Source organism: Saccostrea cucullata, unplaced genomic scaffold (assembly GCF_032062105.1).
Source record: "Saccostrea cucullata isolate Sc308-1 unplaced genomic scaffold, CSIRO_AGI_Scuc_v1 ctg195, whole genome shotgun sequence".
NCBI lineage: Eukaryota > Metazoa > Mollusca > Bivalvia > Ostreida > Ostreidae > Saccostrea > Saccostrea cuccullata.
This window is the reverse complement of record NW_026927071.1, coordinates 1-144,179: the sequence shown is the minus strand read 5'-3', so window position 1 is coordinate 144,179 and position 144,179 is coordinate 1. Positions and strand designations below refer to the sequence as shown.

The 144,179-nt window shown below is 34.3% G+C and overlaps 5 protein-coding genes and 2 non-coding genes across 12 annotated transcripts; 4 read left to right on the top strand and 3 right to left on the bottom strand.

Annotated features, from left to right (window-relative positions):
• The first annotated feature begins 5,069 nt into the window (after positions 1-5,069).
• On the top strand, positions 5,070-13,051 carry LOC134273384 (uncharacterized). Its single transcript, XM_062755583.1, has 3 exons — positions 5,070-5,161; positions 6,506-6,565; positions 6,959-13,051. Exons 2-3 carry the CDS (start codon positions 6,520-6,522, stop codon positions 12,226-12,228), a joined length of 5,316 nt encoding a protein of 1,771 aa, XP_062611567.1. The 5' UTR covers positions 5,070-5,161; positions 6,506-6,519; the 3' UTR covers positions 12,229-13,051.
• Positions 13,052-13,876: 825 nt separating this feature from the next.
• LOC134273392 (uncharacterized) lies at positions 13,877-42,534 on the bottom strand. The gene is made up of 19 exons (XM_062755593.1): positions 42,415-42,534; positions 38,535-39,954; positions 38,031-38,192; positions 35,908-36,975; positions 33,465-33,958; positions 26,403-26,424; positions 25,773-25,857; positions 24,173-24,252; positions 23,885-23,976; positions 22,477-22,585; positions 21,944-22,014; positions 20,919-21,026; positions 20,271-20,386; positions 18,623-18,756; positions 18,273-18,341; positions 17,682-17,840; positions 17,144-17,230; positions 16,556-16,726; positions 13,877-15,946 (listed from the first exon to the last, which is right to left on the bottom strand). The coding sequence occupies exons 2-19, from the start codon at positions 39,939-39,941 to the stop codon at positions 15,842-15,844; spliced, it is 4,539 nt and encodes a 1,512-aa protein (XP_062611577.1). The 5' UTR covers positions 39,942-39,954; positions 42,415-42,534; the 3' UTR covers positions 13,877-15,841.
• A 3,889-nt stretch (positions 42,535-46,423) lies between these two features.
• On the top strand, positions 46,424-124,776 carry LOC134273382 (E3 ubiquitin-protein ligase HUWE1-like). Of its 5 annotated transcripts, none has more exons than XM_062755579.1 (80): positions 46,424-46,484; positions 48,074-48,159; positions 49,360-49,467; positions 49,793-49,909; positions 50,142-50,302; positions 50,774-50,852; positions 50,939-51,001; positions 51,302-51,376; positions 51,545-51,661; positions 51,869-51,968; positions 52,297-52,397; positions 52,547-52,608; positions 52,815-52,903; positions 53,000-53,080; positions 53,259-53,344; positions 53,572-53,676; positions 53,860-54,079; positions 54,503-54,604; positions 54,852-54,932; positions 55,339-55,445; positions 56,258-56,435; positions 56,555-56,646; positions 57,051-57,256; positions 57,765-57,831; positions 57,994-58,170; positions 60,684-60,929; positions 62,650-63,281; positions 63,527-63,646; positions 63,844-63,914; positions 64,041-64,198; positions 64,511-64,798; positions 69,307-69,450; positions 69,780-69,875; positions 70,310-70,463; positions 71,346-71,470; positions 72,922-73,056; positions 73,266-73,384; positions 73,655-73,742; positions 74,007-74,122; positions 74,420-74,471; positions 74,641-74,761; positions 74,964-75,069; positions 75,235-75,475; positions 75,764-75,953; positions 76,140-76,286; positions 76,489-76,616; positions 76,780-76,977; positions 77,326-77,881; positions 78,120-78,262; positions 78,401-78,500; positions 78,585-78,665; positions 79,692-79,843; positions 81,822-81,936; positions 82,248-82,358; positions 82,714-82,918; positions 83,279-83,432; positions 83,729-83,852; positions 95,945-96,102; positions 96,196-96,310; positions 96,661-96,895; positions 97,287-97,492; positions 97,625-97,721; positions 101,178-101,464; positions 101,881-102,077; positions 110,483-110,780; positions 111,017-112,198; positions 112,444-112,514; positions 112,753-112,910; positions 113,315-113,425; positions 117,386-117,579; positions 118,306-118,421; positions 118,535-118,667; positions 118,802-118,993; positions 119,433-119,636; positions 119,826-120,101; positions 121,594-121,864; positions 122,144-122,249; positions 122,472-122,771; positions 123,180-123,370; positions 123,796-124,776. In XM_062755579.1, the coding sequence occupies exons 2-80, from the start codon at positions 48,115-48,117 to the stop codon at positions 123,896-123,898; spliced, it is 13,236 nt and encodes a 4,411-aa protein (XP_062611563.1). In that variant the 5' UTR covers positions 46,424-46,484; positions 48,074-48,114; the 3' UTR covers positions 123,899-124,776. The 5 variants fall into 5 exon arrangements, with proteins under 5 accessions (XP_062611563.1, XP_062611561.1, XP_062611560.1 ...); XM_062755577.1 differs by having other exon boundaries at positions 97,281-97,492; XM_062755576.1 differs by having other exon boundaries at positions 56,258-56,444.
• On the bottom strand, positions 86,497-93,241 carry LOC134273383 (uncharacterized). 2 transcript variants are annotated; one of them, XM_062755581.1, is made up of 2 exons: positions 93,089-93,241; positions 86,497-86,917 (listed from the first exon to the last, which is right to left on the bottom strand). In XM_062755581.1, exons 1-2 carry the CDS (start codon positions 93,207-93,209, stop codon positions 86,574-86,576), a joined length of 465 nt encoding a protein of 154 aa, XP_062611565.1. In that variant the 5' UTR covers positions 93,210-93,241; the 3' UTR covers positions 86,497-86,573. The 2 variants fall into 2 exon arrangements, with proteins under 2 accessions (XP_062611565.1, XP_062611566.1); XM_062755582.1 differs by having other exon boundaries at positions 93,092-93,241.
• LOC134273393 (small nucleolar RNA SNORD61) lies at positions 119,280-119,347 on the top strand. The gene has a single exon (XR_009993391.1). It is a non-coding gene; the product is annotated as a small nucleolar RNA SNORD61 (small nucleolar RNA).
• A 2,353-nt stretch (positions 124,777-127,129) lies between the features above and the next one.
• Positions 127,130-127,251, bottom strand: Trnal-caa (transfer RNA leucine (anticodon CAA)). The gene is made up of 2 exons: positions 127,214-127,251; positions 127,130-127,175 (listed from the first exon to the last, which is right to left on the bottom strand). It is a non-coding gene; the product is annotated as a tRNA-Leu (tRNA).
• Positions 127,252-127,491: 240 nt separating this feature from the next.
• Positions 127,492-141,648, top strand: LOC134273380 (pseudouridylate synthase 7 homolog). Its single transcript, XM_062755574.1, has 16 exons — positions 127,492-127,512; positions 129,866-130,210; positions 130,689-130,779; positions 131,887-131,988; positions 132,487-132,628; positions 134,192-134,321; positions 134,677-134,754; positions 135,292-135,420; positions 135,666-135,791; positions 139,071-139,132; positions 139,415-139,572; positions 139,875-140,052; positions 140,230-140,352; positions 140,436-140,505; positions 140,619-140,770; positions 141,106-141,648. Exons 2-16 carry the CDS (start codon positions 129,888-129,890, stop codon positions 141,270-141,272), a joined length of 2,031 nt encoding a protein of 676 aa, XP_062611558.1. The 5' UTR covers positions 127,492-127,512; positions 129,866-129,887; the 3' UTR covers positions 141,273-141,648.
• Positions 141,649-144,179: the final 2,531 nt, after the last annotated feature.

The following is a 144,179-nucleotide window of genomic DNA, read 5'->3' as shown; positions in this document are numbered from 1 at the left end:
AGTCCTCAGTCAATCACAATTTTTTTTCAATAAATATCCATGGTGCAACTCTAAACAAATGAATAAACGTCGATTTATCTACAATTTATAAACATTGTTGTTCGTAATCTCATACATGCAGTATTCTTAAGTCTTCTAATCTAATTTTGGCGTCCAAGTTGCAAAGATATGAAGACTAGATTTAGGTCATTTCCTTATCTGGATGTACTTTAAAACTTTTGCAATATTCACTACGAGAAGAACAAAAAATTTACAAAATTAGACCACCGAGACTGCACACGATGTTATCAAATATGAAAATTACGTACAGTTATCACAATAGTTCAGTGAAACAATATATACTGGAGCCAAGTATGAAGATAATGAAAACTAAACATTCTCTAAAGTCCGTTGATAAAATACAACTTGGAAGCAGAAAAAATATCAAAGACTGGATCAGGTGCCACGGAGGTTAAAGCACCCACCACTGTGTATTCCTTGTCATGGAATGAAAAAATTCAGGGGCTCGTTTTACAAAAGGACTTACGACTTAAGACCAAGATTTATTCTTCATATAAGTTTTTAATTAACATTTTATCAAAAATTATTTTAAACTTTTTAAAAGGAATGTGGTAAGATATTTTTACACAAACAATTTCAAAGAGAATTATTAATTTTTCAAAATTTTACAATCATCTGAAGTTTTTGGTCTAATACCCCATTCATACGACATGATTTGCATACCTCAGTATATTTTACTCATATGTAAATTTACTCACGTGTGCAATTTTTGTCGTATGAACTGATTTGCTCACATGTAAATTCTGCACAGTTGAGTAAATTTACACCTAGTCAGGACTAGGTGCAAATTAACTTTTGCATAATGTTGTCGCAAATTTTTACTTTATATGTGTAAATTTTGTCGGAACACGCAGCAAATTTAAATATGTACGTATTTTGTTTTGTTTATTGCATAAATCTCCATTTTAAGTGTTGTTTCGGTTGTTTATGCATTGTTGTGTGTATAATTTCAGTCTGTTAGAAAGCAAAACTTAAAAAAAAACTGGATTTTATGGTCATCTTTGCTGTACTAATGGCTTTTACTACTCTGAAAACAATGATCCACACAATATCTCCAGTGTCCTCTGATATAAATTTGAATTTGCAAAAACGTGTGCATCTTGCACCCTTTCTGGCACACCTATGTTTATGCCTCTAAATTATAAAAATATAGTTGTGGTCGCGCAAACATGTGCCCTGCAGGATCAGTAAGTAGTCTCCTTACAATTCAAGTAGTCTTCATGAGAATGCTCCGGAACTGTGATAGGAATAGGCATTACAGCAATCGCCGGGGCCCCATTACAGATTGACTTCATTCTACCTTTCTTTGTTTTAAAGCCAAGGCAAGCTACTGAAATATAAATTGATGCTACAGGAATTTCAACAATCCTGTTGAAAATCTGGATTTTTAAGCATTTTCGATCCTTGGCACTTGATCCCACCATGAATTTCTAAGGGATTCGTGTTTATTTTATTTCCTATTCATATATTTGTTTTGTTTGAATTTTTTTAAAAATCGATTGCCCATTTCATTCTCCAGGAAAATACATATAACATTCAAGCAGAAACTTCATAATGACCTCAAAACTTGATGTACTGTAGATTTCCAAACCCCAAAAAGATTTCCAGTCGTACTTTATTCTGCTGAAGACGCCATTCAGTAGATGGCAACAGCCATCTTTAGAAATTTTCTTACCACCCAACAGCTCTCCTATAGTTTAAGGACCGAGGCCAAAGCATTTTCCAATTTTTTAAAAACAATAATTTTAATTTTTCATTTTTTCCGTGTGTAAATTTTTCCTAAAAGTTATTAAGTTCGCTTTTTCCGTTCCAAAAAATAAATGGATCGGATTTTCCCCTTCTTTTTTAGAGGAACATTCAAAAGTTAGTCTTATACCCAAATAGTAAGAAAATAACCTTTTTTATGCGCCTGGATCGAAAGATCCGAGGCGTATATTGTTTTTGTCCTGTCTGTCTGTTTGTCTGTTTATCTGTTTGTCTGCAAACTTTAGCCTTCACCATAACTTTTGAACCATGAATGATAGAAACTTCATCTTTAGTATGCAAACTCTACTAATCAAGTTCTTTCAAATGACACTAAGGTCAATGCCCTTGTGACCTTGACTGTGACCTATATGCTAAAAATAGCTCTTTTCTGCAAACTTTAACCTTCGCCATAACTTTTAAACCTTAAAAGATAGAGACTTCATATTTGGTATGCATACACCACTGATTGAGCTCTATTTAATGACTCCATGGTCAATGACATTGTGACCTTGACTGTGACTTATATGCTAAATATAGATTTTTTGTCGACAGATTTTAACGCCATTACTTTAGAACGAAGAAAGATAGAGACTTAATATTTAGCATATATACTCCACTAATAAAGCCCTTTCACATGACACCAAGGTCAATGACCTTGACTGTGTCCTATATGCTAAAAATACCTTTTATTAACTTTGTTGCCGCCGGGCGCATAGTGTTTCACAAACACATCTTGTTTTTATATAAAAATCATCAATTCTGAATCTATGGATCTCCTTATTTAACATGAAAATATAAGGATTTACTTACAGTATATAAATCTCGTCTGAACGCATAGCAAATTAACTTTTACTTACGTATGTATATTTACTCATATGTAAATTTGCACACATAAGCAAATTTTCGTCGTATGGATGGGGTATTAGTCGTAAGTTCTTTTGTAAAACGGGCCCCAATCTAATTCGACCTTATTTTGCAAACAAGATCATAGTATTGACCATTGTCAAATGTTGACAAAAACAAGATTCTATATACCCTAGATGATCAACTAGTTTATTACTAATTTGCCTTGTTTAAGAATTATCCATATATGAAGAACATAGTCTCGGGACATGACCGTGCAAATAGAGAACTGCTACATAAATAAGAGAAGAACTTAAATTGTTAGTTTACCATTATTGTCTAAAGTCTATTGTAAATTTAAAACTATCTAAATATAAGCAGTTGTGTCAGATTACGATTTGAAAAATTTAAAAATGATCATCATTCTATTGTTCATGTGCTTTACAAGAACACTTTACTTTGGGAAACAATATTTATCAATAAATTTTGGCTTTGGATTCCGTGTCGATTTCCTATTTCGCTACACCTTATTTTTTCGATATCTGTTTCATGTTTGGATATTTTACTTGATGACTTTACCTTTTCAATTGTCATCTTTCCTTACTTATGCAGCGATATACCTTCATTATTTGAATTCGAAGTTTATATCTCTCAGCAAGAGCATGCTCTACATATGTACAATTTCTAAAACAATGTAAATTATTGACAAAAAAATTGATGAAACAAGAATATCAGAAGTCTCATTTAAAGTCATCATTTCTTAAGTCCTTTGGTTGATGCAATGACCTTGTCAGCAAATACAATTTATCATTGAGTCAAATGGTGACTTACGTTTTTCATACTACAGCTGTAATTAATAGTCCATTTACCATTATTTTCACACTGAATTGACAACTGATTTTCCGTTATTTTCTTATCATTACTTAGGGCACATGCCAGGTGTGACCGGTCGGCAGGGGATGCTCACTCCACCATGACACCTGACCAACTTCTGATGTTTTGGAGGTCCATGTTAGCTCTGCTCCTATTTTGTATACTAGTATTGTTTTATGAACTTTTGAACTCAAAAGTCCATAAAACAATTCATAATAGAAGGAGAGCAAACACGGACCTCCAAATCTTCAAGGTTGGATCAGGTTTCATGGAGGAGTGAGCATCCCATGCCGACCGGTCATACCCGCCGTGTGGTCTTTGTCATGATTGGGGAAAACGGAAAAATCCGTCGTCAATTCAGTGTATAAATAATGGTCTATCAATTAGTATGAAAAACTTCAGTCGGCATTTGACTCTATGAATAAATTGTATTTGTTGACAAGGTCATTGTATCGACCATAGAACTGAAACGAACGAAATTATGATTTTTATCTGTTACTAAACTTTAACTGAACGAACTTAATGCGTGACAGTATAATTAATAAAATTGAATAATTGTCAATCACTCTCAATATTTAAAAGTGATTATCATTGTATAGGTGTTACGCAATGTTCGTAACGGTCAAACCTTTTGTGAATAAGCCCGTTTAATTAATGATGATTATTACAAACTAAGACTATCAAATTAGAATCCCTTTCTTAACTGTGTTTTCACTTTATATCACATAGAAGGAATATAGCTAATATATTGTGCGGTGAAATATATTCAATATACAAAAAATTATCATCATGACGTGCATTTAGTTGGAACCGTTTGAAACTTCTGAGTCATCGATGTTTTAGAGGAGGCTTGCATCGCACACCAAGGTATTATTATATTCATATGAAGAATTTCTCTGCCATCATATTCACAGAAATTTAAAATTTATAACCATCACTATACAATTTGGGCATCAAACCCTCCTAGTTATTTTTTCTTTCGTTTTGAAAGAACATACTTAAGTATCTCAGCTATTTTTCAACTATACATGAACAATACATTTTACTTTTCAATTTTAAGTATGATAGAATTGAACTTATTCGATAAACTAAGTAAAAACAATCTCTTTTAAATGTAGAAATCGAAAAAGACAGTGTTTTTATAGATGTCATATTATCTTTTATAAATTAGCTGTTTCCTTAATTCGTGCACTTAAAAACTCATGAAAATGCAGATTGAATAGCTCCAATTAAATCAACACATTTCTTATATAATCTTAATTTATGTTATAATGTAACCACAAGTGACATTTTTCTTGTTTTCGAAGATAAGATGAATAAATAATTCAGTTACAAGTGAGCATTTTTTTAATTAGGCATTTGTTTTACAAAATTAAACTTTCTTTTAATTATTCTTCTATATTGACTGTCATGCATTCATCTCACAATAATACATTTTTTTCAGTAAAAAATATTTCTTTGGCAGTATACTTTAAATAGAGTATGCATTTTAATAAGCAATATATTACAATGATGTATCTTAAGTTAGTGATCTATGAAGGGCTTATTTAATGCTGATTGTGAAATGCCCGTGAAAGCATTGTATCTCTCCTACACCCACTTATAGGATTACAGTCTCGGTTTGAAGGCACCATTCACGGTATTTTATACAATTATTTTTAAATTGAATATTTCCTATGAAATATTAATTAATTCAATATACATTGACTGATGGCGCATTTCTGTGCTGTTATATTAATATCATATGTTGTTGATTTTTTTTTTTACATTAATACTTTGAATAGGCTAAATATACGAAAATGATTTTGATAAGTATTTATTTTTAAAACATTGATTTTTCTTTTATTTTAAAAATTTATATAGTTCATCGTGAAATCTAAAAAGAAAACAAAATTATTTAAGGGACTTCGACCCTCAGCCAGGAAGGACAACTCTTTAATTTATAATTTAATTCAAAAATTCTTTAAATGAAGCTTGAAAATTAAATATTTTAATGCAACAATTTTCATTATATGCCTCTCAATGTGCTTCAAGGTTCTTTAAACTTCTCAGAAAGGTCTAATTAAAAGTAGAAATTTTTATCCCGAAAAAGCATTTTTAGATACCAATGTTTATTAACATGATATGAAATTAGAAGTGACTTATGGAACGTTGCAAAGAACCTTGAAGCACATTGAGAGGCATATAATGAAAATTGTTGCATGAAAATATTTAATTTTCAAGATAAATTTAAAGACTTTTTGAATTAAATTATAAATTAAAGAGTTGTCCTTCCTGGCTGAGGGTCGGAGTCCCTTAAGACCGTATTTTTTAAATAAACAATCATAAATATATAATGCGTATATTTGTATAGAAAAATTATTAGTAATTGTGTTGCAGTTTATTATCAAATGTAGATTATTCTTCTTTTCTTGAAAAAATATTTTTTAAAAATGTTTCGATAATTTAAGAATCATTTTACTAATAGATAGATTAGGAAAAAATGACCATCACTGCTGCGAAACGGTGATGGATGATGGGCTTACCTGTACACAACCACTGTTCAAAATAAATAAGAAATCTCGATATTTTGAACATTAGCGTGTTCGTTAGTGTCTAATAGGGGACTTTTTATTATTAAAAAAAGTGAATTTTTCTGCAGTTCTCATAGAGATGAAAAGATATGAGTTAGCTACTTATATTGACGATTTGGGTAAAGGTTTTTAATTTTAAAATATTTTAAATATTTTATGAAATTTGATAAATGTAATTGTTTATTCGAGTTTCCAAAGTCCAATGCATAATTCTGTTTAAGACTGGAACTGGAAATTGGTCTATAATACGTTTTAGTGATAGTGGCAAAAACCAAGAGACTTTCTTTGACTGAGATTTTTTTTCTAGATCACTCATAAAGGTAAATGCTAGTTTCCAATATCTACTGTGCAGTACAAAATTTTTTACTAGTTTTTCATTCAATTATACAAATCGTTTGTTTTAATTTTAGATTTATTTTTCCTGATGGAGCCTTTTAAGGCCGCTGTTATTCTCTGTCTCGTTACTGCCTGTAAGTATATTCAAAATATTCATATAAACTAAAAGATAACGAACAGAATTCAAGGACAAGCTCAAAAGTCTAGAAACAAAGCAAAAATGAACCTTGTAAACATCAGAGGTGGGATCAGGTGCCTTACTGGAGTGAGCAACCCCTACCGACAGGTCACACCCCCTGTGCTCCTTATACTGTCATGACCGGGAAATATCGGAAATCGGTAGATAATTAGGTGTGTAAATAATTGCCTAATAAGTAGTAGTACATAATGTATCAATGTCTCCCCCCTAGAAGAAAAAAGTAACTGTTCAGTAAATCGATTTGCTGTTTCTCATAGCAAATGCGAACATTACAGTTGTGAATAATCTTGATGAGATGAGTAATTAAAACAAATCTATACTTTTGCAGTCAATGGTGGTCGATCGGAATTTCATGGGGAATTGGAATCACAAAAGTTTGAAAACAGTCGTAGTCTGCATATTCATAGTATTAGAAAACGTGATATAGGAGACGGTGATGAGACAAGCCAAGAAACAGACAACTATCAGGATACCGTTGGTCAGGATGAAATTTACGATCAAACTACGGACGCCTTTTACCAAAACTTAGATTATACAGGGGACATCATACAGAGCGACACAGAAACTTCAGACGACACATTTGAAAATGCTGGAGGCGAGCAATATACAGACCCCAGTCAAATGTTATCAGATGATTACCCAACCACGGCTTATGATCAAGGCGATGGAAATGAAAATGGTGATGATATTTATTATAACAATTATGATCAAACTATGGATGCTCAGCAGTCAGATTATGGAGGAGACTACACAGAGGGCGACGTAGGCACTTCTGAAGGAACGCTTGGGATTACTGGCGATGAGACCTACGATTATTCATCATTGACTTCTACACAAGGGGGTGTAAGCGATTCCGGTTTGGACGAGGGAGTGGGAACGGGTAGTGACTCAGGAGATGGACAACAGTGTAATAAGTGTGGTGGCAAAGACGATTCGGCAGATGAAGCGAGCAGTGATTCAAATGACAGAGGCAATGATAATTCAGATTCAGATGGGGGAAGAAATGATTCGGGTGAAAGAAAAAGCTGCAATAAATGTGGTGGTAAAGACGATTCGGCAAATGAAGCGAGCAGTGATTCAAATAATAAAGGCAATGATAATTCAGATTCAGATGGGGGAAGAAATGATTCTGGTGAAAGAAAAAGCTGCAATAAATGTGGTGGTGAAGGAGGAGGTTCTGAGGGAGAGGCAGATTCCAATTCAGATGATAGGGGTGGAAAAGATTCGGGAGGAGACAATACAAACAGTGACTCAGGGGATGAACAAGACTGCAGCAAATGTGAACGTGAAGGTGATAAAACTGGAGAGAGAAGTAATTCAGATTCAACTGGGGAAAGAAATGACTCGGGTGATAGAAAAGGCTGCAAAAGATGTGGAGGTGAACTGAAAACAACTGATGATGTAACAGAATCTGATTCCTCTGATGAAGGCGATAGTCATTCCGGACACAGAATAAGTTCAAGCTCAGGAGATAAAAGAGATTGCAATAAATGTGGTGGTGAAGGTGGAAGTTCCGAGAGAGAGGCAGATTCCATCTCAGATAATAGGGATGGAAGTGATTCTGGGGGAGATAATGCCGACAGTAATTCAGAAGATGGACAAGACTGCAGCAAATGTCGGGGCACTGGTGGTAAAACTCGTTCAGATTCAGATGATGGAGGCAATGCTGATTCAAATTCAGATGAGGAGAGAAAAGACTGCAATAAATGTGGAGGTAAGCGGGAAACAACTGATGATTTAACAAAATCCGATTCCTCGATCAGAGATGCTAGTTATTCCGCAGACAGAACGAGCTCAAACTCGGGAGAGAAAAGAAATTGCAATAAATGTGTACGTAAAGGTGGAAGTTCCAATTCAGATGATAGGGGTGGAAGTGATTCTCGGGGAGATGATACGGACAGTGACTCAGGAGATGAACAAGACTGCAGCAAATGTTGGGATAAAGGTGGTAAATCTGGGGACGGAACATATTCTGATTCCGATGATGAAGACCGTAGTAATTCCTACAACTCAGGCAAAGATTCAAAGGACGTAGAACAGGTAGAATCGGGCATGAAAATGGCCGAAACGATAATGAATGATCATAGGAAGGATAGCATTGACAATTCATATAATAATGTTCCAGGGAGCATAAGCAGTTCAACATCTCAATTAATCTCGCTTGATACAAGAGACAGGTTTAAGAAAGAAAGTACTGGCATTCCGATTCGACCCGATTCCTCTTGGCAGAATCCTTCCTCATCTATAATTACCAATCCTAAAAATTCTGAAAATAGCCAAAACATCGTAAAGCAACTAGAAAATTATTATGATGCGGGGATTATTACGGGTTCCTCTGATGGTGGTATTGGAGGATTAATGAGTAGCGGAAGAGGCACTGGTTTTGAAAATGGTAAAGATACTTCCAGCCATTCAAGTAATACCATCGACACTGGTATGACATCGGTATTTTCATCATCAGTTGCAGTATCTCCAGTATCTGATAGCACTGGAGGCAATGTCAACATCCTCATATCTGAAAAAACTTCCAAAAACCAAGAGCCAATCGTTGACTCAGCATCTAGTTATGTGGATAACTCTAAATCTTCTGGTGGATTTGTGGATCTATCGATCAAAGGAAAAGCAGTCGAACGTAGCAACCAAGGTACAGATCCTTTTATGAAAACTAGTGATAATATCCCCAAGACAGTTCAAAACATTCCTGCTACGTCTTGGAAAGATTCTACGTTGGATACCAGCTCCACGTTTTCTGAGAAGACTCAAGGTATTCCTGTACAACCCGATAACAGTTATGACACAGGTGTAACCTCTGATTCTTCAGCAGGAAGTGTAGGACTTTCCGTTGATTCATATTATGGTCCTGTTGAAACAATTCATAGTGAACAAGTTAATTACATTCCAGCCTCTCCGTATTCTACATTCATTAAATCTGAACAAACCCCTGGATTGGAAAGTACCTCTGTTTTAACGTCTCTCCCTTCTGAACCTTTAACCTCTAACTTTGTGGAACCTTCTGTACCAGGAGGAAGTATAGTAGAAAGTAACACTCAAAATGCAGATCAGTATGTACCAAAACAAGAACCACAAGGTTTAAATTTGAACAACTACCAAGATAGTGGAACAGTTCAGGGGGTCCCTTCAACAGCTGAATCAACAATTTCAGAAAGCCTCGGAGGTAATGTTAACCCAATTGTCATTGATACACTTTCCCAAAACCTTGAACAAACAGTCGGCTCAACAGCTGATAATAATATCCCTGCTTCTTCCGGTGGCTATACCGATCTGTCTCTTAATGGCAAGGTAGTAGAAACAAGTAAACAAGTTGAAAACTTTTTTATGGAAAATAACGGTGGTAATCAAGGTCCAACAGATGTGACCTGGCAGAATCCTTCCACAAATCAGGAACTATATACATCCCAGGCAAATCAAGGTGTTCCTGTTGACTCATCAACCACATATGTAGATAGTGTTTCGCCTGGTGGATATACAGATATGTCCTTTAATAACAATGTAATGGAAGTCCAACAACCAAGAGGAAACACCGTTGAAGAAAGTAGCGTTGGAGTCCCTGTTCAAACAGATGTATCTTGGCAGAGTCCTTCAACAAATCCGGATCTCTACACATCCCAGACAAATCAAGGTGTCCCTGTTGATTCATCAGCTACATATATAGATAACAGTGTTTCGCCTGGTGGATATACAGATATGTCCTTTAATAACAATGTAATGGAAGTCCAACAACCAAGAGGAAACACCGTTAAAGAAAGTAGCGTTGGAGTCCCTGTTCAAACAGATGTATCTTGGCAGAGTCCTTCAACAAATCAGGAATTCAAAACATCCCTGAGGAGTCAGGGTATTCCTGTTGATTCATCAGCTACATATGTTGATAATTCGGCTGGGGGTTATGTAGATATGTCCCTTAAAAGCAAAGTGGTAGAAGCTAGTCAACCAAGTGGAAGTACAATTGTAAAAAGTAGCAGTGGAGTACCCGTTCAAACCGATTTTTCTTGGCAGAAACCTACCGTAAATGCCGATTACAAAACTTCCGGAGTATTTCGAGGTAATTCTATTCAGACGGTATCTTCTCGGCAAGGTTCCTCTACAATAACTGGCTCGGGAGGGTTTGTGGATTTATCCCTTAAAGGAAAGGGCAAGCTTGCAAAAGAAAATCAACAAGTTCAGGGCATTGCAGTGGGTAATTATGTCAAGGAACCTTACGAAGTGAAATCTTGGTCATATTCTACAAAATCAAAAGGAACTGATATAGGTATTCCTGATGGAGCCATAGATATTGCTGGGAGAATAGAACAGCAAATGGGTTCTACTGCATCGAGGTACCAATTAAACAGAGAACCACAGGCTTTTATAAATGAGCCTCAAGTAGTAACAGTAAATAGTGCTACAATGAAAAAGAAACCATCTAAAATATTTTTAGCAATTACCAGTAAAATAAGAGAAGCAGACGGGTCTTCAGCCTACCAGTATCTTAAGGATGAAGTTAAACAAGTTGAAAATCCAGGCGGTGGTTACATTAAAATATACAGAAACCAACCCGGTGGCTCCAAAGAAATGGAGAGGGTATATGTAAACTTTCGTCAGCCATCAGCAGTTGTTAAAAAAACTTTCACTAGGACCGTTGACATTCCAGGAAATAAGACGAGAATGTTTAACACAGGGCAGAGTGGTTCTGTCACCATTAACGTCGGAGGTCAAACAAACAATGGTATCAACGTTCGTCATTCGTCACCGGTCGTTCGAGAAAGCACATTTACGAGAACTGTGAACATGCCTAGCATGCGGAGGAGAGTGTTTAATACAGGAGGAGATGGCTCTGTCAGCATTGGATTTGGAAGCCAGACCAACAATACTGCTGAGAGTAATGGGGCATCGTCCCGTCTTACTGGATCTATGTCTCTAAATAATATCGGAGTACAAGATGGGCATGATCATTCAAATTTCGGACATGTGACACATACTACGTACGTAGAAGGTCAGCCTCTTTTTGGAACTGTTAGCGGGAAAGTGATTAATATTGGTGGTGCAAAGGTTCAGTCTGACCATGGTCATGCTCACGGTGAGCATACAGTTAACGGTGCTGAAGTGTCATTGCCTACAGGGCACTTCCATGTACACAGTAATGGAGGTCGGCATATAGTCCACACCCAAAGACACGAAAATGTCAATGAAGACACCTACAAGAAAGTGATGGACATAATCAACCGTAGGAAAGCTATGAAATCAGGCTCTGTGTCTATACCTATTGACTCATCTATTTCCACCATCAGGAGAGTCGAAACTCAAGTTGGGGCGAACAGTGGACTTGGAGAATCATCAGACCGCAAGTTTAACAGCAGATCGTTTCAGTTTAAGGAAGTGTCCCTGCCCACGAGTTCATTCCATGTTCACACCGCCGGAAACAGACATATAGTACACAATCAAAAGAACGAAATTGTAGATCCGACAAGGTATAAAAGTGTTATGGATATGATGAAGCGTAGGCCATCCCGCTTTACATCTCGTCCGTTTGCCTCCTCTTTCTCCACGTCTGGGAGTGCAACTGAGAATGTTGGGGTGACAGGTATTCCTATCCGCATTTAAATTCAAGAGAAAGATCATCCTTTCAAGAGTTAAAATTAACATGTACAGAACTTTACCTTAATATATACAAAACGCTCATGATTTTTAATAGTAAACATTAATCGTGGTTTTATCCTTGAAGGTCAGTTTAGACACTATGCATGTATACTAGTATATTTAAATCAATTTGTCCGCTCTTGAGAGTATATTTCTTGAACTTTTTTGCATGGTATATCAATTTGTATTTATTTAAATACCGGTAAATGTTCAAGAAACATAGCAATTATTTGAATATATATTTTACGTTTTTTAAAGTTGGAAATTTCACATATTACAATTTCTGGAATTTTTACGGAAACAATTTTCTATGTATATTTTTAAAGGCAAATTTAAAATTTCGAGAGTTGAATCAGAATAATATCTCCGACTCAGGTTGATTACATCAATTGTTATGAAGATTTCACATTACACGTTATTGGCATTTCACTGCGTAAATTTCAAATTTCAGACCAAGAATTTATAGTAGATTTTCGTTGAAATTACGTATGAATGTACTTGCGCATGTTATACGTGTGTCTTAATATTAAATCTTCATAATCGGTTCTGTATTCTTTTTTCTACAACACATTTATGACGTTTAGATTACTAGTACTTAGAGAATTTGTTGTGTTCCTAGCTGAATTTATTAGAAGTAGAATGTTATAGTTATTGATATAGAACTACATAGTCTAAAACTGCCATTCTCCGAAACTCAGCCGTTAATACTGTTCAACAGTTCGATTTCTACATGTATTTTTGTTGGAACTTTTGTAAATAAAATACAATGAATAAATTACAAATTGTATATGCAGGGTATTTTTTTTTCTTTCTATCTTACAAGTCTTGAAAAGTCCAAAGAAATTTACTGCTACATAATGAATGGCAAAATAAATAACTCAAACTGTGCGTCAAAAACTTTTTTGGTTATTTTTTTGTTGAGATATTTCTATTCTACTCTTATGTCGTTAGTATTTTAATTATTTTTTTTAAATACTTCCCACTGATATTTTGGATTCATTTGTCAGATTATATTTAGCTAGAAATTAGAATTCAAAGAAAAAAAAGAAAATTTACAATAATTCACAAATCCCTTTCTCATCCTTCTCCCAACCTTTACTCATTACACCAGTAGCCACTTTTCTAATCCATCTTCTAATATCTAAAGCTAAATGTCAGGAGCTCCATATCAATCAAACAATGATGACTCTTCAGGGAAACTGTTACATTTTTGTCAGCAATTCTTCTTGCACTCAATTACATACTTATGAAGCATTGAGAGAGTTGAAATAGAGGTACTAAATCACTGGCCATGTAGAAAAAATGTATACAGAAAAAACATTGTCTATCAGCAACTAAAACAGATTTGGACATTATACCTAATAAACATTTTGTGGAGAAAATAAATCATTAAAATCAGCTCCATTTGTTGAGGTGATTGTTTGATAAAGGAAATGAAAAATCAAACTGTGTGATTGCAGTAGATATTCCGTTTCACTTTTGTTCCCATCAAATCAAGAATAAAGTGAGAAGAATAAGGTGTTATTTGATTCAAGGTTTGTGTGAATTTCTGGAATTAATGGGATCAGTCATAATAAAGGGATTCATTACAAACTAAGATTTAACAACAAACAACACTTTTCTGTTTATTTACAAAATAATAAATATCAGCATTACTACATAAGAACCTTCTTTCTAGTTTTTGTCCAATATCACAATATGTGCACTAGTAAGACAACAATTCATTCTTTCATTCAAACACAGATAAACTTCTCTGTCAGATATACACTATCAATTACTTCTCAATACACTATCCTCTACTTCTGAAATGAAGAACTCTGCAATTCTCTCAATTCATATATTTGTGTAACCTGTTAAATGTTCCTTATTCAGTAAGTGAAAATTTTAAAAATGTGTTCACATGTTTTTAGACATAGGCACAGTTCCACATTTTAAAATGAAGCAAGTTGTTAAAACAGCAGTTTGCATAAAGGATTGTAAAATGTATCTGTTATGTACAGGTAGTACTGAAGTTTTCTGAAGTATGAAAAGTTTGAAAAGAATATCCTGGACATGAATTCTCTTCAATAAAAAAAAAAATTGAAACAATAAAAACATTAAATTCAATTTTACAACAAGTTAATTATCAAAAGAATATTAAAACAAAATAATATATGTATGTTTAAAAGTGATGTGTAGATGTATTTATTCAAAACAAATCTTTGTCATTTTTTTTTTATACTTTCAGAAAATATAAAGGAAAAAAAATCATTTAAATTATAAAGAATTCATAGGAAAATAAGAGACCTTTATTAATTCACTGACGAAATTTTTTAATGCCGTCTATAATTTAGGAATGAGTAAAATAGCAACCCGTTATACTGTATAACCTGGGTTGGGGCAGTTTACGCTTTATAAACCGTGAAGCGTCAAGTGTTCCAATCCAGGTTATACCAGTATAAACTGGGTTGCTATTTAATTCATTCCTTATAATTTAATTTTCTATCATTAAGTATAGAAAACAAAACAATTTCTCCCATTAAAACGTCTTCAAATTGTTCATATTTTAAACGTAACATCAAGCGGATTGATACGTTTTTGACATAAGTCATCGTGACCTAGGCAACCCAGATTATACAATTTAGATTAATTTTCAATCCAATCAAATGACGCGGTATATCCAAAATTAAATTATGTTCCAGATAAGTGAACAAAAGGGACGAACCACTTGTTTTATATCTATAATATCATATTTTTTACTTCATTTTTGAGATTTTAACACAGTGCATAACTGGAGAAATAACTGAATGAAGTACAAGCTCACTGGAGTAAACTGATCATCAGAAATAAGACTAACCCAAATACAAAGTATCCAAAGTAACTGAATTGGTAACATTGAAAATTATAACATGAATTCATAAGAGAATCACATCAATATTGAATATTAGATAATAATATCAATATTGAATAGTAATATATATGAAAAAGAAATGAGATATATTGTAATAAAAACAAAGCTAAAATGTAAGACTATTTGTCTTAAAAAACTATTCTTGATAAATGACAGAGATTCACACATGGACGGATTCCTTCTAAAATGAATACAATGCAAGATACATTCTGAGTCTTCCTTTACAACCAACTTTTGAATTAACTCAAGAGATTTTCATTGTCACCTCTTTGAACAGAATATTTCTTCTCTTTCCTAGCTGAAGATTTTTTTTATTACTGATCGGAAATAATTTCTTTAAAATAATTAACTTTAAAACATTCTTGCAATAGGCAAAGAAGTCATACTGCAGCAAATGGCTCATAAAATCCTTATTCTACACAAATTAATTCAAACAATAAAATGTTTTAAATTTTTAAGCAAGATTATTCAGCAGACCACGACTGTCTTTATCATTGCAGTTTGTTCTTTTTTGTTTAGCTGCACGGCATGTTTCCTCATGAAGCTGCACTAGGAAAATCAAATGAATTATGGACTGTCACTGAGCACTGGTTTATAAACCTACTCTGTCAGAATTGTTCATCTCGTTAATGCCTCTCAGAAATATTCCTTACATACAGTTAAATATCTAACGGAGTGAGGACCAGATCAGTCCAGCGGGCGAACCTGTAGTGTCAGTCTTTGCTGATTGTCTATACATTCCCGTAACTTGTTCTCTGTCATTGTTAGTCTCTGTTCCAACAACGAAACAGTCTGTAAAATATAACAGGCATAGATCACTGACCTTAACATACAAATTAAAATTTGGAATTTATCACAAAAAAGATTATGATTCATTTATTTTGAAAGAGAAAACAAAATACATTCATGTACATTTTGAAGTGTTAAATGTGATGAGAGAATTAATACATGGTGTATTTTTAAGTATTAACACAATCCATTCATATCTAACCTCCCATCCCCCAAATAAAACATAAAAGAAAACAGAGCACTTTTCAGTTCTAATAAGTTGTTGATTCCATGAGTCAGCCTTTGATAACTACATGTAATTCTGAGAATAAGAAATGATTCAAATGTTTGTAATACAAACAAGTACATGCATCAGAATATGTTTCTACATCCAGCTATTACAGCTAAATAAGAATTAAGTATATATATATATATTTATCTACTTGTCTCATCCAACTCATGTGTGAGTTTGAAAGATATAAAACTATATAAAAAAAAAAAATTAAAAAATGCTGACTAAAACTACCCTAAAGGAAAAAAAGAAAAGTGCATGGGAGGTATAAAGGAGTGTAGGGACTTCACTGAGGTCCACAATTGTAGGGGTGGTGTCTGTATTAACTCTGTATTTTTTACCTGAGTGAGTACATCTAGCTGGCCTACAATCTGCTCTAGGGTTTTTGCGAGCTGCGGGGGGAGAGCCTGTGGTTCTAACTGCTGGGTGGTGGCTGGCCGGTCCTTTGTGGTGCGTATTGTTGGCTCGGGCTCAGAATTCCTTACATCAATGTCAAAACTTACACCGTTTTGCTGAAAAATATAATGCACATTATATATAAAACTTGTTTTCTGGTGTGCAAAAATACAGACTTGCACAAAGAATTACTATCAAACTTCAGTTTTCCATGATGATGCTTTATGAATAGCAACAGTCATATTATTTCAAGTTTAATATTAAAAATATATAAAAGGACCAAGTAATTTATAAATGAAGTATTACGAGTGTATTATCAAATCATATGCTTAACAAGATGAAAAATTTTTCATGCATAAAAAATAAAATATTTGCATGTTAGTACTTTTCAGAAATCTTTAACTATTTTAATACCGTAGAATGGACATATTTAACATGCTTAAACTTTGGTAAAGAATGAAAATTGATTCATTATAATACTGTAATTCCAGCATCGATTTGAAATGCTATATTATTATTTCTACTCCCACTACCTGCTCCGGAGCAAACATAGCTGGTCCTACATCGGTTACAGGTACTGATTCATCGTCCATATTTTTAAGCTCTGTTCTCGCATCATACTGGAAAATAATTTTGGTTTTTCTGACACTTTTCCTCTCTCCTATTTACGTCTTGTTTAATAGATTATGTTTTTCATGATATAATGAAAGATATCTATAAATTTGATCTGATGTGAGCATAACTTTAATTCGTTATTTTTCATACATTTCTATGATACATGTAATAGAATACTTTGAAGGCCAATAAACTGAATATTTTATTTTCAGCTTGTTCTACTCTTTTATTTTTCTTCAGAAATATATTTGGCACATGTGAGTTTATTCATAAATTATATTTATTTTTCTAGGATGTCAATTCCAGTGTATTATTTTTGAAAAATTGTTAAAAGTTGAAGTGCATAAACTCAAATGCGAAAACAGAAATTCAAACTGAAAATTCTGTGAAAAAGAACCTCAAATTAAAAGGAAAAACAATAAAACATGCATCTTAACAAAACAGAAAAGTACTGACCCCTCTTGGTGACTTAGGTTTGGCGGGTTTTTTGACAACTCGTGGAGGTATATCAGATACACTGGGATCACATGGAGTTGTCTCCTCTTGTTTATTTTTGTGAGACTGAAGGACTTCCGAAAAATCCAGCTGGTCAAAATTTGTCTTCCAGACAAGCACCTACAAGAAAAAAAAAGCACAAATGTATTATATAACACAAAATTTCAACCACCTATGTAAAAGTTAAAATCAGAGGTACATTAAAACAAAATCACAATGTGGAGTTTTTCTTGCACCGACAACTATACTCAGTATAAACCAAAAGAACCTTTTAATTACATACAAAAAAAATATTCAATGCCACGTTAGACATCTCTGAGTAAGGTTAAAACTAACCACTGTGTATCATATTCCACAGATCCAAATTCCAAGAGCATGTCACAGCTCTACATTAAGTGTACTAAGGAGTTATACTGTCTATTGACATACAAAAATGTAGTCAGGTGTATCATAGTTCGATAAGATTTCTACTGATATGAAATAGATCTATACAATCTCTTTTAATATTAACACCAATGTACATGTAGGTATGCAAAAAAAAAAAAAACTTACTTGCTCATCTGATCCTCCTGATGCAAAATATTCACCAGATTTGGAAAAGACCACTGCTGTGCAAGGACCCTAGAAAACAAAATTAAAATATTAAAATCAAAAAAGTTACAACTGTCTTTTGTATATTTAAAACCGTGTGGCTTCTAAAATAATTTTCATTTCCAAAACATCAAATGAAAGACATGATAAAAATCAATTTATATGACCAACAAAACCATTACTGATATGATAACATGCAGATACAATACTGAATAAATACATATATGTAAACTTTTCTAATCTATTGTCTAAAGTTAACTCCAATGTTCTTTGAAGAACCTAGCTAGACGTAAAGATTTGATGAGTTTTACCTGGTGTCCGTGCAGTGTGTAGAACAATCGACCCTCCAGTAGATCAAACACCTTCAGCGTCGAGTCATCCGACCCCGATATCAGGTAGTTACCACTGGCGTGGAACGATAGGCTGTTCACTGCCGCACTGTGTGCTAAAAATAGTCAGAACACGAGTAAAGTCAACTGTACGATACAAACCAGTCATAAGTTTAATACACAATATCTATGTCAACAGTAGCCAAATCAATGTCAAAGTTCTAGAATCATTGCTTTATAAATCATGACCAATTTTGAAAAGGAATTGATGCAATTTTAAGATTCTACAAAATTACAACAGACATTAGGGCTAATGCAAAATCAAACAAGCTTTTTTATGTTGCTCATTTGACCAAAAACTTGTCCTCAGATAAACATAGAGACAGAATTACAGCAAAATTCGCTTAGTATGAACACGGATATTGCAAATTCACGGATATAGCAAAATTATCTTGGATCCCAAGCTATATAAATTTAGCGAATTCCTTATATGGATATAACGAATTACGAATATAGCGAAGTAATTTCGTAGGTCCCTTTGACTTCGTTATAACTGAGTTTTACTGTATAATTTTTAAAAAAATCAATTTCTTCTATAATTTTTTTCCACTATGTCCCAGTCAGACTGATAATAAGGAAACTTTTAGAAGATATTATGTAATATCTGTGTACATACTTGCCAACCTCCAGCATGTCAAAATCTGGTCATGACCAGATTTGGAAAGTAAAAAATCTGGTCATAATGCGTAACGACATTTACAACATATTTACCTTGATCAAATTATGTATATAAGTATTTGTGTGTTGAGAATTCTTTTATTAAAAAAGGCTTTAACTTACAATGTGACAAAAAATTCATATATTTGATTAAATTTACATATAAAAAAAAAAAGGATTGATGGTTTCCTATTTCAGTATTGACTATTGACCTGAATTAAGTGTGCATTTTTTTTTTTTTTAAAAAGCCTTTTCAGTTTCTGCTAAATTTGAAAGTATTCCAATTTTGGTTTTGAAGTAATTTTTCCTCTCTCTTGATTAACTTAATTAACTAGTGCAATATGTATTAAATATGAAGTTAGGCCTACACTGTCTTCGATCACTTTACTAATGAAAGTTTTTTTTCAAAGATTCCTTGATATGTATAAACAACGTTTCTCTTTTTCTTGGTTCAATCAGAGACATATGTTTCTGGTTCAATTTGTTGAGAAGAAGATTTTTAAAGATTTTGTTCTATATATTTCTATGTAAAACTTGGATTCCTTATTGTGGCCCCGCCCTGGCCCTGATATTGATCTAGTTCTATTGGAAGCCAATTTAAATTGACTTAAAACATTGATTTGTCAAAACAACACCCAGGTAATTGTTTACACCTGCACTGATAATTAATCCATCGACATTGTTTACGTAGATCTAAGCTTGGGTTATAACTGGAAGTTAAAAGTGCAACCTAATTTACGAACCAATCCAGAAATCTGGAGATTTTCGGGTTGTTCAGCAAAGATCGGGTGAAAAGCATGACCCGCCTGGTTATAAAAAATAATCGGGTTACAGGTTGAAAAATCGGGTGTAACCCTACAAAATCAGGTGAGTTGGCTACTATGTCTGTGTAATGTTGTAAGAACTAGTTTACCTGTGTAATGTTGTAAGAGTTTGTTCATTCTGATATCCCACACTTTGACGGTGCTGTCTGTTCCAGCTGATGCAATACATGTCCCACTCGGGTGAAATTCTACTTGGTTTACAAACCTTAAAACAAATGCAACAAATGCAAAATTAATATCAAAATTAATTTTTAACAACAGCCATCTGAACTTCTCACTTATTTCATATTGCACATTTGAATGTCTTTAAATTTGAACCATTTATCATTCTATACAACTGAGCTACAATTTTGTGTTCAAAGACTTGCACATATATATTTATGTCCAACAAATTTGTTAATAAATTCTTTAATAAAAAAAATTGAATAATAAAACATTTATTTTTACATGTAATTTCACAACTAGTTTTTAAAATTTTCTTAAAATCTTCTTTAAAGTGATATACACTTTTGAAAGTGTTCATCTCTAGAATGAACCCTATCTTCCAAGAATACATGTTCATAGAACATGTAGATTGTGTAGAATGAGACTTACTCTCCGTGTTCATAGAATGTGTAGAATGACTCTTACCCTCTGTGTTCATAGAATGTGTTCATCTCTAGAATGAGACCTTTTTTTCAAGAATGAGACTTATCCTCCTTTTCATAGATTGTGTTCATCTCTAATATGAGACTTACCCTCCATGTTCATAGAATGTGTGTATGCACTCTTTGCTGTTTTTGTCCCAAATTTTGACTGTCTTATCATCACTGCCAGACACAATTAAACGACCATCTGGGGAAAACCTGAAATATCAACACAAAATTCTTTGAAACTTTTTAAAATACACTGTTTGTATGTTGTCATTAAAAATATTTTTTGTACCAATTAAAAATGTTTATACATGTATCAAAAATAACCAAAAATATCAAAAAGCTCATCTAATGGCATTATAGATCTCCTCCCATGTATCAAAATCTTGACTTGTAAATTTCAATTAATAAATTATCTTATCCATGTAAATTCATTATATAATATTGGGCTGTGGTCTACATGTCAGAGTTTAACCCTCTTCAAAATGTTAGTAGACCACATACTAAAAGTTGCACTTTAATTCCTAAATCAGTAATTTGATTCTCATTGAGATGCTAGGAAAAAGTCTTGCAATGTTCTAAAATTTTCCTAAGGCTTATCCATATGCCAAAGTGAGGACCCCTGGCCTAGAGAGCTACACTAAAGTCAAATTTTAGGATGATTAGGATCGTTTCTTGCTACATTTCTATATTAATTACAGCTTATAGCAGGGTAGATTTTAAAAGGTTCCTGTCAAGAAAACTGGCTCAACCCTACAGAATATACTTTAGAGGTACTTTTTTCCATGTGATATTAGTTTTAGTAATATGTAATTTTTTGTAGAAATTTGTCTTAGCATACATTTAGTACATTTTAGACACTTTTTGAGAATGTATAGTGAAAAACGGCACATCAAATTAACCAATTGTGGTGCCAAGGAGCATTCAATTTTTATCAATGTTTGTTAAAATTATTTTGTGAACAGCTTTCCCATATGTAAAAAAAACCCCTATTTCCTGTTAAAAGTTATGGTGACCTTGGTTTTGATTGGATCAAAATAAAAAGTGCTTCATTTGTAGAGAACATTCTACTTTTTAAAGTTTTGAAAAAATCTTCTGATGTAAAAATCTACATATAACTATTTACTTACTTAGCACTTCGGACCCAGTTACTGTGTTGGTTTAATGAATAAAGGAACTTTTGTCTATGACACGTCCACAACTGAAAACAAAAACAAAACATCAACAGAATTTGCTTAGAATTTTTAATCTTCCAAGATATCAGCTACATTTTCTTTTATGCCTCCTTAATGTTTTTCCTTGCTAATGACATTCAATGATCAATAAAATATTCATTGATTTATATGTTATGATAAATTTTTATCTTTAGTCATTATTTTCCCATTGAAAGATATGAAAATCACTGCTTTCTTTCAAACTTAACAATGCATAGGTCATGATAATGTGGTTTGACTGATCAGCTTGATTATAAAAGATAAATGCATGTCTTATATAGGAATCATGACTATATAAAATCCTCAGGGTAAATTACTTGTTATACATTAACATGGTTAACATTATATACATGTATATCAATAATCCTCTTCAAACAATAAGGTTTGACTAATTTATCATGTTTATATTATAAAGATTAGTTTAGGAGACTGTCATTTGATATCTTTACCTTTATAGTTTTGTCATCAGATGCTGTTACTAATGTCTGCCCATCGTATGTAAAGTCCACACTTCTGACAGTGGCAGTATGTGCCTTAAACACAGTAGACTCCCCTTTTCTGAAAAATCATGTGTTTTCCATTTCAATATCATATCAATGCTTAAATCACAGTTAACTTAATCTTAACACTGTAACAATACACATATTTATGTATCAAAATGTGATGCACTCTTTATCATGTTTATACACAGTGCAGGACAAATATCTGATATACTGACCATTTTTAAAACTAGAACTGTCCATTAGGGACAAATACCCCCCACTGGGTTTTTCAGAGAAGGTGCCAATTCAAAAATACTTTATGGATCTAGAGGTGTTCACAATTTACTTACAAAAATTTGCAGTGAAATACAATTGCTCATCATGTTTCTTAATGAATGAAACAAAGGTGCAACCAAATGAAACATCAAAACTAATACATTGTAATTCAATTGTAACATTTTGTTTAAATTTTTTCATTTTATTTTTTTTTTTATTACTGCATTAAAAAATATATTGCAATTATGTGTTATGTCACTCTGCAAACTGATTGTTGAAAAAAAAACCATTATACAAAATCAAATTAATCATATATCAATTTGAATTGCATTTTGAAAATAAAGAGCTGGTCATCCAGTGATGAAGTGCTTTGACAGACAATAAATTACAATTAAGAGAAAAGAGAAGAGAGATCTTTATGTGTTATTCCCTGGAGATAGATAACACACACACTTGATAAGAGACTTCCAAGACCAAACTCATTAATTTATCTTTAACTGGAGGCATGTCCAGTCATTATTCCCAAGAGACAAATGAAATTACATTATCTTCTGTGCAATGTAAAAACTGTTTTTAACACTTTATGATGTTTCTTTTTTTAAGTTTTTATGAGTATAGTTTTAAGCTGTAGTATTTTTGAACAGATATTCTAGATTCTATATCTCAAACCTTATACATGAACCCAAAATGAACAAGTCAATTAAAATAAAAAATAAAACCTGTAAAATGCAAAAAAATTAACAAAAAGATACACACCTATATGGTGAATAATAAGTGTACAAATTTTCAGATTAATCCTTGCAATGTTTCTGATGACAAAACCACAAAATAAAAATGAAAAAACACTGTAAAATTCAAAATAATAATCCAATCAAGTTATATCACACAACTTCATATGGTGAATAATATGTGTACAAATTTTCAGAAAAATCCTTCCAATAGTTTCTGAGTAATACAAAATCTTGTCTACAGACATTTTTAAAATTCGTTTGCGGGGGGTATAATAATCTGAGGACGCTGGATGAATTATTTTTTAATCTTAAACAGACATGCCAACTATAATTTCTGTGATCTATATTTAGCTTGTAAACAAACATACACAGTGGGAATCCACAAGCGAACAGTTTTGTCCCTAGAAGCTGATGCCACTAAATGTCCAGAGGGTGAGAACTTCACATCCATTACAGCATCCTAAAAAAGGTGGAATATTAAAGGTTATAAACTAGATATTTATACAGACAAAGGGGTGTTTTAATAATAAAATAAAAAATAGTGCTTATGTCACTGAAAGATTACACTGGCAATTCATGACAGGAATTCCATGGCCAAAGCAAAATCTTTTTTATTTACTTTTATTTCTTAAAAGATAAACTTGAAGAATGCGTACCTTGTGTCCCACAAATCTGTAGGCTCTCATCTGAGGTTTGAAGTTCCACACCATGAGACAGGAGTCCATAGACACAGAAGCTAGAAAATTTTAAAACATAAATATGGGTGTTTATAAATTACAGGGAAAACTTACCAAACTTGTCTATACACATGTAGACAAGTAGTTGTGTTCTGCATGTTCAGAGTGGGTAATCATGGTAATAGGCAAAATAATAAACCGTCAAAGTGACAAGTTAAATACTCTTAAATATATAGCTCTGACAGCTCTGACAGTAACACCTATCAATACCAACACAATTTGATCAAAATAAGCTCAGTTACTGAACACAAAACAAAGACAGAAAAGTTACTATAAACCAATTGTTTTGCTCAACTTTGTATGAGATCATGATGGGGTGAGCAAAGTTGTATATATCTATTCACTTTTTATTTAGGTCCCTCTAGCTCTTCCAATCAAACAAAAGAGCAGATTGCAATTATTGAGAAAAATGCTACTTACGGTACATAGTGAGAATATGTATTATAAGAAACAGAACTGTGGCTCTCTGCTTGAATTAATTTGGACAGATAAAGCAGAGAGGTACAGATACAAGTGTTGTAAATACCTTGGATTTACGCCTTCGCTTTTTCATCGCTCATGCTTTGGGTATTATTTGTTCATATGCTTTCCCATACTTAAAAATGGCATCCTTAAATAAATTATACATTTAACTCCAATATCTGATCATGCTAATATTTTATTTCTTTTCAAGAGTTCCAAGAGGTTGTTTATTGTTACAGACATTGAAATGGGAATCTTTTAATCCAATATATTGCGATACAAGGACAAAAAATATCCATAAAGATTTTGACGATATATTGGCAATATGCTTAGATTAAGGAATTTTGTCATTAAATATAAAAATGGACTTATGAAAGTTTGTTAATAAGCCAAACAGTAAGAAAGAAGTTGTTTTGTGGGAACATTTCAGAGCATTAAACTTAAATGAAATCAACAAGATTTTTTTCAGTGTTGGTTACTTATCATAGTTATGTACATTCTGCATGTAAATTAAAGTAAATATAGTAAGAAAATGTCATTTAAATTGCATTGAAAATATTGCAATACATATCGCAATACAATTAAAAATATCGCAATATATCGCAATACGAAATCTTGGGCCAATACCCAGCCCTACTTTTAATCCAAAATTCCAAAACCATAAAGGACTTTTTCGGACCACTGAAAGGTAAATTAGTGATAGGAGTAAAGATTATAATAAATTATTGAATAGCATTCTAAAAGCAAGGGGAAAGCATAACATACAAGAAATAATATCCGAAGTGAGCAACAAAACAGTGACAGCGTGTATCGAAAATTTTACAACGCTTGGATTAGTAGTTCTCTGCTTTATCTGTCTGAATTTTCTCAAGCAGAGAGCTACAGTTCTGCAGCTAATAGTGAGTACAGAGGTTTACTGCTGAAAAGTTCTACAGGATAAATATTCAGCAGTCTTAATTTTCTCTCACTGAAGATTGGCGCTTTAGTGATATGAAGCATCACTCAATGCACTCCATATCAATCATATTTCTTTTTAACAAATGAATAATTTGTTTACCAAGCTGCTTCATGTTTGGGTTGAAATCCAAACTGCATACTGTGTCTCTGTGTCCTTTAAAATGCCGCTCCAGAGACGGGTCCTCCTGTATATAAAAAAGTCAAGTATAATGAATACAAAACAATTATTGTTACAACAGAATGATTTTTTTTTCTAGAATTTGTATTTTAAAATTAATTATACCTGATACAAAATGTTACCATTTATTGAAATTCAATGTCAAATCAACATGTATTCAATTATGAACATGATGAAGCTATTGAATTCTCTACAGAGAAGTGGACAGGCTTTTGCCTACATCTATCACGTCTATGACCTGTCCACTTCTCTAAAGTATAGAGAATATTAAATGATTAACATCATGATATTGAAGTTCCAAAAGAAATTTGATTTTAACTACGGTCAAATAAAGCTTTAAAACAAAATTAATCATAGCTTCCCTCTTAATGTATTTTATATAGAGAGGGGAAGGAATTTTCGTTCATGCATTTATTTTGCTTCTTATTGAAAGAAAAATCAGATGTCTGTGAATGTTCCAATTGCATTGCATTGTCAGCATTAATTTTCAAAGTCGACAGCAAAATTCAACAATTTTATGCAAACAAAACAAATCATATCGAACTAACTTACCAAAACAGTTGCCATTTTAATCCTGAACTAAGAACCGATCGATTCAGGTCTAATCATGCACAATAAATTCGAAATATGGCGGGTAATATTTAAGGGAGTTAACTTGGTCTGTGTTACATTATCGGAACTTCAACATTGTATTCTGCCTTAGAATTCAATCTTCGGTTGAATTACTGGTCACACAAAGCTAAAAATCCCTGTTTCTTTCAATTTTGTTGAAAATATGTAAAAATTTAAAGTTTCTGGTATTTACTTCCGGTGCAAAATCGTAACAGCAGAACTTATATGGTGATGAAAAATATTTCCGGAATATTCAAAAGATTTGTTCTATACGACGCTCTGCTATAAATTTCACTTTAGAAAATTTAAAATTTGTAATATTGATTTTCATAAACAACAATAACATTAGAGTCACATGGAAAATAGTTTGAAGTATGAAGCGCTGCTTATTTTTTCAGAAATGATTTTTATGTAACATCATAATATATGAAGAAATCGAACAAAGAGAACAGAAGGAGTAACGATTTATTATCACAGCATTAAATTTAAAATATGAGGTGCATATGAAAATAATACTTAGTATCATACCTATTAAAATCATGTTAGAAAACATCACGAAGCGATGCTTCCTAAGTCAGAAAATCACAATGTTGTATGTGGTTGTAAGAAAAAAATACATCTTTGAGAAGGATTTATCTTTCTTCTAAATATTTCTTCATATGAAAAAAAAATTCATACAAAAAAAAAAATTAAAAAAATGCTGTACATGTATTGACTACTTGAAACATTTTAAAATGGTCCATATAAAGATATAACTTATTCAATTTATAAGGCTTTCGAAGTAGGATTTAAAATGTTTTATTGTAAAATATAATTAAACAATAGTTACAAAGAAATTGGCAAAAGAAATAGAAAGTAATGTTTCCATCATATTTTAGATTTCATCGAATTGACTCCTCAGAGGTCTCAATTAGGAAACTCTGATTAAGAAAACTGTGAGTAGTATTCATATTTTGTACTTTGAAAGTTATATCTGTCTTATCAGAGGGTCGGTACCCCTTAATTTTATGACCCCGTAAACGAAGTTTTGGGGGGTATATAGTTTTTGTCGTACCCGTCCGTCTGTCTGTCTCTCTCTCTCTGTTTGTCTGTTAATTTGTCCGCAAAAACTTTAACCTTGCCCATAACTTTTGATTTAGTGGAGTCATGACTTTTATATTTCACATGTGTATTTCTTGTGACAAGACCTTTCTTTAGTACCACCAAATTTGATCTTTTGACCTTGGAGTTTGACCCACATTTACACAAAAATTCCAAATTTTTACTTTGGCCATATCTTTTGAACAGTAGATACCAGGACATTTATACTTAACATATGTATTATTTGTGGCAAGACCTTTTATTAAACACCAACAGCTTTGCCCCTTTTGACCTTGACCTTGGAGATTTCCGTACTCATGAAAAAAATAACCTTGGCCATAACTTTTAAACGGTAAGGCATAGGGCTTTCATACTTCACATATGTAATCCTTGTGAAAAGATCCTTTAATAGATACCAAGAACTTTGACCCTTTGACTTTGGAGTTTGACCTACTTTTAAAAAGCAAACATTGACCATAACTTTTAAAGGGTTAGGGCTAGTGCTTTCATACTTTACATATATCTTATCCTTGTGACAAGACCAAGACCTTTCATTTGATAGCAAGGCCGTTTACCCTCTGACCTTGACCTTGGAGTTTGACCTACTTTTTAAAATTTTTAACCTTGGCCTTAACTTCTGAACGACTTGGACTAGGGCTTCCATATGTTACATACGTATTCTTTGTGGCAAGACCTTTCATTGGATACCAATTACCTTGACCTTGAACTTTAACCTTGGTCATTACTTTTGAACGCTAAGGGCTAGTGATCTAATACTATACACTTGTAATCCCTGTGAAAAGACCCTTCGTTGGATACCAAGAATTTTGACCCTTTGACCTTGGAGTTTGACCTACTTTAAAAAAGCAAACTTTGACCATAACTTTTGAAGGGTTAGGGCTAATGATTTCATACTTAACATATTTAATAGTTGTGTGTATATAGTCCTATGAACGCAAAAGACCTTTCATTTGATAGCAAGACCTTTAACCCTTTGACCTTGACCTTGGATTTTGACATACATGTACTTTCTAAAATTTTTAAGCTTGGCCATAACTTTTGAAGGGTTAGGGCTAGGGCTTCCATACTTCATATATGTATTTTTTTGTGGCAAGACCTTTCATTGGATACCAATTACCTTGATCTTTTAAACGTGCTTTAGCACTATTAATAACACTTATTTATACCTCACATATTGGTCTCTCTTGGTCTTTAAAGACAATTTATTGCACAAAGATAAGGTATTTTGTATCAGTTTTTATGCCCCCGTAAACGAAGATTCAAGGTATATAGTTTTTGTCGTGTCCGTCTGTCTAGCTGTCTGTTTGTCCGCAAAAAACATTAACCTTGCTCATAACTTTTGATTTAGTGGAGCTATGACTTTTATATTTCACATGTGTATTCCTTGTGATAAGACCTTTCTTTTGGTACCACCAAATTTGACCTTTTGACAATGACCTCGGAGTTTGCAACACTTTTACACAAAAAAATCAAATTTTTACTTGGGCCATAACTTTTGAACGGTAGATATTACGACTTTCATACTTCGCATATGTATTTTTTGTGAGAAGAACTTTCATTGGATACCAATATCTTGACCTTGGAGGTTTATGTACTTTAAAAACCTTTAACCTTGGCCATAACTTTAAAAGGTAAGGGCTAGGGCTTTCATACTTCATATATGAAATCCTCATGAGAAGACCTTTGATTGGATACCAACATCTTTTATCCTTGACCTTGGAGTTTGACCTACTTTTTAAAAAACAAACCTTGACGATAACTTTTGAAGGTTTATGGCTAGGGCTTTCATACTTCACATATTTAATCCATATAACAAGACCTTTCATTAGATACCAAGAACTTTGAGCTTGGAGTTTGACCTACTTTTTAAAAACTTTAACCTTGGACATAATTTTTGAACGGGTAGGGCTATGGTTTTCATACTTCACATATATAATCATTGTGACAAGACCTTTATCTATAAACCAACAACTTTAACCCTTTGAACTTGACCCTGGAGTTTGACCTATCTTTCAAAAGCTTATCTTTGGCCATAATATTTGCAGGTGGTGTTAGGGTTTTCACATCTCAAAAATGTATTTCTTGTGAGAAGACTTACTTTGGGTACCAACATATTTAGTTTGCATTTGAGATAAGTTTAATCTTCACTATGTTGCCATACGGGGGCATTAGTGTTTCACAAACACATCTTGTTCTCGTTACACATCTACCAGACCATTAAAAAATATGAATTTTGTTATATATAATTATATATCATAAAAATTCTTTGGTATTAAACATGTTAAATTCATAATGATAGAAATTAATTATATATATGTGCAACTTTTCCTCATACAAATTAATAAAGCTCTGCCCAGAAACAGAATACTTGACCAAGTGATCCAGAACTTTAAAAAATCTGGTAAGTATGAATTTCTTTATTCTTACTAAAATTATTAGTAGCACAAATTTTTATTCCATTTGTTCCCCAGTTGCTCAGAAAATATAATTCAGATCTGGCATCTGAAGCAAGCCTGGTAATGTGCATCCTTAAAATCTAATGTATCATCCATGCAACGTTGGTCAAAGGGCTTTCATTATCAAAATGAAATTAGATTGAGTCGAAAATTAGTTTAACACAAAAATGAAAAATTTTAAAGTCAAATATATGATTTACAGAATATTGAGCAGTCAATTTATTTAGAGCCTTATAAAGAAGTAGGCTGTAAATTAGAATCTTAACTCTAATTCTTCATACATTCAATGCAAATGTATGTTTTGCTCAGACGCGCTCCCCATGTAATTCTGTAAATGACGAAAGATAAGTATGGGTCTACCCCTCTTTACTATAAAATCAAGTTGTAGTATAGAGGGGTATGTAGACCTATATACACTGTATACTTATCTTTCGTCATTTACAGAAGTAGAAAACTGACCAGTCAGCAAGGGCCCCGCCATGGGGTGGAATTATAAGGATGCAGCTTATGGAATGATTAAAAAATATATGAAGAAATAAGCAACAGCAACTGTATTCTTAAAATTTTCAACATAATTCCTGAATATCCAAAAACCTGTAAATAATATCCTTGTATATTTACATTAGGCAGTAAAGAACAACCTAACATTGAATGTATATATAAACAATAATGAAGTGTGTGTTAGTGTTACCGGTATATAAACTGCCAGTCTTCAATGAATGCAAATACATGTATCATGAAGGCTTGACCTTAACTTCAAAACAAACAGCAGCTGCAGACAAAGTTTTTCATTAATCTTAAAATGACAGATAAAGATAGGCCTACTAAATTTTCTTCAGCAGGCTACATAATTAATCCCAAGGGACTAATTGTACCTCTCTCATCATTTTCTTCTAAAGTACAATAAGAAATTTTTCAGTATTAATGTTAGAATGTTTTTTTTAATCCAACTACCTTAAAAATTAATATTATTCTTGAATTTACATAAACATGATAAAGGGGAAAAAAGTAAAAATAAAAGATATGTCTTCTTTAGTCTACTTCTTGTTTTTAGAATTCAATGAAATCATAACTCATTGTGTAGGTATTTTAACCAAAATAAAGTATAAACATTTATATCTAAATCCACAGAGTGTTCATAGCATTCCAAATTGACTGAACTTCAAAACAAACTTCATTTGCAGACAGAGGTGATAATTAATCCCAATGTGACAAATAAAGATAATGCTTTGGATTTTCTTTAGGAGGATAGCTTAATTTTTAATCCCAAGGGACTCATAGCAGCATTCAGTTTACAATGGAAACATCTTCTGATCAGCAGTTATCTCTCTTTGCCAAAGCATTCTTATATAAAGTTAAGGAATATACCCCAACACAAAAGCTCCAAAATTTTAAGGGACATATATGAAACAAACTTAGCATCAAAATATGTCTTTCTGCCTATTAAACTACCATACCAAATTTGATCTTAATTGGGCAACCATAAAAAAAAGTTATTAAGAAAAAACAGGAAATTTGTACGGAAAATCAACGGACAGACAGAGTGATTACTATAGGGCACCCGCAAATCCTTGCGGGGCCCTAATTACATGGGGAGCACCTATAGTTTTGCTATTCCCTTGTAAGAAAAAAAAATTGACAAATTTATATGAAAAGAAAAACATTTGTGTAAAATAAAATTATTTTATTCCATACATCATGGATACTCTGGGAAACTACATAAAGGGTGTTACATAAAATTTAGTCGTAATAAAAACATATTCTTCACATAGCAATCATTCATAAATCCATGAAATATATAATACACAAAAACAAACACACAGCGTTCAACTTGTCCTTCAAATATCAAATGATGCAAATCATATAACATCTATACTAGGATTTATAAACTAAATGATTCATCTGAACACTGTGCAACACATAAAAGAAAAAACAATATTTGATCAGAAACACAATTCATAAACAAACAAATTTTAAAACACTCCACAATTTCAACATAATTTCCTTGTTTTTATGATGGATATAAATACATGAGAATCATGAATATAAATTTGACTGATATACAACAGGACAATTTTATAAATAGAGCAATACACTCTTTAATAACTGAGTCATTTAAAATAAATTGAATAATTCAATTATCGCCCCTGAAAAATGTTCTCCTCATAGCCAGCAGTTATCTATAATCAAAGATGATGATTTCAAGGAGTCAGATTTGAGATATATCATGAATCTTTAAATTTTAAACTTTTTTCTCAGTGACTTTTATGGAGGGGAGGGGGCTAAAATCCCAATGATTTACAATAGGAGTCTTCTGTGTAAAAAAACCATATGAGGGTCATTTATAAAATACAGACTGACTTCTGTCTGAGAGGAAGCTGAAGGGCAACATGGAGCAGGGAGTAATTATCTAGTTTTGTTCGACACAAAACATGTTGGTTTTAAAATAAGTAACATGAAATTATCAAAATGAAATAAAATGAAACATCACACATGTCACACTTTGGAAAAATTTCCAAAAAAAATTACATTTGAAGATTAATTGATCTTAACTCTTTGTAAAGTTAATATTATTATAAAGATGGAAACTGTCTCTAGATAAGTTTTGAACGACCCTTGTACATGTTGTACACGTATCAAGAAGATATAAAACTGAATACCATTCACATACTTAAATAAAACTATACATATATGTACTTCTTGAAGAAAAATTAAAATTCATTTATTTGTCAGAGTAAAAACAGTGCATAATTCACTGTAAATGAGAAAAGCTATTTCAAACTCAACCTTTATGAAGTACATTTATGAATATTTATCAATTATGTTGTCAATCAGAAACATACACAATGATAACATAGTGTGTCTCAAACACGTCAAATCAATATGGGTTTTCAACAGGTCACAGTCTTTATCATGTTTATAAAATATTCTACTTCATAACAATGAAAAAATTCAACAAAACAAAATAAAATCCAATGTAAATAGTGAATAAAACTGATTTATAGAATGGTTTTGATCAGTGGAAATTAATTTTTATGATAATGAGAAAAAATGTAATAAGCCTAACAAATACATGTATATATATATATATATTAACATATGCATACTCCATCGATCAACAAATATAAGTTAAATAAGGATTTTAAGACATTTCCAACACATTTTTATTGCCCCATTAACAGGATTAAGCATCAATGTCTCTTATAATGGTCACTTGTATTTTTAACCTGTATGACCCTTGGATTACTAGTCCCACTGATCTATGTATCATAACAAATAAACTTAATTGTACCATGTGTACACTTGGTTTTACATTTCATCCAAGGAGACCTTGATGCATAATTTTTTTTAACAGTAATTCTCAGCTGTCATACCGGCACTGAACAGATTGTCAAGAATAAACTACAGACAGAAACTACTCGACTCAAAGCGTAAGAGATATTACTTTGCTTTAGCAATAATGAACCCATCTTTCTTTACATCCTCACTCCGGCCATCCCACGCATAATCAAAGTTCAACTTCATAAAATCCACAGCTTTCTGGAACACAGCATCATTAGGTTTACCCAGGGACCCCTTCCGTACACTGATAGACCCCTTAGACTTTATAACTCGTTCTACCTCCTTTTTTACATGAGGGGAGGAGAAACAGCTCCATAATGCATCAATGGCATAAAAAACAGGGTACCGCTTGGTGCTTTCGGGTGGAGACACAGCGATTTCATAAACAGCCTGTGAAGTCTCATTACTGTATACCTTGTCATTACAGAATCCTGGACATACGCTGGACTTCTTTTTCCAGTCTTCACTCTTCACGTCTGGTTTGTTGTGGCTGATTAACGGCAGCCAATTGTCCCAAGACAACACACTGAGTGGTCCCATGACAAACTTTGTTACTGGTGCAGATTCCCGCGGTAACTTCTTTACTGGTTTGGAAACCTAACAAAACAGAATGGGAGAAGTTAGTACCTTGGTCAAATTTACTTTAGATCTTAAGGTGATTCGAACCTGTCTTGAAAGTTATTGGTAAATGAAAAGATAGGTACCTTCAAAAAAAGGACAAGTATGTGGTTTAAGAATCACCAATTTTTTTATGTTAATGAGTTTGTTTCCATGGCAACAACCTTGAAACTGAGCTAAATCAGTAATATAAAATCAAGAAACATCATGACATAAGGTCAAGCTCATACATTATGGACACAGTCAATGGATTCTCAGCAATAAGTACCAGTATATATAGGTTGTGTAGGTAAAAAATATCTTGAATAGTTAGTTTGAAACTAAGCTTATGCAAAATAAAATAGTTCAATCAAGGTCATAGGGAAGGTTAGGGTAAAACTTTCTGATGCATTTGAATAGCTCTTAACAGTATACAGTGAAATATCAGTATCTCGAAGTTGAGGGGACCTACATCTTGAATATTTTTTTCTAGATATCCAAAGTTACTCTCAAAGTCGAATCAATAATTTCCCGTTTTTTTGTATATATCTTCATGCGTAATACTATCCTGTATTACCAAACATGTAGTCTTTATGGTTAAGACTCAAGCACATTCACAATAAATATTAACAATGTTGTTGTTTTCTTTATCGTGTATAACTGTAAAACAATTTAATATACATGCCTTATTGCATATACAGCGATTTTACATTTTCCAGGCCATGCTTACGTGATCAAACGGGATGTATCATTAGCGTTATAGTAGAAGAACCTTTTCCGTAAGAAAAGAAAAAGATGAATTTTTCAAAAACATTATTTGATGAAATTTAGTGTTATTTAGAGCACTTAAAAAATAATCAGTATTTAAACTGTGTACTTGAATATTATTAATAGCTTACATGTTTTACATTACGAAGTACTACTAAGGAACATATAGTTTACGAAACTAACAATGCAAATGGCGGTCAAGGTTATCTATTTATACACAGATAAGCATGGATATGATCAATCACTGCACTGTGCATTACGCGCTGCAACTTAACAGTTTAAGTTAATCGTGAAGAATTTTTTAGTTTTATGAATTTACGATTTAATTATACAGAGCATATTATTAAATGCAATATCGGTAATACTGTCTGTTTTTATTTTCTGCTGCGAAGTGGTTTGTTTTATCGGTCGCAGACTACACTAAACACCCAAGCTGTCATACCAATTAACTTGTCACAGATACCCAACATGAGCTTGGGATTAATTAAGATTCCCCCGGTTTGAAGGGGTTAATTAATAGCCACTGGCGAGAATGTGTGAAGTCACGACGCCAGGTGTGTTCAGTAGACCGAAAAATTCACTGCACTTCGAGATAAACCAGGTAAAAAAGGGCTTCGGACTTTGAATACACTTCGACATAAGCGGGGTATTCGAGATTACCGTGTTCGAGATATCAGGTGTTTATTAAATCATATATATAGAGAAAACGGCCGGGACCTGCGATCGACTTCGACATAAGCGGGGTATTCGAGATATCCCATGTTCGAGATACTGATATTTACCTGTATATCAGAAGATTTACATATGATGTAGTTTGGTAGATATATCTTGAATGTTTTTTTCTATGATCTAATTGTAAATTTAACAATTTAAAGAGTTTAGTGAGGTCAAGGTCATTAAGGTAACTCTTTGTTTGATAGCACCATAGACCAAGAGGTCATGACGAGAGAAGTGGATCAGAAATTCTTGGTTAGGAAGGATTAAGAAAGTCTAGGAGAATTTTTTGATGCAGTTGAATAGCTCTCTCTATAATGTGCGTTCATAATACTCATGGCAAGGCATAAAAAATGTACCAAATAATCAAATTTTGAAATGATTATAATTTCCATGTCCTCAATACCAACTCTAATTGTGTCTAAAATTCCTAAAATTATCTTGAAAATCATACTCTTAATACACACCTTTGGTGATGCTTTCTGTGTCTTTGGAGTCACCTTCTTGGAACTTTCTTTACTTTCACTCACTTTGGTTTTTGCTGGAGTTTTGGATTTCTCTGTTTTCTTTGACACCTTGGTCTCTTTTTCCTGTTTCTTGGTGACTTTTTCCTTGGTCTTTTGAGTGTCTTTTACTGCTTTTTTGATGAGATCTGCCTTTTTATTGCTCACTTTTGGTGGCACCTTGGTTTTAGTGATTTTCCCTGACGATTTTTTAGCTGCTGGTGAAGATTTCAGTGTTTTGGGGGATTGCACTGGCTTCTTTTTTCTGTCTTGCTGTCCTTTAGCTTTGACTTTAGTTTTGACCTCTTCCTTTGCACTGTTGGCTTTCTCTTTGGTTTCTGATTTCGTCTCTTTAGTGGGTATAGACTTGGTATCTTTAGGTGGTCTTCCTGGTTTCTTCTTCTCACTGTCTTTGAGTGTCTTGGTTGTGTTTTTAGGAGGTCTACCAGGCTTTGCCTTTCCTCCATCTTTCTGCATTTTCTTCCCACTTTTATCACTTTCTGCTTTCACAGTTTTCTTAGCAGTCTTTAATGAGGTCTTTGGTGAGTTAATTTTCTTTTCTGTTTGCTTTTTCACTTTCACTTTCTCTTTTGACTTGGATTTCAAAAGTTCTTTTTCTGTACCATCTTCTTTTCCTTGCACTTTTTCTTCCTTTTTAATCTTTGTCACTTTGTTCAATGGTGAAGTCTTAGCAAGAGTTTTCTTTGCTTTGGACAAAATTTTAGCAGACGGAGAATTCTTTAACTTGTTAGAAATTTTAAGTGGGGATTTCTTTTCAGTTTTTGCTTTTTTCGCAGGTGACCCATCTTCACCACTTTCGGCTGGACCCTTTTCTTGTTTAGTCTCCAACTCTAGAGCTCTTTTTGCCTTCTTTTCCTCTTTTAAGGCCAGTTTTTGTTCCTTGAGCATTGTTTTAGTAGATTTGTTGTCCTCCACACTTTTTAGTGAACTAAATAACCTTTCTAATTCCAAGTCTAACACGCCCCCTTCTTCTGAATTCTTCTTGGCTTTCCGTACTTCATTTTCATAACTCTGCAAAAGTCAATAAATTAAATTGTACTTTCCATTTTGCATAATAAACTTAAAACATCTTTTATAATTGTATCAATAGTTTCACAATGGTTTTTGCTATAACGTGATGAAGTAAAATAGAGTGGAGTCCTATATATAAGAACAGTGTAAAACATTGGTTGTGAAGTACTAAACATGAGATAAAAAGAATATCCTACGATTTTTAGTTGGATATGACTTCTATCCAATTTGTGTGTTCTTATCCCCCAGCCTTAAACACACAACCTTTTGGATAAAAATCATATCCAGCTACACATCATGGGAGATCCTATATCAACAAGAGATGTTTGTAAAACACTTATGCCCCCCTCCCCCCAATTGAAATTTTTCCACGTCCAAAAGGGCATAACTCTGTCAAAAATGGCATGATTGTACCCAAAACAGAACTTGACCTAGATATTTATCTGATAAATCAGTATACCAAATTTCATTTCAGTATGTGCAACGGTTGCAAAGAATATGAATGGAAATTGCAAATAATTGGAATTTTTTAAGTCCAAGGGGCATAACTTTATCAAAAATGGTGTGATCCTATCCAAAATAAAACCTGGCCTAGATATTTACGTGATATATGATATCTGTATACCAAATTTCATTTCAGTATGTGCAATGGTTGTGAAGAAAATGAACAGAAACTAAATGGACCAACAGAAAGCAGCAAAGCAATATGCCCTCGCTGCTTCGAAGGGGGGCATAATAATGTACATGTATAGAAACCTTCATGCTTTTGGAATGTTTCATGCTTTGGAACCATAAAACTCTGATGAACTCACTTTTCATCTCAATCTAACATTTACCAAAGGAGTAAATAAATGTAGTGAAAAAGTGAGACTGAGATCACAAGTAAGCTTGTCAAAGTTTTATGCCTCAGGGCCAGATCTTCACACAAAATTTAATTCCTCTCAATTACTCAGGCATTTTTTACCAAGTGCACAGTTCATTTAATCATTTTATACTCAAAGATAAAGTCATTCCAGTGGAACTTGTAACATGCAATGACATTAGTTGTTTGGTACCTTTAATAACTTTAAGCTGCCTTCTCGTAGACAAATAGACATGAGCGTGTCGTAGGTAAAGCTGGCGTTGTCTATACGCAGATGAGCACCTCCCGTTATCTGTGAGATCTGTTTGTAGAAGTCAGACCTGTATCCTACCTGTAGACCGTATATCCTCACCCCCTACAACACAGCACAACATGATGGATAATTCAAATCTGTTTTTTACTCTGTAATAAATAACTTCATACAAATTACAATATTTCAAAAACAAAGACTCTCTACTCAGTGAAATGTCCCCAGTTGCTATTTTTAACGTTTATTGACTGCTTTAGCTTTGAGAAATAGCAATAAAATACTATTTAAAAGAAGGTATACATGAAACTGTGAATTCAATAAGAGTGAAAATCAAAATTTGTTTAGATAACAGGATGATGCAAAAACACCTGTTTGTATCCAAAATCGTAACTTTATCAAACATGTTATAGAGATTAAAAAATCCCCTGATCTTATGGTGATACTTACCATTTCCTTCAGAAGAGCTGCCTCCTTCTTCCAGTCTATATCATTGACAAACTGCTCATACTTATAGCCCGGCTCATGGGGATCAGAGTCTCCAATGACAACCAGACTTCTCTGACTTCCTGGCGTCCAAGACAACGACTCGCGAGTCTTCCTTAAAACTAGTTCATAACACTCATCATCGTCTCCACCATGTGTGATGGACAAGTTCTCAAAGAATTTCACCACTTCCTCGATACTGGCACCAAAGTCAATCCATTTAATAAGATATCTATCATGGCTGAGGTCATAATAGTCACCATGTGCCATGAAGGCGAGACGTATGCCTGGCATGTCGGTCTGTAAGCGATTGACTAGATCACGAATTCTCTCTCCTGCCTCCTCCATGTAGCTATACATAGACCCCGTCGTGTCAAAGGAGAACACAATCTCCCTCAGTCCCCCAGGGACTTTTCTTGGAGTTTTCATTGGCGATGAGCCTCCATTTGTGCTAGACTCTGGTTTACTTTCGGTCTGATTTTCTGTCTTTTCCTCACCATTGTCCTCTTTATCTACACATTCATTGGTTTCTGGATTTGTATCACTTTTTTCATTTTCCGTTGGCTCCTCTGGATCCTCCTCAATTCTTGTTAATGGCTGGTCAGTCTTTTCATAGCTATCTGTTGTGTCTAATGAAGTCAAATATTCAGCAACTTCAAAAGCAGAAGCTCGCGGCTGTAGACTCCCTGTCGTGATTTTAGAAGCCCCATATGTTTGAGAAGAGCTCTCATCAGAGAATTCATACATTACCTCTGAGGCATCTAATGGCAAAATTAAATCATCAAATTCCAAATTTGTTATTTTTCCCACAATTGAACCAGATGGGAGTTTCTGCATTTTCTTTTCTATCTCTGAAGCCCTTGTGCAGCTTGGGTCGACCTCAATTTCTAGAGTTGGGGGGAGAATTTCAGTCACCTCTGTAGCCAGAGTCTGGGGTATTTCTTTGTCATTCTTCGATTTAGAAGTTGATTCTTTTTCACTTAATTTTAGGGTGGGGTCTTTTTTCAGTTTTGTAAAATTAGTTGAAGGTGAAGATTTAGAATAAAAAGAAGGGGCAGAAAATGAGAAATCATTGTCCTCTGATGCTGGTTTAGTAGGTTTTAATGTCGGAAATCTGGGCATTTTATACTTCTTTTCGGGTGACTTTTTGCCTGGTATGGCTTTCTTCCTTGGTAAGTCCATACATGTTTCACATGATATTTTCTCCAGTGTGGGTGGCAAGTCTGATGAATCTACTTCAGCTGTATTCTTCTTTTTCTTCTCTATTTTTCCTTTAGCATTCTGTACAGTAGTGCTTGTGCTTTGCTTCTTTAGTTTTGGGGGTTTATCTGCGACAGGCACTTGAGAACCTCTTCTTTTTATCCCCGGCATCTTGACTTGTTCTCTAGAAAGAAAAAAGTATTCAAAATATCAACATTATGTCATGAAATGGTTAACAAAACTGCCTGATTATATACATTTATGTGATCAAGATAATGATAAATGTATGCACATAATATTAATCCAGACAAGCTATAAAAAAGGGGGTCCTTCATTTGTACAAACTTTGATTCCCTTAAAGGAAGTTGAGATTGAGATTGGTCCAATGGTTGAAGTTCTGGTGAAGAACTCAAAAATGTTAGAAGTCTTTACATGGTTTAATTAGAATTATCTGTGTCTTTAAGTATTGTCACCACTCTTATCATGCTTATAAGCTGCAGATCTACAGCTTGTAGATTTGAAAAATTCGGAATGGATGACCAAAAAGCTACAGAGCCATCCAATGAAAAAAAAATGTACAATTAGTTTGCACATAAAAATTTTGGTTTACACACTGCACAGTATCATGAATATTGGATACGTGAATATATTGAATAAAGCTAGGCCTGAGTACTGCAAGCTACCTATAGGTAAGGATACAATACATATCACGATATGGTCATGCGATACAAAAGGTATCATGATACAGACAATTATTTGATGTCTTAACGTATTCTTGCTTGCTAACCTGTACTGTTAAGTTTTTCCATAGTTCTAAAATAAAAGTTCTTTCCGTTCTATATTACCAAAATTCATTTCTTTTTCCTCCTTAAAAATTGAGTAACTATATTATAATACATCGGCACAGTTTTATTCCGTACAATAAGTTAGTTATAGGGATATTGCAGAAGTTGATCAACAAAAATATTAACTTTCCATTCTTTAGTACAATTCTCAGGTAAGCTTGGACTTTCAGTGAGGTGTGGCATTCTTGGCACAACGTAATTAGCATCTGTCAAATGGGGAGTAGATTCTAATTGGTTAAGAAATTAATAACATCAGGAACTTTAAATTGTTGTTGACAACGTTAAGACGAATTAAGCCCCTCTCTGTGCCGTGCAAGAAGTTTTAATTGGCTATTTGCCACACTAGTTGATATTCGGCCAAATTTCTATCCTATGTATATTTAAACAGTGAAGGAAAGCTGTGTACATGGTGTAAATTTCAGAAGCTAATTATGTAACGTCGAGAATTCCACGCCTTACTGAAAGTCCAAGCTTAACTGGGAATTGTACTTCTTGGTATTTTAGGCATTGGTCATTTATATTTAGTGATTAAACAGATAAAGCTTCCCCCATTTAAATCAAACTTTCGCTAAATGAAGTTTCATGAATATTGTAGCAACATATGAAATATCATAAATCTTTATGCACTAGAAGTGTGCAATTTTTAGTTTCAAAGAATTGTTTACGTAATGTTACACTGTAAAAATGTATAAAGCTCAGATGAGAGTTCTAACCGTTCATGGAGTTCATTGACAAGCTCTATTGTGAAGATGCTACCTGCATGAATGCAGTGGAACTTTGCAGTTATAAGCTTATTTTCCAGCAACTTTTGGGTGAAATTTGATGTAAAAGCAATTGTTTAATATACATCATTCAATTATTTAATTATCAGCAAAAACTTCAACAAACATCAATTTGCCTCTCAAAGGAAAAGTACCACAGTTATCATGAGAAGGCTTATTCTACAACTTTTTAAAGGAATACTACATATAACCGCATTCGATCAGTATTTTTGTAGATATAGTACCATTAGGCCCTTGGTTTCAGGATGGTGTATTTTGTGTATTAAGTGTTTTTCTAGGTGTGTCTGAATACCCTCATCAAAATAAAAATTTGCTGAAATTTGCACATCATGACGTTTTAAAAATGTCATGTTTATTACTGTATATAAAAAGAGTGAAGGTATGACAGTAGACACTTGCATCCTGGGTTACGAGGATGTCTCAGTTCAGACTTGATTTTAATCAATATCTACACTTTTCCTACCGCTGTCGGGTAAGATCTAGCTTTAAAAATGATTGAAAAACACAATTTAATACACAAAATAACCATCATTTCTGAAACCAAGCGCCTATGGATAGTACATGAATATAATACACTGATTACACTCTACTCAAACCAGGCATGGTCAAAATTTCAAACAGCTTTTTATTCATTTTCCAAAAAGATTAAGGATTTTTTTTTTTTGGTATAAATTATGAAAACTTAAATATTGTGTAAAGGCTATGATTAACCTATCCTGTTCACCTGATTTTTTTTCTCCAGAAAATACAGTTCCTGATCTTAAGCATACAGACCTGTGATTAGAATACACTTTAAAAAAGCGTAATAACTGATAAAATAAATAAAGAAGACTTTAATTAAATTTTATTTCATATTAACCTATTTGTAACTACATTTATTTCTTTCAAAATGTACCATATTCGTGTGAATTATTGATGATCTAAGCTGTCCTGTCTGCTGCAAAGCATTTTTTTCAAGTGCATTAATTTAAGTTGAAAGTGTTTGGAGTGCACAAATAAAATATTTCCTATACTTACAACAGTTTCCTCAGCTGTTCATAATAATAAAAATTATCTTAATAATTATACGCTAGGTATTTGTTCTCTCTTGTTCGGGCACATGCCGGACCGACGCTTGCACGAAAGTAACACGCAATCTGATTGGTTGAAAATGGAATCGTCCTGTTTCTTCACAGTACGACAACACATTTGGGGAAAAAATAACATTTGGAGAAATCGACGTTTAGGGACCAGGCAAAATTTATCACAATAATGGGACCAGTACAAAACAAAATTCTCATTTAAAAAAAGTACGTGTCCCATGGCATTCCTAGTTAAAAAAATATTCTGTCCCATGTTCAGTTCAGTTCAGTTCAGTTATGGAGTTCCCTCCTATGTATAAGGAGCACCCGAGAAGGTGGTTTCATAAAAGACATAAAAATTAAAAATAAAAGAAATAAAGTGATGAAAAGACAGTTAGTAAAACCTATTCTATGTAGTGCTGTAAAAAATAAAGTTAGAGGTGATAGACAAACTCAAAATAAAAACAATAATTTACAGACTGTACAGGAGCTTAGGTTGAAATGTAAAATTGTTTAGGCCTTAAAAGTACTAAAAAATTTAACACTTGTACCGTGACTGTTTCTATTTTAAAAGTTATTTCCATGCCTTAGGACTTATAGAAAGGTTACTGTCCAATGGTTACATATCTTAGTGTTCGTGAAATAATTTGAACAAAACTAATTTAAGGAGTCTTTCAGATTTAAATATCGATGAAATTTTTTTTTGTTTTTTCATCTTCATACTTTGTAATATTTTCCATAAATTTGAAGATTTATCTTGCCATTTGTATCTTTAGTTTGAGTTTCAAAGATATGACTTTTTCGAAAGAAAAAATAAACAAAGTCGATCATAATGAATATTTCTTTTGGGTTAGGTCCCATGTGTACTTAATGCTAAAAATGTTTTAGCCCCACGTTTTTTTTAGATGAAAAAACTCATAGTCCCATGCCTGTTTTTACCGGTCCCATCATTGTGATTAATTTTGCCTGGTCCCTTAGACGTGAAAAGACCCAGTGTAAATCCCAACGAATGTTTATGGAAACGTTATATAACTAAAAATTTTCATGATTTTGTTTTAATCATGTTAAATATGAAAACCGAAGATATTGGATGTCTTGTTGATTTTTTTTTTTAAAATACAACTTCAGATTTAAAAGAGGAAAGGTGAAATAAATAAATAAATAAATAAATAAATAAATAAATAAATAAATAAATAAATAAATAAATAAAATAAAATATTAAAATAAAATAAAATAAAATAAAATAAAATAAAATAAAATAAAATAAAATAAAATAAAATAAAATAAAATAAAATAAAATAAAATAAATAAATAAATGAGAAGAAAGAAAGAAAGAAAGAATAAAAAGAAAGAAAGGTAAATTGAATAAACAAATCAATCAATCAATAAATAAATGATTAACAAAGAGGTACAATGCGCACTGAGCTCACTATAGATGATACACCCGCCTGATTAAAATGGCATTATCGCAAAATGCATAATTTGCGATCCACGTTTTCGAGGAGGGGGTCAGCGTTCTGTAAGGGGGTTCAATGTTACTTTTACTTGGTTTACTTGTATAGAAATAAATCTGACAAATCCAAGGGAGGTGGCGGGGTCCGGACCTCCCCCCTCCGACCGGTAACCCCCCCCCCCCCTACAGTCTTTCCCCCGGCGGAAAACTGGCTCTATAGAGTAGGACCCCCCCTCCGAAAACTGGCTCTTATGTAGGATTTCCCCAACGGAAAACTGGCTCAAGAGCAGAATTTCCCCTACGTAAATCCCACACCAGAGTAAATTTTCCGGGGGAAATCCTACTATGTGTAGTAGTTATATATTTCATATCTTCATATGAAATTTTGCAAATTTATCATAGGGTCTGGGAAAAGAAGTACCAATATTGCAGTTCTCTCTGAACTGGGTAGACAACCAATATTTTATTCTATTATTATAGCAATTATATCTTACTGGCACAGACTGGAAAACATGCCTGAAAACTCTTTGTTATACAGTGCATACAAAGAAAGCATTATCTTGGACAGTTGTAATGTAAATAGTTGGTTTTCAAATGTAACATATTTCTGTAACAGAATGGGCATAGATTTGTCAAGATGTAAATCAATGAAACTAATAACTTTAAAGAAACATCTGAAAAAAATTATTAGAGAAGATTTCCTTCAATATTGGTTTAAACAAAGAGATGATGGTTGTCTATCGGGTAAACTTACAACATATTTCTATATAAAAAGAAATTTTGAAATTGAAAAGTATTTATTATTAAAAAATTTTGAACAAAGAAAAATTATATGCAAATTTAGAGTGAGTTCACATAACCTCAGAATAGAAAGTGGAAGGTACGAAAAAAAACTAAACTCTGCTGGAGAGCAAACCACCCTTGCAAGAAATGAAAGAATTTGTAGAATGTGCGACATGAACTGTGTGGAAGATGAGATACACTCACTGATTGAATGTCCATTATATAAGCATGATAGAGATGACTTTTTTAATATTATTGCTAAAAGTAATAAAAATTTCTATACTTTAACAAATAAAGAAAATTTTTTATGGATTATGTCTAATGAAGATGACATGTTGCTTATCAAGCTGGGTAATTTTTTAATCAATATCTTTAAAATAAGAAATAGCAAATTATGCAATGTTAAACAAAGAAACAAATAAATACAAAAGAGTAATATATAGAAATACTTTAAACAAACTTTTATTTACAGTATATTGATTATGTATGTTGTAATCCCCAACTGCTGTAACATCATTTATCTTTTGTTAGTTACTGCTATCAATTTTGAATTTCTGCTTGTATGTTTTTTTTTTTCCTTATTACTTGTATGCCCTGATGGGCCCCAAATTGGTATTAATAAATCTTATCTTATCTTATCTTATCTTATCTTATCTTATCTTATCTTATAGAGTGGGGGGGGGGGGGTCTGGCGATGGGGGAAATCCCACTCTACAACATCGGTATAGGTCGATCATTTTGTGTCAGTGTAAATATATTGTATCAAAAGAATTTGATGTATTGGTAATGCAATCAGTCAAACAAACAGAAATATACGGAAAGAGGGGGGGGGGTCATCGTTGTTGCAGTATGTGCTTGCACGAAAAACACCCCTCACTGCTCAGTGGCCGTAAGTGCCGAGTACTCAGTATAGGACAAAAATTGCAGCTCTCCAGTGGCAAGTGGTGGCGTCTCCACAAGAGGGAAGAAATAAATAAGTAAACAACATACAATTGTTTAATCAATCAATCTTAGTATATAAACGGTCAGACTATATGACTACTTGATTTACCATGTGTGACATTGATAAAATTTAATTATAAGAAGCATATCAAAATAATTAACTGTCTAATATATCCTAAAAAAATTGAGGAAAAAAATGAAGAACATTTGGATCAGCCAATATCAATTTTAGTTCAATTTTTTAAATGTCAATTTGGAATCATATGATAGACACTATAATGTAATATCTTTTTATGCAAAAAGAAATAAAAAAAACCCACTTTTTTTTATCTTTTGAAATAAAAGTATGGGCATCGCATGGCAACTATAATTTTCTTATTCTTAATGAGACCACAATGGATTGACCTTGACTTAACATTGCTTCTTATATGAAAATCAAATGGTCAAATGTAATCTAAATTGAAATTATTTTCTTCTACTTTTAAAAAAGTCATATTCATTCATGTCGTTGACTGAATTTACTTGAGCAATAAATATACTCATTATTGTTATCATAATTTACTCATAATTTGCTCACGCAAACATGGGTATTCCGTTATTATCCGAATTGCAATTTTGTGCGTTGTTTCAAATGGGTCTTAATCTATACTAATTTTTTATTTAGCGGGATCAAATATTGCAATTGAATTCTGATTGAATTAAAGCTTACACAATGTAGAAATCTTATCAAAACCATTGGTACACAAAAAGAAATTACAATTTTTTAAAATGTTATGAGCGACCTTGGAAAAAAACGAGGCAACCATCCATCCGGGCATTGCAAATTTTAACATGGCAGCCGTCTGGAGGTTGGTCATCATTTTTTACAATACGCACTTTAGTCCTTTTGTGAATAAACCTGTTTGTTTGAACAACCACAGAACATGAAATTTATATCAATATATGGAGAAATTGTTTACCTTATAGTTAGGGTATTGTAGAAACGCAGGTACAAGAGAGAATAAGTATCCGCCATTTTCAGTGAAATTGTGTCCGTTGAAAAAAAAGGTGCCAAAGATGGAATCGAAAGATACATCGGTGCATTAATGATAGAGGGCGAACATTTACCATTATTTGAGTTTGTATTTTTATTTTACGAATGAAAAACTCTTGGAATTTGTCATGTTTTGAATTTAAAAAAAAAATCCATTCAAGCGACCACGTGCACTTGACTGGAAAGAGGTGGACCCATGAGTGACCTTATTTTAAATTATTGATTGTGGTAATAAAGTAAATGATTCTTACATGTAGTGCATAAATGATTTAAGATTGTTGTTATATCTGAAGTGTCGTTAGCAGGGTAATTTTTATTGACATAAGCACTCAGTCATCAATTTACTAATTTCTGAAAATTTGATGCACCCTGATTTAAAGTTGAAAACTGGGATGGATGACCAGAGAGCAATAGTGACACTCATAGAAAAGACTGCACAAAACGTTGTGCTCGGTTCTGGATGGATTTCCCCAAACTCTTGCCTCAACTGAAGCTTGATTTAAAAAATTCTTATACCTATATCAACTACTCTCGTAAAGTTGAGGTCTGCATGAGTTAGATAGTCAAGACTCAATTCTTATAATAACACAAACCAGCTTGTACACAATCTCTATTTATGAGATACTCCATGCTCAGGGGATGACAAATCCCATTGACCGACGCCCATAGCTAGTGAATTTTAAGGGTGGGCACTGGGCAAGTGAAATTTTATCAAACTCCTTGTTAACGACTAGCTTTGTGTAAGAGTCAGGTTGTGTATGACTTGACTGGACAACCTGCATGACCATAAGAAAAAATATCTTGCCAACAAAATTAGTAATAAAAGATAGCTGAAATCTTTCATGGTTTTAGTTTCAGTCCCAGGAGAGTTATTAACAATGATTATAAGGAATATAGTTCAGAAATATGTTAGAAACACGTGATTAAATGTTTTTAGATGGCATTTTTTACAACGAGAAGTAAATTGAGAAATGGCACACTTTTATATGCAATAAGTATAGGCTATTTTCTATAAGTGGCACCAGCTCTCTGGTCTGTCAATATATATAGAAACTGGGTTGGTGTCTTTTGGGGTAAAGACCTTTTAAAGAGGGAGAATGTGATAATGAGGCAAGGTTGGTTGACTTGCTAATGTGCAGACAACATTAATGTACCTGACCAGTGAATATTGGTGACTAGATGACCAGATTTGAATCCTGGTATTATCTGTTGTATTTTCTCCTCACCAATTACAAAATTATGAATAAGGGAAATGGCAACTTTTTAAGGGATTTGTAATACTGCAATAAAGTTACCACTCAAAAAATAGTATTGTTTTAAACTGTTCTAGAGCATTTTGAAGTTGGGAAAATTCAGTATATCAGTATGCATTCTCTGAATTATGTGCAACTTTTATTTTGTTAGCTAACCATGATGAAGAGTAAAAGAGATCACAGAAAATAAAAATGAAGATTGATAGAAATAAATTAAAGAAATCAACAACAGAGGTGGTAAGTGGACCTAACCATTACCTTTAAAGTTTGAAAAAATGTAAAAGTGAGGAATAAGATGAATATACACAGAAGTCAGCAGTGATTGGGAAGGGTTTGCGCCACGTGCCATAGTCGCATTGAAGTGAAAAATGGCGTATTAAATCAATCAATCATGGCGCCAAGGTGCGTATTTAATTTTTCGCGATGTTATTTGGGAATATTTTGCATACAACTTTCTTACTTGTTTTACTTTCGCTTTAAATGCAGTCAGTTTAAAACAACAAATCTCATTGGTTGAACCCTGTCAAAAACTACTTCCGGTAAAACGAAGCACTTACATTAGGTACATTACTTCATTTATTTGTATGGTAGGGTTGTTCCCTTTCCAAAACTATTGTAATTTCAACACAAAATATGGGTCAATTATATTCTATGCGAGTTCCTTTGAATTTGCTGCATTGAATAAGTTAAAAATTAGATTTGGTGAATTAAAAACGTTTTTTCTCTCCTATTTCATATTTGTTTGTGTCACTTTGTTATTTCTTAAGATGGCCCTTCAGATTATATTGATGGCCCATTCATTTTCAAAATGGCCCATCCAAAATGTTGACAGTTGCGCCGTAGTCCCATTGACCATTTTGGCCTTCCCAATCACTGAAGTCAGTCCATACTAAGTTTGAAACCATATCCCTCAGGGCTAGCAATTTTTTCTTGGACTCTGTCGTGAAGTACTTGTCCAGTAGTCAAAGGCTATTGGAGAAGTTGAGATTCAACAAGGAGTGTCAGCATAAAAGAGGGTTTTCCCATACAACTGGTTTGGGGCACCCTGAAAATATTTTAAGGGACTTTAAAAATGTAAGGAAAGAATTTTTCCTTATTGAAATTTTCCACTTTTCAAGGTGAATTTACAGTCTCTCAGTATCTGATGATTTAAACATTCTTTAACCTTCACTAACAAAATTTGATTTTAAAATTTATCTTAACAGTTATTTTAAGTGAGTTTGTAGTATTATGAATTTTAGTATCCATGCAAAACAAGCTTTATGACTTATTTAGTAGACAGACATTAATTTTCAGCTGTCATTGGTTAGCTAGCTTCAGTAAGTGTTAAACCCTGATTTAAATGATCACGTTAAAGTCTTTTACTTGTGGGTCAGGTTTTATTAGAAAAGAACATTAAGACGTGTTATTTGATATTTAACACATTAAATGTTTCAGCCTGCTGATTGTCGGGTCCTGATTGAGAAGCTGAGAAATGCTACAGAGGATGATTTATACAAGGAGCTACAGGCCATCACCACGGTCACATCCTGGACTTACGGAAAGGTACAAATCCTAAGATTTTACCAACCATGGGAAATCTCAAACCCAAAATGCACTGAGATGGAAAACATTTAGCACCTCTTAATATTATCAAAACCAGCTAATTATGAGGGATTCTTACAGTAATGGAAATGATCATGTTGATTGAACCGAATTCTGCCAAATTAGATAAAATTTGTGTGGTTAAAATATGAATATATGAATTCAACAGAAAGAACAAAGCAATTTTGCAGCAGTATAAATGATATATATCGTAAGTAACAAATAGAGAATGCTAAGTGCATTGTATCTCTGTTTTATGATAACTACATTTGTATTTTGTTTTCAGTGTGAACTATACCACTGGTCAGATATATTGGACAAGTTTGATGAAATCTTGGAGAAAGCATGTAAGAAAGAGGCCGACAAATGGACTCTGGCCTGTGACCTGCCATCCAATGAAAGGGTAAACAGTTCCTCACCAAATTAATAATTAAAATGCTATCTGTTTATGCTGCATAATGTACTACTGTATTGCAGACGTTTGCATTGTTTAAGATGCATGTAAATTGTATATACTAAACTGTATAAATGTTCAAAAATAAAATGAGAACTGTTGGAAATCTTTATGAATCTTTTCAAATTGTTAAGCAGACAGATAACTTAACTCCAAATGACCAATGTTCTTTTATCTATAGCTGAAGGAGTTACTGTTGTACATCCTGGACTTTACCTCCCTGCTGATTGAGCACAGCTTCTCCAGACACCTGTACAACTCCATGGAGCACCTGACCACCCTGTTGTCTTCCTGTGACATGACAGTGGTCCTGGGGGTCCTTAATCTTCTCTATGTCTTCAGGTCAGTAGTAGAAATACAGGTAACATAACCCCTGTAAAATATATCCTCCGTATTCTTGAAATATATGTTTAGAGTTAATTTTTAAAAAATCTACCATAGTCTTGTTTTATCAATCTTCATACAGTATTTGAAGGAAATTTTAATTTTCTTAAAAACTGAATCTTTGGGTGGAAAAAAAAATATGTTAAAATCTTTGGAATTGAATTCTCTGAGGGACAGAATGAATCTGAATGATTATTTGTGGATGATGAGAAATAAGTAGGTTTTGGTTTTATTGTGCCCCAAATATTTGATGTTTATAAAAGTGTTTTGAAATTGCCATAAATATAAGCTGAGTATACGAGTTTGATAAGTCAAGAAAGAAAATGGTGTGAAGGAGGACAATTCTGTAAAGATAACGATATTAATTTGTTATTGAAACCAAACTATGTTCTTTCACACGTCTTATGACCCACCCGTTCTCCTTTGTAGCAAGAGATCCAATTTCATCACAAGATTAAGCAATGACAAGAAACAGGGACTTCTTGTCAGATTGACACATTTAGCAGAGGTAAGTACCAAACATACACAGAAGTGAACACAGCAATGGCAAGTTGTTTAAGAGCTCAAATAATTGTTTCAAATGTTTGATTGTAGAGCTGGGGTGGAAAGGACAACGGTTTTGGTTTAGCAGAGTGTTGTAAGGATGTACCCATATCTGTAAGTCGAAATGAAGTCAAAATGTAGATATAAAGCATAAAAGTAACCAGTCTGATAAAATTAATATACACAAAGATAAAGATGAGCGTGATAAAAAAACCAGTGTGATTAAAAAACTTTCTTACAGTGAAGTTTATTACATTTTATCATGGTTGTTCACCAGTAGTGATACTTGTAAATTTTCAAACCGTTTGTCTTGCTTTATTATCATATTGATATCAGATGCACATTTCTTATTTCAGCAGTTTGAAAAAAATATCTGTTCCCAGAATAATTTTTCTGTTGTATTTCATTTTGCAGAGCTTTCCTTCAAGTGCAACAACCCTTCATTTCGAGTTTTATGTAGAAAACAAAGATGAAAAGGGAAGTAAAAAGGTTAGATTACATGTATATCATTTCCTTCCTATTTCCATTTTAAATTCCTGTTGAAAATACATGATTAAATTATTAGATTTATGCATTATATTAATCCATTCATGTAACATAAATTTTCAATGTGTGTGCAAAACAGTCTAGATTTTTAAAATCACATAAATTTTACAGAATGCTGCAAACAGTATAACTTCTATACATATGGAGAATTTGGATAAATCCACAAAATTACCATCACAAATCATGGAAGATTTGTTAGCTAACTTCAGAATACCAGAAGAGAAACAGGTAAAATTTAAGTACAAGCATTTGAAGTTGTTGAAATATTTCACTAGGCTTATCTTGCTTACGATCGAATCACATATTCTCCATAATGGCAAGATTACCTTGAATTAATTCAAGTTAAATTTCACCTCTTGACAAAAAAAAAAAAATGTTTGTAAGGACAGAAGGAGAATGTTAAATTGATTATTTATGATTACTTTTGTATGACAGATGTTGCTGTATACACACATACGACTGGCCCATTTATTCTCCAATTACCATGCCCGTGTCCAGTGTGTGCAAGCTCGATTACAAGCCCTGGCTATCTTAGGTGAGTTGCTTTTAACATTATCTTATCTCAGGTGAGTTGCTTTTAACATTATCTCAAGTCTTAATTCAGCTTTGGTGGCCTACCATGGACTCTAACGACTGAGCTGTTGAGAGTTGGTGTAGTGACTGATGCTTATACAACTGTTAACCCTGTGATGTATAGACAAACTTTTGAAGAACATGTAGGATTTAATGTCAAAAAAGAATTTAACTCTGATGAATATGAGAATTTTTTCTACATGTAAAAGATGGTTCTGAACACAGTATTAGATTTTGATTTGGCATGTTTTGATTTTCTTCTAACATATTGTTTGTATGTTTATTTTCAGTGTATTCCAATGCTATACAGGAGAACATGAACTCCTTACTTTACCCGGGGCTCATAGAAGAATTAGTTGACATCGTTGAGTTAAAAGACAACACTTTTGTTGTAAGTTTACATATACAATCTGTCATAATTCTAAAAGACAACACTTTTTTTGTAAGTTTACATATACAGTCTGTCATAATTCTTTTCTATTGGAGGTGTTTGTTTGGATATAGTGGATGAAATTAAAATCTTGTTTTGTTTTTAAACAGGAAATCAAAGCTGCTTCACTGAGAACTCTAACTTCCATCATCCACCTGGAAAGAAATCCAAAGTATGTAAACTGCCTTATCCTTTTAGTTATTAGGCCGAAAATGACTTTTATTTTGTTATTTTTACTTAATTCAAATTTTATGTCAATAAGAATATGAAAAATATAGTTTATTTTATTATATTTACTTCATTGAAATTTTAAGTCAACAAGAATATGAAAATTGTAGTTGAAATACAGGTTAAATGAGCCCCTGTTTTGTGTTTTAGGTTGAACAACATCATTGATGCCACTGGAGCCTCATCTTACCACGGTTTTCTTCCTGTACTTGTACGCTCCTGTATCCAACACATGACAGGTAAATTGTAACGTGTACAGGTGTATCTAGTATTTTATTTTTGTAATGTTATTCACATGTATAAGCTATGTAAACCATTCTATTTATATCTTACAGATCCCCAGTTGACCCCATTTCCACAGAAGTATGCCACGGCCTTGTTTTCCTTTCTGTATCATCTGGCCAGTTATGAAAATGGTAGTACGGCTGCTTGTGTAGAGCATCATATTTGATGACTAATCTGCGATTTCCATGAAAACATGTCCTGACAATCCTGAGCCTCATCTTAGATGATTCATTTATTTGATTTCTGTGAACATAAAATTATTTTGATTTCTGTGAGCATTCCCTGATAGTTTGTTTATTCTGTTATTAGGTGTAGAAGCTCTGGTATCCTGTGGAATGATGGAGTGTCTACTGAAGGTGATCAATTGGTATGGAGATGGACAAGAACATATAACAGTAAGTGACCTTGGAACTTATGTAATCCTCATCAACTTTGTTATCTGAGTATTATTCTTACATTCAGTCATCACACTCAAGTGAGGGGACAAAACATAAATAAACTACAATTAGTTGTCAAATTAAAAGAAATATGTTTTCCTTAAGCATAAATACAAAATGGTTTAAAATCATTGTCATATTGAAATGATGTTTCCACCTTCAAATTTGTAAATTGATTTTTCCAGCAATTTGTAACCAGGGCTGTTCGAGTGGTAGACCTGATCACAAATCTGGACATGGCTGCATTTCAAGCCCAAGGAGGACTATCAACATTTATAAACAGATTAGAGGTTGGTTACTGCAAGTGCTTCATTTTGGTAGTTGTAGTTTGTAATTGAAGGCCACATCTATATGTTGTAGAGTTATGAACCTATATATTTTGTTTAATTACTCCCAGAGGTTTATACTTGTAATTGAAGGCCACAGTCAAGTGTAGAATTATGAACTTAAATATTTTATTTAATTACTCGCAGCATGAAGTGGATCTGTGCAGAAAAGAGCAGCCGTTTGAGATCCGTGTGAGGAGGGAGTCGATTCTGGAGGAGAGCCCGGTGTCCCCGGTCTCTGACATGGAGACCGAGTCAGGGGAGGTTACCCAGGCCCGACAATCAGCCCCAGCCGACCCCGACCAGCCCTCAACTTCTACCGGCGTCACCAACGACAAACTCATTCCACAGAATCCCACCAAAACGGGTAAATTTTGTCTTATTTGTAGCATTAAGTCAGAAAAGGCTGTATTCAGAATGAAACTTTAAAGCAAGAAGTCGGAAAAGAAAGGCAGACTGTATTCAGAATTGAAGTTGGAAACAAGGAAAGAAAATACAAATATTTAAATTAGAAACTTTGGAAGAAGTACATGTAGCTTTGCTCTGATCTAACCACTGGTCGATTGAATTACATTGCATTGTGTATCTCTGTCCATGTCCTTTATGGCATGTGCGGTCGTTTTCAATGCAATATTAAGGAAGTGATTAGCATCGTTGGATCATGTCTTTAATAGACGTGTGTCTTGGTATTCGTAGCTTCTACAGTTAATATAAAATATGCATACATCTGCTGATTGTTTCATCCCAAGTTGCCTGGGCTTGTTCTGTATTTTAAATTCTTTCACTGCAGGTGTCCAGTGTTATCCACAAAGAGCTGCCTTACTGAAATCAATGCTCAACTTCCTGAAGAAAGCTATTCCAGACCCATCATTTTCAGACAGTATTAGACATTGTAAGTATTTGTTAGTTTGTGACATGAGAAACACCTGCTTGTACTATTTTACTTGGGTATTTTGATCTTATTCAGCAATTATATACAAGTAAAGAATAGATTCACAAGAATTAAGTTTTATTTGCAAGTTTCGTATTTTTCTGATGCAAAACGCACCATGATAATTCTCATACAGTAGTGTATACCAAGTGATCAATAAAATGAAATCTTTTTGGGCTTGGAGGCTTAAACTTTTGATTCTTTACAGTGATGGATGGTTCATTACCAAAGTCTCTGAGACACATCATCAGTAATGCTGAATACTATGGACCTTCTCTCTTTCTGTTGGGTAAGCAGAAATAATAATTCGGATGCATTGTGTATCTCTGGTCATGCTTTCTATGGCATGCTCAGTCGTTTTCAATGCTACAATAAAGTGAAGTGACTTGCATCGTTGGGTCATGGCCTTGTGGTCTTAGATCTTGGATTTTATAGCTTCTACACTTGTTATCTACCAGATATTGTAAGCATTGTGATTGATATTTTTGTTTGAGAATTAAGGGCCCTCAGAAGGCATTTATGATAATATCAGTATGATCACATTAAGATATCATAACATTGTAACGTTATGTACATGAAGGAATGTAGTAGAGATATACTCAATAATATAATAGGGATATCTAATTAAAGTAGTTGAGCAACATGTACATATCTATAGAGATGGAGGTAGTTGAATAGCCTGTTTTCTTTTGTAGCCACAGATGTAGTAACGGTGTACGTCTTCCAGGAGCCTTCCCTGCTGTCTTCCCTACAGGACAGTGGCCTCACTGATGTGGTTCTCCATGCCTTACTGATCAAAGACGTAAGTACAACATTCACAGGCTCATAGGCCAGAACTTAGCAGATTTCATAGGAACTAACCCAGTTGGTTAGTCTAGTTGTCACAAAAGAAAAGAAGCTAACCAAGAGTCCAGGAAAAATATAAATGTGTTTATTACACCTCTACTGATTTTTTCCTATATAAAAGTAAGGCAGTAAAATGTAAATACTGTATACAGGGTTATTTTCGCCCTTTCACTCTTGCAAACAATTTTGCCCCGTTTTAAATTCGCCCAGTTATAGTTTTGTTTAAGAAATTATATTGTATTCTTTGATTTCGCCCCGTTTTAAATTCGCCCAAATGAGGGTAGGGTGAAAGGGGCGAAAATAAAACGGGGGCGAAAATTTCCCTGTATACAGTAATTCCCTACAAATCTCAGTGAATGGACTCATTCCCCATGCGTTAGTTAAATGAGCTAATCCCTGCTTCGGAAGCTAATTCTTCGGTCATTCGTAATCCTCTAGATTTTACTTTTGTATCGGTCTAATATGTATTAATGGACTAATTCCCCGTGCGTTAGTCTTGAAGCTAATTCCCTGCCATTCGTAATCCTCTATTTGTATCAGTATAATAAAACAGTTAAAAAGTATATCATTGAGGGAGTTAGCAAGATCCCAATTCCCCTCATTCAGGACTATTTCCTTCGGCGCACTGCGCCTCGGGAAATAGTCCTGGTCTTTGGGAACTGGAATCTTGCTAACTCCCTAAATGATATACTTTAACTGTATGGTCTTTGAAATGTTTTGATGCTGTCTGATGAGATTATTTTCACACAAACTCACTGACTTTTGCAGGTTCCAGCAACGAGAGAAGTGCTAGCTTCCTTACCCAATGTCTTCAGTGCCCTGTGTCTCAATGCCAGGGGTTTGCAGTCATTTGTCAGTTGTAAGCCGTTTGATAGACTGTTCAAAGTCCTCCTCTCCCCTGACTATCTCCCAGCCATGAGACGAAGAAGGGGGTCAGATCCATTCGGTAAGAATGGTATGCTGCTTCTTTTTATCTTATGATTGGTTCTGCTATTGGATGTGCATTTGTCATTTAGCTGCCAAAGTTTAGGAACAAGTGATAAATAGTGAGTATTATTTTTACAGGTGACACGGCCAGTAACTTGGGGAATGCTATGGATGAACTAATGAGACACCAACCGTCCCTCAGAACTGATGCCACTAAAGCTATTATCAAAGTAGGATATCAAAACTTTGTAGAATTTCTTGGAAGACTAATTTACTGGAATATTATAAAACAAAGGGGCTGTCAAATTAATTAATTTAAAAAAGCATTGTATTTGATCTCCTGGTAGACTGCTGTATTTGCTGGGAATAAGGCAATGCAAAAACAACAGGTTACAGGAACTATTTCTTTGTGATTTTATCATTCAGAATGTTACTGAAATCTGACATACTATGTTTATATATTTCAAGTTTTTTTCCATCCTCTTTTTATGTTTCCATATAAAATTTAAAACCCCTTTTTATCTCACAAAATGTGCATATATATAAAGGTGGCCTATGTCTTTATTACCTATGCAATCCTTTGCCAAACTTTTAAGAATGACTCCTATGTAAATAAATAAAATTTCTGTTATAGTTGCTGGAGGAGGTATGTTCTATGGGGAGGGATCAGAAGTATGTTTGTGTAAAACCCACCCCTAAGACGGAGCCCCAGAACATGTCAGTCCAGTCGCCCCAGCCCCCAGATAACAACTCGTCTGATGAAGAGGAGGAGGAAGACGAAATCCCTAACACACAGGACATAGACGGCAACAAACCTGAGGCCCAGAGAGAGGCCGCCAGGTAGGAAACTCTGATCATCTTGACAGTGTTGTCTTTATACAGTAAAACTCATTTAGTACAAACACAGATATTGCAAATTCACGGATATAAGGAAGTTTTTCGGGATCCTGAACTATATAAATTTTACGAATTCCTTATATATTCCGGATATAACGAATTACGGATATAGCAAAGTAATTTCAGAGGTCCCAGTGATTTCGTTATAACCAAGTTTTACTGTATTTACAATAAATATTATTCAGTGTTATTGCCGCCTATACATGCAAGTCTGAAAAAATTTCAAATGATTTTTTAAACAATTTTTTAATAAAGATTTAAATATATTTTTAGAATAAACAAAAAAAAAAAAAAAAATTGATACAATTTAATCTCTATGTTAATCTACACTCCTTTATATTTTTATTCAGATTACTAGTATCTGTGATATTTGTATATTCTACATATCTATGTTGATAACAATTGTTTTTATAACACAGAAAAATAATTGTAAATTCCTTTGATAATTTAGAGCCACTGCAGCCCCAAGTGCTCAAGAGAAGCAACAAATTCCTCTGATGGACTATGTCTTGAATGTGGTAAGGATTTACTGCACATGCAGAATGCAGAGATGTGTGTTAAATACTTGTACATGTATAATTTTAATGAGTCTATCACAAAAATGTCATTCTAAATAATATCTCAAAAAACAAAATGAATTTTCCCTGGAAATCGTGTTAAATCTCCTCATATCTTTACAGATGAAGTTTGTGGAGGCTATCTTGACCAACAACTCGACGGATGACCACTGTCGGGAGTTTGTCTCCCAGAAAGGCCTGGAGCCCCTGATGAGTATCCTAGGGTTACCTAACCTCCCCATCGACTTCCCCACCTCACCGGCCTGTCAGACTGTGTCCATTGTCTGTAAATCTATCCTGGTAAGTTTTACAGTGGGTGCATTGTCTGTAAATCTATCTTGCTAAGTTTTAAAGTGGGTCCATTGTTTGGTAAGTTTTAAAGTGGGTCCATTGTCTGTAAATCTATCTTGGTAAGTTTTAAAGTGGGTCCATTGTCTGTAAATCTATCTTGGTTAGTTTTAACTGTAAATCTATCTTGGTAAGTTTTAACTGTAAATCTATCCTGGTAAGTTTTAACTTTAAATCTATCTAGGTAAGTTTTACAGTGGGTCCATTGTCTGTAAATCTATCTTGGTAAGTTTTATTGTGGGAAAGTAAGGTTCCCTGTATTTACAAGGGAAAAATAATTTAGAGAGAGTAAATGTGTAGGTTAAAAAAAAAAATAAATTCCTCTAATTAAAAATTTCAGATTAAAAATATATTTTGTTCTTTTTAACTCACCTGAGCCGAAGGCACAAGTGAGCTTTTCTGATCAAAATTTGTCCGTTGTCTGTCGTCGTTGTTGTCGTTGTTAGCTCACCTGCGCGAAATCTTCGCTATGAATTATGGGTAATTTGATATAAACATCCTGTAACAAATATGGCGGACCACATGGCAAAAATCACGGGAAAAAAAGGAAAATTAGACGAATTTTAAAGGAAACAAAGAAACTTGCAAAATGGCGGTAAACATCGAAATGTCCGATGTTTTTGGCGACGAAATCTCAAGTAAAAACGGGGATTTGGACATTATAAACGTTCATAGACATTAAAGATATGCGTAATAAACATTGTTGTGAAAGGTAGTCGGAGAAACTTGACTTGGAATCGGACTACGAAGGCTCCAAGACGTACAATGTTTACGAAACCCGGACTTCTCTCAATATACAAGAACACCATGTTTTTATTTATTTATTTTTTGGACATATTTTTTCAAAGAATAATGACATGTTACACATCATTTTAATCGGGAATAATTTCTCTTTTAAACGATGGTAAGAATATATGTGATTTTGAAACTTCATAGCAGCAAATTTATCAAAATATTACATAAGATCTTTAAAATACGAAATATCTTTTTTTATTGGCGCTTTTGACTTGTTAAATAATTTTACATGCATATAAATTTCATATCATCTAAAAGAAAAATATCTTACCTTTCTTATGATGTGTCTTTTATTAAAATATTTTAATAAATAAAGAAGTTATTGTATTTTTTCATACGTTAGGTGAATTTTCTAACGATGGCTCAAGTTACTCAGTGTACTGGGGTTGCTTGATAAAAGTTACTCAGTGTTGAAAGAGTTAAGGTAGTGTAGATTCAAGTTTGTTCAAATCATGATCCTCAGGGCTAGGGTGGGGCCAAAATGGCCAACCCAAATTTTACATAGGAATATATAGGAAAAATCTTTCAAAATCTTCTTCTCAAGAACCATTGAGACAGGAAAGATGAAACTCATGTAAAATTATCTTCAAGAAGTGTAGATTCAAGTTTGTTCAAAGCATGACCCCCCGGGCTAGGGTGGGGCCAAAATGGCTGACCCAAGTTTTACATAGGAATATATAGGAAAACTCTTTATAAATCTTCTTCTCAAGAACCACTGGGCCAGGAAAGATGAAACTCATGTGGAATCATCCTCAGGTAGTGCAGATTCAAATTTGTTCAAATCATGACCCCCAGGGCTAGGATGGGGCCAGCCAAAATGGCCGATCAAAGTTTTACATAGGAATATTTAGGAAAAATCTTTAAAAATCTTCTCAAGAACTATTGAGACAGGAAAGATGAAACTCATGTAAAATTATCCTCATGTAGTGTAGATTCAAGTTTGTTCAAATCATGACCTCCGAGACGAGGGTGGGGCCAAAATGGCTGACCCAGATTTTACATAGGGATATATAGGGAATATAGCCATGATTAATGATATTTATATGGAATCATCCTCAGGTAGTGTAGATTCTAGTTTGTTCAAATAATGAACCCCAGGGGGGTTAAAATTCAAGCCCCCCCCCCCCCCTCAGGCCATCCTTAAAAAAATGTTTGTTTGGAATTGCCGTCTGAAGGATTTCAGACACAGGAGGGAGGGAGGAAATTATCATTATCTTTTTTTAATTGAAGATAAATCTTAAATTTTTAATAAAAATCTCAGTAAATAGTAAATACATTTTCTGATTTTAAAAAAAGTACTGTATCTATCATCAACAAAAAGCCCTAATTTTACGTAGATCTGACACTATATTTCAGTGTTTTGTATGGTGCATGTGATACATGTAATGGGCAAAAAAATTGATGAAATAAAAAAAAAATCTTCCTAGTTGTGGTCAATAAAAATTTTTCAGGAGGGGGCATTTCAATGAGGCGGGAGGCAATTCCAAACAAACTATAATTTTATTTTGGCCTCAGTAAACTTTTAGTTCTGATCTGATATGTGCTTTTTCCTAACCAATTGCTCAGGTGAGCGCTGTGGCCCCTGGGCCTCTTGTTCTGTTTTATTTGTTGTTGGTTTGGAGAATATTCACTGTAATTGTAGAAATGGCCATTTTGTTCCAATTTTGCAGAACTTATCTAGAGAGCCACAGATTTTGAAGCAGGGCCTAATGAAATTGGATGAAGTTTTAGAGAAATTAAGCCCCCTTCACCAACCCCTGGATCCACCAGGGGGCTCTGTGTTGCTGAGGGAGCTTGCCAGTGTGGCATCCCCTTCTGATGCCACTCTGTCCCCGCAGGCCACACCCTTGCTTCACGCCCTGTCCTCATGCCACGCCTACATCATGATGTTTGTTCACGTATGCAGAATGGGACAGGTTAGTATAGAATAGTGCAGTAGTCATTGAGGAGATTTTTTGAGATTTCAGATGTCTTGTTTTAAATGAAGAGGAAATGTATACATTAATGATGAATGCATAAAGACAAGCATATGTCAGAATAGACAAAACTGCCTGTTGATACTGCTTATCTGAGAAAAGTTGCAGTTTGTCAATTTACTGAAATTTAAAAAAAAAAGATTTTGTCTTAATTTTTAGCTCACCTCAACGAAGTTGGGGGGAGCTTATGTGATACCCTTGGCGTCGGTGTCGGCGTCGGCGTCCCGGGTTAAGGTTAAGTTTTTTGGAGCAGTTTTCTTTTTAAGTACTTCTATGTTCTATATTGATTAGACATGCATGGAAGATGTTTCTAATGTGTTTCATTGTACCAGTCAAAGTTTCAGATGCTGCAATTTCAGCAAAGGAATGACCAGGTTAATGTTTTTGGTGCAGGTTAACATTTTTGGTGCAGTTTTTGGTGTAGGTCTCATTTCCTAAGCCCTATGTTGACCAAACTTACATGGATGGTACATCTTAGGATGCATACTACCAGACTTGCTTCGGATGCTGAATCTGACCTACATTTTCCGGTTGAGTGAACAGGTTAAAGTTTTTGGTGCAGGTTTCATTTCCAAGTTACTATGAGACATATAATGACCAAACTTGCATGGATGGTACATCTTAGGATGCATATTACAAGACTTGCTTCGGATGCTGAATCTGACCTACATTTTCCGGTTGAGTTGACAGGTTAAAATTTTTGGTGCAGGTTTCATTTCCAAGGTACTATGAACCCTATAATGACTAAACTTGCCTGACTTGCCTGGATGGTACATCTTAGGATGCATACTACCAGACTTGCTTCGGATGCTGAATCTGACCTACATTTTCTGGATGAGTAAACAGGATAAAGTTTATAGTGCAGGATTCATTTCCAAGTAACTTTGAGCCCTATAATGACCAAACTTGCATGGATGGTACATCTAAGGGTGCATTCTACTAGGCTGGCTTCAGAAGCTGAATCTGACCTACATTTTCCGGATTAGTGAAAAGATTAGTTTTTTATACAGGTTTCATTTCCAAGTAAGTTTGAGCTCTATGTTGAACAAACTTGCATGGATGATACATCTTAGGATGCACACTAATGGACTTGCTTCAGATGCTGAATTCGACATACATTTTCCAGATAATATACCTCGTAAAAGTTATGGGTGCAGGTCTATCACCAAGAAACTATAAGGCTTATATAAACCAAAGTTGCACGGATGATACATCTTAGGATGCACACTAATGGACTTGCTTCAGATGCTGAATTCGACATACATTTTCCAGATAATATACCTCGTAAAAGTTATGGGTGCAGGTCTATCACCAAGAAACTATAAGGCTTATATAAACCAAAGTTGCACAAATGATCGAGGGATGAAAACTCTCAATCTTGCTTCAGATGCTGGATTTTAATTACATTTTCATGATGAAGAACTAGTTTTAAGTTTTTAATATATAGGTCTATTCCAAAGTATCAAAATTGCATAAATTTTGCATTTCTGGATGTACACTTTTTGTTGGTTAATTGTGTGACTTAATTTGCCTTACTTAAAGACAACATTCGTTGAGGTGAGCTCTGTAATCTCTGATTACCTATGTTTAGAAAAGTTATATCATTCAAGAAAAAAAGACAGTTGATGAAAATTGACAATGGATGTACATCTCTTTTCAGACTGATCTCAGAACAATATCTGTTAGCCACTGGGGATCAGAGCTGGGGTTAAAAGTTCTAAGTGGTCTGAGTAAGCTGTATACCTCCTTAGTGTGGGAGAGTACAGTCCTCCTGGCTCTATGTAGTGAGGATATACTTCCCCCTGGCTGTACATTCGGTAAGGCCGACATGGACAAGCTATTACCCAAAGATTTCAAAGTAGAGAAGGAAGACCTCTCCCCAGGATCCACAAAAGAAATGGGAAGCAACGGTGTCAGTGCGGCAATGGAATCCCTGTCAACATCAGAAAATAATGAGACTCCCATGGAGGTAAATGAGGGGGCTAGCTCGTCCAAAGAGGAGGGAGATGGAAAGAAATCCAAAATGCCTCCAGCTCTACAAGCGCAGGTGAAGCAGCTGAAGCCTTTGTTATCTGTGTCATCCAGACTTTGTCGTACGCTGGCTGAGTTGTTCAGTTTGTTGGTGAAGCTGTGTGTGGGGAGCCCTGTCAGGCAGAGACGGTCTCAGCAGATCCCCCTACCCCCCACAGTCCCCTCTCCCTACGCCCAGGCTGTGGCCAAGTCCCTCACTAAGCTCCTGACCAATGGGTTTCAGTGGGAGCCTCCACCATACTCACCTGTGCCAAAATTAAGGTACAGAAATATTTATTTTTTTTTTTTTTTACATCTTTATACATGAACTCTATATACATGAATATATTACATATTTGTGTGTTTGAATCTTAAGGTTGACACCGTTTAGCTTAAGATAGAAATGTTATATCAAATTTCTCTTTGAAAACTTATTGGAGCTGAATATTGATGCAGGGAAGATTGATTTTGTATGTACATGTTACTTGTTAAGATGATGTATTCTAATTTGCTCTTTCTTTGTGCAGACTGACATTTCTGGTGTGTTTTGTGGGATTCATGTCCATGTTGTTTGACGAGAAGAAGCAGCCATTCCATTTAATGTTACAGAAGTTTGTAGCTTTAGGTGGCCAGGATGCTTTGTTCAAGTAAGAATTTACCGAAATAGTGGTGAAATAAGGAACAAAATTTATAATTTGTACTTATAGATGCAATAAAAAGAAGAGATACAGTTTATTTCTTATCCATAATAGAATGTATATTTGTGTAAGGTGTATTGTATCATCTGAATGTTTTGTTTAAAGTGCATTATTATAGTCATTGTATTTTTCCCTTTTTATCACAGATCATTTGAGTGGGCATTATCACTAGGGAAAGATTCTACAAAAGATGACCAGAAGCCATCAGAATTATCAGGTTTGTAAAGAGGGTTCTGAAGTAGTGAAAATTAAAGTTCAATGTGAAGGCAGAGCTAAAATTGTTCCTAATGATATAAATATAGTTATATGGCAATTGTTTGTATTAATGTACTTGATCCTTCAGAGGAGATTGCAGAATTCCTGGACTCCTGGCTGATGTTGATAGAGAGAATGTCCAACCCAAAGACAGTCCTAGAAACCCCTCACGTGATGCCAGCTAAATCTAGTCAGAGTGGATATGTTCCATTTAGTGCAGTCCAGTATCTGATCAAGGCACAGAAGGTAGGTGTACAAGGAAGATTTGGAAGCTTTAAAATGCTGTTAAGATGTGTACATGTACATGTATGATATACAGTGTAAATTTGAACTACCTTTTAAAAGTTATATATGGGACATCAAGTAATTTTTCTCACATGGTTTAAAAATTGAAAAATTAATATTGTTACAGTACTTTTATTATAATTGAAAGGTAAAGTGTGAAATTTTATATACATTTTGAAGTTCCTCAGTTATGATGTTGAAGGGTTTTAGTCTACTTTGTTACTTGATGTTTTCTGTATGAGTTTGTACTAAGAGTCTGTATGTCAATTCCAGGCAGCATTCAGGGCTGTGATGAGTCTTTGGAATAAGAAGCCGCTGAAGGTGTATGGAGGTCGTATGTCTGAGTCTATGTTAGCAATCCTGTGCAATATTATCAAAGGGGAGAATGTTATCAGAGAGAGACTGGCCAAAGAGAGGGAAGAGTTGGGGAATGCTTCCAATTCCTCAACAGGAGCTGTTCCTTCTACAAGTGGGGCAAGTTCAGCCGGGACTTCCCAAGCAGTTCCCATGGCCCCCTCCCGACCCAGTGATCCTGAGGTCAACGAAGCTCATCTACAACAGGTAGCTAGAGATACTAGTGAAAAAGGCAAAGAAACACTCATTGTGATGAACACTAGAAGTCAGTTGATGGTTGTTTTGAACATATTTTATTGACAATATGTCAAAGGGATCGGACACAAGTTCTAGCAACTTAGATAGTCCTCTCCCATACATAATATCTCAATAGCCATACAACATTTACAAAATTTTACAATAATATATACATTTACATAGAAGAACAAAGACAATTGTTTTATGAATAAGGAAATAATATCAATTATTAATAATGGTGATAATAAATACAGTGTTGATATTATAAAAATAAAATAATTTCAATAGAGATAATACAATTCATTGTTAATTAAAACGACCTGATTCCTGAATAAATTTTTGAACAATACCGAATATTTTTTCATTTTCCTGCGAAGATAAGGAATCATCTCCCCATAGTAATTTATGCACATTAATCATTTTTACATTATTAGTTACTAGTAGTGCATTCATCATTAAGCGTCTAGGTTCAAAATATTTTCTACAAACAAAGAAAAAATGATGACTATCCTCCTTCATACCACAAGAACAATTTGGATTACTTATGATATTACATCTATACAGATCATTATTTAAAATACAATTGTGTCTTAATTTTGTATGTAAAATGTTCGGATACCTTCTACCATATGAAAAATACTTGGGAGGCTTATCTTTATTATTACTCAATTTTCTTTTAAAACTTCCTATTGAGGTTATTTCCCTTGTTTCATTGCTCAGTGAATTCCATTTGCGTACAGTATCGGGGACAAATGATTTGTTGTATAATTCAAGCCTGCATTTAGGTAAAGAATAATCAAATGAATTTCGAGTATTGTAATTTGAAACAGTGTTTCTAACCATCGGTACAATGTTTTTTAGGTAATCAGGAGCTAGGTTATTGTGGATTTTAAACATTGTTAAAAGTTTGGCTTTGTCTCTTCTTATTATAAGAGGTTCCCAACCTGTTTCAATATACAACGAATTTCTTGATGCTAATACTGAAAGACCAGTCACTATTCTTGCGGCTGTCAGTTGAAGCTTTTCAAGTTTATCAATATCTGCCAGCGAACAGCCTGACCAAACTTCAGATGCATACTCAAGTTGTGGTCGAATAAAGGAAGTGTAAAGTTTGGATAACGTATCTCTAGACACTGAAAATTTAAGTTTTTTGAGAAGTCCTAGTTTTTTGTAGCCTTTACTGACAATACTATCAATGTAATCTGACCAACCTAATTTAGTTGAGAAAATAACACCTAGATGTTTATGTTGTGATACATATTCTAACTGACAGTCTTCAAAAAATAATTCAGGTAACTGGTTTGTATTTTTTAAGCTGAAAAATAATACTTTTGTTTTACTTGGATTAAATTTCAATAACCATTTTTTTGACCATTCATCCAGAATTTTTAAGTCATGATTTAGATGATGTTCAATGAGACGCACGTCACTCGAGCTTTTTTGTAAAGAATTATCGTCTGCAAATAGTCTGCAAACAGTTATCATGTTTTCGGCTACATCATTCACATATATCAAAAATAAAAGAGGGCCAAGGACAGAGCCCTGGGGTACCCCAGCATGCACATTTTTCACAGAAGAAAATAAATTTTTATACATAACTTTTTGTTTTCTATTGTACAAGTAACTTTCCAACCATTCTAACATATTACCGGAGATACCATACATTTTTAATTTATAAATCAAACCCCTATGCCAAACCCTATCAAAAGCTTTTGATAAATCACAAAAAACCATACAACAATGTTGCCCTTCATCAATACTTTTTACAATAGTATGATATGTTTCTAAAAGTTGGTACACAGTTGAGTGACCAGGCAGAAAACCTGCCTGATATTTGTAGAACAAATTATTTGTGTGAAAAAAATTATATACATGTTTGAATACAACTCTCTCAAATATTTTACTTACACAACTCAAAAGAGATACAGGTCTATAATTTGAAGTGACTGATGGGTCATCTTTTTTAAATAATGGAAGGACATGTGCTAGTTTCCAACTTTCAGGATAAACTTTGAGTCTAAGAGATTTATTAAATAACAGACAAAGTGGCTTAGCTATGGATTCTTTACAAGATTTTAACATTTTGTGGCTGATACAATCAGGGCCCACAGCTTTATTTACGGGCAGGATAGAAATAATATCAATAATCTCGCATTCTTGGATATTTACGTCACAAAATTTTTCTTCATTTTTGGACTCAAAATCAGGTAGCTCATATTCTTCATCTTTTATATCAGAGATGGATGTAAAAAAGTTATTCAGTAATTCAATTTTCTCTTTATCGGAAATTGCGTATACAGGATCACCATTCTCATTCAACTGTTTAATAGGGGGTATTTCGGATGAAGTTTTAGTGTGAAAGACATCTTTTAGTAATTTCCAGTACAACTTGTTATTATTTTTATTTGCGTCGTTTAAATGAGAATCAATGTTGTCGTAGTAATTTGCTCTGGCGTATTTTTTCATATTATTTACTTTATTTCTAGCTTTCCGAAATTCTTCTTTATCTGATTCTTTCTTGGTTTTCTGTGCTTTATTTCTTAATCTATTCCTAAGTCGTATAGCTGTTCTTAATAATGAATCCATCCATGGTTTGTCGTTTGGTCTTATTGTAACAGTTTTTTCGGGTATACATTTGTGTATAATTAGCATAAATTGTTGTGTAAAGTTTGTTGTTGCGGTTTCAATATCAGTTGATTTTGAAATAATGCTTTCCCAATCAAAGTTGTTTATTAAAATATTAAGTTCTTCTAAATTTGCTTCTTTATAGCTCCATACTTTACGTTTGTACGAAGAATTGTTACAGTAATTTTGTTTCACATATATATACGTAGCTTTGTGGTCACTGATATTTGTGTCAACCATTAATGTACCTGAATCGAACATAAATATTTCACGACTAATAATAATAGGGTCTATCAGAGTTTTTGTAACTTGTGTTACTCTCGTAGGTTCGTTTATTACGTTTAAAAGCCCAGCCATGTTCATGATATTATAAATTTCATGGTTTGGATTTATTTGAAGAAAATCTACATTAAGATCCCCAAGTATTATAATTTTGTTTGACATATCACTTATTCTTTCAATGGACCATGAAAATTTCCCCCAAAAAATCATTGCTCGAGTTTGGTGGACGATAAACACAACAAATGAATAAATTATTGTTTGGTTGTTCAATTTCGATCCAAATACTCTCTATGCTTCGTGGTTCTAAATCTTCCCGTCGAGTAACTTTTAGAGAGTTAGAGACATATATCATGATTCCCCCTCCATATGAATTCCTATCCTTTCTAAAAATATTTCCAAATCCCTCAATATGAAGATCATCATTGCTTAAGTTTGAATTTAAATGGGTTTCTGTAAAGCATAATATATCAAAATCCTGTACTAAGTAAATCAACGAGTCTATTTTATTTCTGATACTTCTTATATTCAGATGTGTTATATCAAGGGAGTTCTCAAAAGATGGACCAGGATTAATCTCAATATCCCCAGATAAGAGGATTTTCAAAAATAGGAAAAGCTGAGAAAGATAATTTATAATAATTAAATATGAACCCATTTTTTTAAGATGAATTCGAAATAATGTATTCAGTTTATGCAGAAAGTAAAATAAATCAGCAATGTTGAAAACCTTGAATGAGGACCTTTTCAGTATTCCTCTACATTTCATATAGAAAACCCCGATAGCGGAACGATATTGTTCTACAGTATTACCCATTATCAAAAAAATACAGAATGAACAAAATATAATAAAGCGCCGCAAACGGGGTGTCGAAGTCAGATGTAGACGTATGGCTAGTATGTGTTGTAAATTCAATATGTAAATAAACATGAAACATATAAAAACAATAGTGAAAAAAGTTAAAAATGAAAAAATAGTCAAAGATCATGCATGCTGTCACCACATAATAAAGGTGGCGGACTACAATGAAAAAACTCAAAATGGTGTAAACAAAGAAAACACAAACAAATGTCAAAAAGTGGCGACAGAAACTGATATAGTAGTAAACCTGGTATTTACAAAAAACGGCACTTTCATTGTAAGAAAGTGTAGCAAAACATTTAAATGTATTTGGTCTGTTAAGACAGACTGCTATAACATATAGTTGATGGTTAAATACTGCCCTGATATAGAAATTTACATACATGTACATGTAGTAAAGATAATAACATATTTTTATTCTACCTGTGCACGTGTTTAATTCAGAGTATTGATTTTATATAGAATATATGATGATTACATTAAGACAAGCATATGTCAGATGACAGTGTGTTGAAAATGTACATATCTGATTATTCTTATTTGAACATTTAAAAATGACATCATTTTTACACTAAGGATATGGTATACATGTATATTTGAGAGGTGTTCCTCATGTCAGTAAGTGGTACATGTTCTGTTTCATTTGAAAGGAGAGTACACTTATTCCTAAGCTTGTTTCCTGTAATGGCTGATATTTAATGTTTTGTTTCAGTTGACAGACATGGGTTTCAGTAGAGAACATGGCATAGAGGCCCTGACACTGACTTCCTCACTAGAACAGGCTACAGAGTTTATTCTGACTCATCCGTTCTCTGGGACAACTCGACAAGGAGCGGCTACCACAGGGGCTCAGAATGTAAGTACTGACAAAAAAGACCAAACAAGAGCAGCAGTGAAGAACATACTGTAGTAAATGTGTTAGTTATCATTTAATATATGTACAGAAATCGATGTAATCAATGCATTCCTTGTACAACATTTAATCAAGGGATGGAACTCTTGACTATGATGATTGCATTAAAGACAAGCATATGCCTGAATGGACAGAGCTGTCTGTTGACACTGCATATCTGAGGACTGATGTACACTAACTGTCAGATTAATCTTATTATCAAACTTTGTCACAATGAGCCTGTTTGGTTATGGGATGTTATGCGGGGTATTAATGATTTATTTGTATTACAGCCCCTGGGTATGGTGATGGAGATGTCGGAGGAGGATCAGATGATGCAGGCTATTGCTCTGTCTCTGGGAGAAAATGTGGTCATGTCTACAGAAGAGGTAAATATCAGGGCATAGCTATATCATGTACATGTACATGTATATCAATCTTATTAAATGTAGTAAAAATAATATGTTCAAATCTAAGTTATTTCTACTGGAAAAAAATTCAAAATTGTAAATAAAATTGCGATGCAAGTGAAGCTTGTTGCTGTGCTTTACCCAAAACCAGGATAAATCTTGATACAGTTAACCTTGTTTCTCTCAATTAAAATAAAGTTGGATGATGATGGCATAAAGACAAGCATATGTCAGGAACACTTCTTGTTGACAGTTGCCTATCTGACTATATTATCAAAATGTTTTAACATTTTTCATGTAATAAATCCATGTTAAAATTTTAAAACCAAGGCTTTTTGTAATTAACATAAAGTTGTTGATGTGCATGCAGCTACACCTTGAGATTGCATTCATGAAGTTGAAATTCTTTTCAGAGTAACGCCCCCTCGGGTTCTGGTACCAAGACAACAGAGAGCAGTGCCTCCAAGGCTGAGGAGGAAAAACCCGAGGAATTAAACGAAAAACAGGAGGAAGAGGAGCCCCTGGAGACAGCTGTCCTGGATAACTTCACAGAGCAGGTCTTACCTGGTGAGAATAGGGGCTTCTTTATGTACACAATATTGATGGGGGAGGGGGAGGGTACATATGTATTTCTCTACGGAGTTCTATGTGTATCAGTTACTAACAACCTTAACCCTTGTTGTAAGTTATACTCTGCTATAGGAGCAGTTTACAGTGAGGGTTGTATTGCAAGAATAATTAATGTCAGAATAAAAAAATTATTTGTTAAGGGAATTTTTTTTTCCACAAGTGGATTTTGCTTTTGAATAAGAAAAGCATTTGCAAAAGGAGAACTCTACATCTACAAAGACATCTGTTTTGCAACATGACCCTCGTGTATGTTTGTGTAGACAATATGATGAATGCATAAAGACAAGCATATGTCAGAATAGACAAGCTGCCTGTTGATACTGCTTATCTGAGAAAAAAATGTTCTTCTCTTAACTTATATTTTAAATGATAGCCCTCCTTTAAACATACACATACATGTACATGAAAGAAAACTAGATTTTGCAGTTCTCAAATTAGAGTTAAATGTATTATTTTGTATATGTAAACTTTAATGCTAAATTGTCAAGAACACGTCGAAAAGAATGTTTTTTGGAGGAGGTAGACAATTGTTAGGTGACATGAGTCACTTATTTGACCCATTGCTTTCATTTTTAACATGAAGTACTTGTTATATCTAGTTCATTATGTACATCTGTGTACTATTACATTGCACTCATAAAGATCTCACCTGAGCCAATATTTTGAAATTAAAAAAGAGTTTCAGGACCAACAAGCTAAAGATAATCAGATTTCTAACCCAAGATTGTCTTGTAGATTCAAAATAATTTTCCTTGTGGTTCTCTAAAGGATGAACCATATAAGAGAACGAGAGTTTGACTTGATAGTGTAATTTTGTAGGTTGTTTGAGGCTTCTTGATACTCTACCAGAGACAGTGTACAGAGTGTGTGATCTCCTCATCGTGGTGACCGGTAGAAATGGGACAGGCTGGCAGAAAACGGTGCTATCAAATCTTGTCAAAGAGGTATAGTGTATATACATCACACAGAATTACAAAGGCCTTGATATGACTTGTTTTGATTTGGTTTTTTAATCTTGTATGTTTGCATGTATCTTTATGAGAAATAGTCTGAAATAATTGTATTTGTTTTTTTTTCATTCATTTAAAAACCTTGTTTGAAATCTATTTAAATAGCAGTTTTTCTATTCAGATTAGAAAGCTATATGAACAATGAATGATGAATGCATACAGACAAGCATATGTCAGAATAGACAAAACTGCCTGTTGATACTGCTTATCTGAGAGAATTTATGCTTTCCACACTTGTAATGGTTGTAGATTGATGAATAATGTACAGTCCAAATGGTATTGTCTATGTCAAGCAAGGTTTAAAGATAAATTCCAGAGATTTTTTATGCCCCCCTTCGAAGAAGGGAGGGCATATTGCTTTGCTGCTGTCTGTCGGTCCGTCGGTCTGTCGGTCCATTCAGTTTCCGTTCATTTTCTTCATAACCGTTGCCCATACTGAAATGAAATTTGGTATACAGATATATCACATGAATATCTAGGCCAAGTTCTGTTTTGGGTACGATCGCACCATTTTTGACAGAGTTATGCCCCTTGGACTTGGAAAAATTTCAATTATTTGCAGTTTCCGCTCATTTTCTTTGCAACCGTTGCACATACTGAATTCAAATTTGGTATACAGATATATCACATGAATATCTAGGCCAAGTTCTGTTTTAGGTACGATCGCACCATTTTTGACAGAGTTATGCCCCTTGGACTTGGAAAAATTTCAATTATTTGCAGTTTCCGCTCATTTTCTTTGCAACCGTTGCACATACTGAATTCAAATTTGGTATACAGATATATCACATGAATATCTAGGCCAAGTTCTGTTTTAGGTACGATTGCACTATTTTTGACAGAGTTATGCCCCTTGGACTTGGAAAAATTTCAATTATTTGCAGTTTCCGCTCATTTTCTTTGCAACCGTTGCACATACTGAAATCAAATTTGGTATACAGATATATCACATGAATATCTAGTTTAAGTTATGTTTTGGGTATGATCGCACCATTCTTGACAGAGTGATGCCCCTTGGAGTTTGAAAAAATTTCAATTATTTGCAGTTTCCGTTCATTTTCTTTGCAACTGTTGCACATACTGAGATGAAATTTAAAATACAGATTAATCAGATGAATATCTAGGTCAAGTTCTGCTTTGGGTACAATCGTGCCATTTTTGATAGAGTTGTGCCCCCTTGGACTTGCAAAAAAATTCCAATTGGGGGGAGGGGGGCATAAGTGTTTTACAAACATCTCTTGTTAAAGTTTGAAATATGTGTAATGCAGTAGGAAGTATGTTTTGATAAATTATCCCAACTTTGATTTTGGGTTGTTTGTTTACAGTATGATTTTGAGTTGTTTTTGTTTACAGATATATGGTTTTTGGGTTGTTTTTGTTTACAGATTCAGTCGATGGGACAGCAGATCCTTAAGGAGGGTCATGAACTGGAATCTGCTACAGACACAAACAAAGATCATCTCCAGTCCAAGGCCTCCAAGTTTGCTGCCAGACTCCATCTGTTTAGTTTATTATTTGAGGTAATCTACATGTATTTTACATTTTATGTAAAGTCAAGTGTGTAATATTTATTGAAGCTTTTCTGTTAGAGAAAATCTGTATATGCAGACTCTGAGTTTGAATATATATATAGGATTTAAATGCACATTCAGAATAGAATTGCAAGGGAAAATATTTTAATAAATGAAACAGTTGTAACTATTATGGGACATTCATTTAACAATTGCAGGAAATGATGATACCGTGTGCGGAGAGTGTAGAAAGTGTCTGGCTGACTGATATATTGGTGCAGGTGTTGAACAGTGGACAGGAATTCCTTACAGCAAACAAAGATTCGGTAACTCCAAAGTAAGTTATACAACAGCATTTCTATAAATATATGTACAGTAAAACAAACCTTTAAGGAAGAACCAGGAACAGACAATTTTACTGTTATAAAAGTAATTCCTAATATACATTAAGTTCGCAATATATTTTAAAGCCATGGGGAATTAAAATCACTGAAAATGCTGTAAACATTAATTTATGAAAAACATGTCTGCTGTAAGTGTTTTACTGGATCTACTTTCATGATCTATAGGAAAAAGTGAAACTAATCTGACTATGTTTTCTGAATAGGTGGTTATCTCCCTTACTGCTTTTGTTGGATTTGTATGAGAAGGTATCTGTGATATCAAAACGAAAAGCTGAAGCCAACAAATTACTGGTATGTGTCCTGATAATGTATCAGAATTTCAGAAATTAAAGAATTTTGAATGGTACGTTCAGTTACAGAGAAATAGCTATTCCATGCTCTGTGAAGTCCTGATATTTTGCTAAGTAGGTACATTATTGATAAATGTAAAAGAAAAATTATACTATGAGATATGTTTCTTCCTAGCGAACAAGTATCCCTTAGATTGTATTAGACAGGTATTGTCAACAAATAGAATGGTATTTTGTTGATTTAGAGTTCTGATTGTATTTTTAGTGTCATAGCCACACATGGAAATGGTTTGACGACAGTAGCGGTAGATGGTGTAAATACTCAGCGGTGAACAATAAAACCATTGATGATGCTTATCAGGCCGGGGAGACTAGTATCAGGTATAGGCCACGAAATGCTCACATAGTAATGTACTGTAGTGATACACCAGTGGTCAAGTTCTAACGTTTCCTGATGAATGCATAAAGACAAGCATATGTCAGAATAGACAAAACTGCCTGTTGATACTGCGTATCTGATATTTTCTGTCAAACTGATCACTGCATCATATAATTCTTAGTTTGAAAATTAAATTTTATTATATCGTGACTTCTGGAAAGTACATCGGAAGTGTTTGATATTGTAAGTAGACTATGGAGTCATTTCATGATTATAGAAAACTCTGAAATATTTAACAGGTTTCAGGCAGGAAGAAGAAGGTATACTGTCAACTTCAATTCCATGGTGCAGGTAGGCTAATGCTTAAATGTCATTTTATTAATGTACCTGTACAAAGTACACAAAGATCAGCTTTTGTGATAAGATTTATCTTTTCTAATGAAAATTATACATGTATACTGTTAACCTCTAAGTGAAAAGTTGATCTATCTGTTTATTCTTATATGTTTACAATGTGCAGATTAATGAAGAGACAGGAAATCGTCGTCCTATCATGTTGGCCTTCCCTTCTCCAGAGGAACTTTCAGATAATGGTTCTAAAGAGGAATCTAAGGACCTTCCTGCCGAGTTGGCACAGTCAGGTAAAGTTCAGATAAAGTTGCACAAATACATGTAGATTACTAGAAAGGAAAGACATTCGAGCTGAAGTGGTATAGTACAGAAATTACAAACACATCAGCTTACAATGACCTGAAAGAAAAAGATTCTGGAACTTATATATGTTTCTTATTGCAAAGTAGTGTGAAAAATAATAAATTGTTTTTGTCTTTTATTTACATGTAGCTGTAAGTAAAATGGAAACGGAAAGTCCCCTAAAGGCTGAAGAGAAGATGAAAGAGTCTGTGATAGTATCAGGAATAAATTCTGATCAAATTACCCAAATTATTAGGTAAGGAAGATAAAAGGTATTCATGGAAGAAAAGCATTTAATTTCATATGTAGTGTGTTGAGAGCATTCAGTCCAAGTGGTTGAAATTTCATAATTTCTTCACAAGGATAAACATGGAGACTTTTTCCCTAGTAGTTTGATGAAAATTCTTTTTTTGTATTTCAGGTGTATAGTGTCTTTAATGAACATTCCGGTTGAGGCTGATTGTTTACATGCTGCTTTGCGGCTGATTTTACGGTTAACAAGAAATCACCAGAACGCTGTATTGTTTGCGGAACTTGGTGGACCTCGCATTTTATTGACTCTGACCCAGAGTTCCTCTTTCCCTGGATTTATCTCCCTTGCGTCCCTAATTTTCCGACATATCATTGAAGAGCCTGCATCATTACGATACTGTATGGAAAAGGTGAGGCATAGATGTTCTTAAAGTGGTTATCACGTAGGTGTAAATGGACGGTACAGGCCCTAAAAATACTCAAGACTTTGATTACAAGTTGGTATAAATATGTAATGATTACAAGTTAATATAAATATTTAATTATATAAACTCATATACTTTGGAATATCAGAAGTTGGAGAGATGCTAATGTTTATTTGCATTAGCAATGTTGTTTTACATCCATTTCACCCTTGTTTTTTTTTGTGTCTGAAAGATACATGTTATTACATTATTTTTTTCTGTACTTGTGACCAGGTTGTAAAAAAGGCCACCGGAGGAACGGGCTCCAGTTCCAATGGGGTCAAACCGGGCAGTATGGGCTCCAAAGAGGTGAATTATGTGTTTCGAGTGCTGGGACCTGCAGCGTGCCGAGACCCCGAACTGTTCTCTGATGTCATTAAAACAACGTGTAGATTTGCCATTCCACCAGCCTCAAGTAGAAGAGGTACTTATTCCTGTATTTAAGATTTATATCCCATGTTATGTCTTCGCTGGTTGAATGGAGTTGGAAGGGGTTTCCCTTGAGATGTTTGTTTAAAGATCTACATATATTGATCAGCAAGTTGTTAACTATTGCTCACTCTCGTTAATATAAAAAAATTGAATTTTACAAAAGAATTATTTTGTTCAGATGAAGATGCTCGCTACAATGGTCCACAGATTTTAAAGAGTGTGTCCACCACCAAATGTGTGTCCCTGACAGTAGAATCTCCAATCAAAGAGGTCCTACAGGACCTACTGAACTGTCTGATAGCAGAGTACAACAACCAGGAGGACGGTAAGGCATTTAAATATCGGAATGTTGGCATCTCAAACTCAAGGCCAATTATCAGTTGATTATTTTTAATTCATCTCAAATGCCAAATTATTGAAAAAAGTTGCTTTGAATGCAGCCAGTAATATCTTTCACATGTAATAATGGCATTGCTTTCTGATGGTCCATAATAACTGCACTTTCATGACTATGTTTATCCTCTTAGGTGTATCTGGAGGGTTCGAGGTGCAGCCCCCCATTACGTTGGCTGAAGCCATCGCCAGTGAGATGAGGCCCCCCGCCATTCCCAGACAGGGCAGCTCAGCTGATATTGTAAACGAGGAGGAACAAACGGTATGATAGAACCTTATGTATTGATCAAGTTGAATTTCACTAGAGTAATAACTGATATACTGAGATGATGTTGAAACATTATTCATAAGTACATGTAAGAAGAGAGATAGGTAAAAATTACATATGAATACAACCTTTATCTAAAAAATGACTGACTTTTAAGGGAGAGTCCGAGAGCACTAAAGATCAAACCAAAGACAAGGAGGTCAAGGTCAGTGAGGACCAGCAGAAGAAGCGACCTTTGATGCCTAAGTCCAGTGTTCTGAGACTGCTGTCCGAGGTGGTCAAGTCCTACAGTAGCTGTACACAGCTGATTACCCAGTACACTTACCAGGCAGCACAAACCCCTCTCGTTCATGAGGTCAGTCTCCTTTTAACTCTGTGTTCTGTGTACCATTTAAGTTTTCCATCAGCTGAGTTACTTTGAAAACTTTTGAATGAAATGAAATTGTTATTCAGTAAAACATGGTTATAGCAAACACTCTTAAAATGAATTCATGCTTACAACGAAGTGATTTTCATTCCATGTGACTTAGAAATATTTATGATAAACTTAATGGATAGAATAAATTACACTTATAACTAAGCAAAATCATCCCTCCCTTGCACTTCGTTATAAGTGTGTTCTACTGTACCCAGTAGAGTGCATGCTTTCAGTAATTGAATCATCATGAAACAATTTTAGATTAATAATTTGTTACTCTTACAGGAGTGTACAGTCTTGGCATTTGTTCTGGATAACCTTCTACCTCAGTGCCAGATATTTGGGGATCGCGATTGCCCGGCTCTCTCACGAGTCTTCATTGCTAGCATAGCCTCCTGTAACCATAGCCCTGATGCCCAGATGAGCCTCGTAACAGAAATCAAGGGGGCCCTCCAGCGAGCTCTACTCCTGCCAGAGAGTGCCCTGAAACACACCAAAATCCGAGCCCTGACCAATCTTATCAGTATTATCATTGACTCGTGTCCTAGTCCAGGGGGGCCAGTCCCTAATCAGATGTTCAAAGGCCAACAAACAGTGATGAACAATATTGTGAAATCTCTCCTGAAGAAAGGTTTAGTGACGGATCTGGCTCGTCTGCCACACAGTCTCGACTTGTCCAGTCCGTACATGGCAAACACGATTAACGCGGCCCTCAAGCCACTGGAGACTCTGTCTAGAAGCGTCAACCAACCAGCTCAGAGTGTGGTGTCAAAGGTCAAAAAGTCTGAGACAGAGACTTCGTTACAACAGACCACCGAGTCTCATGAAGGAAACACAACAGGTAAGGACTGTGTGTGCTCATGTTGTCGAGTTTGATAAATATATGGGAGCATTTATTGTCATTTGAGGATGAAGCCTCATTTAGTATCAAAGTATTTATAAAGTAAAAACAGATTTGGTGGTGAACAAAGTACTGTATTACGTGGATTAGATTTTGATACAAAATCAGTATTGATAGTTCTCACTCTGTCATTACTATGTTGTTTTTTGTTATACTGACCTGTGATAATGTTTAACAGTGCCAGCTCCTACTGCTACTCCTGCTGAACCGTCCCATGTAGGGGAGATAACAATAGAAGACATCTCCGATCACACAGACACGGGAACTATGGAGGAGACGGAACCAATAAGTGCTGTCGAGCCGGAGAATGATGGAGAAAGGGTGAGATTTAAATCGTAGTTTTATCATACGAAGTTGCTGTTTTTGCATATTGCTTGAAAAATATTATGATTTTGATTTTAAAGACAAAAAAATGGATTGTTAATATTTAGGTGTTGTTTTTTATTTTTTCAATGACAGGGTGAGTCTGAGTTGGACAATGTATTGGATGTGTTACTGAACAGAGATGGAAATATGAACCCAAGTAACGAAGTCATAGGAGACATTGTTATGGATTCAGGTGTGTAGCTTGTACTTTCAAGATTTAATTTTACTTACAGAATTTCCTACAAGACATTGATTTTTTATTTGTTTATTGTTGTAGAAGACTTGACCTTGCACGACTCCCAGATGGTCAGTCAGGAGATCTCCATTGATGATGAGGACGCAGAAGAGAATGTTCACGGTAAGAATCAAATCTGTATTGTGGTGTTTATCATTTATACTGCTAGGTATCACAGTAAAACTTGTTTAGTACGAACACGGATATAGCGAATTCACGGAAATAGCAAAGTTTTTCTGGGTCCCCGGCAACTTCTTAACAAATCTTTGTAAAATTTTATGGTTATAACGAACTCTGATATAACAAATTTACAGAAATAGCGAACTGATTTTGAGTCCCGTTGAGGTTAAATATAATAAAATTTACATCTTTTAGAACGAACTTTCAAAGATTATAAAAAATTGATAAATTGAACTGACTTTATTTCCTTTTAGCATTTGTATATAAAATACAATTCATAATAAAACCTAAGTTATTGAAGGTATGTTTTGTAATTCTGTAGAAGTACTTTTTTTCCGCGTGCTATTAATTTACGCGATGTACGCGGTCTCGAATTTTCCGCGGAAATTTATCCAAACGTACTTGATATAAATGTAAGGCATATAGTGACAGTCTAGGAAATCCACATAATTTTCTACTCGCGGATTCAATAGAAATTGAGATTCCGCGGAATTATGACCCCGTGGAGAAAAGTATGTCTACAGTATTTGCTTCCCTAACATATTTGGTAGTAATACTTGAATGAAAAAATGCATATTGCGAATTCGCTATTATGGTTGTACGAATTCATTATACAGATATAATGAATTACGGTTATAGTGAATTAAATTCACAGGTCCCAAGGACTTCGCTATAACCGAGTTTTACTGTATTGACATGTAATACTGCCAAGAGAAAGTACGTGTCAGGGGCTAATGTAGATACCAAACTCTACACATCTTTACATTCATGACTGTGGACTTGGTGATACCATTCATAATATCATAATTCTGATCAACAAAATTAAATTTGATAACACTAGTAGTAGTCAGTAAAACCAGAATCATATGGGAGATACAATATCAGTACTCTAGCATTTAAGCAGTATATTTATGAAGATTTACCCAAGGAACTACGTATCTACTTGACTGTAAAAATGTTTGTATTAAGGTGATGAGAGCTGTATTCCCAATGAAGATGACAGTGCCTCTGATGTTGATGATGACGATGATGATGACGATGATGATGGTGATGATGGAGAGGGAGATGACGGTGATGATGAGGATGATGAAGATGACGAGGAAGAAGATGAAGACGATGAGGTAAAGTCTTGGTTTGGTTTCATCTATTATTAGTTCTTCTGAGCCAAAGGCTCAAAGAGCTAATGCTATGGCCATTTGTGCGGTGTGCGTTAACTTTTTAGAATATGGGCCATAACTCAAGAACGAACCTTGGCCAATCAGTGTCAAATTTGGCACAGGGTATCCTTGGTAAGGGCTACCATTTATACTAAAATAAGGGTTGGGACCCTGAATAAGGGGAGATAATCAGAAAACAAAACAAAAAGTACTGGTTGCTAAAAAATCTTCTTCTCCAGAACCACCAGGCAGATTTTCAAAAACTTACATACAAGGATCTTTGTTATAAGATAAAAAAATGTTCAAGGCATGACCCTGTAAAGGGCAACGTGGTCACTTTAAAGTTGACCTAAATTTAAATTAATAAAAACGTTTATGTTTTGCTTACTATAAGGACTAGGACCATCAAATCTTGTAAGTTGATGCATCTTAGGACTTCACATCCTGTAAAATAAAAAGTAGGTCACGATGACCTACTTTTTAAATTTTGCGGGCATTTGTTTTCAAATTGAATTAAAGGGTTATTTTCGACACTTTAAGGCCTATGATCATCAAACTTAGTCAGTTGATGCCTCTTGGGTCCTTGAACAACGTCAACTTAAAAGTAGGTCACTGGGACCTACTTTTTGAACTTTATGACTTATCCTTTTCAAAACATTTAATCCCATTATTTCAGGCACTGAGAGGGTTAGAATCATCAAATCTTGTAAGTTGCTTCATCATGGGACCCTAAAACATATTTAAGAAAAAGTAGGTCACTGTGACCTACTTTTAGAATTTTGCAGGCATTTGTTTTCAAATTGTTTAAAAGGCATATTTTGATTACCTTTAAACCTATGATCATCAAACTTGGTCAGGAGATGCATCTTGAGGAATGATGAAAAATGTCGAGTTGTAGGTGCGGTGACCTACTTTCGACATTTTATGGCTATATTTAAGTATCTTAGGTATTTATTGGCTTAGAATCATCAAACTTTGTGAGTTGATGCATCTTCAGTTTCGGAAAGTGACGACCAAAAATTAGGTCACAGTGACCTACTTTCGACATTTTATGGCTATATTTAAGTTTCCCGGTACTTATTTTTAAATCATCAAACTTTGTCAGTTGATGCATCTTGGGATTTATTCATCAGATAAACACAAGAAATAAAAGTAGGTCACAGTGACCTTTTTTTAACATTTTATGGCTATATTTAAGTATCTCTAGTAATTTTTGAGAATCATCATACTTTGTCAATTGATGCATCTTTGGTTTTATAGAATTTCGAACATAAAGTAGGTCATGGTGACCTACTTTTGAAGTATCTCAGGTATTTATTGGCTTAGAATTATCAAACTTGGTCAGCAGATGCATCTTGCAGGTAATCAAACAAAATGTCAACCAAAATGTAGGTCACAATGACCTACTTTCGACATTTTATGGCTATATTTAACACTCTGGTACTTATTAGTTAAGAATCATCATACTTGGTCAGTTGATGCATCTTGGGTTTTCTGAGAATGTTGACCAAAGAGTAGGTCACAGTGACCTACTTTTGAATATCTCAGGTATTTATTGGCTTAGAATTATCAAACTTTGTCACTTGATGCATTTTGTGATTTCCAAGAATGTAGACCAAAAAGGAATTCTAATTGGCTAAAAATCATCAAACTTTGTACGTTTTAAAACAGATTGTTTAATAGGATAAATAGGGTTAGAGGCTTCAAATACAAGTGATAGGTTGTACAATTTATCAGAAGAGCGATTCAAGGCCCTTGGGCCTCTTGTATAAATACAGCATGTAGTGGAGGGTAAACGTTGAAATTTATCACCTCAAGAAAATCTATATGATTTGTTAATTGACGTAGTGTCATAAAACCTAAGGTTTTATTGTAGGGTTTGATCTGTAAATTGATGCTTGGTTATAATTCTGTTGTAGTTGAGTCTAACTTTCTGTTGTAGGGTTCTGATATGGAGGCAGAGGATGAAGATGATTATCCAGACATTGATCCCACACTGAACCCCATGAGTGAATTTGATGACAACCTAATGCACATGGAGGAACTGTTCCCTACTGGTTTGTATTGAATTTAACTATTAAAAGAACAGTTTGTCCTATCTCATATCTATCTTTAAAGTAGTGTTGACTTTGTCATGCACATATGTTCAGAAGGATACATTAATTTTACAGTTTGTTAATAGGAAAAGATTAGATATAATTTATTTCTTTAAAGTATTAGTGGCTGTTTATAATCTAAGAAGTCATATACATGTATCAGGTAATGTACCATACAGCTCCATATTAGTCCATATGATATTATTGTTTCTTGGAAATTAACAAAAATGTCAGAGAATGAGTAAACTTTTGAATGTGTACAATTGTTGTAGGAGGGGGGAGGAGTCAGGGCCTGCTGTTTAATGATAACACTGGATTGAGGAACATTGGGCTCCAGATCCCCATCAGCTTACACGACAACGACAATGGCAATGACGACTCAGGTAGAGCAATTAACTTACCCTGTGTTCTCTGTGGTTTGTCAGCTGTTGTGTAAAGAATAGCTTCTGAATAGTCCTTAGCATTCAAAATCTGTGCTGGTTAATTCCTTGTTTAGAACAACTTAAACATGGATACATGTATAAAGAATATATATTATGCATTACAGTGTATTGATTCAGTATCTAGCATTCATTTTGCTACTCCTACATTTTGTGTAAATCTTTAAATTTTTCCTCTCTTTGGAGGTTAAAATTAAACAGTGTTCTGAATTGAAAGGAAAAAAAATATTAGAAATTTTTATTTGCCTCATTCACTTAATGTATAAAACATTTTGTATTGTACATTGTTATATTTTAGCGCCTGCCATTCCCCCAGCTCCTGTCAATGTGATGTCATCTCACCCCCTCCTGGTCAGACAGCCCGAGGGCCACACAGTGATGGGGGTACAGCGCCTCCACCGCGGGAGAGGGAGGAGGGAGGCGTCATGTAGGTACAACCCCACCACCCAGACTCTACACGTCAATCTACAGAGACAGCCCAACCCCCCAGTCATCTTACAGAGGTTAGTAAGGCTCTAAAACTTCTCTACATGTACATCTAGGTGTAAAAATAAGGCATAGAATCTCATCTTTTCAAGCTGTCTACAAATAAGGTGAAGAATCTTTGCTTTCTTTTATAAATTCAACATTTATTTGGAAATAATTATGCAAACTAATTTGCTTCTTTTCTGTAGGAAGACTTCATTTTATATATGATGGTCATTGTACAATGTCAAAGAGTACTTTTATTTCACACATCAGTCACATCAAAATATTGGGAATTTTTTTCTTGTGATGAATGAAGTTGTCTACGTCATGACATTGTACAAAATTTGGCTTACAGAACAAAATATTAGAATATTGATGTCAAGTGATTTTCATAGGTTACTGGGTCCAACCACCGCAGCAGATGTCCTTCAGTTGACCTCTACTTTGACCTCTGTGGCTGGCCCCACCCCCGGAAGATTAATGGTAGGAAATGATGACCTTCGCATCATATCTCGACCTGATGATGATTTTCTGGAGGAGATATTACATGTACGTTATTACTGTAGCGAACAAATGCTTAATGTTTAATTGGAGTATGTGTCTTGTATGTCAGTATGTCAAATTTAGTTCAGAGATGATCTTTTAGAAAATGTGGCTCAAATCTTAATTTCAACCTCCAGCATTGTGAAAATATTATTCTCTATGGTTGAAAAAATGTGTAACTCTGTTGTGAGAGAAATATGACAGCAGATTTTTACTATATATATAAATGTAACTGTACAATACCAGTATTGATGATATAAGATACTGAGCTTTATAAAAGGCCCTTGATTACTGTTTTATAGGACTCTTATGGAGATGGGGGACAAGGCGGTTCTGGGGTCTTGACGTACATCCCCTCAACACTGACCAGATGGACAGAAGAGGCCAAGGTCCTGGACGGCGACAGTATCCATGACTGTGTGACTGGTAGGTTACTAGACTAGAGGTTCCACTGTATGAATGCCAAGTACAACTCTGTTCGATAGTAAAATTTTGTTTGTCGTACAGTAAGGCATGACTGTCAAGCACAAATCCAGGTTTACTTGTGCAGTATGTATGGATTTACATAATTGAGGAAAAGGATGATGTGACATTTGGCCTCCAGTAACTGACAAAAAGTAAAAGTCCAAATTTTACTATAATTTTTTGCATGCAGCTAATCACTGATATGCGTACCCTAATGAAATACTATTCTTACCAAAAACGTAGAAACGTAATTTGGAAGATACAGATCTTTACTTTGGGTAGGGGTGCCATTTTTACATCCAATTTTGGTCCCGCCCCACTCTTTGAAGCCCTAAAAGCTGAACACGACTCGTAAATATGCATATGCCATTTTATATATCATTAAACAACAAATACATCAACACTAGGGTATACTGGTCGCATTCATTACATCTGGCTTTATTGTCAGGGTATTGACGTTGAATGGCAGCATGTGTTAGTGCTGATTATCTTACAGTATGTTTCTTTACTGCGCTGACCTGTGAAACTTTTGTAAGTTCTTTGGTATTTTACTTTCCTGCACTAGAAGAAGCAGCTATTTTTGACGCTAATGAGTATTGTATAGCATATGTCATGCACACCAGTGACAATTTATTGCACATTTTATTAACGGTGACAAAGTGATTGGCTCTATTTATAGCAGTGTTTGAAATAACCATGTGACCGACCACCCGAGGCGCACAAATTTTGTCAGGTGCGAACAGATTTGCATGTATTGACGCCTGGCTGGACGTGTAAAATTTTTCGATAAATTAAAATTGAGATATTTGATAAACCTCTCTCAAACCAACTAAAAATATTACTGACTTCAAAGAGTTACAAGCAGTAATATCGCGAGTATACCTTGCAGTTATCTAACTTATTACTGCTCTTTAACGTGGGAGTCAAGAAAGCCCTAAATCTCGTGAGATCACGTGGGCACATGGTATTGTTTACAGTAGTGACAATCAAAGCATTCGAACAATTTTATGCCGAAAGTTCAATAAATTGCCAAGAACTGAACTCCAAATAGTAGATTGTCAAAAATTGAAAGTTACGAAAAATTAATCAGCTTCACAATGGGACGATTTTCAATATATATTTAATGAGAAGATCCCACTTAGTTTAAACATATCGTTAAAAATGTAAAAGTTTAAGATTAGCTCCTCTAAAAAATAATTAGGCTGGTTCAGCGAATATTTAGTAATTAACGTATTCCACCAGGATTTTTTTACTTTTCTGCATGTCCCTATAAATTCTACAATGATCGATCAGTCAGCGAAAGAGTTGTTAAGTAATCCAATGTATAGTGAGCTGGCCCCATTCACATTACTGTTAAAATGAACTTTTAAAAGACTATAGATCGATTTTTCAGGCTAGTACATTTTTAACAGGCTAGTACATTTTTGACAGGACTGACAACTTCCACTGGCAAACAGCCCTGCATGTCTAGCTAATTTTACAGCGAGTTTCAAACACTGTTTATAGGGGCCTGAAGATATAGCGAGAGCTTAAACAATCATGGCGAACAAATTCTTTTTAAGAATCGTATTAAGCTTTAAAATATAGGAGATTAAGTAGGTACATTTTTCTCCTTTGGATTGTCACTATTTTATTGAAATCTATCTCTATGTGAAAGGAGAAAAATGTATCTAACTGGGGCGCACATGTTGTTTTTAATAAAAAAATGTAAAGTCTAACTGGCCTCTCCCATTATAAATAGATTTACAAAACTTTTTTTCTGACGTAAGAATAAATTCATATGCTAATCGATACCTGCTTTCCCTGGAAATTTGTGAAGCAGTATGCTTGGTGTATCATTTTTACCGATATTTAAAATGAATTAAATTAATGTTGAGAGATGTATGAACAAAATTCAATACATGTATTTTGGGGGAAAAAATCAATAGTCTCTCAGAAAAACTTGCTTCTGACAATTTGAATATAAATGTCACAACAAAAATCGTTCAAATCAAAGTATATTTAATAGACAATTAAGACAAGGTATTCCAAGCACTGATTTATGGTTGAGGATTTCAAATTATGGACAAAAACCATTTAAATGAATGATAGCTTCTGATGAAATAATTTTCCTATTGTGTTATACCAATCATGCTCTTGAAGTCAGTTATAGATAAATAATGGATAAAATTATACCTCTACTTGCAACTTAACTGTACAATGTGAACTAATTCTTTATTTTAGACTTTCATTGTAATGGAACCCTAACTTGAAGAATTATCTACAAAATATAAAGCTATTAGTGGGCAAGGAATCTGTCTCAGTTTTCTTTTGTGGGGGTAAATTTCCCAGTTTTCTGATTTTTGGTAGAGCCCTCAGTTTTCTGTTTTGGAGTAAAGCTCCCAGTTTTCTGCTTTGGGATAAAGCTCTGTTGATCATGGCGTATTGGCCACTCCCTTCATCCCTTAGATAGAAAACTGGACCTTAGCAAAAATGTACAGTTTTGACAAATAGATTCAAAATTTGCTTTATTTTGCTAAAATCGGGGCTCATGTGTATTTGTGATATGATGTAATGAATACCAACAGAGACTATTGATCAACAGAATAAACACAGGAACAAGGAAAATAGAGGAGTTTCATTTATTTATAGAAATAAAGATTGAGGCAAAAGATTTTCAGTTTACATAGTAACTGTGAACATTCAGATTGCTAATGATCTGGGAATACATCTGCCATTCCTTTCGAAACAGAGGCGTTCACTATTACAGTTAGCAGCAGAAACAGCACTGCAGTAGTCAATCTCTGATCTCAAATCTCTAATTTTTGCAGCCTGTGCTTTTGCTATTGCATCTATCTTGATCTGATTTGCTTCTTCTAGGGCCTTTGGTCTAACCTGTTGAAGGTCGCACTTGCCAATTTCTTTTTTCATTCTCTGTGGACAAACCCGTCTCGTATAGTCATCACGAGCTGACTTTTTTGCTTCTGATCTTGATGTGTCAAACTCTTCCTCATAGCCCTGCTTAAAGGCTCGGTCACGAATGATAGCTGCCAAAGAACATGAGAGTTAAGTTAAATAATAGGGAATCATTTGTTAGGAATTCCTCACAATAAGGAATGATTTGTATGTGACCCATGACTACATATATTACAATATACAAATTAGATAAACACACGGGGCAGAGTAACATACTGTTTCACAGTCTGATTTTACGTAATCACTATGAGTTCAAATAGGAAAAGGGAACCAACGTCTGTCAGAATTTACACAGGTTAGTCTAAAAAATACTTCTTTCTGTTAGAAAATACCTTATAACCAATATAAAATTACAAATTGAATCATACTAGAATAATATTTTGTTAATAAAAATGTATTATCCCTCTTTTATGTATCATTTTAGTTGGGTTTTCTAACTCGATATCCCATGAATGTCCACTTCAACAAGTCAAAATTAGCTCAACCCACTAGTTATGAAGTCTTTCTGAAGCTGGAAAATGGAAACTATATATTCAGACTTCATGAAAACTGTCTTTCTCTTTTGATATTTGCAATTTAAACATACCATATCTCTGATTTAAAGAATTAGGGTGTTTTTTTTCCTGGTACACATTGAGGTCGGAGTTGTTGGATTTTACCTAGTACATTTTCCAGATGAATGATTAGGTTTAAGTTTTTGGTGCAGGTCAATCACCAAGAAAAAACTATAAGGCCTAACTAAACTTGCTTAGATGGATTGCATCAAGGGATGAATACTCTTAAACTTGCTTCAGATTCTGGATTTGAAATAAGCTTTCTTCATTAGCAACTAGTTTGAAGTTTTTGGATAGGTTTATTCCCAAGTTAGTACAAGCCCTATTTAATACATTGAAATACATGTATTGCATAAATGTTGCATCTCAGGATGTACACTACTAGATTATTAGTTTTTAGCTCTACTGGTCAGAGACCAGAAGAGCTTATGCGATAGTAATGCGTCCGGCGTCCGTCCGTCTGTCCGTCTGTCTGTCCGTCTGTCTGTAAGCTACTCCTCCTACAGTTTTGGTCTAATTTCAATATAACACACAAGTTTGTTAATTCTGTGTATCGGTTTTTGAGGTGTTGCCGTGGTTATGAAATTTCTGTGAATTCTTTCAAAATGCTACTCCTCGTACAGTTTTGGTCTGACCTTGGCACACAAGTAGACTACACTAAGATACATAATTCTGTGTATCGGTTTTTGATACGGTGTTGCCGTGGTTATGTAAAATTGTTTCAAAATGCTACTCCTCCTAGGTTTTGGTCTGATTTCAATATAACTTGGCACACAAGTAGACTACACTAAGATACATAATTCTGTGTATCGTTTTTATGAATGGTGTTGCCGTGGTTACTAAAAATAGAAATTTCTGTGAAATTCTTTCAAAATGCTACTCCTCCTACAGTTTTGGTCTTTTCAATATAACTTGGCACACAAGTAGTTTTTAATTCTGTGTATCGCTGAATGGTGTTGCCATGGTTACTAAAAATAGAAATTTCTGTAAAATTGTTTCAAAATGCTACTCCTCCTACAGTTTTGGTCTGATTTCAGTATAACTTGGCACACAAGTAGACTACACTAAGATACATAACTTTGTGCATCGGTTTTTGATTTCGATGAACGGTGTTGCCGTGGTTACTAAAAATAGAAATTTCTGTGAAATTCTTTCAAAATGCTACTCCTCGTACAGTTTTGGTCTGATTTCAGTATAACTTGGCACACAAGTAGACTACACTAAGATACATAATTCTGTGTATCGGTTTTTGATTTCGATGAATGGTGTTGCCGTGGTTACTAAAAATAGAAATTTCTGTGAAATTCTTTCAAAATGCTACTCCTCCTACAATTTTGGTCTGATTTCAGTATAACTTGGCACACAAGTAGACTACACTAAGATACATAATTCTGTGTATCGTTTTTGTACTATGGATATTGCGGTATTAACCAACATTTGCCCCCCAAAAACAAACTTTGTGGAGTTATTTAATTAAGTCCTTAAACAAGTATATGCGACAAAGCACTGAATAATTTCATAAGTAATGACGTCATATGTACGTAATGACGTCACAAATATGACGTAAATTTCAGTTTTTTATCAATTTTGCACAAAAATGTACATATTTCGTCGATATTTTAAATAAAAGTCACCGAGCGCATGTGTGTTCAGGATTAATATTTTGATATAATGTGTAGAATGATAATATCAATGAAATATGTCAATATTGTTCCTGAACACACATGCGCTCTATAAATTCTAAAGCTTAAATTGTTGAAATTTTGTCCATGAAAAAGGATATAAAATCGTTTGACATCAGAAATTGTGAATACACTGCTCTGGAACTGTAATATTTTCTGTTAACATATTTCTCGTACAATTTATTGAATTCAGATTTCTTTTCAAAATTTGACTTTTGTGGGGGCAATTTTACCGCATTTAGTTCTTTCTGTGAAATTCTTTCAAAATGCTACTCCTCCTACAGTTTTGGTCTGATTTCAGTATAACTTGGCACACAAGTAGACTACACTAAGATACATAATTCTGTGTATCGGTTTTTGATTTCGATGAATGGTGTTGCGGTGGTTACTAAAAATAGAAATTTCTGTGAAATTCTTTCAAAATGCTACTCCTCCTACAATTTTGGTCTGATTTCAGTATAACTTGGCACACAAGTAGACTACACTAAGATACATAATTCTGTGTATCGGTTTTTGATTTCGATGAACGGTGTTGCCCAGGTTACTATAAATAGAAATTTCTGTGAAATTCTTTCAAAATGCTTCTCCTCCTACAGTTTTGATCTGATTTCAGTATAAGTTGGCAAACAAGTAGAATACACTAAGATACATAATTCTGTGTAACGGTTTTTGATTTCGATGAACGGTGTTGCTGTGGTTGCTAAAAATAGAAATTTCTGTGAAATTCTTTCAAAATGCTACTCCTCCTACAGTTTTGGTCTGATTTCAGTATAACTTGGCAAACAAGTAGAATACACCAAGATACATAATTCTGTATATCGGTTTTTGATATGATGAATGATGTTGTCGTGGTTACTAAAAATAGAAATATCTGTAAAATTATTTCAAAATGCTACTCCTCCTATAGTTTTGGTCTGATTTCAATATAACTTGGCACACAAGTAGACTACACTAAGATACATAATTCTGTTTATCGAATTTTAATTTTGATGAACAGTGTTGCCGTGGTTACTAAAAATAGAAATGTCTGTAAAATTGTTTCAAAATGCTACTCCTCCTACAGTTTTGGTCTGATTTCAGTATAACTTGGCACACAAGTAGACTACACTAAGAACATAAAGAGACTTTATCAACGATCATTATTCTATTTAATGCTGTTTATAAAGTTTCAAATTGCTTAAGTACTTTCTCTTCCTTTGCTATAAGTTCAAACCAGTAGAGCTTCAGTCTCGACAGAGACTTCTGGTTATTTGGGACTTTGCTTCACTTAAGGACAACATTTGTTGAGGTGAGGTATGTAATCTCTGAATACCTTTGCATACATGTTAACTCCAACGATTTAGGCGGGAGTCTACCGCTTTTTTACTCCATCTCCAGTCTAGCGTTTTTATTTGTGAATCTACTGCTTTTCTACAAAATGTTTTTTTGGTTCGCTTGGGTATCCATTTTGAAGCCACTCATCATAAAATCTCATTAGATATCGTGTGATTTGACCCAGAAGCATAAAAACTCTTTTTAGTACCGATGTGTACATGGATTTCAAGCAAGTATTTGACAACGACAACAGCATAAGATTACCAGTGATTACATTTGTTACAAAAAATTTCGTCAACATTTCGGCCATGAAAAAGGATAAATAGCATTAATACAAATCTGCTGAAAACGTTTGACATCATCTATAAGCACAGGATCTCACAATTTTGTTAATAAAGTCAACAGAAATTTCTCAACATCGCATCTCTTCTTTTGTTTTCGACCTGACATCACGAGAAATCTGATTTATATAACGAAGATAGGGACAAGTTTTAAATCTAAATTAATCTTTGTCATCAAAAAAACATAAAATTGTTCTAGGCTATATCAGAAACTTCTCTAATTGGCGCAAAAAAAAAAGGTACACCAAAACACAAAATATTGCTTAATCGCAAAAAAAACCAAAACACATTTGCAAATGAAAGTGAAACTGAATGACTATTTTAGTAGTTCGCGCCAAATGCATTCGTAAACTGGTTAGGGTTTTTACAAAAATGTACCAACTTGAGTGCAGAGTATCTTGTCATGTATTTTCGACAAAAAACATCATTTTGGTTTCAAAAATAGATATTTCATTTAAACATTAGTAAGCTGCACCTAGAAACATACCCACGCTTCGGCATGTTCAGTCTCGCGCTGTATTGGTAAGCAAAGTTGTCCATGTGATCGAGGAAATTCGGGACTATGTGACTAGCGACTGTCACTCAGAAAGACAGATAACCGCAATATCAACACTCAAAAGATAGTAATAGCAAAGCTTATGTACTTTAATAAATAGCCTACATAGCCATGTTTGTTCTGTTTAACTGTCTATTCAAAACTAGAGTTAAATTGATGACAAAATACTGGAAAAGCAAACTTTGAGGATTTTTTTTAATGAATGTTGGTTTTCCAACTTTTCCCAAAATGACGATAATTTTCCCAATTTGAACGGCCCCGGCCCCAGTCCCAAAAAGTGGTGCGAGAGCACTGATCAGCAAAGATCACTCTTCAAAAGGCTAAAATAAGCAGCCAATCAAAGCAAAATGAGTGTAAAAAATATTTGAATTTGTACAATTTAAGTCAAACATAATTTAGGTTTTTCTGAAGTACGTGTCTTCTTCTAAGCAGTTGATATATTTAAGATTAATCAATTATTGTAGTTTTCATTTAAGGCCATACATGTATATTACATGAAATGTATCTTCAGAAATCGTAGCATAAAACAACGCACCTGCAATGCTACCGCTTTTGAGGTCTGAATCTCCCTATTTTTCATCACAATAGGTTAACATGTATGACCTTTGTATATATATAGTGATTACATATAATCGAGCAAAGTATGTTAATTTGCACCCTGTGGATCAACATTGATTTTATTTTAACAAAATTTTTAAGTAATGTCACATTCATATTTGTAAACAATTGTTTAAAAAAAAATTTGAAAATTATTAAAAGTTGTATACTGACACGCAAAAGAAACACAACAAGCAGTAATCTACAAATGTTTGATTTTTTTATCTTATGATTTTCAAAAGAGAATAAATTAAGGCTAAACTCACTTTTCAGAACATCAGAGATTTGAAAAAAATGTTAAATGTTAATCTGTTTACTTTATTAAGTAAAAATATAACTGTTAAAACACCCCCCTCCCAGCCTTTCAAGTAAAACGTGCAAGACTGCCCTAAACAACAATTGCAGCTTAATTTCTACGATACAATAGGTTCATCAATATCGAAATCTGAGCGAAGGAATAATTCTTTGGCATTTTTAAATGCCCGTTTTTCAGATCATTAGGTCGAATTTTCTCTAACTTATAGCAGTGTAGCCACCCTGGGACTTCCGGTACAAGGACTGTCCTTAATGCATATGATACGTAAGACTCTGTTTAGGCGTAATGTAGTGAAATTTTGCATCAGCAACTCTCCATCACCTTTACATTGAAATTATCCAGCTAGAGCAATGGAAATGCGTACATAAGCCCCTTTCAAGCAGCCTTAGCATTGTTACGGGAAACGAAAGGAGAGTTTATTTTCTGAAATATTGCTGCATTGCGTATGATGAACAGTAAAAACCCTTTAAACTCCATGAAATTTCCAAATGTTTTGTTAAACATGCAATTTTCGATTTCTGTTAAGCAGACTCAAACTTGACTTCCGGTTATGGAACTGAAATCGTTCAACCGTTAAATTACCGATTTTTACCAAATTGAAGATATTCATAATTTTAAGATACAAAATTCTTTACTTTACATAATTATTTCCCCCTAAAGTAGGGTGTTGCGTTTCTTTTGCGTGTCAGTATATATTTCAAATATAATTAATTTATCAATTTTTATTGTATGCAAAGCAAAGATATTTAAAAAGGAAGAAAAAAAAAAACAATGACACAAGTTTGTATGTAGGTTTTCTGTTGAGAGTATTAGTGTTTTATCACAGAATCTAGTATTTTAAGTCTTAAAGAGGTTGGGAAATAAATGGAATAAATAAATTACTACTGGCTCTTCGGTTAGCTGTTGCACAGGTTGGAAAGAAGGAAGCTGCATAATTTGTTTGGCTACAGACAATGAAGGATAGAAACCAAACTCCAGTTATAATCCAGGGTGTAGGACTCATACTGCGATCTGTTAAAAAAAATCAGCACAATAATCAAGGGGAAACAGCACAATAATCAAGGGGAAAACAGCACAATAATCAAGGGGGAAATAGCACTATAATCAAGGAAAAACAGCACAATTATCAAAGGGAAACAACACTATATTCAAGGAGGAAACAGCACAATAATAAATAGGGAATAATCAAGGGGAACATAACACAATTATAGATAGGGAAAGCACAATAATCAGAAGGACACAGCACAGTAATCATGGAAGGAGGAAACAGCACAATAGTCAAGGAGGATAACACATATTAATTATAGGAAAACAGCACAATAATCAAGGGGGAAACAGCACAATAATCAAAGGGGAAACAGCACACTAAGCAAGGGGGAAACAGCACATTGTAAATCAGGAAGGGAGAAAGAGCACAATATTCAATGGATACATAGCATAATTATAAATAGGAAAAGCACAATAATCAGTAAGGGCACAGCACAGTAATGGAGTATGGGAGAAATAGCAGAATAATTAATAGGGAAACAGCAGAATAATCAAGGAAAGACAGCACAATAATCCATGGGGAAAGCACAGTTCTCAAAGTGGAAATAGCACAATCATCAAAGAGGAGAGAACACATTGTTCATTTTGTTTCATTGAGATTTTTTTAGGTGAAGTAAAAAGTAAATCCCTTTCCTACCTGTTAGATGACTGTGTATTTTCTGTATGATATTGGTTCTTAATTAATTAGGGATTATATAACACCCAGAAGGTAAATTCCTCCAGCCTGTTTTATCTTGAATGACTAATTGTCAACTCTTTTTACATTGGTTTATATACCCATGTTGTTTTCATTTACCTGTAGTGAGCATACCTTTACTACAGATAGAAATGTTTTTTTTTCTGTATGATATATCCATCTATTATTCATTTATTTATATTTAATCATTGAAAAATTGATGAATTTAAATGTATAGCAGCTGATTATATGAAAAAGAAACAGTGGCACATTTACCTTATATTTACCTAAGCTAATCTATTAAATCAGCAAGAAGAGCATCTTTCCAGGTTTCATAGAACCGGTTCATGGTCAAAACACCTGTCGAAGGATCAGAGCACCTGGATGTAAATCGGTCTTGGCACCTCTTCATTTATATTTTCCTCTCTTGTTATTAAGGCTTAGTTTTGCTCTATGGGCAAACCAACTTCACAAACAAGTCTGACTATTACAAGATAGTCAGACTTGTAATTTTTCATCCAACTCATGTTTTTGAAACTCCTCACCAGGGCTTAGGAAGAGAGGACACAAATGATTGGATGAAAACATCCAACACAAACCATTGGAGATGTGCATGTATCTTAACCTGTTAACCTTGCATTATACCGCAGCCTGAAGGAGTGGGGTTATACTGCTTTACCTTTGTGTGTCTGTCTCTCTTTCCATAACAAATCTTTGTCAGTTTCTCAGCAACTACTCGTCGCATATGCTTGAAATTTAAGCATGTCATATGGTGGTTTTCATTTTTGTACATATTCAATGTCAACTTCTTTTTATCTCTGTCTGTACCAAATCTCTATCGCAGTTTTCTCACTAGCTTCTTGTTTGTCTTGTTGATGATTTATGAATGCTAACATATTTTCTCCTTTTTAGCTCTACTGGTCAGAGACCAGAAGAGCTTATGCGATAGTAATGCGTCCGGCGTCCGTCCGTCTGTCCGTCTGTCTGTCTGTCTGTCCGTCTGTCCGTCTGTCTGTAAACAATTTTTCAAAATGCTACTCCTCCTACAGTTTTGGTCTAATTTCAATATAACTTGGCACACAAGTAGACTACACTAAGATACATAATTCTGTGTATCGGTTTTTGATTTCGATGAACGGTGTTGCCGTGGTTACTAAAAATAGAAATTTCTGTGAAATTTTTTCAAAACGCTACTCCTCCTACAGTTTTGGTCTGATTTCAGTATAACTTGGCACATAAGTAGAATACACTAAGATACATAATTCTGTATATCGGTTTTTGATTTTGATGAACGGTGTTGCCGTGGTTACTAAAAATAGAAATTTCTGTGAAATTCTTTCAAAATGCTACTCCTCCTACAATTTTGGTTTGATTTCATTATAACTTGGCACACAAGTAGACTACACTAAGATACATAATTCTGTGTATGGGTTTTTGATTTCGATGAACGGTGTTGCCGTGGTTACTAAAAATAGAATTTTCTGTGAAATTCTTTCAAATTGCTACTCCTCGTACAGTTTTGGTCTGATTTCAGTATTACTTGGCAAACAAGTAGAATACACTAAGATACATAATTCTCTTTATCGGTTTTTGATTTCGATGAACGGTGTTGCCGTGGTTACTAAAAATAGAAATATCTGTAAAATTGTTTGAAAATGCTACTCCTCCTACAGTTTTGGTCTGATTTCAATATAACTTGGCACATAAGTAGAATACACTAAGATACATAATTCTGTCTATCGAATTTTAATTTTGATGAACGGTGTTGCCGTGGTTACTAAAACTAGAAATGTCTGTAAAATTGTTTCAAAATGCTACTCCTCCTACAGTTTTGGTCTGATTTCAGTATAACTTGGCACACAAGTAGACTACACTAAGAACATAAAGAGACTTTATCAACAATCATTATTCTATTTAGTTTCAAATCCCAGCTGCTTAAGTACTTTTCTCTTCCTTTGCTATAAGTTCAAACCAGTAGAGCTTCAGTCTCGACAGAGACTTCTGGTTTTGTCTAGCTTTGAAACCAGGCTTAATAGATTATCTGGAGAAGAAGAGAGAGGAAGAAATGGCAGAAAGAAAAGAGAAATCACAGAAGCAATCCGAGGATGTGGAAACGAACAAAGAGAAGACAAGCAACACCTCTATAGAATGGGAGTCTCCCCAGAACATGGAGGTAATCATTGTTGCCTGGAAGGTTGAAAATATGTTATTTTGGAAATGGTCAAGCAGTAAATCGATTTAATGACCTGTTGTTTTGTGAATGTAGGTCACGCAAACACCAGCGACATCGAGTACATCTGTGGTGTCAACAGCCATGACTACGGTTACCATGACGACTCCCTCTGATTCTACAGTTACCAGCACTGCAGGCAGGCAGATCAGTAAGTATGGCCTCCCCCCCAAAAGTCAAGGTCACAGGAAGTGACTTGATTTTGGCTGCAAATAGGAAGACAGTTATTTTTAAGAGCAAGACAGCTGACAAGAGTAGGAAGTTTGATTGTACTTTAGAATGATTATATAATTGAGATATTTGTGTTTCATCATGCTGTATTTGAAAATAAAAAGAGTGCTGCTCAGAAGATGTGCAATCATACGAAAAAAAGTTATACAAGTGATGCTTACAATTCCTGCTGAGATGTTCATCAAATTAACAGTTGTAAAGCTTTATTTGTGTTAGACCTTGTGTATAATTTTTGATTTGTGGTGAGCTCTATTCCTGTCTGTTTACCAGGTGCTTCTGAAGCAGCAGCGGCAGCTGAACTGATTGCCACGGCTGTAGTGGAGGACATCTTATCTAACCCCGCGGGACAGTCAGTCCCCCCACCTCCCAGTGCCCCCCGGACAGACAGCCTCCCGCTAGTCAGACCCCCAGCAGACACCTTCACCACTCCCGCCATCACCTTGCCATCAGTAGTTCCCAATGCTCCAGTGGTGGATCCAAGATCTATGACTTCATTTTCAGGGGGGTAAGTTATAACTGACTAGGTGGCAAGCACAGCACTTTAATGTTAATTTGTACTTTAGTAGGGGGAACTTCTTGCATAATGCGTAATTAAGTTATCAAACAGTTATTTACAGTTATCAAACAGTGTAATTATTTGAATTCCTATTTTGATGATGTTGAATAAGTGCAATGCAGAAAGTATTAGTATGTTAAATTGTGTGACCATGGTGATGTTGACAAAATCCACAAAAAAATAGAATATTGGTTTTTCCTTGAAAAAAAAATAATTTTTCATACCTGAGTATAAATCCAAAGTATTTAGATAAGAGGCTTGAATCAACATTTTAAGAATGACCTTGAACAGCTAATGAATACTTTATACTTGGAATGTCAATGCTTCTTTTCAGAACCAGCACGCCAAGTGGTCCGTGTAACTTAGCCTCCCTTCTCCTGACAGAAGACTCCAGTCCTGACTCTCCCCTCTCCAGCTCGTCTATAGATGCCCTACACCCGGGGATAGGACAGGGATCTGTGGCCCCTCCCCTACAGGACGGCAGTATCACCCCGGAGGAGGTGTCGGGCATTAGTAGTTCTGATGCAGTCACCGTGCAGTCTTCAGGTTTGTTGTTACTATTGATAAGTTTGGTATTTGTTTTCTTAGTAAAAGATCAAAATCCAAAACCAAAAATCTGAAGATATGAAAATGTAATGTAGGTACTTATTATGAATGTTATGTTTTTAAATGGTACAGAAAGTTCGGAGGAGTTGAATCCTGGAAATGTGGAAGCACCATCCACAAATTCCTCATCTGTAACACAGTCCTCGACAGTCCTTGATAACATTGCAAGGTAAGAGAACAATGTAGATGTTTTAGGACGTTTTACATTTTTATACGCCCATCTTAAGACGGGACGTATTATGTTATAGGCTTCGTGTCCGTCCGTCTGTCCGTCTGTTAGCTTTTTTGTTTCCGGCTCATAACTTTAATACTACTAGGTCTAGGATTATCAAACTTTGTCATCTGATGCATCTTGGGTAGAAGGTGTGTCGCGCACAAAAAGTAGGTCGCTCTGACCTTTAATTAAGAAGTTATAGCCAAATATGGAAAAATCCTTTCCGGCCCATAACTAGAAAACTATAAGACTTACAATCATCAAACTTGGCCAGTTTATGCATCTTAGGTAGAAGGTGTGTCGCGACCTATTTCAAGGTCACTGTGACCTTTAATTTAAGTGAAATTTAAAAGAAAGATGTGTTTTTTAACTATTCATTTACACATCCCAAATAATGTAAGAGTATTGCACTGTCCCTATTAAAGAAGTGTTAAATCAAGAAAATACTTATTTTTTTAAGCATATACTTGACAGCAATCTATAACAAATATAATGTATGTTAGAGAAATTCTACCTCTCCCATGAGAGTAATTATCAAGCACTGGTAAAGAAGAATTTTGATAACAGAAAATTGCATGTCAAATTAGAGAGAAATTAATGGGTTTTGAGTGTGAGGAGCTAACTGACAGGGCATTGATGTTATCTGTATCCCTTGAGTATTGGGCAAATGGGTAAGCCTGTTTGATTAAAAATAGCTCTTGTTGGCTAGCTTAAGTTTTAAAATGAATTTGATGAAAAGTAATTAAAACTAATTTGATTTTGCATAAGGCCATATAAAATTGAAATCTTGGTTCTCAGGCCCGCGCGCATCAGTTTTGAGGTAGCCGCATTGCCGATTTTATTGTATTTTTGATAAAATAAAAAGTTGGTATTGCGGAGACCAATCCGGGAAAAACATTTCCGACCTCAATTGTTTCGTAGTTTATTATTCAAATATCACTTCCGGTAGCCATTTACAATGAGATTTTGGCTACTTCGTTTGAAAATACATTCTAGGACATTACCTACGATGTTTACACGCTGTTAAGTAATGGATAAAGCAGAAATTTTGACAGGAAATGGAAAGTATATCGGTGATTAAAAAAATTATCTTTATATCAAAGAAAATTCGGAATTTAAAATTAAAAAAAATACCTCCCTCATCTACTTTATTGCCAATAAAATGAAAAATAAAATGCCGTCCTCCCGCATCTGTTTTGGAGAAAATTGGCCTGAGAACCAGTGAATTAAATTTAGATAGCCTAATAGACTAATCTGATATTATGTAATATTATTAATTTAAAAACTAATTTTATGGGGTGGGGTGGAATCAGCATGTCCATATAAATTATATTAAAACCTGTTGGACATTAAATCTCAACCAAAAAAAAAATATTTGAGTATTTTATGTTTTCAAAAAAAATTATGGTAGATAGTGCAGACCCATTCATCTCTTGGTAGTAATGAGTAGACAAGCATCCAGTTAAGATTAATTAATGAGTTCAATGTAGGAAGGCTACCTGATAAAGCAGTCTTATCTGTACCCTTAGGGGATTAGACAGAAGAACTGCTGGTCAGTTTATAACATGTCATTTGATGGCCAGCCTTTTCTTTTCAAAATTAATTTGGTATAGATTAAGTTGTTAAGGATATACGATCCTCAGCCAGGAAGGATAACTCTTTAATTTATAATTAAATCAAAAAAAGTCTTAAAATAAAGCTTGAAATTGAAATTTTTTCATGCAACAATTTTCATTTTATGCCTCTATGTATGATTCAATGTTCTTTAACGTTTTAACAAACGGTATTAAAAAAGTTGACATTTGTACCTCATAAAATCAAGTAAAACTTGCATATTTAAAAAAAAAAATCAAAATTCTTTAAATCTAGCCTTAGTTACCAATGTTTATCAGCATGATTTGAAATTGGAAGTGATTTAAGGTGTTTTATTTGAAAGGAAACACTTCATACACTATGCATTATGAAACGGTGGAAGTAAGTAGGAGAAAGTAAAGTACCAAATAAGTGTAAAACTCATGCAACTTTCTTTAAAAGCCTGGATACCTATGATTTTTATTCCTAAAATGTATTTCTTGATCAATTATCAATTAAAAAATATGCAGTAGGTAGTTCAAATCGCATTTCCTGAAAAATTATTTGAGATTTACTTATTTTCCCTATATAATATGATTAAATTTAAAGATTAAGTTTAAAGAAACACCGTGGGTAAATACATTTTAATTTGAGAATTTAGAGACATCTTTGTGAGCATTTTCAATTACTTAATACCTGATTTCAGTCTTCACGAAAACTCACTGGTCCGAAGACCGAGGCCAGTGAATTTTGATGTCGGGTCAGTGAAAATCAAAATTCAAGAAGTCCGATGGGCTTGTTGATTATAAAAATCATATACAGTCAAAATTTATTTCAACTGACTTACTTGCGTAATTTCATTGATATGCAAAATAAAAAGAACAAACGTGTTGTTGAATCGTATAACCCTATTATGACATGGATGTATTACCTAACAACCGGAACTAGCTAGTAATTATTAACTAGTACGTAAAATTTGCAAAGTTCCAATGAACAACTTACCGAAACGCGTCAAAGGGTGAAAAATGGCGGCATTACAAAAGTTGAAGTACGTAAACATGTATTAATTTACAGTTATGAAAATTTATTTATTTTATTTTTTAAGTAAGGGGCCAGTAAAAATTTTGGTGGGCTAGTAAATTTTGAAAGTTCACTGGTCCGACTGGCCAGTTAGCTTGAAAAGTTTTCGTGAAGACTGTGATTTTCAGAACCTGAGGATCGGATAACCTTAAGACTAATTTGATATTGTTTAATATGATGGGCATTTGACAAGGTCTAACACAACCAGCACAGAAATCTATCAGTGATGTAATATTTATTATAATTTATGCCTACATCACAGGGGATGCATAAATATTTTAAGGAATGGAAAAATCATCGAAATATTAGAACCAAGGTTGATGTGATTTTCTTGCACCTAAACTGTTCAAGAAAATTTTAAGTTTTTGACGGGCGTATCATGCTGTGGCGCGGCACTTTATTACATCTTAGCAATTGAGCCATTTATTCCCTATGTCAGCTTTTATTTGTACAGTTGTGTCCAAGCCATTGTGTATTATTATAGTAAGATGAATAATGTGTGCATACCATACTGACACTCAATTTGTCCTTTGACCTTTATTGATTTTTAGCAAGCAGGTCTTCCCAAGAAGAGAACCAATCTCTTAGCATAGGTTTATAATATTTTGCATAAAGAAAATCTAATGCATGATCACCGTATAAGAATGGGATTCAAGCCACTTTGATCTTTATATGACTTTGATATTTGACTCACTCAGGATGGAAGACATACAATTTAAGTGTGGGGAGATATATGTTGTCCTGTATTTATTTCTACAGTGCCCTGACGATTGACACAGCAGGAATCGCTACCCCTCCTGCCTACCATGGGTTCTCATCCAGTCTCTTCCCAGACAACCCCCAGAGTAATGACCCGCCTGTAAATTTGTCGGCCCTCACCAGTAGCATGATGGGAGCTCTCACGGCCTCCATCAATGTCCCCTCCAGTATCTTGTCTACTGGGGGTGAGGCGGGAGGATCCACCACTGCTAATGAAGAGGATACCACAGCTACAGCAGGTGCCCCCTCAACACAGTCAGGGTCAGCTCCAGATGTAGGATTTGGAGGTAAACAGAAATATAACTCTTAAACCAATACTATTGGCAAATACTGATTTTAGTCAGTTCAAGACATTGTAGCACATAGGTGAATGTCAAAAGTTTGTAAACATGTTTTTTTTTATCATTTTGCAATAAAGTAAGAAAAGATATAGTAATGCACTTGTGAGTCGATCATTTAAAAAGTAATTACATAGAAAGTGAATATACTAATTACTGTCTGTTCTCCTTCATTGTCATCCTGGTGATTTTCTTAGCATTGAATACATACTGTTATAGCTTTATGTCATTTTTTTGCATGCAGTTTTAAAATATTTATGTATATAATTTTATATGTTATATGAACCTTCCCTACCATTCCACACATGAGTAAAAACATGAAGAATATTCCTACATGTTTATGCTCCATGAGTGATTATGCACAGATTTTCCAGATGGTGTGGATCCATCATTTTTGGAGGCCTTGCCTGAGAACATTCGTCAGGAAGTGATAGCGGAGCAGATGAGGCTACAGAGGATAAGACAGAGTGCCCGGGAGCAGGCCCAGACAGCCCAGTCCACCGGGTCACTGCAGGTCAACCCAGACTTCCTAGCCGCCCTACCACCCAATATCCAGGAAGAGGTAACACAGCCTGGTCTCAGTGTCAAAAAGTCAGGGAAAAAGAAGGGGTGGGGGATTACATTGTAATTGATAAAAGATAGGCAAACAGAGTTTGAGAGTTCTCTTGTCAGTTATGATGATATTTGTTTGCATGATTCCTGAGTTGCAACATCCTCTAAGAAGTACTGAACTGACATATATCTAAAAGAAACAGAAAATAGATGTTTATACATCTATCATTATACCCCCGCAAACTAAGTTTAGGGGGGTATATTGGAATCACCATGTCCGTCTGTCTGTCCAGCTGTCCGTCCGTCTGTAGACAAGATTTTGTCCGGACCGTTTCTCAGAAACTGTTGGATGGATTTGTCTGAAAATTTATACACTTATTATTCACCATATGAAGGTGTGCACCTGGTATTTTCATTATGATTGGATGATTTTTATGCATTTTACAGGCGTTTTTTCTTTTTTATTTTGTGATTTTGTTTGGCCCATAACTAGAAAACTATTAGACTTACAATCATCAAACTTGGACAATTTATGCATCTTGGGTAGAAGGTGTGTCACGACCTATTTCAAGGTCACTGTGACCTTTTATTTAAGTGATTTAAAAAAAAAAAAAAAAAGGTCTTTAAAATTTTAAATTTCATAATCCTAAAAAATGTAAAAATATAGTTGTATCCTTATTAAATAATGCTAAATTAAGTAAAAACTTATTTTTTCATCATATACTTTACAGCAAATTCTGTAACAAATGTTAATGTTTTGAGAGGAATTCAGTTTGTCCCATGGGCATAATTATCAAGCACTGGTCAAGGAGAATTTTGATAGCAGAAATGTGCATGTCAAATTAGAGAGAAATTAATGAGTTTATTGTCAGGAGCTAAAAGCATCTCTAGATCTGATGCAGCTGTTATCTTAATTTATCTCTTGGGAGTTGGGCAAAAAGAAATGACCTTATAGTTGCTTGTGTTAATTAAGAGTTCTTGATGGTATAGTCCAGATAAAGATCTTTCAATTGGTGTAATGTAATTAAAACAAATTGATGTTTTAGTGTATGATTACAGTGGACCCTCAGATATCCGGACGCCAGATATCCGGATGCTTCAATATCTGGACGACTTTCCTTCGGAACAAAATTTTTTATTCTTATTTGTTCTTGTTGAACTGGTAATTCAGATATCCGGACGCTTCACATATCCGGACAAATTGATTGGGAACCAAAGCGTCCGGATAATTGAGGCTCCACTGTAAAACTAATTAGTATTGTATAATATAATTAAAATTAATTATACATGTGTTCATTGAAAAAAAAATTACATTTCAATTTTTATATATTAATTTGCAACAAATTGCAGTCATGTCTCACTTAGAATTTTATAGTCTAAAGAATAATTAGGGCCCTGCAAGGATTTGCGGGTGCCCTATAGTAATCACTCTGTCTGTCCGTCCGTCCGTCCGTCTGTCTGTCTGTCTGTCTGTCCGTCTGTCACTCTTCCGTCCACAAATTTTCTGTTTTTTTCTAATAACTTTTTTTATGGTTGCCCAATCAAGTTTAAATTTGGTATGGTAGTTTAATAGGCAGAAAGACATATTTTGATGCTAAGTTTGATTCTGTATGTCTTCTAGTTTGGAGCTGGGGTGGTGGGGTAGATTCTTAAACTATGCATAAGAATGAACGGGCAACTTTTTTTATGGTTGCCCAATTAAGATCAAATTTGGTACGGTAGTTCAGTAGGCAAAAATACATATTTTGATGCTAAGTTTGGTTCTCTATGTCCCTTGGTTTGGAGCTGGGGTGGTGGGGTAGATTCCTTAACTTTATATAAGAATGCATTGGCAAAGAGAGATAACTGCTGAAGATGTTCCCATTCAGTAAACTGAATGCTACTAGGAGTCCCATGAGATTAATTAGCTTTCCTCCTGAAGAAATTCCAGAGCATTATCTTTATCTGTCACTTTGAGATTAATTACCACCTCTGTCTGCAAATGAAGTTTGTTTTGAAGTTAAATCAATTTGGAATTCTATGAAATACTCTGATATGTGGATTTAAATATAAATTTTTATTATTTATTTTTGTTTGATAGTTATGATTTCATTGAATCCTAAAAAAAGAAATAGATTAAAGAAGATTTTTTGATTTACCAGGGTACTTTTTTTTTCACTTTTTTCCTTTTTTTTAAATATATTAATTCAAGAATGTTTTTCATTTTTAATGTAGTTGTATAAAAACTCCGTTCTATCATTAATACTGAAAAAAGTCCTTATTGTAACTTTAGAAGAAAATGATGAGAGAGGTACAATTAATCCCTTGGGATTAATTATCTAGCCTGCTGCAGAAAATTTAGTAGGCTTCTCTTTATCTGTCACTTTAAGATTAATGAAAACCTTTGTCTGCAACAGCTGTTTGTTTGAAGTTAAGGTCAAGCCTTCATGATATTTGCATTCATTGAAGGCTGGCATTTTATATAACACAAGATTCATAATTGTTTAAATATAAATTCAATGTTAAGTTGTTCTTTACTGCCTAATGTAAATACAAGAATATTATTTTCAGGTTTTTGAATATTCAGGAATTATGTTGAAATTTTAAGAATACAGTTGCTGTTGCTTTTTCTTTGTACATTTATTAATCATTCTGTAAGCTGCACCCTTTTAATTCTACCCCATGGCGGGGCCCTTGCTGACTGGTCAGTTTTCTAGTTAGTTTTTTTATTAGATTTTTATACGCCCGTCTTAAGACGGGACGTATTATGTTATAGGCTTCATGTCCGTCCGTCCGTCTGTCCGTCTGTCCATTCCTGTCCGGCTCGTAACTTGAATACTATTAGGCCTAGGATTATCAAACTTTGTCAACTCATACTTCTTGGGTAGACGGTGTGTCGCGCACAAAAAGTAGGTCGCTCTGACCTTTAATAAAGATGCTATAGCCAAATATGGAAAAATCCTGTCCGGCTCATAACTAGAAAACTATTAGACCTAGAGCTTTCAAACTTGGCAAAAGTATACATCTAAAGTAGAAGGTGTGTCGCGGCCTATTTCAAGGTCACTGTGACCTTTAATTATAGTGAATTTTTTAAAAAAAGTAAGTCTTTTAAATTCTAAATTTCATAATCCTAAAAAATGCAAAAATATAGTTGTATGCTTTTTAAAAAATGTAAAATTAAGTAAAAACTTGTTTTTTCATTATACACTTTACAGCAATCTGTAACAATTTTTAATGTTTATGCTTTGAGAGGAATCCAGTTTGTCCCATGGGCTTAATTATCAAGCACTGGTCAAGAAGAATTTTGATAGCAGAAATTTGCATGTCAAATTAGAGAGAAATTAATGAGTTTATTGTCAGGAGCTAAGAGCACTCTAGATCTGTTGCAGATGTTATCTTAATTTATCCCTTGAGAGTTGGGCAAAAAGAAATGGCCTCATAGTTGCTTGTGCTAATTAACTCTTTCAACACTGAGTAACTTAAGATCTCCAGAGCCTGGTACACTGAGTAACTTTGCTCATCAGTAGCCAAAATGGGTACCGTTAGAAAAATCATCATAAAATCTTTATTTCTTCATCAAATTTATTAAGTTATACATCATTGAAAAGGCAATTAAATTCTCTATGAAGATATGTAAATTTCATGAACATTTATGCACAAATAAAATTAAAAAAATAATGTGATTATAAAAAAAATCATTTGAAAATTTAAATTTTCATAAATTTTGATTAATTTGCTGCTATGAAGTTTTTAAAATATACAAATTCTTACCATCAATTGAAAGACAAATATTTCCTGAATAAAATGATATAAAACATGATATAGTTTGACCAACACAAGTCAAAAAAAAAATTCAAATGAAAAATGTCAACGTTTCAATAAAAATCAGAGATTTTCATCACTATTCACAAGTCCAAGAAATGTGCACACAGCTTTACTTTCCTCAAGTTTTTACTTCACTAGTCTACTGCCAATAATACACTTTGGTGTGATAGTCTTTGAAGCAAGTGCTTCTTGCATTGCAACACAGCGGAACATCGCACTTTTCACACTTCATAGTTGTTTTTGTTCGCTTCATCGGATTTTCGGCTACGGAACATCCAGGATGGCTGTTTTTGTACAACTGATGTTTTTTGTTGCACAAAACACAGACTGTATTGCCACTTCCAGTCCCTGCAGGCCAGTGGGATTTTTCGTCCAGGCGAATCTCTGGTTGAGCATCAAGGGAACGTGGGCGCTTGAATCCTCGGCGTTCCTGGCGGTAGTCTCCTATGAGTTGATGGGCCACATCAAGTCTGTAGCTAAGCATGTCACGCTTCCTTTTATTTCTTGGATTATGGTCCAGAACTGTACCCTCCAAGATGTACGAATTATACAAAGCAATTTCCCGCAGACGAATTTCAATTTTGCGGTACCAGCGTAGGGATTTCTTTGACTTATTCATCTTGGACATCTGGTCAAGCCTGTCAACACCACCCATGTATGCCGCATAACCCTTCACTGTTGGTGTGACAGGAAGCTCCACTTCAGTGCCGTCTTTGTTTCTTCTTGTTGTGACGAGATCATCTTCCTCTGGTCTGTGGTAGGACGACAGATAGTAAACAAGACGATTGTCCTTCCAGTACGAGGCCAATAACGGTCCACACATCAGCCAGTCTGACGTTCCTCGTGGCATTCTCCTGACATCTCGGGCCGTTGGAATCATGGCTTTTGGGTAGCCTTTTCTGTTGGGCCTAACTGTGCCACATAGATATGTTTTGCGTGTATACAAATAATCGGCCAAAGTTGGGCTCGTGTAAAAATTGTCGGTGTAAATGACGTAGCCTTTATTTTCGAGTGGCTTTGTCATTCCAATGACAACTCGTGAGGAAAGTCCTAGATTCTTGTTGATTATGACATCATTATTCTTCCCGACATAGATTTCAAAATTATGACAGTAGGCTGTTACTGCATCTGCTGCCACCCACATTTTGATTCCAAACTTTATCGGCTTGTCTTTCATGTACTGCTTCATGCCAAGTCGTCCTTTGAATGGAATCATAGCCTCATCTACGGATACATGTTGATGTGGGATGTATTCCTGCTGGAATGATGATCTTAGGGTGTCTAAAATCATTCGTACTTTGTGTAGTTTGTCATCATTGTTGTTCCTGTCATCACTAAAGTGAAGGTAACGTTTGATTTGAATGTAGCGGTCTCTGGTCATAATTTCTCCAATTTTGGACCCTATCACCCAGTATTTCTCATTGTTGTACCAATAAAGTTCATCTCTCTCAAATGTCATAACCTCCATCAGTAGTAGAATTCCATAATATGCCTTCATCTCTTCCACGGTTACATCAGTCCAAGACCCCTTGTGATTTTCTGGGTCAGCGGCCCGTTTTGTAGCTGCGCTTAGGTTCGTATATTCTACTATTTTTTCAAATAATTCATGAGTATAAAACATTTGAAAAAAGTCTACAGCCTTACACGAAGCATCCAAAACACGGACGGGGCCTACACGCTCACGAAATGGGTGAATATCCCTTCTGTTTTCTGTCTTCTCCCAGTCAGCAAACTCGGGGGTCCTGTATACGTCCTCGGGTTCAAACCCTTCAAAGTCCGAGTCCTCGTCGCTTTCGCCTACAATATTTCGGAACTGTCTTTCAAGTTCATTTTGTTGACGTCTCGGAAGGTTAACTAAGTCAAAATTCCCCACATCATCAAAGTTTTCGTCGCCAGAAAGGTCTGATTCTTCGCTGTCGCTCGCCATTTTGCTTTCTTCTTTTCTTTCTTCGAGATTCGTCTCATATTTCTCATTTTATCAGCGATTCTCACCATGTGGTCCGCCATATTTGGAAACGGATATTACATATATCTACCCAGAATGCATTGCGAAAGATTTTGCGCAGAGAACACTTCCTATTTCTAAGAATAACTTGTTTACTTTCACCATGTGCCTGAGACCGAAATTTCGGTCTACCGTGTTCAACGACGTTTTTTTTTGACCGAAATTTCGGTCTACCGTGTTGAAAGGGTTAAGAGTTCTTGAAGTCTAGTCCAGATAAAGATCTTTAAATAGTTGTAATGAAATTAAAAACAAATTGATGTTTTAGTGTATGATTAAAACTAAATTAGTATTGTATAATATGATTAAAGCTAATTATATATGTGTTCATTTAAAAAAAAAAAATTATATTTCAATTTTTATATATTTGCAACAAAGATGCTATAGCAAAATATGGAAAAATCCTGTCCGGCTCATAACTAGAAAACTATTAGACCTAGAGCTTTCAAACTTAGCAAAAGTATACATCTAAAGTAGAAAGTGTGTTGCGGCCTATTTCAAGGTCACTGTGACCTTTAATCAAAATGAATTTTTTAAAAAACTATGTCTTTTAAATTCTAAATTTCATAATCCCTAAAAAATGTAAAAATATAGTTGTATCCTTATTAAAAAAACATTAAATTAAGTTAAACCTTATTTTTTCATTATATGTATACTTTACAGCAATCTGTAACAATTGTTTATGCTTTGAGAGGAATCCAGTTTGTCCCATGGGCTTAATTATCAAGCACTGGTCAAGAAGAATTTTGATAGCAGAAATTTGCATGTCAAATTAGAGAGAAATTAATGAGTTTATTGTCAGGAGCTAAGAGCACCTCTAGATCTGGTGCAGCAGTTATCTTAATTTATCTCTTGAGAGTTGGGCAAAAAGAAATGGCCTCATAGTTGTTGTGTTAATTAAGAGTTCTTGATGTCTAGTCCAGATAAAGATCTTTCAATTGGTGTAATTAATTAAAACAAATTGATGTTTTAGTGTATGATTAAAACTAAATTAGCATTTACCAATATGCTTAAAGCTAATTATACATGTGTTAATTGAAAAAAAACCATTACATTTCAATTTTTATATATTTGCTACAAATTGCAGTCATGTCTCACTAGTATTATTTATTATAATCAATCCCTACACTGTAAGTCTCTTAGAGATGTATAATAAGAAATGGAAAATATATACTTGAAATCTGTGTCAATCTGTTAATAAAGGCTACCTGATTTTCTTGCATCCTAACCAATTCATGATTATTGAACAATTTTTGACGGGCGTATCATGCTGTGGCGGGGCACTTTATTATATATTAGACTGTAGCATTTCCATTATTTCATAAAATATGCAATAAACAATTTAAAACTGCAGATGGATATTTGTTAAGGTTTCGTCAAACGTCAACATGTCTAAAAGATTATTTTTACAATAGCTCCAAAACTATGTGTGGTAAACGGTCAAAAAACGTTTACAGTTCATAAATATGTCATTGATTAATAGATAGAAATTATCACTTGATAACAAATATTTTAAAAAAAGATTTTTTTTTGAAAAAAATTGTATCAGAAAATGTGCATATTTTAAAAAAATGCACCTGTTTAATTCTGTCCTTTTTGTGAAAACCATCATTGCAGAAATAATATATGTTTATCATTGAAGGGCAAGTTGAATGTGAATGGTCTTTGAAAGGCTGTTATTGAAAGCATGACATGTATAAAGACAAGACCCCTATAGAATCCGCCATTTGCAATGTACTTTCACTTTCAAGTCTTAACATTTGGACAAAATAAACAGGGAAAACAACTTTCCATAGGCAATTCAAGTCCAACTTGCCCTTCATTGATAAACATATTTTGTTTCTGCAATGATGGTTTTTACGAAGAGCACATAATTAATTAGGTGTATTTTTTGAAAATATATGCATTTTTAAAAAGAATTGTTCTCAATTAATATTTTTTCCAAGTATTTTTTTTATCAAATGATACTTTCTATCTGTTAAGCAATGAAAAATTTATAAACTGTAAAAGTTTTAACTTTATACCTCACGTAGTTTTGGGGCTATTGTAAAAATATTTTTTTGAACATGTTGACCTTTGACGAAACCTTAAGCTCTTACACAGCCAGTTTAGAATTATATGATGTATTATTTTTTATAATTAATCCCTACACTGTAAGTCTCTTAGAGATGTATGTACAATAAACATGATAAGAAATGGAAATTAGATCATTGAAATCTGTGTCAATCTGTTAATCAAGGTTACTTGATTTTCTTGCACCCTAACCAATTTATGATTATTGAACAATATTTGACGGGCGTATCATGCTGTGGCGGGGCACTTTATTTGACAATAGTGAACATCTCTTAGTAGAAATATTTCAGAAATGGCACCTACTCTGAAAAACCCAGCGGGGGTATTTGTCCCTATTGGACAGTTCTAGTTTACTTTATTGTTATCAACATATAAATAGGTCTAATAGATAAATATGTCTGAAACTTTGGTGATGTATTTATATGCTGTATTGTGAACCTTCAAATTTTCCTTCTGTTTTTAACAGTCCAACCACTTTCAAGATACAAGTTTGATAAGTTCCACTCATTTTATCAAGCAATATTTCTTGTTTCCAGGTTCTTGCACAACAGAGAACAGAACAAGCCCGACTGGCTGCGGTACAGCAACAGTCGACCACCTCAGAAACTCCTGTAGACCCAGTCAGCTTCCTGGCCTCCCTCCCCAGCTCCCTCAGACAGCAGGTCCTGGCGGACATGGACGACAGCACTGTGGCGGTCCTACCACCAGACCTCGCTGCTGAGGCCCAGACACTGCGGCGTGAGTTAGAGGAGAGACACCGCCGCCTGATGCAGGAGAGGTTGTTTGCCCAGGCTGCTGGAGCAGGTTCTCTGTCAGCTATCCTAAGACACTCAGGTGACCAACGTGTATTTTACTGCTTGTTACATCAAGTACTTGCTACATGAAAATTAAATGTCAGAAAGTGTTTCACATAAATGAGTGGTATCATTATTTATCATTTGTAGAGTACACCCCATGTATATCTTCTTAAAATTCCCTTTTGATTTCAATTGTTCCTGAAAGTTTTGATGACACTTAAGCCTTTAAACTTCTGAAGAATGACCGATAAAAATGGAATCTTTGTTTTCTAGGATTTGGAGGTCGTCTTGGTGGAAGTAGATTTTCTATCAGAGCTCTTCCCCGCAGCAGTTCAAATTGGACATGGGCATCCAATCGTCTAAATGGACCCAGCTCTAGCTCCAATCAAAATGCAGTTAAAGTACGGGGGCGGCATTTACTTGATCATGAGGCATTGACTTGTTTACTTGTGTTGTTGTTCGTAGATGAGCCCAAATTAAACACAACAAGACTTCATAGAGTGTTACGCAATCTGTGTTACCACAGTCCAACAAGGGTGTGGATAATAAGAGCGCTGTTATCAATTCTCCAAAAAACGGGTGAATGTCGTATCGAAGAAGAAAAATCAATACGTGAGAAAGGGAAGAGGAAACTGGCTGCAGATAGTGACATGACAGTGAAAAGTGACACTAAAAACCAGGGTTCTTGGCTGTCCATAAGTCTGGAGGCAGCTCTTGGTTGTCGAGCCAATGTCTTTCAAATTCATAAAACGGGCAAGAAACATTTATCTGGAAGCTGCCCAGGCACTGTAACGATCCATGATCAAGCTTCCCCAGTCGTGTGTAGGCATGTGTTAGATACTTTAATAGCTCTAGCTAAGATTTTCCCCAGTCAATTTCTTCCCTCCTCTAAAGTGAAAGAGGTGGAAAAATGCAGTGATCCTGGTGAAGAAAATAAGACAGAAAGTGAAAGTAAAACTAAAACCCCTTGTTCTAGTGCTAGTCCCAAAAGTGCCAAAGATTCACCCACGGAAACAGACTTCTGGGATCATTTGATCAAATTGGACAGTCTTAATGCCAACAAAAAAGGTAAAAGTGTTCAGAAAACAGCTAGCAATACAGATGGAGAGGCAAACTTCTTTAGCTATGACACAGCTCCTCTTGGACAACTTATGTTTATGCTTTCACATCCGGTGATAAAGCGCAGTCAGTTGTTGACGGACAGGTTATTAAGACTTCTAGGGCTTGTGTCTCTGGCTCTACCTGATGTAAAACTTAGCAGTTCTGTCAGTGGTGCCTCCACGACTGTCTCCAGTGCCCAGTCCGCTGGACTGGTAACAACTACCGCATCACCTGCCACAAGCACTACCACTAACACCACAACAGCAAGCACCACGCAGTCCACACCATCAGTGGTGTCCAGGGGTGTCAGTACTACTAGTATGCCAGCAGAAGAGCCCAAGGAACAAAACAAGGGTGAGTTGATGAAGTTTTACATACATTATTACATGTTTAATTTGAGTTTATGTATTGAGGAGGTACGTTGACAACACAAAATCTATGCTGGATGGAAAATATTTGATAAACAGAGCTTAAAAAGCAAAGAAACATGCCAAAATATGTATATATTAACAAATTTAAGATTACAAAGTAGATAAGCAATATCTAAAGGAAATTCATATTTGCTTTACTCTTTACATGTGCAGACCTGTATTTTGTAGTAAAAGAAAAACCAGAGGAGAAGGAGGAGGGTTCAGTCGTGTTAGAGGACAGACTTCAGTTAGCTGTACAGGTCAGTTGTACTCTAATATACATGTAACTCAACATGTAATGTTAATTAATACTTCTCATTAGATAGAGATATGATGAAAATTTCTCTGACAGCAAGCATAACTGTCTTTTTCTATAGTATCCTTCCAGTCAAGGATGGAACAAAAACAGTACTAAACATTCATCCTTCTGACAAAAGACCGCTATTGCTCTATAATTGTTTGATAATTTAATAAAAGTTATCTCTCTTTGTGTTCCAGGTATTGACCTCCAAATCCTGCTCAGAAGAGGGACTAGAGGATGCCACTAACTTGTTACTCCAGTTGTCTTATGCCAACAATGCCACCCGACAAGCTGTACTCAAGCTTCTGTTGGAGGGGGCCAGGGTCCTGGGCATGACAGTCTGTAGTCATATCAGGTTAGCTCAATTACTGAACTAGATCTTAGGCGTGACAGTCTGTAGTCATAGCTTAATTACTACATGACAGTCTGTAGTCATATCAGGTTAGCTAAATTGCTGAACTAGGTCCTAGGCATGACTGTGTGTAGTCAATCTGAAGTTTTTATCATGATATCTTGAGCTCTACTTGGCAGATTATTCCCTATCCTTTGAGAATTGTGAATGAAAAAAGGAAAAAGTAGCTAATAGTAATTGGTTTAATACTAAGTCATAAATATTTATACAGTATTACTATGATATTGAATCAAAATTTGGATAAGTTGAATTCCAGTTTAAAAGTATTCACAAATAATGCAAAACGTCAGTCCAACAAAATGAGCATTCTATGTACATGTACAGTATGTAAATTTATTTAAAAACAGATCTCTTTTGGATGAGTTACATGAATTTACAACCAAGAACAAAGACCCTGAAGAGGATCGAGATATGGAGATGACCCCGACTCAGTCTTCTAAAGGTCACATTCAAGACAGGTAAGTCTACATACATATATCACCTCAACTCAGTCCTCTAAAGGTCACATCCAGGACAGGTAGGTTTTGTCTGGACCTTGTTTGGGATCTTGCAAAGTATCCCACATTGCTGTCTCGCTTGATGGTAAAGTAACCATACTCTGTCATCTTGAATAGGCAGCAACATAAATTTCTTACTTCACACCAAATACTTAACTATTAAGGCATTTGGGTCGAGTAAAGAGTACATTTTTTGTCACCTGAGTATATGTCACTATATAAAATCTCATCTGTAAACTCGAATATTTTACTTTTCCAGTATAACGTGACGTCAAAGCCAAAGTAAGGCATTTATAAGTGTATTGAGATCTAAAAAAAAACAAAATTGACAACATTCAATCCTAGAAATCTGATAATAATAAAGGATAATTGAATATCTGAAAATCTCATAATAAATTTAATTCTTATTGAGAACAATGCGGCGCGTCGATTTACCCAAATGGACCCAAATGAAACCCAAATGGACCCAAATGGAACCCAAATGGACCCAAATGGAAACACAAATGGACCCAAATGGAAATCAAATGGAATACTGTAAATCTGGAAATTTTTACTGTAGATAAATTTTTAGCAAATTTGCGCGTGCATTGAATTCGCAAAAATATTTTTCTTAAAAATAAATCAACATGCGAAGAATTTTTTTCTGAGAACTCGTGTCTTTTTTTAACTCAGTGAATAGGTGTCGGTAAGCACTGGTCATTTTTAAAAGAAACCTGTTTACACTAGTCTACTATAACTACAAGTTAATTACCCGTGCGTAAATTGCCCTCATTATATGCAATATCGTCCGATGATTTGACAAGCGCTGAGGCGGTATGCCCCTTTTTAATTATTTTAATCAATTAATTTGCCAATAAAGAGAGAACTGGCATTTTATCTAACCGTGTATCAACACGGGCGATAACTCAAACTCAGTGCATACTAGAAAGTTCCAAATGTAAACGCGGCGTGTAAATTTTAGGTGAGAAAAACCAAACGTTGAGAAAATTAGTTATATTTTTTCTTCATTTGGATTATACTTTAGGTTAAAAGGCATACACAACCTCTAAAATGTTTGTTATAATTGACTTAGAAATTATTTTCAGTGCAAATCCTTTTGTATTTTTATCAAAATTGTTTCGGAGCGATTTTGCAATATCTTGCCACGTTGTGAGTATATTGGTGGTATTCTAACTGGGCATATTACTTGAAACATAACCTGATATGAAAATCTTCAGTGATTTTTATTTTTAGCACCAGTGACAATTCGCAAAAATTTGAAGCGTAAAAATTAATCAACAGCTTTTTGACCCAAATTCGCAAAAATAAATCGACGTAAAAATTTCCAGATTTACGGTATTAAATATGTATTATCGTATTTTAATACTTATTCAAAATGATGAAAATAAATGAACTTACAGTTACAAATGAATTTTTTTTATTATTAATCTCTGATATTGTATTTTGAAACATGAAGTTTTCATAGTATCCTATATACTGGCAAAATTATTTGGGGGGGGGAGGGGCATGACCTCCTCCTCCCCCCCCCCTCCTCCATCCGTTCCTACTGCCAAAGAAACTATCAAATACTTCATTTTTGTATTCAATTATGTTCAATAGTTATTACAAATAGAATTAAATCACATTTTTGAAAATTCAATTACCGTAATTTGGGGAATACAATACGCACTTTTTTCCTAAAATAAATTTCTGTGAGAAAGGGATGCGTATTTTACATCACAATGGGATTTTGACAAGTTTTTCTTTCAGGTGAAACACGGCTATCATACGTACATACCGTAGTATTACCTAGAGACATATGCAATTTCTTTTGTTAATTGCCATATTTTAAACTTCGGAAAGTTATTGTTGGAAGGTATGCTTCTTAAAAATGTCACTTTCATAATCTTTTTATGCCCAAATAACATGAAAAAGTAAGTTAAAAGTAATTTGAGCTGCATGTTGATTGTCTCCGAGGAGGCCGCCATTACCGATGTTATTTTTAGACGTTCACTCATAGCTATGTCACATGCTTCCAGAATGATAGTGCACATGCACCTTATCTGCCAGACAAAGTAATAAATCATTTTTTAATGAAATACGATAAAATAAATATTAATTTTAGGTTTAAAATAACTCAGTGATAATCTGCAACAATATTAACACCCCTCCATACGTCCCAATGAAAGGAAGCCAATGTTGTGACACACGTGCGCTGGTCGAATGATAATTACCTTTCAACACCCCTGGGGGCAATTAATTGTCTACCGACTCCAAAGCAATGTTTTTACAGTTAGAGCACTGATTATTTACTGCCATGTTAATTGCTGTAATTATTTTCTTTGCTAAAAATTGGGGGTCGGTTTATGACCTTTCGTATGTGTGAGCATGGTGAGCATGTGTTGATTACGGCACTTTAAACAATTAAACACCTGTTAAATGTAATTTTACCTTATCTTATACTTATCGGCCTCTTGTTTAAATAATTGAGAGTTGAGAAATGAAATATAGATTATGCTAAAACTTTTAATAAAAGTGGTATCATTTAGAAAATAAGATATCCGCGAAGATTCAGAAGAGGAAAATCGTCATCTTCTTAAAGAAATACTTTGATGTTTCAATTTCGTTTCCTGTTAAAATATTGTAAGATAATTTTAAGCATGATTATCTAGAACCAAAATTAAATATGACAACTGATAAAACTTTCGACAATATCTCTTGCTTTGATGAAATAAAATTATTTCATCTATGAATATGGCGACGCATAATTTCAAAATCACCGTAACTATTCTTTTAAAAAAATCTGTTAATACTATTACGCAACATTATCTTGTGCTTTGTTGAAATAAATGAATAAATAATTTTCTCCAGATTGCCGCGATACGGAATGTCAGGATTAAGAGAAAGTTATAAAGTGTGTATTTTAAAAAAAGTGTGTTCAGTAAATTTTTGACACCTAATCCTCGCGCCGATTTTCGTAACAAATTACTATGATTTTCATAGTTCAGAACATCGCTTGGTAAATTTTTATGTTGCGTATAATACATCCGAACTGCGTTTTTTTCCCCAGTTTCAGACTCAAAAAGGGGGGTGCGTATTTTACATCAATGCGTATTATACTCGGCCAAATACGGTAAAGAAATTAATGATATTAAAATATCCTCTTTTTGTTTTAATTTCATTATTTTCTATGTTTTAAATAAGTAAAAACTTGAGAATACGATATAATATATATATTTTATATTCCATTTGGGTCCATTTGAGTTTCCATTTGGGTCCATTTGGGTTCCATTTGGGTCCATTTGGGTAAATCGACGCACCCGAACAATGTTACAAAGTTCTGTATCTTCTTACATATTTAATCTTTTTCTTAATATAAGTCTCAAGTGTTGAGAGCTTAATTCTGAAGAATACATTGATGGGAATATAAGGGAAAAGACTTAAATTTTTTTTTTGGGGGGGGGGGGGGCAGGGTCCCTCCAAAAAATGATGATGATAAAACTTAAAAATGGGAATTTGTCTTGTAGAGGCTGCAGTTAAACCCTTGGGTGGGTTTTAAGACTTATTAAGTTTGCATTATTATGTCCTGGAACATAAGTTGTGTTTGCGTGCAACCAATAGTTAAACAGACATTTCTTTCTGGACCTGGTTAGGTATTTTGTAAAGTTCCCCTTATTGCTGTCTCGCTTGATGGTAAAGTATCAATATTCTGTCATCTTGAATAGGCAGCAACATAGATTTCTTACTTCACACCAAATACTTAACTATTAAGGCATTTGGGTCGAGTAAAGAGTACATTTTCATAAACCTTACATGTATGTGATTTAAAAACAACAATCATCTAATATCCAAGATGTATTTTACGGTACATGTGGATGAGTATCAATACTAACAGTGGGAAAATGTTGACTTTTAAGGTGACATCTTCTGGGAATGTTGTAGGTATAACCCCAGTGCTAGTGTGGTGGTGGCGGCTCCTAAGAAGATTAAAGTAGGTCGTGAGCTCCAGCTGCCGTCCATGTCTCTCCTGACCAGTAAGACGTCCAGTCAACAGTTCTTCTTACGCATCCTGAAGGTCATCATTCAGCTGAGGGACGCCGCTAAAACACAGGCCAAAAGAACAAGTCGAAGGGGTGGTAAGAGGCCTGTTAATTTATTATGATTAACATGCAATATAGGTTTTTTTTAAGACAATCAAAGAAAGTATACTCTATGCAAAACTATTGCTGCTTGTGACTGTGATTTTTAGTGTTGTTACGATAGTCGCCGACTATCGAAAAATCGTCGTTTAAAGGCCCAGATCGGCGACAATCGATTGTAAATATTATCATCGATAGATTGCTATATTTTTCATGCCGTATTTTTTAAGCCGATCAGGTTTAACTTTTATATTCACCAAAGGGACGTCACTCTAATCGGCGGTAAACAAAATGGCGAACGTGCATGGTGAAGAGGATGACGCCTAATTATATCAATATCCTGGTGCAACATGATCTAAAGTTTGAAGTTTTTTGGCTTTCTAAAAAAGGGCGATGGGCCTCCATGCAAAAATAATATACAGATGGACTCGGTTATTTGTAAATAGTGTAAAATGTCGTATGCCAATAAAGATAAGTTGAAGTTCGCGGTCAAATGTCATGGAATTCTACGTGCTGAATGAATAAATTCAACCTTTTTTAATAGTTCAAATTATCGATTATATAATCGATTGTGTTCTTCCGATTCAATTTGATAATCGATAGTAAAATTTGTCCGATTTTACAACACTAGTGATTTTACATTCACAAAGAGCATATTATATGCTGAATTTTTGCTTTCAGTCATGTACTTGGAAGTCTAATGATTTTTATTGTATCATTCAGAGCGAGACTTGAGTAGCATCACAGAAGCCATGGCAGCGTTAGAGGCGGAGGCAGAAGCCATCATGGAGATGGTGGGGCGGCGATCGGAACAACAGAACCAGGCCAGGCAGCAACAGGTACATACAGGACGGAAAAATTTATTGTATTGAGGGGGGGTTATTTATTCCCAATACTTTATTGGGTATGTCAAAGTCTCTATCTTGTTTGTTTTCTCATTGGTTATTTATAGGAGGGTGCTGGGAGGAGTGGAGCCACAGAACAGACTAGTGAGGGGCCACAGGAGGGGCAGCAGGGAGGGGCTGAGAATCCAACACCCCCTGCAGAGGGAAATCCAGACTCACCAATGGATGTGGATCAACCAGGTATGGATTAGAATTAACAAACAGTAATTATTAAAGTACATATATATCATATAGTAAGACGGTAGTTTCTGGTCAGATCTGTTTTTGTGGCAAGTTAAAGCAAAAATGTAATTGCCTACGTCTTGTTTTTGCAGGCCCCTCTACGACCCCCCAGGAAAAGGCAGAGGATGTGACCCCTCCCCAGCAGTCCCTGAGTGAACAGCTGGGTCTGGACGAGTTGTGGAACACCCTGGGGGAGTGTCTGACGGAGCTTGCCAGGACCCCAGATCATCACGCGGTCCTTATTCTACAGCCCGCTGTCGAGGCCTTCTTCATTGTACATGCTGGTAAGGTACTTTTAAAATGGACAAGTCTTAGTTTAAATCATGATTACAATATTGTGAACTAAAATTAGCACAGGAGAAGACACCATGAGTTCAAGGTGTTTTACGATATATGATAGATGAAAAGTTAATCATCATTGCCCTCCCCCCCCCCCCAAAGAAAAATGACGTCAACTAAAATCTAAATTTCAGTCATTACCAACATAATAAATTAATGAGTAAGTGTATTTAGATTAATCAAATATTGTAGATAGACATGTATAGTGTATTATAACAGTGCCTGCTGTCAGTAGTGATGATCTTCACATTAATGATCATGGATGATATTAATACAACCCTCTAAGAAGTACTGAACTGACAAATGCAGACTATTCTCTGAATTAAATGTTATGTAATTTGATGGTAACATTACACAATGTATAAAGAGAGTGATTACTTACAGGAGAAAAGGATGGGAAATCCCAGGAGCAGAGGTCACAGAGAAGAGAGGACCAGTTAGCTCACCTTAACATGGACCTGGCCCCGGCCTCTCCAGCGGCCCCAGGCAGTGAGACTCCCGCCCCGGTCCAGAGGGATGGGTCAATAACATCAGTGTCCTCCTTAACAACGCTTCCACCAGATACGCAAAAGTTCCTTAGATTTGCTGGTGAGACAATCTAAAAGGCCATGGGCAGATAATAGTTATAACTTTTAACATTATCTTTAGGTCAATTTATGATTGGGAACTTGTTTTTACAGATTCATATTGAAATCCTGAATACATCATAAATAGAAGTTAACCCCTTAATTTAAAAGAAAAGTTTTAAATTAGAATTTTTATTTGTTTTATGTATAGAGACACACAGAACAGTCCTGAACCAGATTCTGCGGCAGTCCACTACGCCTCTCTCTGATGGTCCGTTCTCAGTTTTGGTGGATCACACACGTATTTTGGACTTTGATGTGAAGCGTCGTTACTTCAGGCAGGAGTTGGAGAGAATGGACGAGGGGATGAGAAGAGAAGATCTGGCCGTTCACGTCAAGAGAGAACACGTGTTTGAGGACTCATTTAGAGAGCTCTTCAGGCGCACCGCTGATGAATGGAAACACCGATTCTACATTGTATTTGAAGGTAGGTTCCCATTAAAACTGAAGATCGTTTTTTGCAAGTGTTAATGAATACATGTACATAATAGAAAATGTCCGTCCGTCCGTCCGTTGACTCCGTGAAACCATCATTAATATGTCCGGCTCATAACTTCAATACTATTAGGCCTAGGATTATCAAACTTTGTCAACTGATACTTCTTGGGTAGACGGTGTGTCGCGCACAAAAAGTAGGTCGGACCTTTACCAAAGATGCTATGGCCAAATATGGAAAAATCCTGTCCCACTGTAACAGAAAACTATTAGACCTAGAGCTATCAAACTTGGCAAAAGTATACATCGCCAAGGTGTGTATGACCTATTTCAAGGTCACCTTGACCTTTAATTTTAGTGAATTTTTTTAAAAAACTAAGTTTTTTAAATTTTAAATTTCATAATCCTAGAAATGTAAAAAATAGTATTGGAAGCTACATGGAAAAGTATTAAATCAAGTAAAAACTTATTTTTTTCATCATATACTTTAAGCAATCTTTAACAAATGTCAATGTTAATGAGAGGAATTCAGTTTGTCCCATGATATAAAGCATACAGTATAATTTTGATAGCAGAAAGTTGCATGTCAAATTAGAGAGAAATTAATAGTTTAGTGTGAGGATGTTATCAAAGAGCATTGGTGTTATCTATATCCCTTGAGTATTGGGCAAATGGACAGCAGCATAGCTGTTAGATTAAAAATAGCTCTTGTTTAGCCTAAGTTTTAAAATGAATTTGATGAAAAGTAATTAAAACTTATTTGATATTGCATATTAAACTAATAATCTGATATTATATAATATTAATTAATTAAAAACTAATTTTAAGGGGTGGGGTTGTCCATGCCTACTTGTCCATATGAATTAAATATAAAACCTGTCTGGCATTATATCTAAAAAGAAATCATGGAGTATTTTATATGTTTTAAAAGTGTTTTAGGATAAAAATTGCATATTAATATTTCTGTAGTAATGTGTATATGTAAAACTGAAATGATTAATTAATGAGTTCAATGTAGGAAGGCTATATGATGCATTTATCTTATCCTTTGGGGATTAGACAGAAGAACTGCTGGTCAATTTATAGCATATGTCATTTGATGGCCAGCCTCTCTGTTAAAATTTATTTGGCATAGATTAAGTTGTTAAGACTAATTTGTATTGTTTATTATGATGGCCGCATTTGACAAAGTCTAACACAAACAGTATAGAAATCTATCAGTTATGTAATATTTGTTATAATTATGCCTACAGCACAGGGGATGGATAAAGAAATATTTTTTTTAAAAATGGAAAAATCATGGAAATCTTAGAATCAAGGTTGACATGATTTTCTTGCACTCTAAACTGTTAAAGATAATTGTGTAATTTTTTGACGGGCGTATCATGCTGTGGCGTGGCACTTTATTTGCAAATGTTAATAAATACATGTACATAATAAAAAATGGTTGATAGATTTGACTTGAAACCATCATTAATCTTCAGGTGAGGAAGGGCAGGATGCTGGAGGCTTACTGAGGGAATGGTACATCATTATTTCCCGGGAAATCTTTAATCCTATGTACGCCCTGTTCCGGACCTCACCTGGAGACAGGGTCACCTACGCCATCAACCCCTCCTCCCACTGTAACAGCAACCACCTCAGCTATTACAAGTTTGTGGGGCGCATCATCGCCAAGGCTGTGTATGATAATAAGCTCTTGGATTGCTACTTCACCAGATCCTTCTACAAACATATCATTGGACAGGCTGTCAAGTAAGTCTCAAATGTAGGAGAATATCTGACATAGATGGTATTGGAAGCTACATGGATAGGCAGATATAAATTAGAGTAAACTGGGGACTGCTGACAACTATTAAATATTGATAAGCACATGATGATTGCCTCTGATAAAGTCGATAAAAGCATGATATAAAGCATACAGTATATTTACATGCTGAACATTGCAAAATGTTAATACTCCTTGGATTTCAAAGTATTTAGTTTCTTAAAAATGTGATCAAAGAATAATGTTGACCTTTATGATACTTACAGATACACAGACATGGAGAGTGAGGACTACTCATTTTACCAGGGATTAGTTTTCCTGATGGAAAATGATGTGGCAGATCTCGGATACGATCTCACGTTTAGTACAGAGGTAATTTGAAATAACACTCTGTCCTTCTATTCTTTGTTGTCTTAACATATACATGTATGTACATTATATCAAGGGTAGTCCTCCCGCGATGTTACTGTAGATTAGTGTAGAAGGCTAGCTCATAGAAAATTGCATAAATGTTTCTGTAAATAATGTGTATATGTAAAACTGAAATGTTAATTGTTGAGATCATTGACTTATAATGCATTTATTTTGATGCAGATTATGGAGTTCGGAGTCACGGAAAGTCGGGACCTGAAACCCGGAGGACGCAACATCTCTGTTAATGAGGATAACAAGAAGGAGTATGTAAAGTTAGTGTGTCAGATGAAAATGACGGGGGCCATTAGACAGCAGCTGAACGCCTTCATGGAGGGCTTCTACGACATTATCCCCAAGCGCCTTATCTCAATCTTCAACGAGCAGGAGCTAGAGCTGCTGATCTCGGGATTACCCACTGTAGACATCGACGATCTGAAAGCCAATACCGAGTATCACAAGTACCAGGCTACTTCACTACAGGTACGTACATAGTCACAGGTTTTCTTTTTCTCACTCTTATTTTGGAAATTGATTTAAAGGAAGGAGGAAATAAAATGTGCTTTTGATGATTGAGAGAAATTTAGATGGTACTTGATTTTTGATTATTCAAAGCTAAGATTTATTCATTCTGTAACTCTTAAATTAACAAGTCTTGTCAAGATATATACAGTGGTAGGAGTATTTACTGCATAGTATTGTGGTTGCTTCATAAAAATTATACTCAGAATTCACAAATTATCTCTGTAATAAATATTTTAATCCTATTCCTGCCGGAAAAAAAATGCTAAAGGGCACCCTTAAAAAACAACCCTCCTGAAATTTTATACATATATATTAGAATAGTACGAAAGATTTTATTTTTTTAACTTTAAAACTTGCCTGTTGTAGGTTCAGTGGTTCTGGCGTGCTCTGCGATCGTTTGATCAGAAGGACAGAGCCCAGTTCCTACAGTTTGTGACGGGAACCTCCAAGGTGCCCCTGCAGGGATTCGCTTACCTGGAGGGAATGAACGGCTTCCAGAAATTCCAGATCCACCGAGACGACAGGTCTACTGACCGACTGCCAGTAGCTCACACATGGTAAGATACATTGACCAGTAATATGCTTTTGATTGCCCTCAAACATGTTAATGAAATGGATAGGAATGTGTGTTGTCATGTAATCTCCTCTTTTTGGAATGTTAAATACAGCTGAATTTTTATTGTACATGCCTGTATGTCATATTTTAGGCTGAACTTTCCTTGAAAAAATATATTGAAATTGTTTTAAGAAATGAATTTAATCAAAGATACATGTATTAACCTTTAACAAAAAAATGTTGAAATTGTGAATTTTTTTGTTACATGTACAGTGTATATACTGAATTACTGTAGCAAGTATTGATATTCTGTGCTTGAATGAGAAAACTTGAACTTTGGTCTTATTCAATTGAAGATTTCTTTTTTATTTTAATTTCCCTGATTTCATGTACTTGAACTAAAAAATGATATAAATTTTGTTTCAGCTTTAACCAGTTAGACTTACCAGCTTATGAAACCTACGACAAACTGAAGAGAATGTTGCTCCTGGCAATCAATGAATGCTCTGAGGGATTCGGACTGGCATAAACTGTCCCAGACTGGCATAAACTGTCTAAGGAGTAGTACTGCTAGAGAGGACTTAATATGCAAGAAAATCATGCATGGATTCTTACATGTTACCTAATGTGTGACTTGTGTTACAAAATATGTGGTCAAAATATACTGAGTGTACTGTAAGCCAGGTTAAAGTTTGTGCTCTCAATGAACATGCTTTATGACATAAGAAAGGAGGTGCTTTCTGGGCTTTATATATTACCATGTGTTGCGTAATTTTGTCATACATTCATTTAGTTAAAAAAATCAAGTTTCTGAATCATTTAAGACGTTGAAATCAGTGTAACAGAGGTCTGAGAGGTGTTGTGATGTGTTGGTGTGAGGTTTTGACAGGCGATGTTAAATCTAGTGCAACAAAATGCTGCAAGAGTTCTATTGATGTGATATAAGTGTTATGCTGAAATTGGCAGAAGTTGATGAAGACTTTTATTGTCTTTATATAAAAGAATTTAAATGAAATGACGATTACTGATATCCTGTTACAGAAGGTGAAAGAGACGAGCAGTGATAAGAATTCACTTTATGTCAAGAATAATCAAACTGTAGCAGTGGAATTCCAGATCGTGATACGGAGGATTTGCTCTTTCGTTTTTTGTTTTCTGTACTGTAAATAGTATAAAATACTTTGTTCTTATCCTGTTATTTATTATATCGGTATGGGAGGGAAAGGAATATGGAAGAATGTGTTGATCATTCAGAGAGTTTGGACAACATATTAAAATAGCATGGGGTTATTTGTAATTTGTTCTCACATTTTTGTGTAATACACAGTTTTCAATGATGGAATATATCTTTATATCACATCTGTTACTTTCTATTGTCCATGATGAATAAAATCTCAGCCAAAATCATTTCAATTTCTCTATTTTATAATTAGTGCCCTGCTTGGGGTGCCCTACAGTGATATTCTGTCCAGCTGTCCATCCGATTTTGTTTGTCCAGAAAGTACATATCCGGTTATTTTCGGGATGATCTATTTTTCGCTTTTTCTGCGACCATTTTAAATTCACAAAATATAAAACGCATAAAACATAATATCAGCTATAATGTGACCATGCATTACCATTTTAAGAAAAAAAATATTCAATCGTAAAAAATAACTTACGCAAAATAAAAAATGTACAAATCTACCCTTTTTTCATAAAATTTCCAACACACGAAAAAATATATATAAGGTATATACTAGAGGATGTCCAGTGATCTGAATCGATTTCCTGGATCAAAAATCAAGGTCAAAAAACCTTCAATACAGGTATCATGTCCAAATCACTACACATAATTTAAACTTTTTTTTAATCTTTCTATAAATCAATTTATAGTATGTTTGAATCATTACTAGCTCTCTGATTGTCATCATTTGGGTGGCTGAGATCCAACAATGTAGAAAAAACACTATGACTCGGAGCAGAGACAACTTATTTTTATGTCAGCTCAGAGTATGTTTAGGTCACTCACTTTTTATTTAATATAAAGTCGTGTGGCACAGTGGTGAGATTGTCTGCTCTAGAGTCATGAAGAAAGGAGTTGATCCGTGTGTCACGGGTTCGAATCCCACTGTGGGACCTGAAGACCGGTTTGAATGAGGCTGTATAAACCAAGGTCCTATATCGCAGTTGTTGCTGGCATGAAAAAGATTCCTCGCTGCTCAATGGCCCTAAGTGCTGAGTAAAGACAAAATTTGCATCTCTCCACCGGCAAGTAGATGGTTAGCAACATACAAACAATGATGTAATATAAAAATGTTCATTGAAAGGCCCCCCCACCCATTAATGGACCCCAAAAAACCCTGTGTGAAGAATTCTTATTTTTAGAGGGGGATAATATAGCCAAAGATTTTTTCAAGATATTAAAAGTTTCAAATTTTCCCCCTCCACCCTCCTTTTTGAATTTTGATCTTGTTTGCCTGAATTTTTTTTTATTGCAAACTGAAATAGATTTAAAAGATTCAAAAATGTTCATTTTATTCTAACTTCCTTCCATTGCGTTTTACCAGGATCCAGCAATTGTAAACAAGTAAGATGACCAGACATGGACCATTTAATTAATAAATTTATATTATTTAATAAAACATTTTTATTTCTGCTTTTCAATCAATATGTTTGTAAGTACAATATTCACCTTGCCCTTCACTCTAGACCTCTTCAGGTAGTTTATTAACGAGGCCCGATCTAGTTGATCTGCGCATACGTTTTAACGCAGTGTCGACTCAGGCACGTCACAGTACCCTGGACTGCCGTCACAATTGAATACAATAACGTCACAATTAAAATGACGTCAAATTGCGCTAAAATATTTCGCTGATCTTGCTCTAAAAACTGCTTGTTGAAAGCACAGGGGCCTGTAACATACTGTATTTGATTTTACGTAATCACTATATGTATACAAAAAGTTTTTGTATATATATATAGTGATTACGTAAAATCAAAAACAGTATGTTACCGGCCCCTGTGGTTGAAAGCTGGCACATTAAGGCTTTTTTATTACTTAATTTATAAACAACTTTGAAACATAATTTATTTTGAGGTATCAATTTATTGGAACAGATTCATTAATCTTATCTTGTTTTATTTCAATTTGTGAGTTAGAAAAAAATCCAACTGCAACCAAAAGTACACGATTTTATGGTCTTTCTCCTTGAACATTGATCAAGTGTTTATACTCACCATTTTTTATTGAGCATAAAGAGAAAATTATGCCATAATGTAAGAATGATTTAATTTTTAGAAACTTATACAGTATTACAATCGTTTGTTGATTAATGTAAAGTTAACCTATTGCAACTTATAAAATACTAGCATATAGTTAGATGAAATAAGTCCTATTTTTGTGTTTTTATATGCCCCCTTTTCACTGCAATAAAGGCTACCTCCGATTTTCTTTTCATTTTTTAAAAGAGGGATGTGAATTGCGTGATATATTTGAAAATCAAAACATTTCATCATTTAATTTGTCAATTCCATTGTTTATTGAGGAGTTTTAGTATGTAATTGTGTATAAAATCACGAAAAATGGTCCATATCTTGATAGTGCCCCCATTTGACTACAATAAAGGCAAGGTATTACAAAATTTCATTCTAATTTTTCTTAGCATAATACATACAAATTTATTTCCAAGAATCAAAATTTTTTATCATTCCGTTTTCGTAATATCCAACTAGATTGGGCCTCGTTAAGTGAGAAAAGTGAGTGAGAAAAAAAAAGGTGTGTCAGAAGTGGGATTCGAACCCACGCCCACATTCGTGGACCAGAACACTCGCCTTCATGTTATGTGAAGGAAGAGTTATTACCCTTGAGTCTGGCGCCTTAGACCGCTCGGCCATCCTGACAACTGCAAGAAATTGTGTTTAATTTATTTCAATATATAAAATAGTTAGATTGTTTTTAATACTACCTGAAAATGTTCTCCTTTTTGTTAGAAATTTTCTTTACTGAATTGTTTTCATTAATTTTTCTTCAAATATTAGCGTGTTAGCATTATAAGGGTTAAAGCCGTGAAGTCTTCCTGTTACTCAGAGAACCAGCAAAAAATTGGTGCCCCTTTCACCTCACGATATACACAGCTTGAAACAGTTTCAGCTCAGGATCTGGTAGATCTACCGTAAGCAAATTATTCTACGAATTTTCTGTTGACCATTAATGTTTAATTGTTTTTTTCCTACAGCACTGTACAGTGCTACACAATCGATGCAAAGGAAATAAATAGTAAAGTGGTTTAATCGTGTACAACAGCATGTCAATCTGAAATTCCTTTGCCTTTGGCTCATACCACAAAGGCCCGTAACGAATTATTTGTCTTTTTAAAATTAGACCACCCCTATACTGCTTTTGGCCAGTGGGACAGTGAAAGTAATGAGTTGACCAGTAAACTTATAGTTTCAGACCAAGTGATAAGAAAAAAAAAATCTTATTCCATCAACTAGCCAACTCAGGGCTCTCACACCCATTTTTGGTACTGGGGCCGGGGCCATTGAAATTGGGAAAAAAGCGATGTTTTTATAAAAATTGGGAAATTTTTACCAGTCATAAGTTAAACTCTTACAACAAGAAAAATCAAATAAACACAGAATAATTAGATGAACTGAAAGGAATCATCATCATCGACTTACTCATAGTAGAAATATTTTTTTTCTACACTGACAACAGTACTGCAGGGATAAAACTTTTTGACCACTACAAATAGCAAATACCAGCAGATTTATTTTTACTATCAAATTGTAATATTGAACTTTTACTAGCATTTTCTCTCCTTATAGTAATTCATATAAGATTTATACAAATAATCTATAAAAAAAAAATAATAATTTACCTCTTGGAAGCATTTAGGCGGTTTTATTAAAGATGAAATCTGAACAGATACAGAAAACTCATCCTTATATATTTAAAATTAAATCATTAAATACACTGGGAATATATTTTGTGGAAAATTACATAACTTTTTTACTCCAGTTGATTAAGTGATAGTAAATAATTTAATGGAATATCCAACGTTACATTGTATTTACCATAAACGAAGGAGTGGAGGAAATTCGGATTAAAAGCAAACGATCGTTTTTGGAAGTAAATAAGTCATGTAGTGCTGCAAAATGGATACGATTATGGGGATTTACAAACATTTGGAGCATGGTACCTAATTTTTTTTAATTGTTAGGGAATCTAATACCAAAACAGTGAATAAAATACCTGTAGGCCTAGTGCTTATCATTCAGTCATTGGTAATCTGAATTTTTAAGACCTTTCTCTCTAGCAAAAGGTGGCAACCACAGGTCGCTTTTAACTCACAATTTTAATTCTCATTTACTCAGGTAGATAGGTCGTTAGGTAGACGGGTCGGCAGGTAGACAGGTCAGCAGGTATGCGGATCGACTGGTAGACAGGTCGGCCATCAGGGCTCAAGTGGAGAGTAGAATAATATGCGAAAACTAACCCTAATCTCTCGGATTGATGCGAAACTAACCCTAATCAGTAGAGTAATGTGTGAGGACTAACCCTTATCTCTCGGATGGATGCGAGACTAACCTAATCAGTAGAATAATGTTCGAGGATTAACCCTAATCTCTCGGATGGATGCAAGACTAACCCTAATCAGTAGAATAATGTGTGAGGACTAACCTTTATCTCTCGGATGGATGCGAGACTAACCTAATCAGTAGAATAATGTGCGAGGATTAACCCTAATCTCTCGGATGGATGCAAGACTAACCCTAATCAGTAGAATAATGTGTGAGGACTAACCCTAATCTCTCGGATGGATGCGAGACTAACCCTAATCAGTCGAATACTAGTGCAAGGACTAACCCTAATCTCTCAGGTGGATGCTAGACTAACCCTAATCTGTCGAATAATGTGCGAGGACTAACCAGAAACTGCTTAGCTGTTGAACTGCCGACCTGTCTACCTGCCGACATGTGACGGACCTGCCGACCTGTATATTAGCAAATGTTTACCTGCCGACCTGTCGACTTCTCTACCTGCCGACCTGTCTACCTGCCGACTTGTGACGGACCTGCCGACCTGTATATTAGCAAATGTTTACCTGCCGACCTGTCGACCTGTTTTAATTTCTAGCAGTAAAATATAACCAAATCACAACTATATGAAAGAATATCCGCCGTAATATGGAACTACATATCCGTCAACTCCACTTGATCCGACTAAACCATGGAGAAAAATCTGTTGAATTAATTTGGTTACATTTGCTACAGTTGCACTTGTAAGAATTTTTCCAAGTGTAGCAGCCGAAATAATGTTGAACTCTGCTGTATCTGCACGGGAAGCAGATTGGGAAAAATAGGTCAAAAATACAATACAGGATATGAGTCAATACAATGTTTTTGAGGATGAAAAATTCCAATGTCAGCTTCAACAAATCTTTTTTTAAAAAAAATAATTTATGATGATATGTTTGACTGTGAAATTTGTCATTGTGAATGTCTTTTACAGACACAGCTAACAAAAAAGTAGAATGCCTCGCAGAGGTAGGGGAAGGGGTTCGGGAAGGGGTCACTGGAGAGGAAGAGGCAGAGGAAGGTCGGGCCCTCCCCCTTCTGGAGCCCCAAATGAGGATCCAAATGAAATGTGTATGGAGGTCTCGGAAGCTCAGGCCGAGATGAGTCAGACAGACGACCCCTCATTAGAAGGGGAGACAGCGGGGGAACCAGAGGAGGGTACAGAGAAGGAGGGGAGCCAGGAGGGGGAACCAGAAGGAGTTTTCTTTAGAGAGGGGGATGTGGGCATCACAGAATACATCAGTTCATCTCCTGGATTTAATGCCATCATCAAACAAAGGTTGTTGTTACTTTAATGTTTAGTTGAAATTGTTCTCAAAACTTGCAAGTTATTTTTATGAAGTTTAATACTTGACATAAATGCCTTTATATTCAAAAAAAAAAAATTAAAAATTTTTTTAGCATTGGTAAGTAATTTTTTTTTAATGAATTCATTAGAATATATTAAAATTATTCTCTTCTTGCCCACTTTGTAATCAATCATAAATATTCTTCTTTGAATTGACTTTTGAGAAAGGATTTTCATCCAGGAACTTTTACAAAGAGTAAAAAGACTTATTTATTTCTAAATTTTGAGGGATAAATATGAGAAAATACTTTTAAATTTAATGATTTTATGTTAAATTGTCTGTTTATTTTTTTAAAGTTTAAGTATATTTTACAAAGTACATACATGTATAATCAATGGAAAAGAAACACATTTTAAGCAAGGTCTTAAAAAAAGTAATGGAATGTAATAATTATGTACCAACATTTAGGTATTCAGACTTCATAGTGAATGAAATAGATGAGGAAGGAAAGATAGTGAAACTGACCAACATAGAGGTGGACCAATCCCTGATAGAGACTGTATGTATGTCTGTCAGTGTACACAATGTCACAGCAAGGTCAAGGTCGTGTCATGACTTCTTACAACTTACAAGGCAGTCAAAATATTTAAGTACTCTGGAATCATTTTAATTCAGAGGAGGAGATCGAGGGATGGTAGGGAGTGTCAGGAATAATCTAAATTACCAGAAAATTACAGGTCTACTCAAACGCATTGAAAATAATTGGAAATTTCGTATACAGTGTCAAACATTATGAAAATACCTCCCTTAAAAAGTTAATGATATTTTAAAATTTTTACAGAGTTATGAAGGAAACATTAACCTACAAATTCATTTGCATTGAATTTTATATTTTAAGTGTAAATCATTTGATTATGCAATTATTTTTAATTAAAGGTGAAAAAAATCTAACTTCAAGTCAAGTCTCTATGCCAGTCTTGCTAATACATGGGGAAACCCTCTCCTCTCCCTTGAAATAAAATGGCTCCACTGTTTTTGTTTTACAGAATTTGAAATTTTTTGAATGCTCTGTAAGTCTTTTTAACACATTTTACTGTACTCAAGTGGTGAAAAAAAAGAAGTTGTGACACAAGATAGACCTAATAAATAAATGATTTTACCGATTTCACAAAAATGTGTCATTGTGTATGCTGACAAGTCTGGAGAAAAAACACAGAACTACAGAAAATTACAAAAGAAATTATACCACAATTAGGGAGAGACAAAAAAACCCAATGATTTACAGAGTGTCAGATGTTGTATACTTTCTTTTGTGATTGTTTGAAGCTTTGGGAAACTGTAGTGTTTGTGTACATACAATATCTGAAGCAGTACATGATAGTGGTATTGGTTGACCAATTTAATGGTCGAGTATAAATATTTTATGCCTATAAAATACTGATGCAATATGCATGGTCCTTTGTCAAGAAAACAGTATATAGAAACATATGCAAATATCAAATTAAGGTACATTGTGTAATTCATAATCATCATGTTCATATTGCATGGAAGATTTCTGTGTGATGCTTGGCTTTTTCGACCTTTCAAATTTTTTTTATACATGTATTTCAAACTTCATTCAGGTAAGCTGTTTGAATTCCATCTAACCTGACATTTCTTTTTTAAGGACACAGAGGAAGATTTAGAGGGAGTTCTTTCCCCTGAACAGAAAGAGATTCTGGATGACTTCAATGCAAACCCAATACATGAGAGGACAGTTGATATCTGTGTAAGAAGTTGAATTCAGATACACACTGTAGGGGGTTTTAAATTTATAAACATCATAAAGTGTTGACCTATAAGCATTGTGTAATAACTGAAAATAAACAAATTTGAATTTTGCACTAATTTTTGCAAAAAATCATTTGGACGATAAAAATCTTTATTTTTGACTTTATACCAACAAAATGATGTGAATAAAGAAATTGAAATCAAAATTTTTATTAGGTAGTCATATAGACCATTTCAAGGTAGCTGAGGTACTGCACTTTTGCAGGGCAATATGACGTAAAAGTAATTGTTAAAGATACGTCATTTAATTATCTGTCAACAAACACTTGAACAAATGTTATTATTTTGCCCTGCAAAAGTGTAGTACCGTAGTTACCGTGAAGGGGCTAATTATGTTTACATCGAATTTACATTGAATTTTAGCTAATTAATGTCAAATACTGGCAGAATGAACACAACATTGATGGTTATATTAACCAATTTTGAAATGTTTTAGGCCCCAGAGGATAAAGAACTGAGAGTCAAAATACACCAGATTGTGAAAAAGAACTACAAAAAACTTCAGTCAGATACTTTATTTGAAGACGATGTAAGATTTATACAAATCACAGCTAAAGGATCGAATAGAGGGGGCTCTGGTGAGTACAGGTTCTCTTTACGTAAATTCCTTATTTTTTGCCAGTACCGTAATTTTGGGTTATAGGTCGATGGGGTATATAGGTCTCATTTTCAATTTTTGAAAAATCAAATACTTACTATATAGGATGAGGCTTTGTTTCCCGTTTTCTAAAGATGCTTAACACAACGTATTGGGGTTATGGACATAAACGTAAAGAAATTAAACAGGTATTTTAATGAGTACAAATTTAAATAAAGTTTTTTTTTTAAAAAAGTAGTTAAAACTTCTTTGAATTGTGTTTCTACCCAACTTGCCTGTTCAATGCGATAAACACCGTTGTTAAATCAAAGGCATAAATAACACGTAAATACATTATTATTTTACAGCTATAATAAGAACTAAAGAAAAATTCTGATTTCAGAACAACTTAGACACATTCCTGTTATTTACTTTATTTACCGAAGACAATTACTTCGATGTTTTTATTTTTCTTCTCCAGATTTATACCATTGAATGTACATATCAGCAACAGTAAAGAATTGAAATCATATTAACACTCTAATAAGCTTAATTTATAAATTTAATTGAGAGTACATTCACAATTTGACTGTCAACATGAATTTCACGGCTTTGTTTGTTTAATGATGTGTAACACTAATACATAACCTCACGGGGTTTTCATGCCCCGCAGGCATTTAAACCAACTGAACACAGGTGTTACACCTTTGTGTACACAGTGTAAATCCCTTTATCTTTCAGACAATTTTCTGTTAGAAGCCAATCTTTGTATGCCGGTAATTCAATGTAAATTATATTTCTGTCACCCGTATTTATTGCTAATTCTTTGCTTAAGACAATAAAAATATTTAATATACTATTTCAATGGGCTCTAATAAATGATAAAAACACTATGGGAAAATTTTTCCTTATTTTAAATTTTGATATGGTTGCGGTTTTAAAAATAATTCCCAAATGATCCGCATGATGTTAATGGATAATACGTTGGGGAGATTTAACATAGATTTCAGCACCATAAAAGTAAAGGTGAGTAATTTTATTTTGTGTGTGGTGCTTCTCGCAAAAATATGGGATTATTAATTCCACATATATATTTAGGAATCTACAGTAATTTATTAATTGTCCTAGAAGATATTCATGAAGTTTATTTTCTCAGGTTTAAAATTTCACAAGTTAAATATGATAAGCAGGGTTTTCTAAGGAAGCAAAGATTGTGGTTTGTTTGGGTTTTTGAGGCAACAATTGATGGTAATAACAGAAGACCATTTTACAAAAGAACTTACAACTAAGACTAAAAATTTAATTTGCTCATAATTTTCTTATCTATAAATGACTTAATATTTTTGAAAGGGTGTAGAAAGGTACTTTTTGTAGTTTCATCTTTTGATACTTAATCAACTTTTATTTAAAACTTTCATAGAAATTTGAAACATAAATAATTCTTTGAAAATAGTATATTTTATGTTTACCATGTGTTAATTTATAAAATCACAAAAAGAAAATTAAGAAAAGTGTTTTCCTTTAAAAGCAGCACACTTAACTTATTGATCCTGTTTCGTTTCAGGCCAATATTTTCGCCAGAATTATATGCAAAACCCCTGGCCCCCTGGGTGTGGAAACTACTGCCGATTTGTCCTGTATAAAGAAAACATGGATACGATGGAAGCTATCAACAAGATGACTAAGCTCTTTCAGTAAGCCTAATTTGGTGCATAATCTTTTGAATTTGTGGTGATTATTGGTAACATAATTTTTTCTAGACTGCTAAATAGTACAGAAATTGTTATCTGGTTATGAAAGGTATACTCTAATATATGGTTATCCATTGAATTTCTACCAATTTTTTGAATAGGAGTAGTTTTAAAATCTACAAATTGAAAATGAAAGCTGCTGTAATGTTATCATGCGATGTTCACAGCTTATAAGCTTTGTGCATACATGTAATTACCTCTTACTTGAATATTATGCTTTCATTTTAAATTTTACTTGTAAGTAATGCATCATTAGAATTGTGGTTTACTGGGTACACACTTAGACACATATTTGCAGCATTAATAAGAACATGTTCCAGTTCGCGGGTACCAAGGACAAGAGAGCAATTACATCACAAGAAATGACTGCATACAGGTAATGTTAAATACATGCACTTATATATCTTTATCCTGAAAACCAATTTCTTGAGTAACATTTAGGAGGAAATGTGAGTTGAACATCCCATCTTTTCAATATTTTCAACTATAATGATTTGAATTATCAGATATCTTGAAATTTTTTCTTTGGTCCATCTAGTTTGAGATAACATGGTTTGATGTTACTAATTTTAAAAATAAATGTTGCCCTAGTTTTGCAGATATATCCTATGAATCTTTATGAACCACATTGTTTTACACGTATATGAAGAACATTTCACTCTAAGAATTTTTAATTGAGTTTTCTTTTTAAAAAAAAAAACACATTTTGACAGATCTAATGCATTCACTACAGGAAAAATTTACATGTATATCGTTATTGTAGTTTGAAACACTTCTTGTTTAGAAGTAGGTGAAATTGTTGAATGAATGAAAATTTATTTAAATTATTTTTAGATACAAGATTTATATCCAAAAAAGTATACTTTAAGATTTTTTACCCGTGTCGTTAATATGATGTTTATTTTATATTCAGGGTGAGGGCTGAGAAGCTAGTGGGCGGAAATCGTAGCTTTCATAAGATGGCTCTCGGCAACTTCAGATATGTGGACCAGCCTCTGAAATTAGGTCAACTAGGGGGCAACAGGTTCACTATTGTACTCAGGTAATCACTTTAAATTGCTTAGTATACATGTTTTTTTCTTATCTTGAGAAATTGAATACATGTATATACAGTTAAATACCGTATTTTGAACTGAATGATAGTCACTCTGTTATTACAAGTTCCCTTTTACAGTTTCTTTTACAATTTTCACTTCCCTCTCTTGACCCTTTCTTTATACGGAATCTTTGGAGTTTGAGTTACTTAGGTTGGTAATATATATAATCCACATGGTATTTTTTTACCAGGAGTGTGTCAGGGAGTGAGGAGACCGTACAGACTGCCCTGGAATCCTTAAAGACTAACGGATTCATTAATTACTTTGGGATGCAGAGATTCGGCACCACCACCATACCCACCTACAGGGTGGGAAAGTAAGTACCACTACCATACCCACCTACAGGGTAGGGCTGGGACGATACAACTTTTTCTATATCGATACGTATCACGATATTTGAGCCCCGATACGATATGTATCACGATATGTTTAATTGCCTATAAAATCTTTTTTTGCATTGAAATAAACAAATTATTTCTTTGCAAATGAGAATTATTTATTCAAAATAGTTGTTTATGCATTGTAAAACAAAAATATTTTACTCAAGTGGTGTTAATTATTATTTATTTCATATTTATATTTTATGGAATGCCATATACGACAGCCAACTGCTTACTGCCAACTGCTGACTGCTTACTGCCAACTGCCAGATGCTTACTGCCAACTGCTACACATATTTGAATAAATTTTCATAGTTTCGTTAATATTTATGTGAATTTTCAAAAAAAAAAAAAAAAATCAAAATTAAAAAAAAACATGGATCCAGGATTTTTTTCCAGGAGGGATCCACCCCAGTCAAAATCAATCGAACTCAGAAATTTCTTGACAAATAGCGTAAACTCCTTTCGTAAACATGAAAAATTATTTTGGCGGTGTGGGTTGGTTATGTTCCATATCTTCATATCTATGATTTTCATACAAATTAACTTAATACAGATCCGCATTTTCGGGGGGGGGGGGGGTGTTCCAAGGTCAGTTTTAAGTACTCATTCTGAAACCATTGATAAAAAAGTAATTGCTCTTATGTATAACTCCTTTAATAAGGGGTAGATTTTATCAATTGAAATCAGACTGAACATATCATCAGATCTTCAAATACTAATGAAAATGGATAAATGACTCCTTAATCTCAACGTATGTTTTTATTAATGTAAAATTCAACATATGAGATCGATGAAGTATATTATTTTTTATTCGTTATCTTATAAAATGACCATTTTCCTGTTTTAACCCCCCCCCCCCTACATGAGACAACAAAATCTTTGGAAAGGATAAAAACTGAAAAAAGGATTTGTTGTTGATAAGATTCACAGGGGTGTTATTTTAAAAATAAATTTCAATTTCCCGTTAAGGTAGGATTCTTCTCATATTTCTAATAATTAAAAATTAATGAAATTTTCACAGAATCAAGAAGACAATATTAGTGAGTGATAGTATCAGTAAAATTAAATTTGACCGTTTTATATTTGAGGCAAGGTCAGGTCAAGGTCATTATCTTTTTCCTTGACATTTTAAAGAATACAAAATAACTGTTGCCAATCATGTGATAACCACTTCTATTTCAAAAGTTAAATGATTGTTCTTTTTGCATAAAAAACATATTACTATATCAGGTCTATAGCATGATATTACCAAATTTACATAACTGGATATTGGCTAATCCGAATTTTCTCTGTTTTTCTTAATTTTTTAGGATATATTAGTTATTTTTATATGCTTCCTATATTTAACTTTTTCTTATTTTCACATATAATAAAGTAGTCTTATAAATGTACAAAATGATACAAAAACGAAAAGTATTCATCGTTTGCTAAGAGAGAAAAAATACTTTTTATGGATTTTTGGCTCAAATCTGCACTTTGATAGGAAGCGTTTAAAAGCTAATAAAGTTCTAGTTTGTTTGAAAATCATATTTATTTGATATATTTTGAAAGTTTAGTCCCTCATTATTAATTTAAATTACTTTTGAAAATTTCTCCAAGTCTTCGATTGAGTAAAAATTATAACTAAATTCATTGTTTTATTATAATTTTGAGAGGCAGAAAAGAAGATATTTTCATACGCCACCATTCCGCAAAAAATATAGTCCCTGCTAGTTTTCAAACACAGTTTACCATTTCTATTTAAAGTTGTACAATTGTGATGAGGAAAGAAAAATATGGTCTTTTAAATTCCTTACACCTCAATATATAAGACATATAAGCAAATATACTTTGAATGTTTCATCTAGTAAGAAACCAGAGAAGAATCCTACCTTAATTTTGAACCTTTGAACATTTTTCTCAAAGATTTATATATCTTTGTTTTTACAAAAATAGTTTTATGTTTTATATGCTTAGAGGGGGGGGGGACCATCCCTTTGAAATTTGTAAAGGTAAAGCTTGAGACCCCCCCCCCCCCCCCCCTTGCCAAAAATAATTTTTCACATTTAAGAATTTAACTGAGTTTACTTTTTTTCTTGTCAAGAAATTTCTGAATTGGTTTTTTTTCTACCCGGGTGTCCCCATAGCCACCTACAGGGTTTTTTGAAAATACACATACATATATCAAAATAAATATGAAAATTTATTCAAATATGTGTGGCAGTTGGCAGTAAGCAGCTGACAGTCAGCAGTAAGCAGTTAGCAGTTGGTTGTAAGCAGTTGGCTGTCGTATATGGAATTCCATAATATTTATATTTAACTTATTTATTTTATATATTAAACCCCAAATGTTAAATAAACAAAGAAAAACAGAAGTCAGATTTTTTTTGGCAATATTTCGATATTTTTTCAAATGTATCGATATGTGTATCCTCCTCACATATATCACAATATATCGATGTCTCGATATATCGTCCCAGTCCTACTACAGGGTGGGATAGTAAGTCATCTGCTGTAAAGAATTCCTCATTTTTGAGTTTGATTGTTTTTTTTATGTTATTTAATACATTTTCCAAGGATGTATAAAGTCTTAATTGGACCAAATATGTAAGCTGACCTTTTTTTCATTAGAAAAATAGTACTGCTTATTTTCAAAGAAAATAAATGGTTCATCATTTCAAAATGAGTTCAGTTAAACTGGATACATACAACTTGAGACAAACTACTATGACAATTTTTTTCAAAGGATGCAGATATTTTCGATATACAACAGAATGTCAAATGCATAGGGTATTTGTTTTTATTCTCTGAGAATATCTTGGTATGACTTATAGACTGATTTAATTTGCACCTCTACTACATCATTACTTGTACACTGAACAACGCTAGTACATGTACTAGCAGCATATAATAGAATTTTCTATTAAAGCTGTGGCTGTAAAAATAGCAAATGTAATATGCTGGGAAATTTTTCTGCAGGTAATGGTGGCTGGGTGTTTACAATCAACAAATAAGAAAACATCTTTAAAAGGTTCTATAATATTTATTTGAGAGACTGATATGGGGTTTACATTTATTTTTCCATCTGATCAGTCAATCTAGTTCCCTTACATTTTACTTGACTGCACCACACATTTACTAGACTGTCTCTGTTGATACTGCCCCAATGTCAAACCGTGTAAAGAAAGTTTTAGGGGGAAATATTCTTTTGAAAAACTTTATTTTCATTTCAGAGAGTTACTGAAAGGCAATTACAAAGAAGCAGGAGAACTCATATTGCAGCCCAGATCAGGGGGTATGTTACACCTAAGCTTATCCTACATGTACCTATTAAAGTTGACATTCAGCATCTTCAAGACTGATATCTCATATACCAGGAATTTGTCAAAATTATTTTACCTTCATGTTTTTAACCTTTATATCTGGTATCTGGTAATTTACTCTTGGTCTTGTCTAGTGAGAGAAAACATGTTTATAATGAGTTCAGATGTAAAATTTCAGGTCTATAATACAGGAATCAGTGTTAATAACTCATACATTTATCTTGGGTTTTGATTGTGTTTTATCTTTTACGCAGAGAGAGAGTTTATCTCGGAGTGTAGAAAGAATTGGTGGAAGGATAAGAACTGTGTACAGATGCTGAAAACTTTACCACGGAGATACGCAATAGAGAGATCACTCTTAGAGGGCCTCATCAAATTCGGAGAAAATAACTACGCCAATGCCTTCCAAATGGTACGTATTCAGAAGAAAATAACTATGCCAATGCCTTCCAAATGGTACGTAACCATGCCAATGCAATTCACATGGTACATATTCAGGATTTAGGATTAAAAACATTGAACACAGTTCAGAGAAAATAATCATGCCAATGCCTTCCAATTGGTAAATATTTAGGATTAAAAAGATTGAACACTCTTAAATATTAAGAGAAGTTTTTTTTACTCTGTTCTGAATTAAAGTTCAAACTTACTTTAGACAATGAATTTGATACAATTATTTGTATTTAAAATAATATTAAAAGATCTTCATTTTAGGTTCACAGAAATACTCGTATGCTGTATCTTCATGGTTATCAAAGTTATATATGGAACCATATTGCTTCACGTCGTCTGAAGGAGTTTGGCATGTTGCCAATAGTTGGTGACCTAGTTTTCAGGGGTGACTTAAAGGATGTGGCCTTCAAAGAGGAAAACCAAGAATCCTCTACTAATGGTAGGTTAACAATTTTGCCAAATAATACTTTCTTTAGGGTTTTAGGATTTTATAGGAATTAATATACATTAATATGAAATATTATGAAGATTTTGTAAAAAAAAAATTATTTTTAACTTCTGAGTGTAGTATTTGTTACTTTGATGTAAATTTTCAAGTATTTTCACCATATTGTAGGAGGTAACACCAGTTCTAGGGTAACCCCAACCCTAGTGACCAAGGACAATTTATCTCAGTACACCATACAGGATGTTTTATTACCCTTACCAGGGTTTGACATCAAGTACCCAGATAATGAAGGTAAGACATAATACAATGAATTTTACAATGTATTTAAGGTAGTATCAAATGGTTTGAGAGGTCTATTTTATTTTTATTTGCAGTGGGTAAATGGTATACCGATTTCTTGGAAGCAGATGGGCTGACATTGGAAGGACTTAAACACCCAAATAAGTAAGAAATATACATGTAGATATGGAATAAAATCAACAGCAAGTTAAATATTTATGTTAAAAAGGCATAAATAAAATATTCAGTGGGCAAAATGATATTTCCTTATTTTACAGGCAGTATGCATTACCAGGTGCCTACAGAAGACTACTGTTAGTTCCAAGTGATTTAAAATGGAAAATGTACAAATACACAGATGTCACCAAGGAGCTGACCTTGAGTGACCTTGACCTCATTAAACAAAAACCTGAGCCTGTTTCAGAACCAGGTAAGTTACATGGACAGAAAGTTACATTAGCATAGAGTTACACTATCATAGTCTATTTTCACCTTCTTATACAGGCTTAAATTAAGACCATCAAAATGAAAGTACATTGTATAAAAGTATCCAAAATTTTGGCATGTAACAATGTACATATTTTGGCTAAAATATTTTTAAAAAACACTACCAAACTTCCTTGTTGTATAAAATAAGCTCAGGGAAATCAAGTTATGTTGTTCTTCATGATAACATGAGTAGTAATGAGTGATGCGTTTATCACACTTGCCACTTATGTACCATTTCCTTTTGTTTAAATCTTTATATAAAATTGTTTTTAACAGATGGTATTTCAAATGCATTGAAAATTGAAATGTCTCTTCCACAATCCTGTTATGCTACTATGGCCCTTCGTGAAGTTCTTAAAATAGACACTTCTGCCGCATTCCAGTCTACGCTGAATCAGAAGGCCAGATCACATGACCACTGCTGCCAAGGAGACTCAGAGTAAACAACAGGCCAATCTATCTCAGTGAAATCCATTATTTTCATGTTAAAAAAGACTTGAAATATCTACATTCTCCTGATAAGAAAACATGGGACATTTATTAAACGTGTTAGTAAGAAATGTAAATTTTACAGTGCTATTTTAAGCTGGTAGACGTTGAACTTCCTTTAAAAGCATGGTGAATAAAAAAAATCTCAATTGCCCATAAATCTGAGCTGTTTTTGCACATACTGACATAGTTACATGACCCGAGAGATTTAAACTGCATTTTTTGAATTCAAATTTCATCAACAAATAATTAGTAACAATTTCTAATGTCAGTTCCCTTGTATATTAAAATATGCAATAACATCAATGTTGATATTATTATTCATTGTGTCATAATAAATGAAAAAAAAACCCCATTAGATTTCATTTACCCGGTATTTATTTTTGGGTACTATCTTGTACATATATATGTACATGTATTTTTGTAATCTGTCAATCCTACAATATGGCGTACTGGTAGAGTGTTCTGTCTTATAATCAGACGGTTCATTGTGGAAAAACTCTTGGATCCATACTGAAGAAATTATGAAAATTGGTTGTTCTCAAAATTCATCAAAATCTTCTTGAAAATGTCACACTCTCCGAAGTCGATCACCTGAAAAATGCCAACAGTTGAGTGAATAATTATTACTGTAGTTAAAAACAAAACAAGGTAACATGTGCTTTTTAAATTACATTCAAATCTTTAAAATGCAAACTTTTGAGTCTCTAAAAAGTTCATAAACTGGACAAAATACTGTAAAGCAGGCTTTATATTTTAGCGGCTTTGGCACTGACAACAATGCTCTAATTCATGATTACCGCTAAGAAATCATTTATATATACAATATACTGAGTGGACATGTGTAGCGCTAATTTATGATTACCGCAACAAACCCATACCCAGTGATTACGGTAAATTTTGAATACGCCATATTGTGTACAGTAAGTTAGGGATTATAGACTGTTTTATTGATTATTAGCTCACTTGATCTGAAAGCTCAAGTGAGCTTTTCTGATCACATTTTGTCCGGCGTCCGTCTGTCTGTCCAGCTGTCTGTCTGTAAACTTTTCACATTTTCGACTTCTTCTCAAGAACCGCTGGGCCAATTTCAACCAAACTTGCCACAAAGTATCCTTGGGTGAAGGGGATTCAAGTTTGTTCAAATGAAGGGCCACGCCCTCATTCAAGGGGAGATAATTGGGAATTAATGAAAATTTGGTGGCATATTTTAAAAATCTTCTTCTCAAGAACCACTGTGCCAGGAAAGATGAAACTTATGGGGAAACATCCTCAGGTAGTGTAGATTCAAGTTTGTTCAAATCATGACCCCGGGGGGTAGGGCGGGGCCAAAATGGCCAACCAAAGTTTTACATAGAAATATATAGGAAAATTCTTTAAACATCTTCTCAAGAATGACAGAGCCATAATTCATCATATTTATATGGAAGCATGCTCAAGTAGTGTAGATTCAAATCATGACCCCCAGGGGTAGGGCGGGGCCAAAATGGCCAACCAAAGTTTTTCAAGATATATATAGGAAAATTCTTTAAAAATAATTTTCAAAAAAATAGCAAATCCATGATTGGTCATGGGACTACTTTTGGATTTAAACTTTACAATAATCAAAGTACTGAAAGTACTGTTAGACGGAGGCTTCATGTATGAGAGAACACAAAAGAAATATAGTTGTCATACATAGCTGTACATGTATATATATAGAATATTATGAGGAATAATGTGTAGTATTTTTTTCAATTCAACATTTTTAGCTCACCTGAGCCGAAGGCTCAAGTGAGCTTTTCTGATCACATTGTGTCCGCCGTCCGTCCGTCCGTCCGTCCGTCCGTCTGTCCGTCTGTCCGTCCGTCTGTCCGTCCGTAAACTTTTCACATTTTCGACTTCTTCTCAAGAACCACTGGGCCAATTTTGACCAAACTTTGTACAATGCATCCTTGGGTGAAAGGGAATTTAAATTGTTAAAATGAAGGGACATATCCCCTCGCAAGGGGAGATAATCAAGAAAAGACAAAAATAGGGTGGGGTCATTAAAAAATCTTCTTCTCAAGAACCACTGGGCCAGAAAAGCTGAAACTTATGTGGAAGCATCCTGGGGTAGTGTAAATTCTAAATTGTTCAAATCAAGACCCCCAGGGATTTGGCGGGGCCACAATGGGGAATCAAAGTTTTACATAGAAATATATAGGAAAAATCTTTGAAAATCTTCTTATCAAGAACCACTGGGCCAGAAAAGCTGAAACTTATGTGGAAGCATCCTGGGATAGTGTAAATTCTAAATTGTTCAAATCATAACCCCCGGGTATTGGGCGGGGCAACAATGGGGAATCAAAGTTTTACATAGAAATATATAGGAAAAATCTTTGAAAATCTTCTTCTCAAGACCCACTGTGCCAGAAAAGCTGAAACTTATGTGGAAGCATCCTGGTATAGTGTAGATTCTAAATTGTTCAAATCATGACCCCCGGGGATTGGTCGGGTCCACAATGGGAAATCAAAGTTTTACATAGAAATATATAGGAAACATCTTTGAAAATCTTCTTCTCAAGAACCACTGTGCCTGAAAAGCTGAAACTTATATGGAAGCATCCTGGGGTAGTGCAGATTCTAAATTGTTCAAATCATGACCCCCGGGGATTGGGCGGGGCCACAATGGGAAATCAAAGTTTTACATAGAAATATATAGGAAACATCTTTGAAAATCTTCTTCTCAAGAACCACTGTGCCAGAAAAGCTGAAACTTAAATTGAAGCATCCTGGGGTAGTGTAGATTTTAAATTATACAAATCATGACCCCCGGGGGTTGGGCGGGGCCACAATGGGGAATCAAAGTTTTACAAAGAAATATATAGGAAACATCTTTG

Bases quoted from the DNA above. Each gene is read 5' to 3' on its own strand.
- LOC134273382 (XM_062755575.1), top strand. From the start codon at position 48,115: ATGAAGATTGATAGAAATAAATTAAAGAAATCAACAACAGAGGTG. The intron at 50,303-50,773 runs GTCAGTAGTAGA...TCTCCTTTGTAG, and splicing joins AATCTTCTCTATGTCTTCAG to CAAGAGATCCAATTTCATCA. The intron at 75,070-75,234 runs GTAAGGAAGATA...TTTGTATTTCAG, and splicing joins CAAATTACCCAAATTATTAG to GTGTATAGTGTCTTTAATGA.
- LOC134273380 (XM_062755574.1), top strand. From the start codon at position 129,888: ATGCCTCGCAGAGGTAGGGGAAGGGGTTCGGGAAGGGGTCACTGGAGA. The intron at 130,780-131,886 runs GTATGTATGTCT...TTCTTTTTTAAG, and splicing joins ACCAATCCCTGATAGAGACT to GACACAGAGGAAGATTTAGA. The intron at 139,133-139,414 runs GTATGTTACACC...TCTTTTACGCAG, and splicing joins ATTGCAGCCCAGATCAGGGG to AGAGAGAGTTTATCTCGGAG.
- LOC134273383 (XM_062755581.1), bottom strand. From the start codon at position 93,209: ATGAGTCCTACACCCTGGATTATAACTGGAGTTTGGTTTCTATCCTTC. The intron at 86,918-93,088 runs GTAATTTATTTA...GTTCTTTGGCAG, and splicing joins AGCTAACCGAAGAGCCAGTA to CTATCATTCGTGACCGAGCC.
- LOC134273392 (XM_062755593.1), bottom strand. From the start codon at position 39,941: ATGCCGGGGATAAAAAGAAGAGGTTCTCAAGTGCCTGTCGCAGATAAA. The intron at 25,858-26,402 runs GTAAGTTAGTTC...TTTTATATACAG, and splicing joins TTAAAATGGCAACTGTTTTG to GAGGACCCGTCTCTGGAGCG. The intron at 18,342-18,622 runs GTAAAACTCATC...TTTGTTTTCTAG, and splicing joins ACACACTGCACGGACACCAG to GGTCCTTGCACAGCAGTGGT.
- LOC134273384 (XM_062755583.1), top strand. From the start codon at position 6,520: ATGGAGCCTTTTAAGGCCGCTGTTATTCTCTGTCTCGTTACTGCCT. The intron at 6,566-6,958 runs GTAAGTATATTC...ATACTTTTGCAG, and splicing joins TCTCTGTCTCGTTACTGCCT to TCAATGGTGGTCGATCGGAA.